This window comes from Phyllostomus discolor, chromosome 1 (assembly GCF_004126475.2).
Source record: "Phyllostomus discolor isolate MPI-MPIP mPhyDis1 chromosome 1, mPhyDis1.pri.v3, whole genome shotgun sequence".
Lineage (NCBI taxonomy): Eukaryota > Metazoa > Chordata > Mammalia > Chiroptera > Phyllostomidae > Phyllostomus > Phyllostomus discolor.
In genome coordinates this window covers 41,350,054-41,475,439 of record NC_040903.2, presented here as the reverse complement: position 1 = coordinate 41,475,439, position 125,386 = coordinate 41,350,054, and the positions used below count along the sequence as shown (strand labels likewise).

General features: G+C 37.2%; 1 protein-coding gene across 6 annotated transcripts; it reads left to right on the top strand.

Moving 5' to 3' along the window:
- Window positions 1-4,084: 4,084 nt before the first annotated feature.
- Window positions 4,085-71,617, top strand: CENPC (centromere protein C). 6 transcript variants are annotated; one of them, XM_028506790.2, is made up of 19 exons: window positions 4,085-4,354; window positions 11,688-11,734; window positions 13,972-14,042; window positions 14,761-14,855; window positions 15,774-15,879; window positions 18,933-19,218; window positions 20,341-20,550; window positions 25,128-25,735; window positions 35,167-35,358; window positions 42,548-42,839; window positions 44,374-44,520; window positions 46,342-46,424; window positions 49,815-49,874; window positions 53,907-54,011; window positions 54,726-54,854; window positions 62,921-63,016; window positions 64,703-64,857; window positions 69,935-70,025; window positions 71,115-71,617. In XM_028506790.2, the coding sequence occupies exons 1-19, from the start codon at window positions 4,337-4,339 to the stop codon at window positions 71,183-71,185; spliced, it is 2,862 nt and encodes a 953-aa protein (XP_028362591.1). In that variant the 5' UTR covers window positions 4,085-4,336; the 3' UTR covers window positions 71,186-71,617. The 6 variants fall into 6 exon arrangements, with proteins under 6 accessions (XP_028362591.1, XP_035877127.1, XP_035877115.1 ...); XM_036021222.1 differs by having other exon boundaries at window positions 4,114-4,354; window positions 35,203-35,358; XM_036021234.1 differs by lacking the exon at window positions 35,167-35,358 and having other exon boundaries at window positions 4,113-4,354.
- The last annotated feature ends 53,769 nt before the right edge of the window (window positions 71,618-125,386 follow it).

Below are 125,386 nucleotides of genomic sequence, written 5' to 3'. Positions count from 1 at the left end.
GTCTCAGTTGTTTGTTTTATTGCTGAGAAGTATTCCACTGTATGAATGTACTGAAATTTGCTTATTCATTAACCAGTTGATGAGTATATTGCCAGTTTGGGCCTGTTATTAATAAAGGCACTATAAACATTTATATGCAATTCCTTGTGTAGATATATGTTTTTACCTCTTTTGAACAAATGCCCAAGCATGGGATTGCTGGGTCATATGTTTAGTGTATGTTAAACTTCATAAGAAATAGCCAACCTGTTTTTCAGGGTGTCTATACTGTTTTGCATTCCAATTAATAATGTATGAAATTCCCAGTTGCTGCTCCTCCTTACTGGCACTTTGTGTAGTCAATTAAAAATTATTTTTGCAATACTGGTAAGTATATGGGTGTGACATTTTAGTTTAGTTTTCGTTTTCCAGTGCTAATGGTGTTGGGTATTGTTTCCTGTGCTTATTTGCCATATGAATCTCTTTGATGACATGTACATTTAATTTTTGTTCCATTTTCAACATTGGATCTAACTTTTATCTAAGTTAAAATTTTGTTCACATTACGGTTTTGGTTTGCATTTCCCTGCTGGCTGATGATATTAACTTTTGACATTTCGAGGTTCTCTTAGCTTGTCCAGTTAATACTGGACAAATTGCAATGATAAATGCAGAACAATGATAAACAGCTCTGCATTTATCATTGGCTTTGTATTTAAATTTGAGGACATTTTGAGTAGCGCTGTCAATCTTATGAAGCAATGTATCTCTTATAAGATTTTTATTTTCACTTTGCAATCAACACTGTATTTTGCTTAGTTTTGTTTTGTAATATCTGACAACCAGTGTGAGACTGACTTCCAAATGATGGTGATCCAATAGGATGATGGACTAGGACCCATGCTCATGTTAAGCTGTGAGAGTAATGTTGAATATGGACTAATTTTTAAGCAGTAAGTTTGTGAATATTTTTGTGTTATGACTTTTGTTTCTCTATGGCACCTTGTAAGGGAAGAGACAATAAATTTATCAATAAGTACTGTTAAACTCAAAATTGTTAACTTGCATGACTAAAATCTCCTTAAAGTAAGGTTTGATTCAGCCAAAAATGCTAGCCAAAAGACCTGTCTTGGACCATGGAGTCTAAACTACCAGTAACATGGCTAGGTAGAAAAGACAGCATGTCTATCATCCCAGAGTTGTACAAAAATTTTTATATATTTATTAGGGAGAAGGGTGGTGGGAAGAGGTAGTCTTAAAGAATTTACATGAGCTACAAGCAAAAGGGTGAGGAACCACCGTCATCCCAGAGCAGAGCCAGCTCTGGGATGTCAGTAAAGAACTGTGGATTGGCTGGCTGCAGAATTTGGAAATCTCTTGTGTAAACAACAAACAGAGACCCCTGGACTTAGACTGTGCCTAGCTAAAATAATCTGAGGAATTAAATTTGAAATCCCAACCACAAAGTGGGAATGGAGAAGACTTTGTTAGCTTGCCTGCAGCCATCAACAAACTAACAGTTCTGTGTCTCTCACTCTCTGGCCACTGTAATTTAGAATATCTTGGCATTTTTCCCCTATCATTACCCATGTCATAATTATTTGGTAGAAATCAGAGGTACTTCTGAAATGTAAAGGTTAGTCAATTTAGATAGAACTTTAGAATTAAGAACTTGGTGTAGAACTTAAGGACTCACTGCAAAGCAACTGTCCACGTGTGTGAATGTTGCTGCCACCAATCTTCATGTTGCAAGCACACTTTATTGACTACGCTGTTACAGTCTAATAGCGCCTACCTGAGAATAATCTTTTTTTAAAAGGCTACTTAAAATAAATGTATTTAACAGAATGTACTCAATATTTGGCAATAAAGCATAAAAAGAAAATAACTGATATTTTGTATTAAGAAGTCAGAATTAGCCCAGCTAATGTGGCTCAGTTGGTTGGAGAGTCCTCCCGCAAACTGGAAGGTCACTGATTTGATTCCTGGTCAGGGCAAATGCTTGGGTTGCAGGTTCTATCCCCATTCGGGGCACATATGGAAGGCAGCTGATCAATGTTTCTCTCTTACATGGATATTTCTCTCTGTCTCTCTTCCTCCCCTTCCCTCTCTCTAAAATAAAAAATAAAAATTAAAAAATAAAACCCCAAAATTATAAAAATGAATTTGTTTCATTTTAGCAAATTTTAAGTTATAATTACAACTATGTTATAATTTGTAGAGCAAATTGATTATTGGAGTGTAATTTTTAAGGTCTAAAATATTCTTTAAAGTAGTTTTTGCAATTACAAATTTTAAATTATCTACGTAAAATCATAAGTAACTAAAAGTTTCTTTTCCCTTTCAAGTTAAATTTCTGGATACTTTATAATCTAGATGTATGTCTAATACACACACTTCCATAGACAGATACATAAACATGCACACACATACATTTTATCTATGTAAGTAATTGTAATGAAAACTTAAAGATCTAGTCAATTGTCATAGCAGTTCATAAGAAGTGACTTGATGTATTTTGAGGGAGCGGGGGTCTATAATGACAAATCTGGGTTTTATAAACATTACTCAACCAGCTACCCTATTTTGGGATGCTAAAACCATGGTGGAGATAGAAGGAACTGAAAATTTTGGGGGAACTATGGAGTCACCATAACTTTCTGTTTTCATAAGGGTGCAGTTAACCCCTGACACTTTTTGTGACCTGTGCTCTCTACACCTGCATGTGACTGCATTTCAAGTTTCTCAAAAATAGCTCCTAGAGTTACTGTTTACAGTGGAAGCAGAGGGATATATCTTTGCACTTGGAGCTTTACATCTATGATTGAGCTTGTTTAAATTTTCCCCTAGAGGTATAGTGTATTGATTAAGTGCTCAGTTCTGGAGTCAGAAGACCAGGGTTCAACTCCAGCTCTTCCTTTAACGGGAATGTGATCTTGAGCAAGTTATTTAAACCCTGCCCCAGCTCTGTTGTATATAAAATGGGAATATTAGTCATCTCTCAAAGGAAAGTTCCAAGAATTAAATAAGTTACTACATGGAGAGCATTTAGAATAGAATTTGGTATACAGTACACACTTAATAAATGATAGTTTTTATTTATGTCAAATGTGACAGTGTAAAATTATACGTGTACTCTGATTGACAAAACTTCTAAGACTAGGCCAAGTTTAAAAATCACCATGATAATGCCAATTGCATTATTTAGTATGGAATTCTTACTATGTTCCAGGCATTTCACCTAGATCTTAAATGAAATTAACCCAGTATCTCAATAACTTTCATATTATTCCCACTTGCAAACAAGGTAATTGAGAAGCAGTTCAAGTTGCCCATTGTGGGAGAATTAGTAGAATTTAAGCTTGTTGGATTTTAGTTAATTTGTAACCTGTCTTTTCCTCCACCCGCTCCCCCCCTAAACCCTTACACACACAAGAGGAAAACAATGGCCGAAAACAATGGCCTTAGCTCAACTCTTGATTAAAGAATTCATTAAATAAGTAATCTATTTTCTGATTAAAATGCCTTTGGAAATTTTTATTAAAGAGTAAAAATAGGACTTAGTTTCGTAGGATAACAAAATAGGAAGAAGTCTTCAGAGCACCTAATTTAGCCTTCTCATTATATAACCACGAAAACAACCAGAACGGTGTCACAGTTAGTCTTAGAAGATATAGCTGCGCCGCTGAGGCAGGTTTCAAGATTCCTGATCTTGTACTTTCAGGACATCACGCTTAAATGATCGACATTTACATAAATCATTTTGTTAGCAATGGATCATGAAAATACTACCCACACATTTAGTGAAAAAATAAAACACTATCATTCTTTGCTTTACAATAGAATCGTTGAAGTTTCACACAGGGCTCAAAGAGCAAAGACAATTCCCAAAACCTAACCAGTAAAATAAACGCCCACTTTTAAGCTCAGCCTCCGGAGGCGTGAGGGGCGGGGCTACGGGAAGAAGCTCGGGCGGGACTGCGAAGGGCGGAACTGCAAAGGGCGGAACTGCGAAGGGCGGAACTGCAGCCGGTTACAAAGAGGGGGCACGTCTATAACGGCTGTCCATCTATTGGGTTGCGCAGCCCGTTCTGCGCATGTGCAGCTCATTTCAAACTGAGGAAATCGCTAGGCACTTGATGTTTGGGAAGGTGGGAGCCAATGGGCGCGGGGCCCGGTGAACGCTCTCTGGTTGGCTCGAAGCTCCCTTCCTCCTGCCGCCGCCCTCTCACACCTCGCCTCTGCTTGGCTTCCTAGCTGCTTCCCCTGCAACACTGTCAGTGCTGGGCTTTCTCTTAGCGCGGCCCGGGAGGGCTCTCATCTCAGATTACCTGCGCGGCTGTGGTGCGGCCTGGACATGGCTGCGTCCGGTCTGGTAAGTGCCATGCTGGCTGCTTCAGGCGAGTGGGAGTCCGGCTGCCCGCGGCGCTCGCGCCCGAGGAGGGGGAGAACGAAACTGGGCCCAGTCTGTGACTTCTTGGGGGTTTCAGTGGGAAAGCCGCGCGAAGGTTCCGATGTCTGGAGTGAATGCCGATTGCCAGAGCTTATTTACTTGTACTCGTTTTGTCAAGTTTTCTTGTGATTTCGGTCGTGATGACTGACATCTTTCTCCTCAGGGAATCTTGTGACTTCTACTTGTTAGACTCACTCCGGTTCCTAGTCCTCCAAATAATTTTCTGTCGGTAGAACTGGTGAAATGCCTTAAAAGTGTGCTTGTGCCTCAGACAGCGGGTCTGCAGAAGCAGATTGTTTATGGAGAATCTGTTCTTGATGACGTCTTCTGAAGGGCGGCTGGGAAAAGGTGCAAGCTGTCAAAGACGGGGGAGGGCGTTGTTTGTTTACGTGTTTCTGAACTCCCTCCAAATTTACTATTCTGTATGTCAAACTTCGCGTATGGTTACCATGTATCACACGAACGACATCATCCCCTATCCTAAACTTGTATTTCTGCTCCCCCCCACTTCTTAAGAAAATCTTCAGCATCGATGTACTTCCATTTATGTAAAGTTGTATTTGTGTTCCTAAAGAGACGCATGAAAGGGTGGTATGAGGTGTATTTTCTTTTTTACTGTGAACACATAACTTTACGTTATATAATAAAAAAGGAATATTGGGGAGAGAGAAGAGGAATACAATTTACTGTTTAAGAAAACTTAATTTTTTTTTAGGTTTACAGCAAAATTGAGAGGCGGTACGGAGAGATTTCCCATATACCCTTTGACCCCACACGGGCATAGCCTCCTCCATTATCAACATCTCCCACCAGAGTGATACATTTTTTACAGCTGGTGAGCTTACATTGACACATTATCACTCAAAGTACATAGTTTTCATTAGGGTTCACCCTTGGTGTACATTCTGTGGGTTTGGACAAGGATGATGTGTATCTATTATTATGGTATCATTCAGAGTGTTTTCACTGCCCTATAAGTTCTCTGTGCTTGCTACTTGTTCCCCCACCACCCCAACCCAGGTAACCACTGATCTTTTTACTGTCTCCGTATTCGCCTTTTCCAGAATGTCATATAGTTGGAATTACCCAGTATGTAGCCTTTTTTGATGGACTTCTTTCACTTGGTAATATGCATTTAAGGATCCTTCATGTCTTTTTATTGCTTGATAGTACATTTCCTCTTAGTGCTGAATAACATTTCATTGTTTCTGATATACATAGTTTATCCACTCACCTACTGAAGGGCATCTTGGTTGCATCCGGATTTTGGCAATTATGAATAAAGCTGCCATAGACATCTGTGTTGTGTGGACATACATTGTCGACTCCTTTGGATTAGTACAAAGGAGCACATTTGGTGTTTTATATGCTAATAGTATGTTTAGTTTTGTAAGAAACCACCACGCTGTCTTCCAAAGTAGCTGTACTATTTTGTATTCCAAAATGAATGAGAGTTCCTTTTTTAAAGTACATTTTGTTGATTATGCTATTACAGTTCTCTCATTTTTTCCTCCCCTTTTATTCCCCTCCACCCTACCCCTGACCACCATTCCCCCCCAGAGCACACTCCCCCGCCACCTTAGTTAATGTCCATGGATAGTACATGTAAATTCTTTGGCTTCTTCATTTCCTATACTATTCTTAACACCCTGCCCTTTCTATTTTGTACTTACCATTTATGCTTCTTATTCCCTGTACATTTCCTCCCATTTCCCCCCTCTCGCACTCCTCACTGATAACCTTCCATGTGATCTCCATTTCTGTGATTCTGTTTTTGTTCTAGCCACTTGCTTTGTTTTTTTTTTTTTTAGGTTCAGTTGTTAATAGTTGTGAGTTTGTTGTCAGTTTACTGTTCATACTTTTGATCACCTTCTTTTTCTTAGATAAGTCCCTTTAACATTTCATATAATAAGGACTTAGTGAAGATGAACTCCTTTAACTTGACCTTATCTGAGAAGCATTTTACCTGTCCTTCCATTCTAAATGAAAGCTTTGCTGAATAGAGCACTCTTGGATGTAGGTTCTTGCCTTTCATGACTTTGAAAACTTCATTCCAGCCCTTTCTTGCCTGCAAGGTTTCTTTTGAGAAATCAGCTGACAGTCTTATGGGAACTCCTTTGTAGGTAACTGTCTCCTTTTCTCTTGCTGCTTTTAAGATTCTCTCCTTATCTTTCATCTTGGATAATATAATTATGATGTACCTGGATGTGTTCCTCCTTGGGTCTAACTCCTTTGGGACTCTCTGAGCTTCCTGGACTTCCTGGAAGTCTCTTTCCTCTGCAAGATTGGGAAAGTTCTCCATGATTTGTTCAAATAAGTTTTCAATTTCTTGCTCTTCCTCTTCCTCTGGCACCTCTATGATTTGGATGTTGGAACATTTAAAGATGTCCTGGAGGTTCCTAAGCCTCTCCTCATTTTTTTTGAGTTCTTATTTCCTCATTCCTTTCTGGTTGGATGTTGCTTTCTTCCTTCTGGTCCACACTGATGATTTGAATCCCAGTTTCCTTCCCATCACTGTTGGTTCCCTGTATATTTTCCTTTATTTCACTTAGCATAGCCTTCATTTTTTCATGTAATTTGCAACCATATTCAATCAATTCTGTGAGCATCCTAATTACCGGTGTTTTGAACCGTGCATCTGATAGGTTGGCTATCTTCTCGTTGCTTCATTGTATTTTCTCTGGAGCTTTTATCTTTCATTTGGGCCTTTTTTGGGGGGGGGGGGTCTCAGCAGGTCTGTTAGTAGTGAGGGGCAGAGCCTTAGGTGTTCACTAGGGCGGGGCAACCCACGTGGCTGCTGCACGTGGAGGAGGGGTCCAAGAGGGAACAATGGCACTTGCTCCACTCTGTTGGATTTCAGTCACTTCCCCCCACTACCCACAAGCAAATTGGGCCCTTCTGGTGCTGATTCCTGGGTGGGTGGGTTTGTGTACGTCCTAGGACTCTGGGTCTCTCCAACAAACTCTCCTGTGAAGCTGGGAGTTTCTCCTGCCGCCTCAACCCCCACAGGTGTTTTCAGTTAGTGGTTTTGAGGCTTTATTTCTCCGCACTGGAACCCTGGGTTGCATCATCTGTCTCTTTAGTTGTTCCTCCTGGTTTATCTGCAGGTGAATGTGGGACTGTCAGCTGCAGCCTTGTCTTCCTGGTCCTCTAGCCACTGCCTTGATCCTTGTCCCCTCCTCCCTGGCTTTCTGTCTCCACCTCTCCTGGATGAATATTTCTTCTTTAACTCCTTCGTTTTTGGACTTCTGTCCAATTTGATTTTCTGGTAGTTCAGGGGTTTTTTGTTTGTTTGTTTGTTTATTTTAACATTTGTTGTTGTCCTCCTTTTGGTTGTGCAAGGAAACAAATTTTATTTACTTACACCTCCATCTTGGCTGGAATTCTGAATGACAGTTCCTATTGCTCCACATCTTCACCAGCATTTGGAGTTGTCAGTGTTGCAGATTTTGAAATTCTAATAAGTCTGAGGTGGTATTATTGTTTTAGTGACCTCTTTTCATATACTTATTTGCTATCTGTATATCACCTTAGGTGATGTGTCTATTAAGGTCTTTGGCCTATTTATTTTTTATTTGGGTTGTCTGTTTTCTTATTACTTAGTTTTTAAATTTCTTTGTATATCAGGTGTGTCTTTGCAAATATTTTTTCCCAGTCTGTCTTTGTCTGATCATTCTCTTAACCACAGTTTATTTTTCAAATTCCTATCATAATCTCTGAGCTGTTTAAAGTCTTTAGTTCTAATAATTCACTTTACATTATAATCCATTTAAAAAGACAAAAGGGGAGAGATCATCCTTCACCATTCCTGTATTTAGTGGTTTTTAACTAGGAGTGGTTTTGCCATTTAGGAGACATTTGGTGAGGTCTGGAAAAATTTCAGGTTGTCCTGAGAAGGAATTGGTAAGGGGGTACTAAAGGTACCTAGTGGGTGGAGGCCAGGGGTGGTACTAAGCATTATCTTACAATGTATAGAATTCACCTTCACAACAAAGTCATCCAGCCCAAAATGTTTATAGTGCTGGGTTTAGGAACCCTGCTGATGTGTATATTATTTTCTTTAAGAAACAATCTTGCAGTGAGTGGAAGAAATTAAAATTGAAACTCACCAAAGAAAGAGTTGAAATCGACAGTTTTTGATTGTGTATTTGTTTTGAAAATTAAAATGTTTTACATTCTAAGATTTAATTGAGGATTAAGAGATCTTGTTTCATTTACCACTTGTTTTCAAATATGCCTAAATAGCGCTTGGACCTGTAGTAGGTGTTCAGTTAATATTTGTCTAATGAATGAACTATCTAAGCCTTAAAATTTTCTACTTCAAAGGGGGTCAGCCCTTGCTGGGTGGCTTATTTGGTTGGAGCATCCATCTCAAACACCAAAAAGGTTGCAGGTTTGAATTCCAGTTAGGGGACCTAACTAGGTTGCAGGGTTCTATCCCTGGTTTGGGCACATACAGTAGGCAACCAGTTAATGTTTCTGTTTCTCTCTCTCTGTCTCTCCCACCCTTGCTTTTTCTCTAAGATCAGTTAACATATTCTTGGGCAAAGATTTAAAAAGGGTGGGGGAACACAAGATATTTAATAGATGTTACTTAAGGTTCAAAAATGTGTGCAAATTTGATGTCTTTCAATTTACTGTGTGAAATTAGAAGAGTGGCCTTAAATTAGGCCTTGGAATGTAGGTAACTAACATTTTCAGGAGTTTACTTCAGTGTTCAAAATGCTGATTGCTGGACAGAGACCTAAGTGTTTGAGTTACTTTTCATCAGACGACTGTGATAAAATTAATGGAGATGTGTTTGTTCCTTATTTTGCTTCCTATGAAGTAGATTTCATCTTTTGCTGCTTAGGTACTTCCTGAGGATAACAGGCTATGTGAAATACTCTTACCTTCTTTAAAACAAGACATTGTTATTTCATAAGTTTTTGGTCTTATTTATTTAGCATGTCAAAAAGATATTTTGAAAAAATGGTATTTATGTGGTATACAGTGTGCTAGGCAAGGCTCTGGGAAGAATATAAACTAGCTTAAGACAAAGTGTGTGCTGTCAAGTTTCTTAAAATCGAATAGGGGTTTTCATTTTCTGGAACATACAATTCAATTAAAAGGCCATTAGGTGGGCCAGGCAAGGCAGGGTTCCTATGGGTGGGAACTGCAGTATGTAGGAACCTGAGTGGAGTCAGGAGAATGGACCAACTCAGGATATCAGAGCATGAGTGGGATAAATGGAATGTCTACATACAGTGGGGTAATTTATAGCCCATTGGGCCAGGTTAACAGGAAGGCTTAATAAACACTTGGTATTGATAATATGTTTATTTTTACAAAACATGCTATTTATCCTATTACTACCCAATTTGTAAATAGAAAATTTAACTTTATAGATTTTACAATTAAAAGACAAGATCCAGAGTATCGAAGGTGTGCTCTCAAACTCCATTATAGCATGTTTATGTGTTTTATTTTTCCTGTTGTTTCCATTCACTGGGGCTGCTTCTTTGTTGGGGTTACCTATTTTCTCTTTCTGGAAGCATCTAGGTAATCTTTCTATCTTCAATTCTCAAATTTCAGTGTTTTGTACCTAGGTATGGATCTTAAATTCATTATGCTGCTATTGATGGTCTGCAGATTTGGGAAACTGGCTTTTATATTTCCTTAGAATATGACTCCTTTTTTTTTGTTCTGTCTGGAATGACTATTGGATCTTCTAATTTTGGGATCTTCTTTGTTTTATTCTTTCTCCATTTTTTCTTTCTCTTCGTCTTTTGTTCTCTCTTCTCCACCCCCCATTCTCAGCTTTTTCATAATTAATTGCATTTTTATTTTAGGCAATCATGCTTTTCATTATTAAGAATTTTCTTACTTTCTATTTAGTGTATATAGTATACCACTTTAGTTTTGAGTCGAGTATTATCTCAAATCTCTGTTGAAGGTAAAGATTAAAGTTTTCTTGTTTTTGAAATTGTGTTTTTTTTTTCCTTTCTCATCTTGATACTGCTTTCTTCTTAGGCCATTTTTCTTTTTATTTTAAAAATTTACACCTTGATTTTCTTCTTTTGTTTTAGAGACTTCTAAATGTCTGGTAATTCATATTTGCTTGTATTTAAGACTGAGATAGTGGATACTGTTTTGGAGCTCTGTTAAAGGGGATGGGGTAGTGGAGGTCTGCTGTTCTGTATATGTTTTAATTGCTGTTTTTATTCCCTTTTTTACTCTTCCTCCTCTAGATCTCAAATTTCCTAGTTCTGTGTAGTTATGGCTTTCTTCTGGGCATATCAGCTTTATAAATTCATCAAGGACTGTATTCTGTGAGCTTACTTTAGGCTACTACTGCTTTCATTCTGTTTCATTGATTATGGTTCGTTTATTTTTCATCTTCCAGAAAGTTGTTAAATATGTTTGTTTGTCCTTACATGATCCTTTCTTCCATTCTCTTTTTCATTGTTGTTTTATGCCATTTTTTGTCCTTTACTATTATTTTAGAGGAATTTTTTTTTTAGTGAAAGGAGATAAGTAGATACTGTTAATCAACCGATTTTAATTATTGGAAGGCTGAATACTTAGGATTTTGGTGATAGAAAAGGTATAGGGGAATGTGAAGGAAGAGGAGGAAGACGACAGAATAAATCCCAGGGTGGGAAATGGTAGAGGCAAAGATTTGTAAACAGTAGAGAATAATTCCTCTTTATAGTATTATAATAGGTCATTAACAAATACTTGCTCAATGAATAAATGAATAACAAATTTTCTTAATTTTTTTTTATTTTAGTTGTTGTTCAAGTACAGTTTTCTGCCTTTTACTCCTATCCTAGCCCACCCTCCCAGCCCTCCCCACCTCTCTCCTGTTTTCACCCTCCCCTGGTTTTTGTCCATGTGTCCTTTGTATTTGTTCCTGCAAACCCTTCCCCCTTTCCCCTAAAATTCCCTCTACTCTCCCCTCTGGTCACTGTCAGCCTGTTCTCTATTTCAGTGTCTTTGGTTATATTTTGCTTGTTTGTTTGTTTTGTTGATTAGGTTTCTGTTAAAGGTGAGATCATATGGTATTTGTCTTTCACCGCCTGGCTTATTTTACTCAGCATAATGCTTTCCAGTTGCATCTATGTTGTTGCAAAGGGTAGGAGCTTCTTTCTGCTGCATAAATGAATAACAAATTTTCCTGCATGCTTATATTGGTGGTAAAAGAAAACTTGTATTTGAATAAATTATAAGCAAAGAAACCAAATCAATGACTTACTTTTTTTTTTTTTTTCAGGATCATCTCAAAAATGGCTACAGAAGAAGATTTTGCCGACCTCCTAGGTGATTTATATACTTATATATAGTTTAAGATGACTTTTCTTCCCATCTTTAGAGAATAGAATTTTTAAATGAAGAAAGGAAAAATTATTATCTTTGACTAAAATAATGATTTATTTTTTAAATATATTCTTTCTATAATTAAAAAAAATTTTTTATTGTTGTTCAATTACAATTGTCTCTGTATTTCCCCCATTACTCTCCCCTTGCTGTACATGACCCGCAACTCCCACATTCAATCCTCCCCTCTGCCTTGTCTTTGTCCTTGGGTCTTTTACAAGTTCCTTGACACTTCCCCTTTTTTCTCCTGTCATCCTCCTCCCACCTCCCTTCTGGTTACTATCAGCTTGTTCTTTATTTCTATGTCTCTGTTTCTATTTTGCTGTCTTGATTGTTTTGTTGATAAGGTTCCACTTATAGGTGAGATCATATGATACTTATCTTTCACTCTCCTGGCTTATTTCACTTAGCATAATGCTCTCCAGTTCCATCCATGTGATTGCAAAGGGTGGGAGCTTCTTTCTTTCTGCTGTGTAGTATTCCTTTGTGTAAATGTACCACAGTTTTTTGATCCACTCATTTACTGACAGGCTCTTAGGCTGTTTCCAGCACTTGACTATTGTAAATAATGCTGCTATGAACATTCAGGTGCACAGGTTTTTTCCAATTGGTATTTCTGGAGCAAGGGACATAAAGGAAAGAATAAACAAATGGAACTTCATCAAAATTAAAAGGTTCTGCATCCCAAGGGAAATATCAGCAAAATGAAAAGAGAACCAACCATATGGGAAAATATATTTGCAAATGATACCTCTTAAAGGGTTTGATCTCCAAAATATGTAAAGAATTCACATGACTCTATACCAGGAAGACAAAAATCCAATTAAAAAATGGGCAAAGGACCCGAACAGATACGTCTCTAAGGAGGACATACAAAGGGCCCAGAGACGTATGAAAGGATGTTCAGTTATCACTAGCTATCAGAGAGATGCAAATTAAAACAACAATGAAATATCACTTCACACTGGTCAGAACGTCCATCATAAACAAATCAACAGCTAGTGGGGATGTAGAGAAAAGGGAACCCTAGTACACTGTTGGTGGGATTGCAGACTGGTGCAGCTACTGTGGAAAATAGTATGGAATTTCCTCAGAAAACTAAAAATGGAAATGTCTTTTGACCCAGCAGTTCCACTGCTTGGATTATACCCTAAAATAATGATTTCCATCTCCACTAAGTAGTCATTTTAGTTATTTTATATTAAGAAACAAATAGTAATGTAAGCATGTAATGGCTTAGTGGCAGTGAGAAAAGAAGTTCATTTGATAAATGATGGACTAGGAAGAGGCCGTTACAACTGATGACAGCTATGGGAAAAGAAAGCACTCCAAAAAATGGATTAAAGGGTAATAGAAAGATGCAGCTTGTTCAGTGAGACTAAAAGAAGAGGTAGGTGTGGTTATAAAGGGTCAGTAAACGAATTTTTGTTGGTGATGGAACTGTTTGGTATCCTGATTGTGGTGGTGATATCTGAACCTATATAAGATTAATTGTATAGAACTCAATGTATGTACATATTAGTACATATAGAACTGGAGAAACCTGATTAAGATTGGTAGATTGTATCAGTATCAGTATCCTGGTTCTGGTAGTATACTAAAGTTTCACAGAGTGTTTTGAAATTTAAGGGAAACAGTAAAGTGAAAAAGGGATCTCTTATATTAGTTTTTACAACTGCACGTGAATGTACAACTAACTCAATATAATTTTTAATTAAAAATTTATACTGATTCATAAGCTACTGCTAAGATTAATGATATTGAATCAAAAGTGCATTTGAGAACTTGTAGAGAAGACTGTGATACTTGGAGCTGTTGGGACTCGTGACAGTAGAATCTTTATTAAAAAAGAATTTCAGGACTAAATGGATTTGTTAAAAAATTTTGTGTTCTTGTTTAGGTACATCTAAAGCCTTACACAGCTTTAGATATCACTGTCCTATCTAGGAATATAATTATTAATGTAGATAATGACATACTACTTCACATACTTTTCTGGGAATTCTTGGAGTCAAGTACTTATTTTGTCCTCAGAAGGTAAAGGTGATGTCTTCCCCATTAAGTAAATTAACATTTTATAATAAGGAGATAGGGAATTTTCAAAGTAGATGGTAATGCAAATAACAAATATTTTCTGGAAATAATATGTTAAAATATTTTCCTTCTTTCCTTCTTATTAGGGCACCTGACATTAATTTGAGGCAAGACCAGAACGTACTGGTAATCTTACAAGACTGCTTTGAGGAAAAAAGTAAGATTTCATTTCCAAATGGACTCTGAGGGTCTGGATGGATGAAGATATGAATTTGTCATACTAATAAACAAATGAAGCAAATATATTTCAGCATCTATTATAAAATATTATAAAATATTTTCCCAGGGATTTTGATTACATGTGCAATCTTTCATATATTCAGTACCCAGAGGATAATATGGGCAAAAATGAGAATAATTGTCATTCTTTTTAGTTCACACTAGATTTCCCATAGTCTGGAAATTCATAAATAATTATCATACACAAGAAAAAAGTATTTCATGTAATAGAAATAAATGTGCAGAATTCTTGGGGTCACTAGAGAGCTTGAAATAATATTTGGTGATTTTCACCCAATTCTAAAGAAATGGTGAATTACATCAAAAACTTTTCTAAGTACTGGTCAGTGTCAGAAGGTATTGGAATAAGAAAATAGGCCAATCAAAGAAATAAATACAGACCATGAAAAAGTATCTTCTACACAAGCTCTGAAATATCTGACACATATTTCTTCAGCATCTTGCTTGTCTTTTTTAATTCCTGATGCCTTCTAGGAACATTTGAATTTTGTATTGATGTCTGCACTTATTTTAAGCTAATTGTATTTAAAGAGTAAACAGATTTATGTGTCATGTTGAGTTTCTTTTAATTGTAACCAAGAGATTTTATACTGTATTTTATTTTTAAAAATTTCTTCCTTTTTTATATTTTTTAGGTCTTGCCAATGATTTTAGCACAGATTCTACAAAATCAATACTTTATTCAACACCCAAAGAAAAAGACACTTGTCTTAAGTCAACATTAAGAGTGGTAAGTCAAAAAGAAAAGGTAGTACAGGTTTAATATTTTAATGAGTGAAGCAAAGCTCAATGTAGTTTGGTACGTTTTAGTTATTTATAAATCTTATTCTTAAAAGGGAATCTTATATTCCCATTGATTTTTCTATAAAATTTGGGGGTATTTGTGAAAATTTTGAATCGACAATTCCTGTGTTTGAAATTAAAGGTCTGGGGATGTGAATTATCAAATTATAACACAGTCATTTTTCACTTCTAAAAAAATACTTAAGTTGGGTTTTTAGGAAAGTGGACAACTTTTGAAATTCCTAATCTAGGTTGACAAATTTGGTTGTTTTCTGAAAACTGAAGGAATCTGTTTGCTGCTATATGTGAAAATCAATATTTTATTGCTTATATATCTTAAGAGGGCAGGGTGATTTAAATCTACAAAATGGAAGACTTTCAAATAGAGTTTTTGAAACTAGTGATTGAAGAAAAATTATTCAAAAGTACAATATAAATTGGAGGTAAAAATCATAAATGCTCTAAATAATATTTATAAGAAACTGGTATAAACAAATAAAACATATATAGCATTTTGGTTGAATGGTATGAACGAACAGATCTATTTCTTTCAGAACTGAGAGACCTTTTCCAGTGTGATACATTGATTTTTAAAAGTTAAATCAATTTTAAGTTTCCTTGACTTGGTCACAAAATATTACTTGTTTTTGATTTGTTTTGCTAATATTTAAGATCTTTGCATTGAATAGTATTGTCTTTCTTTCCTAGATAATGCCAAATTGTTTTCTAAAGTAGTTTAAGTATACAGCTCTACCAGCTGGCTTATTATTTTTAAATACTTGATTTTTTTTTCAATTTAATAACAAATGTTTTTAATTAGATTTGGTAATTTAACTGAGTAGATCTAATGTTATATTTTTTTTAGGCTCAGTCCCCGATATCCCATTCAAAGTCAGTTTCAGTTTCTTTAAGAAAGAAAGGAACCTCTCAGCAGTTCACTGTAGAGCCAAGTGAAGCTGCAAAAGAATCAGGTTGGTGGCATGCCCATGGCCCATGGCCTAGATATCTATCTATCTATCTGTCAATCAATCATCTATCTGTCTATCATCTATGTATCTATCTTTTGTATTGAATTTATTGTGGTGACAAAAGTTAATAAAATTACATAGATTTCAGGTGTACAATTCTACAATACATTAGATATATTTAAAAAATTAGAAATGCTGCTGGTGATACCTGTGTTGGCTTGAGTGACAAGATCATGGCCAGTCTAGGCAGAATTGTGAAATGAAGTTGTTTTTGCTTCTCTCTCAAGTCCATTTCTAGAGTTATTTTTTTTTCAATCATGAATAAGAATAAGTTTTATGTGATTATGTGTTCTTTTGTTCTAATGGTAGGAACATTGCTTACTAGGATGTGGTAAGTGACATTAAATAAGAATTATAAGGACTAGCTTTAGCAGTTTTCAAATAGATTTTTCTTTTAAAACAATGATAATGTTTTTTAATCTTCCACATTTTCTTGTGTTCAGGAATTCAGTACAGCCTAGTTAGATGATCCTCACATGAAATCTGTCGTGAAGGGTTGGCAAGATGTTGGCCAGGGATTCAGTCATCTGAAGGCTTGACTGGAGCTGTATTGTTCAAAGATGACTCACTCATGTGGGCTAGTTGCTGGCTGGAAAATTCCTTTCCATGAGCTTTTTGAGCATCTTTAAAAACAGATTTTTTTCTTGATTAAAGTCTAATTGACCTGTAACATTATGTTAGTTTCATATGTACATCATAATCATTTGCTATTTGTAAATACATAGTTACTGTTCTCTTTCTCCCTTCTAATTTTGTTCCATTTATTTAAAAAAAATACATTTATTGATTATGCTATTACAGTTGTCCCATTTTTTCCACCTTTATTCCCCTCTGCCCTGCACCTCCCCTCCCACCAGCATACTCCCTCCACCCACCTTAGTTCATGTCTATGGGTCATATATATAAGTTCTTTGGCTTCTCCACTTCTTATACTATTCTTAACATCCCGCCCTTTCTATTTTGCACCTACCATTTATGCTTCTTATTCCCTGTATCTTTCCCTGCATTCTTCCCCCTCCTGCTCCCTGATGATAATCCTCCATGTGATCTCCATTTCTGTGATACTGTTCTTGTTCTAGTTGTTTGCTTAGTTTGATTTTGTTTTTGTTTTTTTTTTTAGGTTCAGTTATTGATAGTTGTGAGTTTGTTGTCATTTTACTGTTCATACTTTTGATCATCTTCTTTTTTTTAGATAAGTCCCTTTAACATTTCATATAATAAGGGCTTGGTGAAGATGAACTCCTTTAACTTGACCTTATCTGAGAAGCACTTTATTTGCCCTTCCATTCTAAATGAAAGCTTTGCTGGGGAGAGTAATCTTGGATGTAGGTCCTTGCCTTTCATGACTTTGAAAACTTCATTCCAGCCCTTTCTTGCCTGCAAGGTTCCTTTTGAGAAATCAGCTGACAGTCTTATGGGAACTCCTTTGTAGGTAACTGTCTCCTTTTCTCTTGCAGCTTTTAAGATTCTCTAATTTTTAATCTTGTCTAATGTAATTATGATGTGCCTGAATGTATTCCTCCTTGGGTCCAACTTCTTTGGGACTCTCTGAACTTTCTAGACTTCCTGAAAGATTATTTCCTATTTGCATTGCTTCTCTACTTCTGCTGTTCCATAGTACTCAAGGGACTTGGCCTGACACCGCCTAAGGCTTTGCTACTCTGCCACTGCAGTGGAATGGGGTGCTTCAAGTCCTGGGTTGTGGAGTGGGTGTTAGAGTTTCCCAATAGGTCTCTGAGTGTTTCCCTTCTAGAGAGTGCAGGTTACCCCTAGCCTCCTTACCTATTGGTTGTTCTGGATTGCCGGCCTCTCCAGAGCCCAGTATGGGGGTATGTATATTTGGTGAATGTAAAGAAAACCCAAGGAATTAATCACATTGCCTGTTGTTGCTTAAGGCTTGCGGTACTTAACGAATATACCTTCTTTTTTCCAGCTTTCAGAGTTCTGTTATTGTTGTTTGAGGGATAATTACCAGAAAATGTAGTTGTATTTAGAGTGAAAAACATGAAAAAGTGAGATTATGACATCTTATTCCTGAATCAAAAGCCATTTTTGCTTGTAATTTTAATTTTTAATCTTTGCTTCTTAAGAGCATGAATCAGTATGAATGCTACCCTGTCATTCTGTTTTCTTTGATATTTGAAGGTGAGGGTTAAGAGGATATATATATATATATATATATATTTGTATTTATATACTTATATATCTTTACATGTATAGATCTTCATATGTACATGTAAAGATAATACTTATATTTATATTCTCTTTATATGTACACATATCTGTTATACATCTCTATATACTGTATACATCTCTGTTATTCTATATATGTGTATGTATATGTTTAAATATGTGCTTAGTTAGCTGTCCTAGTTTACTCTTAATCTAAAGATTGAATCTTGCCCTGGCTGGTATGGCTCAGTGGAGTGCCAACCTATAAATCAAAGTGTTGCCCTTTGATTCCCGATCAGGGCACATGCCTTGGTTTTGTGCCAGGTCAGTAGGGGGCTCGTGAAAGACAACCACACACTGATGTTTCTCTCCCTGTCTTTCTCCTTCCCTTCCCCTCTGTCTAAAAATAAATAAATTTAAAAATATTTTTTAAAAAATATTTTAAAAATTTAAGGATTCCCTTAAAAAAATAAAGATGGAATCTTTTAATATCTCTAAGATTACTTCATTGTTTCAGCCATGCAAAGATTTGTTCAGATCTTGAAGAAATTGACTGTTAATAAAACTGTGAATTTCCTATATTTGAGGATTTCTGTTATTTCAAACTTCAGAGTGTGAACCAAAATACATATTTCAGTTCATTAATTTTAGAAATTATAACTTTAAGGTATGTACTTATGTATTTTAATTGTAGATCTTTGATTATAAGCTTAGTTATCTGTGAGTCTTCTAAAAATTATTTTAACTGAAATAGTTGATGAATTTAAAAAAAGCTCTAATATTATTTAAAAATATTAAAATATCTTCACATAATTTTCTTCTAGTCCAGGCTCATGAAGTCCATCAGAAAGTTTTGGCAACTGATGTTGGTCCTAAAAATACCCCTGACTCAAGAAAATTGTCAGATAAAAAACTAAAAAATCATCTCAGTGAAGCCGATGAAGAATTTTACTTATCTGTTGGTTCACCTTTGGTTCCTCTGGATGCAAAAACATCAGTACCGCAAAATGCTGTTTCGCCTATTAGACAAAAGAGAGAGACCTACATTTTTGAAGATTCAATAAATATGCTGTCTTCAAGTACAGAGATTTCTCTTAAAACCAGAAAAAGGTGAACTTTAAAATATAAATATTCTACTGTAAAAGTTTTACCATTTAGATTAAAAAGTACATAATTTAATCTCATGGATTTAATAGTAAGAATTGAGGAATAGTAACATGTTATGAGGAGAATATAACATTCAGTATATATTCAGTTTAATATTTAATAAGGAAGGTCTTAAAGTGTGCTTCAGAGAAGCTGGGGGTAACTTTTCTACTGTTTGTGGAAAATGTATTTCTTTTTTTCTGATACATTTTCTGTAACTTTCTAAGAGAAACGATTTTTATTTTTCTATGCTATTTGTAATTAACAGAGTAGGTATGTATCAGGTCATTTCTAGGGTAGCAAAGGATAAGTATTATTAAGGATGAGTTACAGTAAACTCGTCCTTTTCTTGGAGCTTTTCCTTTGGCTTTTAAGAAGCAAAGTAGATCATTCAAGGTCTTGCTATTGGGGACCTCTGCAACAAGTGTAATTTCTTTCAAAGGTATTGTGTGATTTTTGGAGCCAATGAGTTAAGTACATTCTAAGAGTTTGCAATTTAAAGTATGGTCTGTGCCTAAGGATCAGAGCAATGGCATTATCTGGAAGCTTATTAATAATACAGTAAGTGCTCACTAAATGTCATCAATAGGTTCTGTGACTGTGAGTGAAATGAAGTGTAACTAAACCAATTTTACCATAGGCTAATTGATAGAAACAGGAGTTCCTACGGCATCTCATCAACTTAATAATGAAAACATGCTGAGCGAAATGACATTATTTGAGAATATGCTGTACAGAATCTCATACTGTGCCCTAGACCTACTAAATCAGAATCTATATTTGAATAAGATTCTCTAAATGATTCGAATTTCTATCAAACGTTCAAGAACTAGTGCTATAAGGTATACGTTTCTGGTGTATGATTTATCTTTTTAATTTTTTTCTATTGACAAATACAAACAAAACTTAGTTTTTCTGAATGATTTGTCTTGCATATTTTGTGTAAGAGATTACAAATCAGCATTTATAAATTTTTAATAAAGGCTTAGTAGGAATTTTTGCATGTGGACTGTGTTATCACTGTGAGGGAATTCAGGAAAACTCATAAACTGGAATTATTCAGCTTGTCTTCTTTCAACCTTTTAGGTTAGACTTTGAAGATAAAGATATTTCAAAGAAAGTAGAAATAGAGAATAAAGTTATAGAGGATGAAGTATCAGAAAGACCACAAGAGGGAAAACCATCTGAAACATCTCAGAAAATAACACAAGATTCAGAATATGAAATTCAACCACAAGCTAAAAAGAGTTTTTCAACATTGTTTTTAGAAACTTTAAACAGAAAAAATGAATCCAGGTGAGTTATTGAGAAACTGTGCTTGAGACATTTTTTCTTTCACATTTTATGAACAACTATACTGTGGATTCTGAATGCTATTTTTAACTAGAAATGAATCTTAATTGACACTGATGTTAATTGGAATGATACCTAACCTGTAAAGAGAGTATTGTTTCTTAACAGTAAATCACCCTAAAACTATTGTTTAGTAGGCACTAAAATAGACAGAAAATAAGTTTATTCAGCTAATCAACACTTACTAGTTTGTATGTTCTCAAAGAATGTATTATTTAGAGATAGAATTATGCCTGGGTGCCTTTATTTCACCATTAAGGGTTTCAAATGTTTTTTCTTTTTTCTGATTATGTTAATAAGGGATAGTTATAAAATGAATTTTAATGTTAATACTGGAAAACCTTCTGTGATTCTCAGCTTCAAAACAGTGATTCTTACCTGTGGCTGTACATTAGAGTTAACTAGATATAAAGGCAGCTAGGGCCAGAACCTGAGGGTGTTCTGTATGGTGGTCTATAGAGTAAACTTCAGATTTGTTAGCTGGTATTAAAGGCCTTTACCCTGACTATTTAACTGTTTCTACCAACTTGGTCATATATATTTGCAGTTGTCCTTGCTTTGGCACACCTTTTTCCCTTGTCATATGCCAGTCTCAGTTTTCTTTTAAGGTTCATGCTAGACTTCTAGTTTTTTTCCAAGTGCCACCTCTAATGTTTTTCAAATAGTTTCATGCCTTGCATTATAGTTTAGCTATTTCATGTGTTTCTTTCTTAGTAGATTAAGACATAAGCTGTTCTTTCCAGGAGTTTGGAGTTTTTTTTGTATTTTCTGTGATATGTTAGGACAGTTTTATAAAAACATAATGAACGAATGAATGCATGAATGAATGCCTCTTTTGTTCAGTCTCTGTTCTGCAGTTGAGATCTCTGTGTCTGTCTCTTTCTCTCTCTGGAACCTTTTACCCTATTTATGAATGTTGTCCCCACCATCTGATACAAATATGGTATACTTATGGGCTAATTATACCTATGTCCAAAAAAATTATTTTTTAATGTTCTTTTTAATGAACTAGTGAGTAAAGTTGATTTTATGCTTAATTGCTGCAGTCAGATGTAACTGCTCACTATTCTTAGTGCTTTCTTGCTTCATTGCTTTTGTTCATGCTCTTGCTTCCAATTGTCTTTCTTACATTTCCTCATGACCATAACTTGTCCATCCTTCAAGATCCAACTCAAATGCCACAAAATTTTTTTGATTTTTTCATCTAGCCAGAAATCATTTTTCTCTAGTGTTGTCTTAGTCTGTGTATTTGAGCTGCTATAACAGACTACCATAGACCATGGCTTATAAACAACAGAAATTTATTTCTCATAGTTCTGGAGGCTGAGAAGTCCAAGATCAAGGCTCCAGTAGATTGAGTATCTGGTGAGGTTTGCTTTCTGGTTGATAGATGGCTATCTTCTTGCTATAACCTCACACATGGTAGGAAGTGGCAAGGGGACTTTCTTGGTCCTCTTTTATAAGGACACTATTCCATTCATGATTATTCCAACTAGATGACCTATTCATCTTCAAATACTATCACATTTTAGGTGTTAATTTATGAATTTTGGAGGGGCACGATCCTTTGAACAATTTGTTTTTTCTCTGAAAAGCTTCCCAACTAATTGGAAGAGGTGCTGTTTAATTCCAATGCACTTACATGTTTAGATATATTCCATTTATTTCTATACCATGATTACATACTGAGACATACATGAAAATGTGTGTGAATTATTCATAACTGGAATGATTTTTTTACACAATATAATTTACTAGTATTTTCTTAGATATTAGACTTGAAGATGACTCAGCAATAATCTTTCTTTGGATGTTGCAATATTGTGATTTATAAGAAATAAGTATTTGGTCATTTAGATGACTAAAATATATTTTATATATATATTTGGTCCTTGGCCACAATTCATGGTTCACAATGTCCTGAATTCTTGGAATTTTCTAAGTATTGATAGTGAAAACAAGTCTTTTGTTTTGTTAATATGGTAACTTTTGGAAAGCATTGATAAGAGTGGGGGCTAGTTGCCAATGGAAACTACTTTGTGATTAGTGTTGAAATTTTCAGCCCTACCTCTCACCTCCAAGGAGGGGAGGTTGAGTCAATTCCCAATGACCAATGATTTAATCAGTTACAACTATGTAAAGAAACCTCCATTAAAAACCCACGAGGATGAGTTCCAAGAGCTTCCTGGTTGGTGAACACTTGGAGATGCAATGAGCCCGGAGTGCCTTCCCATATACCTTGCCCTATGCATTTCTTTTATTTGGCTATTCCTCAGTGACATCCTTTTGCAATAAACTAGTGATCTTGTAACATGTTTTTCTGAGTTCTATGAGTGGTTCAAATTAATCAAATCCAATGAGGGGGTTGTGGGAACCTTTCATTTATAGCTAGTTGGTCAGAAGTACAGGTAGCAATCTGGACTTGCAGTTGGCATTCTGACTCGGAGGGGGTTGTTAAGAAACTTCCGTGTATGGTTCCTCTGTCAGAAGCGTAGGTGGTATGGGCTGTGGCTGACACCTGAAAAGTATGTGGATGTATAGGGGTAGTCTTGTAGGACTGAACCCTTAACCTGTGCCATCTGATGCTGTCTCTGGGTAGATAGTGTCAGAATTGAGTTGAATTCTCAGGTATATTACTGGTGGTATCTGAAAAATTGTTGGTATGGGAGGAACCCCTACACCACGTTGGAATTGGGTCTGGAAACCCAGTTTATATGAGAAGAAATCTAAAGAGACATGTGTACAAACATATAATTTAGTATAGCACTATATGTAATAATAGCATGCATTTTTGGACTGTCATTCAATGTATGTGGACTATAGTTATACATCTTTGAGTTTCAGCTTTTTATTTTTCCACACTCAAGAATATGTTACTGGAAGAAACCTGGTTCTTCTTGCTGACATATTAAAGAATTACAGGTCAGCAAGCCAGTTAGCATCCAGGCAAAGTTTATTAGTGCTAAGTTCTGGTATAAAAGGAAAAGCAAGGGTGGCCAGAAGCCGGTTGGCCAAAAAACAGAGTGCCTATAGTACAAGTAACCAGAGGTCCCCTGGGCCAGAGGCTGACTGGCCACGGGCCGCCTGTGTGGCAGAAGGGCCAAGAGGCAGAAAGAGAGACAGAGAGAGAAACAGAGAGACAGACACACGGAGAGAGAGACCTTTGTTCTGAGGACTTACATAGTTGGCAGGATGGGGGTGAGGGAGTTACATAGTGATTGACTGGTAAAGGTGGTGCCAGCTTTCCCAGGGAGACATGGCTACCCAAACAGGTATGTGTGGGGGTCTGTTAGCCCAAATCCCTATCTTACTCCAGACTCTATTTGTTCATTTTGCATACATGACTGGAGACAGGCAGCTAACCCAAGTTTTATGGACTTTTTTTTTTTGGACACTATAGACCCCTTCCTTCTTCCCCCTTCTAGGCCTTGGAATGAATACACAGCCTCAAGGTTTTCCTTTTCCCAGCTAGTGGATATGATACACACAGGCATTCAAGGGCTCCACCCCACTTCTGCACTATCATTTTTGCTTGTTGTTCAGAATGCCTGGCAGCCTTATTGAATCAGGCTCAGGACTACTGGGTAAACGGGTCAGACATGTCTTCCTTGGCTTTTAGCCTTCTGTATTAAGTTCTTTGTTAGATTGCAATGGTAAGGGCCCTGCCTTTATTTACCCTCTGGATGCTCATTCCTAGCTGCTAAGTGCTAAAAGGCATTACCTGGCAACCAGGACGATAGCTGATAGCTGCTGACTGGTAGCCTCTGGCTAGCAACAGCCACACAGTCTCAGAGTTCTTCCTATGCTATCTCCTGTGTCAGATATGTTGACTGATTTTTAGGGAGAGAGAAAGGAGGGGGAGAAAGAGAGAGAAAGAAACTTTGAAAGGTTGCCTGCCTCTCTTATGCATGCTGACCAGGGATCAAAATTGCAACCTGTACACCTTGGCTGGAGATCAAACCCACAAACTTTTTAGTGCACTGGCCCATATTCAACCAACTGAACCATCCAGCCAGGGCTGGGTTTCAAATTTTTAATAAATAAACACTGGGTGAGGTCATCAAATTAGTTGATTTTAGGCTTTCTTCCAGCTCTAAATTTCTGTGACCCCATTAGTATTATAAATGATTGTGATCAGATTATAGACATATAAAAGGAAGGAAGTCCTTTTAAGGGTAAGGGAAAATCGAGGAGACCTGAATTTCTGTTTAAAAGATAATAGATTTTGCCCTGGCTGGTTTGGCTCAGTGGATTGAGTGCCAGCCTGAGAACAAAGGGTTGCTGGTTCGATTCCCAGTCAGGGCACATGCCTGGGTTTAGGCTGGGTCAGAGAGGCAACCACATGTTATTGTTTCTCTCCCTCTCTTTCTTCCTCCCTTCCCCTCTCTCTAAAAATAAATAAAATCTTTTTTAAAAAGATAGTAGATTTTATTTACTATATAGATTATTTTCTTCACTAAGCAAAAGTAAAACCTTTATTTTTTGAGCTATTATTTATTGTAACATATATTTTTTTTCAGTCCTGTTGTTAAGTATATAGCAACTGCTCCACCTCAGTCATCTCCTGCAAATGATATGAATGTAGAGGATGAATTTATAATTGATGAATCAGATAATTTTGCCAGCCGGTCTTGGATTACTATACCAAGAAAGGCTGTTCCTCCAAAACAATGTACAGTATCCCGTACTGAGAGCACTGCGCTCCTTCAAAGTAAGAAGTCAAGAGAAAAACATCACAGTGTAACACCTGTGACTTTGACAAATGACGAACATTCTGGTAAAGGTCACCCAGTAGAGAACTCTCAGCCCTCTGAACAAAGAAAACTGGGTAGGAATTGTATTTTGTCAGATGAAATGGAAAATAATTGTAGATCTACAAAAAATGGAATATGTTCTAAGAATGCAAAAAAATCATCTGCAAACAAAAGGACTATAAAACAAAAACAGAAAAGAAAAGTTAAGGCCACTGTATTTGAAGGACAGGTTGATATGGAACAAGCTAAAGATAAAAATACAAATATGTCACATATTGCTCGAGGCAAGTCACGGAGAAATTCAGAGAGAAGTATGAAAGCATGTGAAGAGGAGAGAAATGTTCGTATTTCCAAAAAACAGATGCCACCTGTGGGTAAGTGTTTATATTAAATATAACTGCTAACATTATTCTACTACTTTATATATTTTTTTTAATATTCCTATTTAGCTTTGGGAAGTAGGCAGAGAAAGACAAATCTATAAAGAGTCTCAAAATCCTGTAGGCTTTTTCTAGAATCTCTTTATATTACATGCAATGCAATTCCAAGTTGCTTGATTTTTGTGTAACTTTTAACATGATAAGCATATATAAAGGGAGAAGTGAGAGAGAAAGGTGAGTAAACCAGGTAGTAACAAGAACTCAAATAAGGAAGCATATATTCCTGAGGTTTATTTAAGTATAAATTGTGGGGTGGGGAACCCAGGATGGCCCTGGCTGGTGTGGCTCAGCTGGTTCGAGTGTCATCCCAGCATAACAGAAAGGTTGCAGGTTTGATTCCTGTCGTGACACATGCCTAGGTTGCTGGTTCAGTCCCTAGTGTGGGCACGTGTGGGGGACAACCAATCAATGCTTCTCTCTCACATCACTGTTTCTCCCTTTCCCTTCCTCTCTCCATTCCTCTTTCTAAAAAAGAAGCAATGAAAAAATGTCCTCAGGTGAGGATAAAGAAAAAAAAAAAACCAAAACCCCAGGATGGTGTAGGGCTATTTCTTACAGGATAGAAATTCATACTCTTCTATTCCATCATTTACTTGTTTACCTAACAGACATTAAATGCTAAACAAGGTATTAAAACTGAAATAACAAAGATTACTAAGACAATTTTCACCATGAAAAAAGATCAGTCTGGTGGGTTCTCTACACTAACAGATAACATACATTCACAGGATGATAATAGAAGCACCAAGAACAATCATCTAATATCCCAATAGATCTTTGGGCCACTATATCATTTATTATCCAAATTGGGACACTTGAGTTTGAGAGAGGATGTCAAGGACAGTAAACATAAACTAGGGTTGTCCTAGATAAACCTGGAGTATGGCTGCCCTCCTTATGTCAGTATGGTATAGTAATTGAGGTTTGTAATGTGACACTGTCATGAAGAATAGATCAATTTTATGTTCCTTGTTCCACTGTTTAAGTAATAGAGAGAAAAGGTAGTTATTCTTATAGAAAGAATTTTATACAGAATAGTTAGGAATAGAAAGCACTTATCAAATGTATTAGATACTTTATATGTGTGTAATATAATTTAATCCTTCTTGACAATTCTGTAAGGTAGGAGATAACATTCAAAGGAGGTTAAAAAATACTGGCCCATGATCTGTCTCATTCTAGAACCCATATTTTTTTTTAGCTCTATCACGAAGTCTTAAAATAAGTGAAAATGTTTTTGATGCTCAAATTGGAAAAACTATTAGCCAACCAGAAAACTCTCTTGACTAGAACTGTGTAGGTGCCTGAACATTCTAGATGTCTATACTATATTGCTGATTTAGAGGGGAGAAAGATCATCTTAAGGCACAATATTTAAGCTAGTTTTTACAAAAACAAATTCTAATTTCACATAGTTATTATTTAATTACTCATTATTTCAGCTTTCTTTTTGTATATTCTATAACACAGATTCATATCCAGAAATAATAGTTGTCAGATTTCAATTTTGTCTGTGTTTGCCTAGGTGTACTTGAAAAATTCTGCTTAAAATGGAAAAAAGCAACTGCTTCTATTTTGTGGGCCTCTTTTGTAAATGTTATATATGTGCCATGTGTTTATTGGAATTCTTGTCAGTTTTTTGCTTTCAGTTTCTGATTAGCAGCTGACCATTTAAAGAAAATATAACATAAACAATCTGACTAAATTGAGGAGGATGGTTACATTACAAGAAAGTTTTTTTCTTACTAGTCCCTTAAGTAGAATATGAATTCACAAAATTTGGAACTTCAAATTTTTGATTTATCCATAATTTCTTAGGAAGAAACATATCAGGAAAGTATACTGGGTGGATACTTTCTTTAATTATTAATGTTAAACATTTATTGAGTATGTTCTATGTTTTGCACATTAATTTTCATATATATTAAATTTTTATCTAGATTGGTTAGGGGATACATTAATTACCATACCAATGTATTAATTTTCTATTGCTTTCATAACAAATTACTGCATACTTAATAGCTTAAAATAACACACATTTTTTTGTTTTAAAATTCTGTGGGTCAGAAGTTTGAAATGGATTTCACTGGGCTAAAGCCAAGGTGTTGGCTTGATTACTTTTGGATGGTGCTGGGAGAGACTCTGCCTTTTTTAGCCTCTTGAGGTCACCTATGTTCCTTCAATCATGGCTTCCCTATTGCATCTTCAAAACCAGCAATGCTAGCCTTCTCACATTTCAAATTTCAATTGCTTCTTTTTCCATTATCCTATCTCTTTCACTGACCACTACTTTTAAGGACACATGTAATGAAATTGGGTCAACCTGGATAATTTAAGGTTTATAACCTTAGTCATATTTGCAAAGTCTGTTGCCATGTAAAGTTGCATTTTCACAGATTTTATGGATTAGGATTAGTATATCTTTGGGAGGCCATTATTCAGCCAACCATGCTTCTTTTCAAAGACAAATAATATGAAGATAATTTAATTTCAAAGATATTTTTATTCTGAAGATAATTTGTCTTTAATTCAAAAGGCACTTGACAAATTGGTAATGCTTAAACTGATGACTTGCATTGAACCAGTTGACTTTTCCACTTTTGATGTCTCACAGGCTTCTCAGACTGATTATTAGAAACTAAATTTCTCCAGACTTGCTTCTTCTCTAGTTTTCATGTCTTCATAAATGGAACCATAATAAGTCTACCAGCTCAAGAAAGAAACCAGATTATCTTTAACTCTTTCCTTTACCTAGCAGTCCATAGGAAGTCAGTAAGTCTTTGACTTCCTCCTAAGTAGTTTTTACATCTGTCACTTCACTCCTCCTGCTCATCCCCTTAGCTAAGCTAGAGTTACCAGTAATTTATTTCCAGATTGTTGTAGCAGTTTATACACACTGGCTGCTCTCTACCTCTTTAAGATTCATCTCCTGGGTTACTCTATAATGAATTTCTCTCAGTTCCCTTAACAGACCACTTTCTCAACTATGGGCCTTTTAATATGTTGTTCCTTTTGCCTAGAAATTTTTTTCTAAATGTACTCGCTTCCTTTGTACTCAGGTTAAGTATCACTTCACTCGATTATTACCTCATCCTGATATATTCCTGTATATACTTCAAGCAACACTTTTTATTACTTAATATATTTTTATAATTATTATTTTAATCCTCACTCAAGGACATTTTCTTAATTGCTTTTAGAAAAAGAGGAAGGGAGAGAGAGACATTGATCCAAGAGAGAAGTATCAATTGGCTAACTCCTGTGTGTGCTCTGACTGGGGATTGCATGTGCCTGGACCAGGGAACCTGCAGTCTAGGCATGTACCCTGAGTAGGAACTGAACCTGCAACCTTTTGGTTACAGGACGATGCTCCACCCAACTGAGCCACACCATCCAGGGCACCCTCTTTATTTTATCAAACATAATTAGTTAATGAATTTCTGTATTTTCTTCTAGAGTCTAAAGTGACAGTTCTACGAGAAAAAGAATTATATTTCTCCCATTTTTAAAATATCCCCCAGATCTTAAACTTAGCAGCTATCATGTCTGTAGGTCATTGGAATATACAGTCATCAGTGAAAGAAGTATTATCTATTGGATGAATAATTTTGCTGTGTTTATTAAAATATGACTCACTTTCAGAATCCTACTTCTTTACACGTAAATATGTAAAATATTCTACAGTAGTAAAAATTTATCACTTACAAGTCACTTCTTTTCACTTTTTAAAAATATTTTATCAGTTGCTTCTTGAAAGTACCACATCCCGGACTGAATCTGCAAGCCAGGCAGATTCAGTCCGGGATGGGAGAAAGAAACATCGATGTCCTGGGAATAGAACCACTGACCTTTCCGTTGTGGAATGATGCTCAAACAACTGAGCCATACCAGTCAGGCCACAAGTCCCTTATGTATGACATGTCCCCTCAGTTTTAAGTTAACTCTCTTCACATTATCAACTGTTCATATATCAGTTGTATTTCTGTATGTGCTCTTGTTTATTAGTTTTCTAAATACTTTGTCTTTCACTTTTCAGTCTTTCTCGATCTTGAACTAGTTTCTGAAATGATACCGTAAAGTGGTTTGTTTTTGACTTTGTATATTCTTTTTCTGTATCATTGTTGAAATCCATCTTTTTTTAATACTACACTTTATTGATTATGCTATTACAGTTGTCCTGATTTCTCCCCCTTTGCCACTCTCCACCGAGCACTCCCCAGTCCCTCAGTCAATCCACCCACCCCCACCACCATTTTTCATGTCCATGGGTCATAAGGTCTTTGGCTACTACATTTACTATACTGTACTTTACATCCACATTACTATTCTGTAACTACCTGTTGGTACTTCTTAATCCCCTACCCTCTTCACCCATTTCCCTATGCCCCACTCCCATCTGGCAACCATCAAAACAATCTCCAAGTGTCCATGATTCTGTCTCTGTTCTTGTTTGCTTATTTTTTTTAGATTTAATTGTTTGTACATATGTATTTTTTTTGCCATTTTATTGTTCGTAGTTTTGATCTTCTTTTTCTTAAATAAGGCCCTTTAACATTTCATATAATAAAGGGCTTGGTGATGATGAACTCCTTTAAATTTTTCTTGTCTGGGAAGCACTTTATCTGCCCTTCTATTCTAAATGATATCTTTGCTGGGGAGAGAAATCTTGGCTGTAGGTCCCTGCTTCTTGTGACTTGGAATATTTCTTGCCAGTCCCTTCTAGCCTGCAGAGTTTCTTTTGAGAAATCAGATGACAGTCTTATGGGAACTCCCCTTTAGTAACTAACGTCTTTCCTCTTGCTGCTTATAAGATTCTCTCTTTATCTTTAACCTTTCACATTTTAATTATGATGTGTCTTGGAGTAGGCCTCTTTGTATCCATCTTGTTTGGGACTCTTGGTGCTTCCTGGACTAGCGTGTCTATATCCTTCACCATATTAGGGAAGCTTTCCTTCATTTTTTTCAAATAGATTTGCTGTTTTTTTGCTCTTTCTCCTCTCCTTCTGGCACCCCTATGATGTGAATGTTGAACCTCTTGAAGTTGTCTCAGAGGCTGCTTATACTGTCCTCATTTCTTTGGATCCTTCTTTCTTTCTTGTTCTGATTGGTTGTTTTTTGCTTCCTTATGTTCCAAATCATTGATTTGATTCTTGGCTTATTCCACTCTACTGTTATTTCCCTGTAAATTGTTCTTTATTTCAATAGTGTATCCTTCATTTTTGACTGGATCTTTTTTATGTTGTTCAGGTCCTAAGTTTCTTAGGGATCCTCATAACTGGTATTTTGAACTCTACATCTGCTAGATTGCTTATCTCTGTTTTGTGTAGCTCTTTTTCTGGAGTTTTGATCTGTTCCTTCATCTGAACCACGTTTCTTTGTATCCTTATTTTGGCAGCCTCCCTGTGTTTGTTTCTCTGTATTAGGTGGACTGCTTTGACTCCACTGTCTTGGTAGTGTAGCCTAATGTAGTAGCCTTGATTGCTGTTGGCAGGTCAATGGGAGGGATTTACCTGGGCCAGTCAGCTGCAAGGACTGACTGTGACCACTTACTGCCAACCTTTGCCCTCTGTGGAGGATCATTTGTGCAGGATCAGGGTGGTGGTGCGCCGATGTAATCTGTAGTTGTCCATTAGGTGCACTGGTCCTGGGGTTTCCCTGGTGATGCAGGCCAAGATCAGCTCTCATCTGTGTTTTGCTGGGAGCTACCCTGCCTGAGTTACAAAGCAATCTGAGATGGTTGTTATTTGTGTTGGGCTTGGAGGCCCCAGGCAAAGCTGAACTGTGAATGTAGGCTGGCTACTGCTAGTGCCAGGCCTGGGGTTCACTGAGGCCAGCTGTTGCTTGTTTGAGACAATTTAGGAAGTTGTGAAGCATGAGCCAAAACCATCATTCATATGGAAAAACAGCTTGGGTGGGCCTATAAGTTGGGTCGGGTAGAGCCTCTGGGTATCTCGAAGGCAGGTCAAACAGTGTTAGCCAGGTTGATGGAACTTTCTGGCTTGTGGGAGGATGGTTTAGAAAGGGGACAATGTCCTCTCTTTTCCTTAATGCCAGACACTTCAGTTTCTCCCTGTATACCACTGGTGCCTTTCAAGCTGCTACCTTAGTGCTGGAGCTCAGAGGGAGTGAGTATAAATCTGTGCGTGGGTTCTTTAAGAGGAACTGCTTGGAGCTTTACCAGTTTCTTCCACTGACTCAATCCCCACTGGTTTTTGCAGCCAGAAGTTGTGGGGATCTATCTTCTTAGCACTGGAGCCCTGGGCCGAGGCATCTGGTATAGGGCTGGGACTCTGCTCCTGAGATATCTTTCCTGAATTTTTATCCATCACAAGTGGTTGAGGGACCAGCCCATTCTACGTCTACGCCCCTCCTACCAGTCTGGATGGATGTGGTTTCTTTAATTCCATAGTTGTCAGACTTTTCCATTCACCTTGATTTGTGATGGCTCTGAGTGATTGTTCTATATTTTAGTTGTAATTCTGATGTGGTTGTGCAAAGAGGTGAGCCATGTCTGCCTATGCTGCCATTTTGACTGGAAGTTGAAGTTTTATCCAAATAAGTCTTTAATGATAGCCTTTTCCCCTCAGATTCTTTTCTCCTCAATCATTGTTTATACTGACTTTTTTTCTTTTTAAGTTGTTTCATGAACATCGGCAATATTTTCTGTCATCACAAGCACCTTTCATTTGTTAGAACAGTTTCTGAGGATACTTTGACAAGAATAAGGGAAGGGAAAAATAGAAGGGAAATAGAAAAAAAGGAGTTGGAAAAGAAAGATGAGGGTAGAGAAATCACGTGCAGGAAAATGAGGTTCATCAATGAGGATTCTTGCAATTGTACAGATAATTTCTTAAACTACAAATCAGTGCAAACCATGTTGATAGTTCTGTTATCTTTGCTTAGTGTTTCATAAATTAACCCTTTATTATTGTCTACTTCCACTCCCTGAAAGATCTTTACTGCCAAATTTTTCCACTGTATGTGGTGACTCTTCCAGTATCTCCCATTGTCATCACTTTCAGAGTACTGGTTGATACTATTATCATGCACAATATCGGTAAAGTAGATTCTCTCCTTTTTCATAAACTTTTTGTGAGTTGTTCAGTATCAGGCTAGTATTTTTCTTTTACTACTTTTATGAGTTGAGTCATAGTCTTTATCTAAAATTCAAAGAACTGTCAAATTCTATAACTTATAAAAATAGAATCAGAGTGATGTTGCATAAGGGACCTTGACATAATTTGGCTCATTTTCTCCTCCATTTCTCTACTCCCTAATTAAGTTTAACAGGGAGAATGACTGAATCTCTTAGAATAGTGCTTTCAAACCTGGATGTGCATTTGAATTCCCCTGTAGATCTTATTAAAATATTGATTAATAAACTGATTTAGTAGGTCTGGGATGGACCCAAAGTTCTGTATTTCTAAATAATGTCTCCCAGGTGATTCTGGTATAGATGGTTTGTAACCATACCTTGAATATCAAAAATTTAGATGAGTATCTTAGAAAGCTCATGCTGTATAACACTACTGCCAATTTCATTGCCCAGTGAAATGTTTGCCTAGTGAAACACTGGCTTCAGTCTGAATTCATTATTTAATGGCTTATTTATTGAGACACTATGTGCCAAACACACTGTTATATGCTGTACATAATAAGGATGGCTAAGACACAGTTTTCATTCTAGCCTAACTGAATACTAGCTAATTTCTGATACTGTAATATTCTGGTTCACCTTCCTATTTCCTAGTTTGATTAGTCCTATCTTCTGTCTTTATTGATTACTTTTCATCATTTCACTTATGAATTTTTGTGACTTTCCATATTCCCCAAGTTTAGTAGTTTGGTTTTTTGCACTTTCTTTACATTCAATCCTTGAGAAGAATGTCCCTTTGTATTAGATATCATCTCTGTTTATTTCTCCAAATTTTCCTTTTTAGTGGTAGGAAATCACACTGGTCTTCTATTTTTTAGATTTCAACTCCTATTATTTTTTTAATTTTGCCCATTTTTTATTTTTAATAGTTTATTTTTATTATATTTTTCCATTACCATATATCCCCTTTATTTTTTATTTTTTATCATTTTTATTATTGTTCGAATACAGTTTGTCTCCATTTTCCTGCCACCATTTTCCCCTACCCTACTCACTCCCACCCTCAATCCTACCCACCTTTGGCTTTGTCCGTGGGTCCTTTATACATGTTTCTTAACAACCCTTTCCCTTCTTTCCCTCATTATCTCCCTCTGCTCCCCTCTAGTTACTGTCAAATTTGTTCTTTATTTCAATGTCTCTGGTTATATTTTGCTTGCTTGTTTGTTTTGTTGATTAGTTTCCACTTATAGGTGAGATCATATGGTATTTCTTTTTCAATGCCTGGCTTACTTCACTTAGCATAATGCTCTCCAGTTCTTTTCTTTTTATTCTATATCATGTAATAACTACTTATGTGGTTATATGCAATGCCTGCTCTATTGATCTTATATACCTTTATGAAGTTCACTTACTCTATGTGTTTTATTACTTGATAAGATTTTAATTCCTTCTGTGGGCTCTATAGTAATCTTTGTCTGATTTGCTTAATAAATGCTGGTTTTGTAATTAATTTGATGGTCAAGAAAACTATCCATTTTGTCAACTAACATCTAATGTTTTAAACCTACTTCTGAAAAAACTGAAATTCTCTATTTTTAAATGCATTTTGGTGGTTTGCCTATATCAGGGGCAATATTTATATTAAATTAGCCTGTATTTCTCTGATTTCCCCGTCTTCTTGGTTGTCACAAAAATAAAGCTAGAATTATTTGTTCCTTCTGTTAGATTTTTTTTACTCAGTTGCCTTTGTAGTAAAATGAAATTACTATTGATGTCAAATGTTTTCATTTATCTCTATAGCTTGCCATATTATTTCTTTTCATTCTATTTTGTCTTTTTAAACTCTGTTCATAGTCCTTCTTTAGTATATGAAAGATATATTTATTGAAAATTCATTTTAAATCTTCTCTTTCAAAAAATTAATTGATAGAAATCATGAATTATTTCAAAATGGAAAAGCAGTAGTTACTTTTTTTTAGGTAGGACATTGGTAAGCAGTGGGAAGGAACCATATCTTGTATTTTTCCTTTTCTGAATATACTTATTTTTTTGTTTCAGGAGTATATGTTAGTTATCAAGCAGTGTGAAAAGTTTGCATTTAACTGACAGAAAGTTAGAGATCCTATGGCAAAATGAAAAGAAGGCCACAGGATAAATTTGAGAAGTTTCTAAAATTGAAAATTTTTAAACAAAAAAAAAATCTGTTCTGTTCTGAAAACAGTTTGGTTCAATAGATTATTAATTGTTTTTATGGTTTTCTTTAATTTAGAAAGTAAGAAAAGTCACGCAAATGTTTCTCATACAGCAAATCGGAGAAAAAATAGGGAATGTGAAAAGAAGGATTTTTCAAGTGGGTCAAAGAAGAACAATCTTATACCTGAAGAAGTGACTTCGACTGTCACAAGAAGTAATAGAATTTCCAGGCGTCCATCTAGTTGGTGGATGGTAAAATCAGAGCAGAGTAAGTATTTTTTATTTAAATTATGTTCATAGGGAGCTCCCCAAAATTATTCTCTATGAGGTTTTTTTTTTTTAAGATTTTATTTATTTTTTAGAGAGGGAAGGGAGGGAGAAAGAGAGAGAGAGAGAGAGAAACAGTGTGTGGTTGCTGGGGGCTGTGGCCTGCAACCCAGGCATGTGCCCTGACTGAGAATTGAACCTGCAACACTTTGGTTCTCAGCCCGCACTCAATCCACTGAGCTACGCCAGCCAGGGCCTGTATGAGATTTTATGTTGAGTTGTATATACTCTGATTCTCCAGAGAAAATATTTTTTTAAAGATTTTATTTATTTATTTTTAGAGAGAGGGGAAGTGAGGGAGAAAGAGAGGAAGAAAAATGTTGATGTGAGAGAGAAATATTGATTGGTTGGTTCTCAAATGAGTCCTGTCTGGGGACTGAACCAGCAACTCAGGCATGTACTCTGACTGGGAATTGAACCAGAAACCTTTTGCTTTGTGGGAGGATGGCCAATCAACTAAGCTACACTGGTCAGGGTCAGAGAAAATCTATTGACAAAGTTCATTAATGGAAATATTAAATCAGTTAATCATAAAGATATTCATTGAAGCTTTATTTTACATGTATAGTATTCTAGATACAGGGTACAGCTATGGACAAACAAAGCAAAAAGCAAAAAAATTCTTGCTTTCTGTGGTCTTACATTCTAGTATTGGGAAAATCAATAATATAGATAGTAATTCATCCACTGATAGGGTAATCAAGAGAAATAAAGCAGATCAAGAATAGAGATGGGAAATAGATGGTCAGCATGGGGGTGGATAAGAGGATAGACCAGAATACTCTTTCCTAAATGGTAGTGATGAGAGTTCATTATAATCTTGCAGATCACATACTTGAAAAAAAGTGAAAGAGGGAACCATGAAAATAATTTAAGATGAAGCATTCCAGACCAAGGGAACAGTATTTGTATAGTTGCTGATGGGGCATGCTTGGCATGTTTGAACAATGTAAAGAAGGCCAAGAAGAATATGCCTTCTTGAGCAAAGAAGACTGAGCTAGGGGAGATGGAGTCAGTGGGGCAGACTATGATAAAGTTTAGATGAAGTGTATTGGAAGCTACTGGGAGATTTTAAGCAGTAAAGTGAAGTGACTGACTCCTCTTTTAAAATTATTATTATTATTGCTATGTAGAGAAGAAACTAGGACTGTGCAAAAGTAGAAGCGTGGACATTAGATTGTAGGAAGGAAGAAATGAAAAGTGGTTGGATTTGTATCTTTTGAAAGTAACTTATAGGAAATATGAAGGATTAGAGTTAGAAGGAAGAATCTACAATGATTCAGTTTTGTTTTTTGTTGTTATTTTGTTGTTGTTGTTGTTTTTGTCCTGAACTAGTAGAAGAATGGAGCTCTATTATATATGGAGATGAGGAAAGGTGTGAGAGAAGCAGATTTGGGAAGGATATAAAAATTTCAGGTTGTAATATATTAATTATATATCAAAGTAGATATATTGAGGAGATAGCCTGCTAAATGAGTCTAAGTTAAGGGGAAGGATCTAGATGACATATAATTAGGAAGTTATTAATATATAGATGATACTTACAACTTTGAGGTTGCTTGAAATCACCTGATAATATATTATATCTAGCAAAGAAAGAAAGCCAAGGATTAAGTACTGGGAGATTTCAGTGTTAGGAGTCAGGAAGGGGAAGGAAGATCTATCAAATGAGACTGAAAAGAGGCAATTAGTGAGATTAAAGGAAAAGGAGAATTTAGGGTTATGGAAGTGAAGTAATGGAATCATTAAAAGTTTGAGTGATGGACTGTTTTAAATACTGCTCATAGTTTGCATTAGATGAAAGTTAAGAATCGACAGAGTGGTTTTGGCAACATGGAGGTTGTTGGTCACCTTGATTAAATGGGTTTTTGTGGAATGATGAGATCAAAAACCTGATTGGCGTGGGATTCAAGAGAGAGTAGGAGGTTACGGAAGGAGAGACAATTAGATAAAGGGTAATAAACAGTAGCTGTGGAGTCAAGGGAAGTTTCTTTTATATATATATATATATGAGTGATAACCAGCTTATCTACTTATTTATAATGATCTTGTAGAAAAGTAGAGGATAAACACAGCATCACAGTCTTCAAGTAGGCAAGGTAGAGATGTGATCTAGTGCACACTCAAGGTTATTCTTAGACAGGAACAAGGACACTATATCACGTAAAAGAGGATAGGCAGAGTATATGGGGACAAATGAAAGTAGGTTGGTAGAGTTGATGGTGGGAAGATGTACTCTTCTGACCTTATTTGTTTTCTCAGTGAAATGGAAGCAAGAACGTCAGGTAAAAGTGAAGTGGAAAAGGTAATAATGGAATTTTGAGGATTCCTTACAGGGAAAGGATACAAAGCAAAATCAGCAGAGGAGTGCTTAGGCAAAGTCAGAAGGAAATCCAGTTTGAACTTCCAAGAATCCTCTCTCAGAGGATATACCCATGTACAGGAGACATTTCCTCCAGCAGTGAGTTATGACAGATGTGTGAAATGCTGTTAATTAGAGATTGGGAAGGGAATTAGAGATTGAGTACCCAAGATTTTCTGGGGGGTGGTCACCTAGGCACCCTTTGCCTAGCGAGTACTAGAATTCTAGGCTTCCTGAAGGAAAGCAAGTATTTTCATAAACCATATGTTTTGAACAAGCATTTTAGGGCCACTAAACAATACAAATCAATGAGGAAATGATGGGAACTCTTCTGAAATTCAAGTTCCAACATGTCAGCCAAGAGCTTACTTTGCAAGCAGGCCTTCCTAAGAATAAGATTCTTATGCCTGCTATGCCAGCTTTTTTCTGTACGTTATAAAACATTTTTTGTTTTGGAAAAAAAAACTTTATTTTAAAGAATGTGATCATATAAAGTTTGGTACATGACAAGGTAACATTTACATATGCAGAAACTTGATGGTGGGGCATTTAGATCAATAAGGGAGAAACTAGTATAAATATGGCATTACTTCTGTGAGGCCTTGTTGCTATGAAATTTTAAATCATCAGGGCCCTTGATTAATGGCAGCAAAAAATATTCTGCTGCAGCCTTCCTTGGATTTTGAAGTTATCTGAGTTCAAATTATGATTCTTCCACTTTGTGTAGATTACTTGTTCAGTTTCTCACTCACTCTGAAACCTATGATTGACAGTACTTATACCTCATTAAGTTGTTATAAGGATTAAATGGCATATAATTAGTATTAAAATGTTAACTACCACTGTTACTGCTTTGGAGAATTCACCTTTCTGCTACAGGTTGCCTGAAACTGTACTATGATAAACCTGAGTGTGTGCATATGTGGGTAGATAAAAATCTTACAGAGCTTGTGTAAGTGCTCTAGAACTCTGAAACTTACCAACAAAGACTTACATAACTGTCCTGAAACAGATGTTGGGTTTCTGATCAAGCAGGGATCAAAAGAGTAGAGGAATAGATCATATAGTTTAAACTTCTTTATCTGATTGAAGAGGAAACTAAGTCTTAAGCCCAGAAAAAGCAGTATGACTTACCCTTAAGGTCATAGACTTTTGTGCTAGAAGTGGAAAACAATAGAACCGAGGTGTCCTGACGCTTGGTCCTTTGATTATTTCACTAATCAAGCAACCAGGCTGCCTGTAGTGTACATGTGGCCTTGCTGCCTATCAAGAAACATTGAGTGCCCACTGTGAGGCAGGAATGGTGTTAGGCAGTGCGAGGACTAGGGTGAGGCAAGTGAGAAACTTAGAATGGGAAATTTAAGGAGGCACTTGGTTTCAGGGTAGAATGAATCGGAGCAGGTATTTGTGTGACTGAGAGTGGGCACCTTGTTCAATTTTCCACTTTAGTTAACAATTTTTTTCCTTACATTGATACTTCTAAGGTCTACTCTCTGGTAATCATTTCACAAATTGTTATGTTGTGCACCTTAAACAATGTTATATATAATTATAATTCAATAAAATTGGAGGAAAAATAATTTTTTCACTTTAGACTACTCTTATTTTTACCAGTCTTGACAGTAGTCTTAGGCATTGGGAATGTAAAGGTAGGTAAAAGACCAATCTTGGTTTCAAGGAATTGTCAGTCTGCTGGAGAGATAAGTACATTATCAGATTGTTGAGAAAGAATTTACCTAATTTAGGCTTGGAAATTAGGGAAAGCTTCCAGAAGGATAAACTAGGAGTCACTGAAGTGATTGGATGAGGTGAGGAAGAAGGATGGAATGTTTCAAACATGTACAGAGGTTGGAAGCTGAGAGCTTGACCTTTTAAAAATTATTTTATCAGAATTATCTGGAGAGATTGTTAAAACACAAATTATGGGCCCTACTCTGAGAATTTCTGATTTAGTACTTTAAGGGGAGGCCTAAGAATTTGCATTTCAAACAAATTCCCAGGTAGTGCTGATCCTGCTGGTTTAGGAACCACCCTTTAAAAACCATGCAAAAAAGTTCACCATTGCTGGCTTTTTGTTTGTTTGGAGGGGAGTGTTGAAAATTGTGGTTAATGAAATAAGTACTCTGGATGTAGAAAAAAGTTAGTATGGAAAATATTTGGACTTAATCCTTAAGCTATAGATAATCACTAAAAGATTTTAAGCAGGGTTGTAATATTCTAACTTGTGTTTTCCAAGGATGTCTTGAAGCATTGTGAGGAATGGACTAAAGAATAGTAAGGCTAGAGAAAGGGAGACTAGTTAAGAGGCTGTTTTAATAATCCAGGTAAGAAATGATAAGAGTCCCTGCTATTGACAGGCAGGAGAGCTTGAGTGAGGCTGATTTGAGAGGCTTTAAGAAAGAACTGAGAGTGTTTAGGGATTGATCGTGAATAGCGGCAGGAGTCTTGGGTGACTAGGATTTCTGATTTAGGGTAGATAGTTGTACTTTTCATTAATATAGGAACTAAAACCAGAAGGGGAGACTTGGGGAGAGAGGTAGGTAAAGATACCAGCATGTATATAGTAATTGAAGTTATGGGCACATAGGTCCCTCAAAGAAAGTACAGAGAGTGAGAAGATGAAACTGAAACCTTGGGGAATACCAGGATCTTAAGGGTGGCTAGACGAGTAGTGGGCAGAGCCAGAGAGGGTAGTTTTGGAAGCTTGTAATAAATTTTTTTTTAATATATTTTATTGATTATGCTATTACAGTTGTCCCATTTCCCCCTTCACTCCCCTCCACCCTGTACCCCTTCTCCCACCCACGTTCCCCCCTTTAGTCCATGTCCATGTGTCATACTTATGAGTTCTTTAGCTTCTACTTTTCCCGTACTATTCTTGCCCTCCCCCTATCTATTTTCAGCCTACATTCTATGCTACTTATTCTCTATACCTTTTCCCCCTCTCTCCTCCTCCCACTACCCTGTTGCTATCCCTCCATGTGATCTCCATTTCTGTGGTTCTGTTCCTGTTCTAGTTGTTTGCTTAGTTTCTTTTGGTTTTGCTTTAGGTGTGGTTGTTAATAATTGTGAGTTTGCTGTCCTTTTACTATACATGTCTTTTCTTTATCTTCTTTTCTTAGATAAGTCCCTTTAGCATTTCATAAAGTAAGGGCTTGGTGATGATGAACTCCTTTAATTTGACCTTATCTGAAAAGCACTTTATCTTCTCTTCCATTCTAAATGAGAGCTTTGCTGGATAGAGCAATCTGGGATGTAGGCCCTTGTCTTTCATGACTTGGAATATTTCTTTCCAGCCCCTTCTTGCCTGTAAGGTCTCTTTTGAAAAATCAGCTGACAGTCTGATGGGAACTCCTTTGTAGGTGACTGTCCCCTTATCTCTTGCTGCTTCTAGGATTCTCTCCTTCGTTTTTACCTTGGCTAAAGTAATTATGGTGTGCCTTGGTGTGTTTCTTTTTGGGTCCAACTTCTTTGGGGCTCTCTGCGCTCCTTGGATTTCTTGGAAGACTGTTCCCTTTGCCAGTTTGGGGAAGTTCTCCTTTATTATTTGTTCAAATAACTTTTCCACTTGTTGGTCTTCCCCTTCTGGTACCCCTATAATTCGGATGTTGGAACGTTTAAAGGTGTCCTCGATGGTCTTAAGCTTTTCTTCGATTTTTTGAATTCTTATTTCATCATGCTTTCCTGCTTGGTTGATTCTATCTTCCTTCTGGTCCACTGTGTTGTTTTGAGACTCAGATTCCTTCCTTTCACTCTTGGCTCTCCTCCGTGTATCTTCCTGCATCCCTTTTATGGTAATCTGCATTTTTTCATGTAATTTGCATCCAAAATCAACCAGTTCCGTGAGCTTCCTGATCACCAGTGTTTTGAACTATGCATCTGATAGATTGGCTATTTCTTGGTCACTCAAAAGGATGAGTCCTGGGGGACTGATCTGTTCTGCTGGAAACATGTCTTCTGTCTTTCCCTGTCTCTCCTATTATTTTATTTATTTATTTATTTTTTCTCCGGTCTGGTCTCTCTTGTTATGGTAGGGGGCGGAGCCTTAGGTGTTCACCAGGGCTGGGTGCCCCAGTCGCTAGATTGTGATGTTATATGTGGGGGCAGGGGCGGGAGCGGGGACAGGAGGGATCAATGGCGACCGTTCCGTACTCCTGGAGCCAGACACTTCCCTGGGCTTCTGGGCCGTGAGCTCTGCCCTGGTCCACAATCGCTGCCCCACTGATTCCCCCAGCCGCTGCTTGCGTACTCAGGGATCACTGCTGCACCACTGCGCTCCTGGCCCCGGATTGCTGTCGCGCCGATTTTGTGCCAAATTTCCCCCGACCTACGCGCCCCTGCGACCCGCGCCAGCCCCGAGCCCGCTCGGCTAGTCGTCCCCTACCAGTCTGGATGTACGGGTCTACTTCAACTTCTCGGCTGTCCGACTTCCATTTAGATAAATCCTCTGACAGTTCTGATATTATGACTGCAAATCATTGTTGTAAATTATTGTTGTTCTGTTCTTGGTTGTGCGAGGAGGTACGGTGCGTCCACCTATTCCTCCATCTTGCTGGAAGTCCGCTTGTAATAAATTTAAAGAGTTTTTTGCGTGAATCAAAAAATGGAAGAATTGCCTGGTTTATGAATTTAATTTGAAAACAAATTTCTGTGAGATTGGGGTGTGTGTGTGTGTTTATATGTAAATATAAGTAATATTAGTACTTCAGTAAGCCACATCATCTGGATAAATGTTATGCTAACTTTAAGTTATCATTGATTTTTTCAGGCCTTGTTTATAGCAATTCTTCAGTAAGAAATGAATTGTCAATGTATAACAACGGTCAGCAAAAACCTGCTGAAAAAACAAATGAATCATCTAAGAATATTGGGAAAAAACCTGTTCCATTTAAAGGGCAAAAGAGAGCTAATTCAGGACACTCAAGAGCACAGAAGATTTTAAATGCAAAAGTTTCTAGAGGAATTATTGACCATGATGAAACTTCTGGTTCTTCCCAGAATGAGTTTTTGGAATGCGATGAGGCAGACGTGGATAAGAAGAAACATCTTGATCATCCTGGGTAATGTTTGTTATGTTTACAGTATAATTATTTTTGCTGTTTTGTCTATAGTTGATCATTTATAGAGAGGCATTTTATCTGCCCATCTGAGAAGCACTTTATCTGCCCTTCCATTCTAAATGATAGCTTTGCTGGAGAGAGTAATCTTGAATGTAGGTCCTTGCCTTTCATGACTTTGAGTACTTCTTTCCAGCTCCTTCTTGCCTTCAAGGTCTCTTGAGAAATCAGCTGACAGTGTTATGGGAACTCCTTTGTAGGTAACTCTCTCCTTTTCCCTTGCCACTTTCAGGATTCTCTGTATCTTTAATCTTGGGTAACAATGATGATATGCCTTGGTGTGTTCCTCTTTGGGTCCAACTTCTTTGGGACTCTCTGGGCTTCCTGGAAATCTATTTCCTTTACCAGATTGGGGAGGTTTTCCATTATTTTTTTTAAATAAGTTTTCAATTTCTTGTTCTTGTTCTTCCCTTTCTGACACCCCTATAATTTGGATGTTGGAGAGCTTAAAGTTGTCCCAGAGGTTCCTAAGCCTGTCCTTGTTTTTTTTGAATTCTTGTTTCTACATTCTGTTCTAATTGGATGTTTATTTCTTCCTCAAATCGTTGATTTGAGTCCCAAATTCCTTCCCTTTACAGTTGGTTCCCTGTGTATTTTGCTTTATTTAATTTTGTGTAGCCTTCATTTCTTCCTTCATTTTGTGACAGCTCAGTAAATTCTGTGAGCATCCTGATTACCAGTGTTTTTAACTCTGCATCAGTTAGGTTGTCTATCTCCTCATTGCTTAGCTCTTTTTCCGGAGTTTTGATCTGTTCTTTCAGTAGGGCCACATTTCTTTTTCTCAGTGCACCTGTTATGTTGTAAAGTGGTGGAGCCTTAGTTATTTTCTGAGGTGGGGCAACCTTCTTTGCTGCATTGTGGCGCTATCTATGGGGGAGGGGTCTGAGAAGGAACAATAGTGCTCTCTTGCTCCACTCCCACTGTCCAACGGACTCTCCTGTGACACTAGGAGTTTCTCCCACCATTGCAACCCCCACAGTATTTTACAGCTAGAGGTTTTGAGTCATTAGTTTCCTGTTCAGCCAGGCCTGCCTCATCTATGGAGTCCACTGCCTTGCTGCATGTCTTCTCCACTAGGCTGTCCATCTTTGTCCCTCCAGCTGGCCTGGAAGCATGTTTCTTGAACTCCTTGGTTGTTGGAGTTCCATACAGTTTGATTTTTTGGTGCTTCTTGTTGTTCATTGTTTTTAAATTGGTTGTTATCCTTCTTTAGTTGTGCAAGGAAGTGAAGTACTTTTACCTACGCTTCCGTCTTGGCCAGAACTCCTGAAAATTTGATTTTCACAATTAGGAATACATCATAATGCTTCTCCTCCTAAGATGATAATAGTTAACATATTTTGAGTGCTCGTATCATATGCTAAGGACTTGTTAGGTGCTTTTAATGAATTCTTATTTAAAAAAATACCTGTGTTTATTTCTGGAAGAAATATTATATGAAAAAATGTAAATAATTACAAACTTGTCATTTTTATAGAGTTACAGGAAGCTCAAAAGATGAGGATGGTATTATGACTGCACAAAATGTTCATCTAAAGTCTCAGAGCAATGGTCATCCTTGCAAGACACCAGTAGAGTCTGACCCTGATTCTAGAGAGCCTGAGACTTTAGTTTTGGAAGGAAGGTATGCATGTGTTCTAAGGATCATAGGATTTATTCACTATGTTAGTTACTCATTGCTATGTAACAAATTACCTCAAAGCTTAATAATGGCTTGCAAACATTTATTGTTTCATAGTTTCTGTGGGTCAGAAACCTGGGAGAAGCTTAGCTGGCTAGTTCTGACTCAGGGATTATCTTGAGGTGTTACTTTCAAGATATCTGTGTCCTCTGAAGACTTGATTGGAAATGGTGGATTTACTTACAAGTGATACCCTTACCTGGCTATTAGGTGAAGGCCCCAGTTTCTTGTAATTTGGTCCTCTCTGTATAGCTGTTCAATATGGCAGCGTCTTCCTCACAAAGCAAGTGCTCTAAAAGAAAGTGTGACTGCAGTGGAGGTCATAGTCCCTTTTAATGTCTCCAAAGTTGTACACTGTCATCTCCACTTTATTCTATTTGAAACAAAGCACTAAGCCTAGACCACATTCAAGAAGAGGGCAATTAGGCCCTTCCTCTTGAAAATGGGATTATCTAAGAATTTGTGGATATACAGGGTGGGACAAAAGTAGCTTTATAGTTGTTTGTATGGAAAATAATTAATACATAACAAAAATAAACTATATTTGCATACTCACAACTATAAACTTACTTTGCTCTGTATTTTTAAAGCAAGCACACTCAATGAGCAAACCAGATTAACCTACTCTTACAATATTTGAAGTCCTATACCCCTTTTATAAATGAAGGAATGGTAAATTATAGCAGGTTCTCAGACTTAAAGAATGGCTAAGATTTCTTTATTATATGGTGGATCATGTCTACTAGGCCTTTAATATGTTTATAATAGGAAGAAAGGGACCTAGGCTGAGATAAGCTAAATAATCTCTGAACAATTTCTGGACTATATGTTAAATTCCACTTTTTGGTGGTAGTTTCTTTTTTTTTAAGCTGATTTATATATAATTTTATTTCTTATAATTTGATTTTTATTGAACAGTGTTATTTGATATGACTTAAATTTGTAACTCTGACCCATGAGTTAGTTTAAAATGCTATAAAATTCAGTATCATGTTCGACAGTCAATTACAGAATTAAATTGTAGATTCTTTGTTTTATGCAGCCAGTAAGTATATTCTTGATGATCTGTAGCATCGCTGTTGGTTTTATAAATAAGAAACCATTGGCAGTTTTAGGGGGAAATGACCTTTAGGGTATTGAGTGGGCCAAAACATCCATTTTGGTTTTTTTGTAAATTAAAAGACACATTTTTCATTTTCACCAATAACGTTACTGATTTGGATATTTTGAGTATGTCGGCTGTCTCCCATGTGGTATAATGTTGACCGTTCTCAATTGATGTCTTGATTTGATCACTATCAACTTCAACTGGTCTACACGACTGTGGAGCGAGCATCATCTAGCGAGAAATCTCCAGCACGAAACTTTGTAAACCACTTTTAACACATTCTTTCGGTCACAGCCCTTTCTCCATATACTGCACAAGTCCTTTTTTGTGTTTTAGTTGCATTTTTACCTTTATTGAAATAATAAAGCATAGTGTACTGAAAATATTGTGTATATTCTTCTATCTTCAATATTAAAATGGCTACACAAAAATTCGCCAATTTTGATGTTTTTTTTTTAAATGCACGCTGATATGACAGCTATCACAATACATGTACAAAATTGTTTCAGATGAGTCAAAGACAATTAAACACTAATAGAGCCATGTTATGGGAAAAAAGCAAACGAACTTTCTGGCCAACCCAATAGATAATTAGATATATGTATTATAAAAGCACCAATTTTATGGTTTTCTTTTTTCTTTTTTTTTTTCTTAAGTGGGCCTTCCAGGCGCAAGAATTACTTAATGTCTGGAAAGAATAATTCAGCTATAGGTGATGAGGAAGTTCAGGAAAGTTCAGGTAAGTTATTGTATATTTTTTACTGTCTTTATTTTTACAGGATCATGCATATGGAATTAGGTGGGCTATGTTTTATTTAAATTAACACCAATGGCAAATGTGTATTGAATACTTACTCTTTAAGAGCCTTACTATATGTTTAGAGATTTGTGAGACCTTATATCTAGGTGAGAGAAGGAAGGAAACAAGACAGAGAATGAGACTTTCTTTGAAGTATGATATAATGAAGTAATTGGTACTTAGATATCTACTCCAGTATTTAAAAATGTTAAGTTGATAATGGTATATAAATGAAGCAAAATTAGTCATGTATTGGTGATGGGTATATCAGATTCTTTATACTATTTTCTCTATTTTGAATAGGTATAGCTCACATTTATCAATGTTTAATATTAGAAGTGTTTTGGATGTTAATTTAGAAGTTTGGGAATTTGACTTTTCTGATCAGAAATATGCCATAGGAATTTAACTCTTATTTATATTAATTGGCTTGTGGTAAAATTTGTTTCTTTATATGTTATTTCACTTAAAGTCACAGTTTCTAAGGCCTTGCTGATGACATTAAGTTAGGACTTACTGTGTTCCTTCAGTGACTCCATGTATATTCCACCAGCAGCTCTTTCAGTGTTTCTTTTTCTCTCCAGTTCAGGATCTAGTTTAGGATCGTGCATTGTATTTCTCTCTCCTGTCCCTTCAATTTCCTTCAATAAGGAATAGTTTCTTAAGTTTTTTCTAACTTTCCTGACCTTTACATTGTTTGAGAAAGTACAGGCTTTTCATTCTTTAGCATGACCTTCAACCTGGGTCTATCTGGTATTTCCTCATGACGAGATGCTGTCCATGCATTCTGTAGAAATATCTGCAGAAGTGATGGTGTGTTTTTTGCACATCATGTTAGGAGGCTCATAGTGTTGACCCGTCTCCTACTGGTGATATTAGTCTTGGTCATCTGTTCAAGTTATTGCCATTTTTCTCTACCTAAAGACACAGTTTTTGTCTTTCATAATTGATAAGTGTTTTGTAGTGCAATGTCCTGATACTATTTTAATAACTTGTTCCTTTTCAAGCCTTCCCACCAATCTTGGTATCTGTTAAGACTCCTGCTTGAATTAGCCATTAATGATACCAAATTATTTTTGATTTCTATAATTCCTTTATTAATTAGTTATATCCCATAAAAATAGGTTTTTTAACTTCTTCCCCATTTATCTATTCATTATACAGTTACATTATTATGGACCACTACTGGGTTCCTATTTTATTCAGATAGGTTATAACCTTCATCATTTATTCTGATACTCAAATTATGCCATATTTGGCCAGTAGGTATCTTTTAAACTGGTTCTTATGTCCTTTTGTCCTGCTTCTATCATGTTTTGAATATTGTCTTATTTTTTTTGGCATACAATGTTTTAAGGACCCTGTCTTAACTCTGGAATAAGTTATTTCTCCTAAGGAACCAGCTTCTTTTTAGTAGAGGATGGCATGTAGAAGTCCATATCTGGGTGCTTGGTATGCTCATTGTTATTGGGATATCATTGCTTCCAGGCCCTTTTAGTGGACTGAGATACAAAATAGTTCCACACCCATATGTCTACATTGTATATACACAAGCATCTAAAGCTATTTCTATATTTATATTTAGAAATCATGATTTCATATCAGTACATCTGATCCCAGTCCACTTTTGTAAACCCTTTCTCAGGTAGTAAGAAACCTGGCTTTTATTATCCTCAGTATATTTACTTACTTGCTTTGTTTCTTCTTTGATTCCACCAACTGCCTCCAAAACCCACTGCTGTGGGAAAATTTTCAAGCAGAGGCTAGTCTTCTCCTTGTTCTAGAGGGGATTGCATGAGAAATTGAATTTTGGGGGGGGGTAACAGCTTTATTGAGATATACTTTTTATACTATATGGTTAACTGTTGAATTATGTACTCTCAAATTTAAAAAGAACATTATCATTACCCACCAAAAGAAATTTTATACTTTTTAGCAGGAACATTCCTGCCCCCCTCTTTCCCCCAGACATTCACTGATCTGTTTTTTTTTTTTTTTAAGAATTTATTTATTTATTTTTAGAGAGGGACGGGAGGGAGAAAGAGAGAGAGAGAGAGAAACATCAATGTGCTGGGGGCTGTGGCCTGCCACCCAGGCATGTGCCCTGACTGGGAATCAAACCTGCAACACTGGTTCGCAGCCCACGCTCAGTCCACTGAGCTACCCCAGCCAGGGCCTAATCTGTTTTTGATACCTATAAATTTGGCTATTCTGGACAGAGAAATTATTTTATGATCAATAAAGTCTCTTCCAAACCAGCAGTTTTATAAAGTATTTAATTCAGTAATTTTTAAGAATCTTTTGCTCTCATGGACTCATTTGAGAATATAATGAAAGCTATGATCTACTTTTCAGGAAATGCATATTACATGCAAAATTATATAAAAAATTTTAGCCAGTTCAAGGACATTAACTCTTCCATTTATATATTGCTGTATAACCCTCCAAAACTTGGTGGCTTAATACAACAGTTGTTTTTTATCTCTCATGGTTTGGTGGGTTGACTTGGCTTAGCTGGGCAGTTCTCACTTGGACTATACATATCATTGTAGTTAGATGCAAGCTTCTGGGGCTGGAGTAATTTGAAAACTCACTGGGCAGAAAGTCTAAGGTGACTTCTTCACTTACATATTTGGTACCCAACCTGGGTGGCTGGAACTGTTCGGGGCCATCCAAGCATCTCTTTTCCTCCACATGACTTTTCCATGTGGTTAGCATGGGTTTTCTCATAGCGTGTCAATCTCGGGGCAGTGAGTCTTCATCTGTCGTGGCTGTCTGCCCCCAGGGTAAAGGTCAAGATGCTCAGGTGGAACCTGTATACCTTTTTAGGATTTAGCCTTTGAAGTCCCAGAACATTATTTCTGCTGCATTGCTAGTCAAGCAAGTCACTACAGCCAGCAAAAATTCAAGAAGGGGATTAGACTCCATCTCTTGATAAAGAACATTTGTGCATGGGAAGAGAAAGAATTGATGGCAGCTATGTTTAGATGCTCTTTACCACACCAACATTGAGAGTCCCTGACATAATTGGCACACTACTAGATTCAGTACAGTTGTACTATTTTAGAACTTTAAAGATCAGAGATTACATTATTAACGTATTAATTGTTAATTATTATGCCCCACTTTTTTATCTACCCAGTGACTTATTTCACTCAAGTCCACAAGGAATAGAAAACATGTTTTTTATTTTTAAGTCTTTTGTTCATTAGATATATATCAAAATCTAGAGAAATGTTACGCTTTCATTAGTCTTAGTCCTTAGCAGTGAAAAGCTGAAGGAGTAATGAAATGCAGTCAGATAAAATTTTTATCTTTTGCATTTTGCAGATAACTCAAGAGTAAAAAGATCTAAAGTAACACAAGAGAACAAAATACATCATAAACTAGGTAAGATTAGTTCTGTCTTTTAATGTTTTCATATAATAAAACCTCTGTTTCTAAATATAACTTAATCTTTTCAAGCAGGGGGAAGTATTATTTGGATTAATTGGCAGATAAATTAAAACTATATATTTAGTTTTCATGAATTTCACACTAAATCATCACAGGCCACTGAGTTTCTTTATTGTCAATATGTAAATCCTATAGCTCTTTCACTCTTTCTGTCATAGTAAGAATATGATCCCGCCTAGGCTAAGAACCTAGGATGTAGAATTCTCTAAAATATAGCTGCTAGGTAGATGGCATCCCTGACAACTTCTCCTCCCATTTTTTATCCAGTTCACTCCTAACTAAAGCAGTAGATAAGGTAGCAAAGTAGTACTAGCCTGGGGACTGGGGCACCTATAGAGATCTATGTGAGGATTGAAACTGTGCGGTTCCACCACAAAGAGATATTTGCCAGTCAGAGTTCATGGAACCTCCCACCTTTGTGGAATTGGAGTGGCTTTTTATGTTTCTGCTTGTACTTGAGTCTGTGAGTGCTCCTGCACTTGTGCCTGGAGAGAACCAGTGGGGCTTTCTCTAATTGCTTCAACCACAAACTCATATCTCAGTATTTTGCAAGCCCATCTGAAGAGAGATTGCTATACCTTGCTTAATGCTTGTCTTGGAGTGGAATGCTGACTAGAGTCAGAAATAGGCAAACAAAAGAAAAAATGTTCCTGGGCAGGGGCTCTCCAGCATTATCTTTAAGAATTATCTCTAGGAATAGTAGACAACTTCTGGTGAGCTGGGACTTTTATAGTAGATGAATAACAGTTAACAAAAGAATTGTGAGCACATTCAGAGGTTCAATTATAGTGTAGAAGGCTTCTTGGTACTAAAATATCATAATTTTTCAGTTTAAAAAGTCAGCAAATTAACTGAAAGTGAAGATAGTCACTGATAAGAGCTCAGTTAGTAGTAGGTGTTGACATGGAAGAAATTCCTGAGAGTAGAAATATAATCCATGAGGAAAAAGATATCCAATGAATAACATGGAGGCAGCAGACAAAACATGCAAATAATAGGATCTCTAGAAGAAAGAAAACACTTAAAGAAAAGAGAAAACTTCCTGAGTTAAATATAAGCTTGAATCTGCAGTTTGAATGAGTTTACCAACTGGCAGACAGAATTATTGAAAAAGATACTTCTACACATAAAGTGAATAAAATTCCTAAATTGTAAGGATAGAGGGAAATTTCCATGCAGAAAGAAAAAAGTTAAATGACTAAGCACTGCCCATCCATGTAATACTGGAAGAATAAAGTAACTTCTGTAGTCTGCTTTCAGAAATGCATTACAATCCGTTTAATTTTATACCTACCTAAGATACCTTTCTGATAATTGTTTTCCAGATAATACAAGATTTAGTTTACTCTCCTTCATGTAAAATATCCATGTTGGGTATTCTAATGTAAGTCACAATTGAGTCTGAAGAGAAGGAACGGTACTGAGGAATGAATCTTGAAATATATGTGGTTAAATTTAAATAATGTGTATTTATTTTCTATTGCTGTGTACTAAATTATAACAAATTCAATGGCTTAGAAAACACGTGTTTATTATCCCATGATTCCTGTGGACTAGGAGCCCAGGCACATATTAGCTGGGTCCTCTGTCCAGCTTTTCACAGACTGCAGTCAGAAGTGTCAGCCTGGGCTGTAGTCTTGTTTGAGGTGGAGTCCTTTTCTATGCTCATGTGCTTGTTGGCACAATTTAGGTCTTGAAATTATAGGACTGAGGTATCTGTTTTCTTGTTGTTTGTCAGCTGTGGGCCACTATTTTCAGCTTCTAGAAGCCATCTGCAGTTCCTTGACAGATGGCACTTTTCGTAGGCCCCCTCACAGTAGGCAGCTTCTTCAAAGTCACCAAGGAAGAATTTCTTTCTGCCTCTGCTAGATAGTGCCTTATATGTATATCATACATTGTCATGTATATAATCATAATGTAATCACAGGAGTGACTTCCCATCATGTTTGCCATATGCTGTTGTTGAAAAGAGCATCCTAGGGGACGGGATTCAATGCTGATTACCTTGTGGTGTGTCTACTACTTAATGCTAATTCAATTTGGGATTTACAAGTGTTAAGTAGGGTTTTTTGTACTAATACTTTGAAATGCACACCATCTTAAAAGTTGGTATGGTAGGGAGGAAAATAGGGGCAGAAAAGGGATGATAAAAGTATGGTAGTCCATTCTTATTCACAGTTTCAGTTATCTATGGTCAACCATGTTCTGAAAATATTACATGGAAATTTTCAGAAATAAACAGCTCCTAAGTTTTAAATTGCCTGCCATTCTGAGTGGTGTGATGAAATCTCCCATAGTCCTACTTCATCCCCTCCGAGATGTAAATCATCCCTTGGTTCAGGGTATCCACACTGTATACCTTACCTGGGTGATTTACTTGGTAGCTGTCTGGGTTATCAGATCTATTATTGTGGCTTTACAGTGCTTGTGTCCAAGTTACCCTTATTTTACTACTAATGGCCCCAAAGTGCAAGAGCAATGCTGCTAGCAATTTGGATATGCCAAAGAGAAGCCATAAAGGGCTTCCTTTAAGTGGAAAGGTATGTATGTATAGGAAAAAACATAGCATATATATAGTGTTTGGTACTATTCGCAGTTTCAGGCATCCACTGTGGGTCTCGGAACATATCCCTGGTGGAATAGAGGGGCCTACTGAAGTCTAAAAGTTTCATTTTACCAAATGAGAAAAAAAGAGAGGATAACCTGTCTTGGTAAGGAAAATAATTTTTATATATAATCATAAAAAATAAGTTTAATTTTTGAGTATCGAGAATGGATGTTAACTAATATTAGAGAGAAAAAGTACAGCACAACTCTGAAGTGACCAAGAAGGAGAGGGGAGAAAAGAAATGGTCATTTGATCAAATCAATAAAAATTAGAAGAATCACTAATATAACTTGTAAATATGAAGTAAGATGGAAGGAATAAAAGGAAGCTTCTTATACTAACTATGAATAGATTGAATTCCTCTAATAAGATAGAGACTTTCCATTTGGTTAAGTAATACAAATTGACCTATGTGTTTATAAGAAACACTTAAGACAAGTTTTAAAATAAAAGGTTGTCAAAGAATTAGGTAGGCTAATGTAAACAAAAATAGTACAATTTTAATATTAGGCAAAGTGGAATTTAAGGTTAAAATAAAAGTGCTGGACAGGGTAAGGAAGGACATTCAATGGTAACATGAATAATTTATGAAGAAGATAGAAAAATCATAAACTTTTGCTTACCAAACAATCTAGCAACTAAAATATATAAAGTAATAACTAAGAAAAAACAAGGAGATTTTTATTTAACAATACAGTTAGACTGGGAGATTTTGATAAACCATTTTTAGAATTAATTCTAGCAAACAAAAACAAATAACATAAGAATTTGATTACATAGCTAACTAACTCTGCTGAGTTTAGAGAGCTTTGCACTGTTCAAATAAAGTGAGTCGATATATGTGTTATGCACACAGACACAAGCACAAATGACTATCCTGATGTGTGCATTTCCTATTATGGAGCATTTAGATGTCTTTCAATTTAATATTTATTTTCTATTTCTGTTATAAACAGTATTACCATACATGTTCTTTAATTACAGCTTTGCCCATTTTTGTGAATATTATTACAAACTAATTCTCTAGAAATGAAATTTGAGTCAAAGAGTATTATAATTATAGGTATTGTCAAATTGTCTTCAATTACTTTACATTTTTACCTATAATATATGAGTTCCTGTGTACCTTTAATATCATTAACCCTGTGTATTATTAAGTTTTAAATCTTTGCTAATCTAGAAGCCTAGTATTTCACTGGCATTACTTTAATTATTAGCTCATATGTCTTAAAATTTTGTTGTAGTGTTTTGTCTAGAAGCATCATCAGTGTTCTAGAAGGTAATGTTAATCTTTCCACTGCAAAGTATCATTCAACTGAACATTTATACGTTTACATGTTTGTATAATCTTTTTACAGTATTACCCTCCAACACACCAAATGTGCGCAGGACCAAGAGAACACGATTGAAACCTTTGGAATACTGGCGAGGGGAGCGAGTAGATTACCAAGAAAGGGAATCAGGTAAAATTTACATTTTAATGCCTGACAAAAAATAATCATGAGGATTGCTACAGTTTATTTATATATATTATGCGCTAAGCACTGTCCTACATATTTACATACATTATCTCATTTAATCATCATCTCATCAAAATGTGACTAGAGTAGATTGAAATTCAGATGTCTCTAATTACTGTCAAGATGTGGATTTCTTTTTCTTTTTGGTGGCAGTTTAAGGTGTTTGTGGCTTTATAGAGTGTTATTATTTCTATACTATGTAACAAGGTTTCTAATTGCATAAAATTAATCATTAAATCAGAACATGTATTTCTACAGAAATGTTAGAGGGTGGACAAGAAAGTGTGGTCAGTGCTATCTTGAAGTTATTTTTTCTCTTGGATGGATGTATCAAAGTCAAAGGACTGAAATTCACATTCGGATTGCTATAAAGATTTCATTGCTGGCCTTTTGTTATAAACCTTCACTGATGACGGTTGCTTTCAAGCAACAGAAGTCATTTAATCATTTAATCAGTGCTTCTAGATTTAGGATAGTGAACACATTAGGGAAATGGGTTGGCGTTTATGTTATTTGAAGTATTAGCTCTAGAATGTAGTAATGATAATGTTCTTTGTACTTTGTAAGGAAATTGCTATAATAATCTAAAAGAGCTCTGTATTAAAGTTTTCAGTTTCCCAGATTTGATATTTTTTCTTTTTTGTTGTTAAATTTCAGGAGGATTTGTAATTGGTGGAATACTGTCCCCTGACACAGTATCATCTAAAAGGAAGGCTAAAGGAGAAACGAAAAAAATGAACAAAATAGTTAATAGGAAAAGGATCTGTCTTGATGATGATGAAAGAAGTATGAACTTTTCTTTAAAAAATTATTTTATTGTTGTTCAATTACAGTTGTCTGCATTTTCCCCCCACCATTCCCCCCCCCCCCAGCCAAACCCACCTGCCTCCTTTGCTTTTACCCTCCCCCTTGGTTTTGTCCATGAAGATTTTTTTTGAAGTGAATTTACTCCAATATATCACACCAGAAGTTTTCATAGATAGATTTCAAAATTCACAAAGATCTACTTCTCAAAGCACTGTTATTTATAAAATAATCTAATAGTTACTCTCAGAGTATGAACTTACTTCTGAAAGTTACTTTCAGAGTATGAACTTATTTCTGAAATATACTTATATTCCCTGTGCTGTACTTTACATCCCATGACTCTTTTGTAACTACCTGTTTGTACTTCTCAATTCTTTCTCATTTTTCATCCAGCTCGTCCTCCTGCCCCAAATCTGGCACCAATCTGTTCTCTGTATCTGAGTTTGTTTCTGTTTTGTTTGTTCATTTGTTTTTTAGATTCTACATGTCATACGGCATTTGTCTTTCTTTAACTTATTTCACTTAGCATAATATCCTCTAGGTCTATCCATGGTTGTTGCAAATGGTAAGATTTTATTCCTTTTTTTATGGACAAGTAATATTTTATTGCATATATGTATCTTTTTTATCATTTGTCTATCAATGGAAACTTTGGTTGCTTCTGTATCTTGGCTATTTGTAAATACATGCTGCAGTGACCATAGGGGTGTGCATATCTTTTCATATTAGTGTTTTGGATTTCTTAGGCTAAATACTCAGAAGTGAAATTGCTGGATCATAAGGTAGTTCTGTTTTTTATTTTTTGAAAAACTTTCATTCTGTGTTCCATAGTGGGTGCATCAATTTGCAATCCCATTAACAATGCATGAGGGTTTCCTTTTCTCCACATTCTTGCCAATACTTATTGTTTGTTGATTATTCTGACAGGTGTGGTTTTAATTTGAATAGTGATGTTGAGTTTCATTTTATATGTTTATTGGCCATTTGTATATCCTCATTGGAGAAATGTCTATTCAGATCCTCTGGCTATTTTTAAATTGTATCACCTTTTTTTTTTTTTTTTTTTTGCTGTTAAGTTGTATGACTTAACAGTTTGTGACCAACCCATTTTTGGATGTATCGTTGGCTGATACCTACTCCCATTCAGTAGGTTGTCTTTTTGGTTGGTTGATGGTTTTCTTGGCTGTGCAAAAATCCTTTAGTTTGATGTAGTCCTACTGGTTTATTTTTTGTTTTGTTTTGCCTGTTTGAGGAGACATCCAAAAATATATTACTAAAGGTGAATTCTAAGAGTTTACAGCCTATATTTTCTTCTAGGAGTTTTATGATTTTGTGTCCTGCATTTGAGTCTTTGATCCATTTTGAATTTATTCTTGTACATAGTACAAGAAAGTGGTTTACTTTCATTTGTTTACATGTACCTGTCTAGTTTCCCCAATGTCATTTATTGAAGAGCCTGTCTTTACTTCATTTTATATTCTTGCCTTCTTTGTCATAGATTAATAGGCCCTATATATATAGGTGTGGATTTATTTTTGAGCTCTCTATTCTATTCCATTGATGTATGTGTCTGTTTTTATGCCAGTACCATGTTGCTTTGATCACTATATAGCTTTGTAACATAGTTGATAGCAGGTTTTGTGATACCTCCAACTTTGTTCTTCCTTCTCAAGGTTGCTTTGGCTATTACGGATCTTTTGTGGTTCTATATATATATATTAGGATTATTTTTTCTAGTTCCATGAAAAACACCATTGGTGTTTTGGTAGGGACTCTGTTGAATCTGTAGATTGCTTTGGGTACTACAGACTTTTTTATGATGTTAATTCTTCCTATTTGTGACCATGGTATATTCTTCCATTTATTTGTATGTGTTTTAATTTTTTTCTTCAATATGTTACAGTTTATTGAATCCTGGTCTTTTAACTCCTTTGTTAAATTTATCCCTAAGTATTTTTTTGATACGATTGTAAATTTGATTGTTTTTTTAAATTTCTCTTTCTGATAGTTCATTATTGATATATAAAAATGCAATGAATTTCTGAATATTAATTTTGTATCCTAATTTATTGAATTCATTTATCACTTCTAAAAGTTCTTTTGGTAGAATCTGTAGGGTTCTCTATATAGTATGTTAATAATCATAATTTTACATCTTCCTTTCAAATTTGCATGCCATTTATTTCATTTCTTGTCTGAATGTTGTGGTCAGGACTTTTAATGCTTTGTTGAATAAAAGTAATGAAACTGAACATCCTTGTCTTGTTCCTGACTTTAACGATAGTACTTTTAGCTTTTCACTATTGAGTATGATGTTAGATGTAGGTTTGTCACATATGACCTTTATTATGTTAAGACATGTTTCCTCAGTTTTCACTTCACTGAGAGTTTTTTTTCATAAATAGATGCTAGATTTTGTCAAATGCTCTTTTTTCATCTATTCATATGATTATGTGGTTTTGACCCCATATTTTGTTTATGTAGTAGTCACATTAATTGATTTGCAGATATTGAATCAACCTAGCATCCCAAAGAATAAGCCCTCTTGACCAGGGTTTACGATCTTTTTAATGTATTGCTGAATTCAGTTTGTTAATAGTTTGTTGAGGATCTTTGTATCTATGTTCATCATAGATATTGGACTATAATTTTCTTTTTTTGTAATTTTTTTCCTGTTTTTGGTGTCAGGGGAGTACTGGCCTTGTAAAATGAGCTTGCAAACCTTCCCTCCTTGAATTTTTTTGAAATAGCAAATTTGAGAAAGACAGGTGTTGATTACTTTATGAATATCTGGTAAAATTCACCTATGAAGCCATCTGGTCCAGGACTTTCGTTTGGGAGAATTTGATTACTGATTCTATTCATTGGTACCTCTTGATTTAGCTTTGGAAAATTGTATGTTTCCTGGAATTTATCCATTTCCTCCAGGTTGTCCAATTTATTGTCATATAATTGTTTGTAGTATTTTCTTATAATCCTTTATATTTTCATGGTATCAGTTGTCACTTTTTTCTTCTTTCATTTCTGATTTTATTTGTTTGAGTCCTTTTTTTTTTTTCTCGATGAGTTTGGTTAAAGGTTTGTCAATCTTGTTTTACTTTTCAAAGATCCAGTTTCATTGGTCTTTTGTGTTGTTTTTTTAGACTATTTTATTTCCACTCTGATCTTTCCACTTAATTTTTTCCTTATTCCTCACTTTGATTTTTGCTTGTTTTTTTTCTAGTTTCTTAGGTGTAAGTTTAGATTGTTTATTTAATATTTGACTTGCTTCTTGAGGTAAGTGTATATTGCTGTGAATTTCCCTCATAACTGCCTTGGCTGTGTCTCATAAATTTGAGGTCATTGTATTTTTATATTTGTCAAGGTATTTTTTTTGACTTCTTACAATCTTATTTTTAACCAATTTGTTATTTAGTAGCATGTTATAGAGCCTCCATATGTTTGTGTGGTTTTCAGTTCTTCTTGTAATTAATTTTTAGTTTCATACCATTGTGATCAGAGAAGGTACTTGATTTGATATGATTTCAATCCTCTTAATTTATTGACACTTGTTTTTCGGCCTATCATGTAGTCTACCCTGGAAAATGTTACATGTTCATTTGAAAAGAATGTGTATTCTGATGCTTTAGGGTCATGTGTTCTAAAAATATCTGTTAAACTTATTTGGTCTAGTATGTCATTTAAGACTGCTGTTTTCTTACTGATTTTCTGTCTGGATGATCTATTCATTGATGTTAATGGGGTGTTAAAGTCTCCTACTATTACTGTATTACTGTTGATCTCTCCCACATTTGGGTGGGTAAATGTTTATAAACCTATAGCCTCTCATTGAATTGATCACTTTATCATTGTGAAATATCCTCTTTGTCTTTTATTATATCCTTTGTTTCAAGTCTGTTTTGTCTGATATAAATATTGGCACCCTTGCTTTCTTTTCATTTTTGTTTGCAGGAAATGTCTTTTTCCATCCCTTTGTTTTTAGTTTGGGTGTATATTTCCATCCAAAATGGGTCTCTTGTAGACAGCATTAAGTATGGGTCTTATTTTCTTACCCATTTAGCCACCCTGTCTTTTGATTAGAGCTTGTAATTTCCTTTACATTTAAAATAATTATTGGTAGGTATGTAGTTAGTGCCATTTTATTGTTTTCTGATTGTTTTTGTAGTTTTTCTCTGGCCTTTCTTATTCTCCTGCTCTCATCTCCTTTATGTTGATTACTTTCTGGTTTGTTTTTGTTTGTTTGTCTGTTTGGATTCCATTCTTTTTATTTCTTGTATCTCTTGTGGATTTTTGGTTTGTAGTTACCCTGTGCTTCATGTATACCAAGCTGTGTTTATAGTAGTCTATCTTAAGTTGATGGTTGCTTAAATTTTAACACATTCTACAATCCCTATTATTTGTAATTGCTCTTCCATATTTGTGTTATTGTCTCTTATTTTTACTCCTTTTGTGTATTTGTGTGTTTTCCTTAATTTATTATTGTAATTATACATGATCTTTCAACTTTTGCCATTTAACCTTTTCACTAGCTTTTTGTTTTCTCTTTTTCCAGTCCTATCTGAGGATATGTTCATTGACCTTAGAGAGAGTGGGGGTGGGGAAGGAGGGAGGGAGAGAGGGAGGGAAAGAGAAAGAAAAACATTGATGTAGAAGAGAAACGTTTATCAGTAGCCTCCTGTATGTGCCCCCACTGGGGATCAAACCCTCAACCTAGGTCTGTGCCCTGACTAGGAATCAAACCCACAACCTTTTGGTGCACAGGACAATGCTACAAACAACTGAGCTAACTGGCCAGGGCCACACTGCTTTTATTATGTTTTTGTTTCTGTCAGTGAGAAGTTTTTCTATCCCATATTTTTTATTCATATTTTTATTTTTTCATAAGAAGTCCCTTTACCATTCCTTTTAATACTGGGTTGGTGGTGATGAAGTTCTTTAGCTTGTTTGGGAAGCTCTTTGCATTTCTGTCAATTCTAAATGATAGACTTGCTGAGTAGAGTAGTCTGGGATGTAGATCCTTGCTGTTCATCGCTTTGAATATTTCATGCCAGTTCCTTCTGTTCTGAGCTTGGAGACACCTGGGAGAGGCCATACTGAAAACTGAGGCTAGCTGTTACTGGTGCTGGGCTTTGGGCCACTTATCAAGAGGTACAGGGTATGTTGAGGCTAGCCATTGCTTGTTTGTGGTTTGCGAACCTTTGAGAGATTTTAGCAAAGTCCTCAGCAATGGCTGAGGCTAGTTGGTTGCGTGGAACAACTGCTGAAACAGATTCAGTCAGGGCATAGGCGTTGGGAGGATGGGTTCTCAGGGAATCACCAGGGTGTGGTGAGTGGTGTTAGCTGGTTAATGGGTTCTCAGACTTGGCATCTACTTGCTCCTGCAGGCTGTGTGTGGGGAGGGCTCAACAAAGGAACAATGGTGCCTATTAGCACTTTTGTCTGAGAGTTGCCCTTCCAGTCCTTGCCCTGAAGCCAGACAATTCCATTTCTCCTTGAATATCTCTGGCACTTTTTGAGCTGCTCTCCCTTTCTCTGGAGCTCAGGGCCAATGTTTATGAATGAGTGAGTCTGTGCCTGGATTCCCATGGGTCTCCAGTAGCCCTCCATTTCACCCAGTTGGAATCCCCACTTACATTCACAGGTAGGTATTGTGGGGACTCATTTTTCCAGGCACTGGTGCTTCAGATTAGCAAGCAGAGTGTGGGGCTGGGACCCCTCACTCCTCAGGGAGACCTCCATAGCTGAGATATTCCTCCCCATTCTTAAACACTAGAGTGGGTATGGGTCCAGCCTTTTTCAGATCTCTGCTCCTCTTATCAGTCTCCATGTGTCTTCTTTTTATATACTTAGTTATAGGAATTCTTTTTGAAAAATTTCAATGTATTTATTTATTCTTTTAAAAATATGTTTATTGTATTTTTTCCATTACCATTTAGTCCCCTTATACCCCCATCTCCCACAACGCTGCTGTTCATTTTCATGAATGAACAGCAGTGTTGTTCTTTTTCCTTTTTCTCAGTTCTTCACCCTCTAACCTCCCCCCAACCTTAGCTGTCATTCTGCTTTCTTATGAGTCTGTCTCTATTTTGCATGTTAGTTCAGTTTATTAGATTCCACATATGAATGAAATCATATGGTATTTTTCTTTCTCTGACTGGCTTATTTCACTTAGTATAATGCTTGCTCACACTGTCACAAAGGGTAAAGTTTTCTTCTTTTTCACAGCTGAGTAGTATTCCATTATGTAAATGTCCCATAGTTGTTTTATCCACTCATCTACTGATGGATACTTGGGCTGCTTCCACATCTTGGTGATTGTAAATAATGTTGCAGTGAACAGAGGGGTGCTTATGTTCTTTCAAGTTAGTTTTTGGGTTCTTTCAGACATATTCGCAGGAGTGGGATTGGTGGGTCAAAAGGCAGATCCATTTTTAATGTTTTGAGGTTTCTCCATACTGCTTTCCTCAGTGGCTGCACCAGTCTGCATTCCCACTAACAGTGCAAGAAGGTTCCCCTTTCTCCACGTCATCACCAGAACTTGTTATTTGCTGATTTATTGAAGATAGGCATTGTGACAGGTGTGAGATGGTATCTCATTGTGATTTTAATTTGCATTTCTCTGATTATTAGTGACGGAATCTTTTCATATTTCTATTGGCCATCTGTATGTTCTCTTTGAAGAAGTGTCTATTCAGGTCCTTTGCCCATTTTTTAATTGGGTTGGTTTTTGGGTTTTCTTTGGTGTTTTGTTTTGTAAGTACTTTATAAATTTGGGATGTTAACCACTTATCTGATGTATTGGCAAGTATGTTCTGCCATTCTGTGGGTTGTCTTTTTATTTTGTTGATGTTTTCCTTTGCTGTGCAAAACCTTTTTATTTTGATGGAGTCCCATTTGTTTGTTTATTTTTCCCTTGCCTGGAGAAATAGATTCAATAAAATATTACAATGAGCAATGTCTGAGATTTCACTGCTTGTGTTTTCTTCTAAGATTTTTAAGGTTTCGGGTATAACATTTAAGTCTTTAATCCATTTTAAATTTATTCTTGTGTGTGGTGTAAGAAGGTGGTCTAATGTCATTTTTCTGCATGTATCTGTCCAATTTTTCCAACACCATTTATTGAATAAACTATCTTTAGCCCATTGCATGTGCTTGCTTCTCAGTTGAATATTGACTGTAAAGGTGTGGGTTTATTTCCAGACTCTCTATTCTGTTCCATTGATCTATGTGTCTGTTTTTATGCTAGTACCAGGCTGTTTTGATTACTATGGACTTATAATGTAGTTTCATATTAGGTAGTGTGATTCCTCCAACTTTGTTCTTCTTTCTCAGTATCACTCTTGTTATGTGGGGCCTTTTTTTGTTCCATATAAATTTTTGAAATATTTGTTCTAGTTCTGTGAAATATGTAATTGGAATCTTGATAGGACTGCATTGAATCTATAGATTGCTTTGGGTAGTATGGACCAGTCTTCAAGTGGCCCTCCAGGATTGTTATTCTAAAACTTAGTTTTAATTTTAATGTGTATATGGGTGGTGGTGAGTACAGCCCTTACCAACCCCACCATCTTGACAGGAAGTCCAATTGATTTTATTAAAAAATAAACCAACCATTAATAGTATTGTATAAAAGATTTCTGCATGAGTAAATGACGCTGTGAAATAAAGCTGACCTTTTCAATGCCCAGCTATGGTTAAAATTGACTTTTTGATGACTTCTTTCTAACGTGTATTGTGTACTTCCAGCTCTCTTTGAGAATGTGCAAAACCATTTAACTTCTTGATACAGGAGTTCAAGAGTTGTCATGTTATAACAGGTGTACATAAAATAAGAAATATAGGATGTTTGCTTTTATATTAAATCATTATGGTTTTGGAGATAGTGCTTATCAGAATGGTCATTCATAAGTAGGAAGAGATTGTTATGCCTCTGGCAGTTTTCCTTTAAAACTTGTCCATAGCTGTATTTCCTATTGGGTTTTTTTTTTTAAATAGAAATGAATTTTAAGTACATAGTTTATATTTCCATTGTATTTCTTTTACAGAGGAAAAATTAGTGCTAAATCTGAATATACCTCTGGGAGATCCTTTGCAGCCAACAAGGGTAAAGGACCCAGAAACAAGAAAGATTGTTCTCATGGGTAAGATCAAGAATAATATTGAAAATGCTTAATTTAATAGCTAATACGTACAAACTGCTGGCTTGCTGACCGGCCTGTCTAATTTCTCTTTCCAGCTCTTTGAGAACCAATGCCCAGTAGAGGGCCTAACTTCAATAAGCAGCCCATATGAGGAATACTCTGGGGGAGCATTGATGGCAGACAACTTTTAGGGGATCTATAGCACCTTATGCATCTGTGCTCTGGGATACAAGTGTTACTGTCAGTCATGCTGCCTTCCCTGATAGGGTGCAGGTCTTTGACCAGGAGGATACATGGGCTGTTTATGAGGAACTGTAGCAAGTTACCTGGCAGACACCAGGATACACTCTTACTATGAAACCACAAAGGGATTGTGGACAGGATTTGGAAAGCCTTCTTGGCAATGAGGTTCCAATAATGGTACCTGGGACATGAAACCTTTGGGTGATGCCTAGCAAGTGCATCAATCAGCCAAACAAATGCCACACTTAACTTTAGGGTTGGCACAATGTTGTAGATGCCTCCTGCTGTATTGAGTAGGCATTAAAAGTTAGATCTTGGCTGACCATGGGAGGTCCCAAAGGATGAGTGTAGTGTGGTGGGAGTAAGTAGTGGACACTCACATATTTACCAACAATACAGTATTTATGTATAGAAAATATTTACGCTTTAATAACTATTAGGACTATCTCAATGAATACCAAAGACCTTTTATCCCAAGTCATAGGACAAATAGGTCAAACCAGAGAGACTAATAGTATTCACACTTAAAATATTTACAGTGAAGTGAGTTCCATTTGAATTCTTAACAAAGTTATTTCTATATTCAGATAGTTTATTTGGTAGCAGAAGTAGAAGTATAGAGAATTTTGTTTAGTGCCTTAACTAAAAACATTGCTGTACTGTACCAGGTTAGAAAAGTTGTGTGTGTTGTTAGGACTTCATCACTTTTTGTCTGTTCTTGAGTCTGTGTATTTTGTATATTCTGTAAAGTGGGATTACTAGCATTCCCAAATATCCAAGGAAAGTCAGAAACTGATAGAAGAATGTATTAATTGTAGAACTGGAAAGGTTTACTAGTAAAAAAGAAACTCAAAAGGGAGTTAGTAATTTGTGAGCAACAGTTAGAGCTGTTACTTAGAGCATTTACCTGATAAATAAAAATATTGTTATGTAATAATTAGTCAAATAAACACAAAGGAATATATTGACATGAAGACTATATGTTCATATTGTGGGCTCTGTTAAACTTTTTAAATATATGGAAGTCTTTCTTATTTCTTAGCTACTTTTGTTTTTCATTTGAGCTTTAATAGAAATAATAGTAATACTGCCATTATTATTATTAATAGCTAAGACTTAACTAATGTTTACTTTGTGCCAGTGTTTTAATACTTCACACAAGTTAACTCATTTCATATTTGCAACTCTAACATAAACTATTATTTTATAAATAAGAAAATGTAGGCACAGAGAAAGGATAAGTAAGTTGGCTAAGGTTATACAGCTTGTAAGACAGAATTTGACACCTGGCATTCTAGCTCCAAAGTCAATGATCTTAATAACTTTTGACTTTCCAAGGCAGGTTTATGTCTAGAATGACTATTATAATTATTGTCTATATGTTATATAATTGAGCAAAGTCATTGCTATTGCCTTATATTTATATTAATATTTTACCCTTAGATATTTTAAGGCCACGAGATATGTATCAATTTTCAGTTGGACATGATGAGTTGAAAGTATATAAAACATTGGATACACCCATTTTTTCTACTGGGAAATTGATATTGGGACCACATCAGGAAAAGGGAAGGCAGCATGTTGGCCTGGATACATTGGTGAGTATATTTCTCTATATATATGTTTTGCTATTGGTACCTTTCTGTTTTACTGGACATGATGTGTCATTAAACATGCTGTTTTCTCAGAAATGATACCTTATTATAGTGCACAGATACTTCTTTTATTTGTTATATCTGTTTAGAGTTAGTCAAGCAATGGTTATTTAAAAGTTTCAGTGTTTAGCTAGCAGTATAGCCTTGAGATTCAGAAGTTTAAGGAATGGTCTTTACTTAAAAGAATCTTAGGATATTGGTTTGCACAGAGATCATTAGAATTTTAGAGCTGGAAGGGGTCATTAAAATTTAGTCTAAATCTCACTTCTTCGATCATGCAGTTTAGCAGTAAATAACTTAAGAGACTTCTTCCAAATCATGTAAGTAGTTAGCAGCAGATTTAGAATTGGAAGCTAGTTGTTTCAGTAAGTATTAAATAATATGTTACTGTATGTAAGTAATATTACAGGCTGAAGTTATAATGAGATTCAAGGCAAGTCAGTCTCTATCTCTACACAGGGAGATACACACTCCTGCAATACTGCTCTGGTGTATATGATGTTTCTGTTTCTGAATTTAAAAATTATAGAATTGAAAATCACCAAGTTTTAAGAAAATTTAATATTACATCAGCATTTAAATAATATTACATCTAAGGCACATTCTTCAGTAAATAACATTTCTGGAACCTATGAAATCATTGGTTACTAGGGGTATCACATTCAAAACAGTTCTTTATACTGAAAAAATTAAAGTAAGCTGTAAAAGGAGAAAAGGAAAGAACATCATTGAGTTTCTATTAACAACAAAGGGTAAATTGAGGCAAGGAAAGGGAAAGGTACACATGAGAGTCAAAAGAGTAATTTGTTACTACATCAGTATAACTAGAATCCAGATTTAAAGTATGTTAAAATATTCTTTAATCTAATCTTAAAATGTTATAGAACTCCAAACATTTTAACTAAAAGAGTAAAAATTATAAATTTAACTAACTAAAGTAATATATGAGTTCTGTATAATCTTTGAGGGACAATTAATAATGAGGATAGAGCATTATGAAATGTCATCACTGAACTAATAGTATTTACCTATTAAAATGTAATGCCTTTGCCTTTATTATGCAAAAGAAAATTGGAATAGTATGAGCTTGAAAATGTTTAACATGGCTAATATTTAAAGGACTCCATATTAAAACACAGGATATTATATTTTATAATTACTGAAATTACTATAATTAGTAGAAATTATTGGGAGATTATTTGTACTCATTTACATGTGACTCTTGGGTCATTTATTTTCCTAAGAAAATAAGTGAAAAGTTAGGGAAGCTGAACATATGTGGTTAATCATTGTAACATTGACAGCAATTACAATAATTAGAAACCATTGAAATGTATTGCAAGAAGAAAATGGTTATATTTATATTTTGACTTAGTAATGAGATAAACCATAAGATGATAAGCATTTATTTAGCACTTACATGTTCTAGGTACTGTACTGAGCATTTTATATTAATTTATATTGTATATTATTAATATATTTTTATATATTATTTTATATATTAAGTATATATTATTTTGAAAAATAGCTATATAAGAAGACCTTGAGGATAAATGTTTAAGCAAACTGTGCAAGATAAAAAAGGAACTATAGAAAAATAATATTTTATTAAGTGATTATAGCTGATTTTTATTTCTTCTAAATGTTGCCTTTAAGTTTTTATAATGAAAAGTAATAGAAGTTTTAATAAAAAGGGGAGTAATTTTACATTTTTAAAACATGAAGCACACTTTTAAATACAGTCATCTCTCAATACCTGACAGCTTCAGGACTCATCAAACCCTGTACTTGTTACATTTGACAAGAAAAAAAAATGCTTCATTACTAGGCACTTGCTTGGGAGTGGTCAGATTTGCCAGAACTTGTATGAGTCACGACACCGCCCCCCCCCCCCCCAAGAGGAAACGCTTCATTTTTTGGTACTTGTTTGTTTCGGCACTCCAAATTAATGATGAGTATCCAGGCACCATTGTATAGGTTTTTGAGAAACAAATAAAGAAGGATAAGTTGGAGAACTAGCATAGTTCATTAACTCTTTTTTCAAATTTAGTGCTAATCTCTATGAGAGAGAGAGAGAAAAACATTGTAGTAGATTTGTTAAAATCAGTTCACACAAGAACTCACAAATTAACTATGAGAACTTTCATAGAAGATAAGAAGAGATTAAGAAGTAGAAAAATTTAGAAGTTAAGTGATGTGAAAACAGAAGAAAAGCAGAAGACAGAAAGAAGACAAATGAGCCAAGGGTAGAAATATTTGAAAATTAGTGAATGTCATTTTGACAAATATGGTAAATAAAGGGAAATAATTAAACATTTATTTTGTCTTTCTCATATAAACCATATTATTAGTTAACTAAATAATAGATGAGGGGAAGTTTGTCCTTGTTAGAAATATTGTAAGCAATGAAGAAGGATTTTTAGAATGCAATATTACCATTTTGTAACTCCTGATAAATGATTAAATCTAGGCATTGAGTGTGAGTGTCTGCTCACATCTAAAGAGTGCAACCAGATGTTACATGCCTCCTGCTGGAAGAATATAAGATTGTTTATGAAGTAGTATTGCTCACTCCACCTTCTTAAAAAAACAGAAATAGAGAAGGAAAAAAAACAACAACCTAAATTTGATCAAGTCTCTACATCTACTAATTTACAGCAAATAAAGAATAGCAGACCTTTCAAGTGATAGGCTTGTATTCAGCAAAATCCAGATGCACAAAGATTTTTTTACACAAACTTTGCTGCTTTACTTTTCTAATACATAAGCTGCAAGGAATAAAAAAGACAGAACAAGGAGAAACCTGTAGACTAGGCTTTCTCAACCATAGCGCTGTTGACATTTTGGACTGGATAATTCTTTGTTGCGGTGGAGGGTGAGAAACTATCCTTTGCATTATAGGATGTTTAGAGGCATCCCTGGCCTCTACTCAATCAAATCTAGTAGTACCCTTCTAGTTGTGAAAATCAAGAATGTCCCCAGACATTGCCAATTGTCCCCTGAGGGTCAAAATCATGTCCAAATTGAGAACCACTATAGACTGAGTAATTTAAGACTCTTACTTGGATCCCAATTCAAACAAACCCTAAAATTATGATATTTGAGAGATAATTAGAAATTTGAACACTGAGTATTTGATATTAAACATTTATTTTTATGTGTGATGGCAGTGAGTGGTGTGGTCATATTTTATAAAAATACCTGATCTTTCAGTACACACTGAAATATTTGCAGATGCTTCATGGTTCTGGGCAGTTCAGAATAATATGGAATAGGAGAAGTAGAGAGACTTTGAATAGGGTTGGTTGTAGGTGTTAGATATTCATAGGAATTCATCATTCTATTACGTATTTCAATCCTTCTTAGTGAGCTGTTTGCAAAAATGGGAAGTGGTGTGCTTGGAGAGCCTTACTGTATAATAAGGAAAAAACACCTAAAAATATGCTTGACTTTCTAGGTAGTTTTGTTTGTTACCATTTGTCTTTTAAATTGAGGCAAATTATTTTTAGATGTAATAAAAATATTTGTTTTATTAAACTATAGAACTACCTTTAGAACCACTTCAGGAGCTCTTTTCCCACTTAGGGAATTAGTATATGTAGTAGTTAAGAACATGAATTTTGGAATTAAGTGCCTGAGTTCAAATCCCAACTCTGCCCATCTACACTATGACCTTAGAAAGCTACACCTCTCTGAGCCTCATTTTCTTCATCTGTGAAAAGCTATTAAAATAGCACCAGTTTCACTAGTAGGTACATACATTAGATGAATAAAAACAAAGTGCCCAGAACAGTGGCTGGTGCAAAGTATGTGTTATATAGGTGCTAGGTGCTAGCTGCTGTTGTTTTTCTGGTATTTTAGATTGATTTTACAAAATAGTAAAATAAAAAAAGGGGGAGGAAGAAGAAAAAGGAGGAAGAGGAGGATAATTTTCTATGGCAAAATATTCTTGATGGCTGAATCTCAAAATTTGAATGTCAATGTTTGAAAGCTTTACATCTTTTATTTAGTTGCCCCCCAAAACAGATCATTGTTATATCCTTCCATGTACGAAATATAAAATTTGCCACATTTGAATATGGAAGCCTATATGACCAAGAGTTAGATTTATCTTCTTTTACTTTCTTAATGTTGATTTTTATTTAAATGTGTGCTTTTATTTTATAGTTTTGCTTTTTGTTCTCTTTGACTCATCAGTCAGATAGTTACATGTCCTAAGCATGTAACTTTTAAAGAAGTTACATAATACCTAGCTATTTTTCTAGTATAGCTAAGCACTGTTCTTTATGAGTAGTTCTGAATTTTCATAAGCCAATAAATAATAAGGAAGAATAAAAGTTGTATTTTCTATTGCTGTTTTAACAACTTAAAACTAATTTAGTGACTTGAAATGTAGGTTAGAAGTCTGGTGTGCTGTACTCAGTACTCTGTTTAGCTTCTTACAAGGCTGGAATCAAGATGTTGGTTCAAAAGGTATAAGAGCTTAAGAGCCTCCTTTTTGGAGGCTCTTAAGATGAGTCTGCTTTCAAGTTCACTCAGGTGGTTGGTAAAATTCAATTTCATGTGGTTGTAGGACTGAGCTTCCCTTTTCCTCACTGGCTGTTGGCCAGGATGTAATTCTCAGCTTTTAGAAGTAGCCTATATTCCTTGGCTCATGCCCCTCTTATCTTCAGTGCTAGCAACACCACAGCTTATTCTCATGCTTTAAATTTCCTTGACTTCTCTACTTCACCTCTCTTCTTCTTCCAGCAGGAGAAATTCTCCATTTTTAAAGGTTTATGTTATTAGATTGGGTTAGGTAATCCCAGATACTCTCCCCATCTGGAGGTCCCTTTTGCTATATATACCATAACAAATTCTGGAGGCTAGCACATGAACATCTTTCGAAGGCAGTTCTTCTGCCTACCATCTTTATTGTAAATTTCTTTGGAGTATAGTTGTTGTGATGGATCAGTTTGAAATGAGTTGTTGTGATGGATCAGTTTAAAATCAGTTTGAATTTTAATTTTTAATTTTACAGGTTTTTTATGTTAACTTTGGTGACCTTTTATGTACCCTACATGAAACACCTTATATAATAACAACTGGGGATTCGTTTTATGTTCCTTCAGGTAAGAATAATTAAAGACAATTTCTGTCACATGGTTAATATTTATATAGTTGCTCATGAGCACTGTAAAAATGGAAGCCACAGTGGTCAAAATGAAGCATGATGTAACTAATGCCAAAGAAGTTTGGTACTTTTTTTTTAATATTGTCATTAGGTAAGTATATTGTGTTTTGATGCGTGAAAATTGAACAAGAGTTGTTTAGAATATTGCCAATTATAAAAATATCCAGTTAAAAAATACATTGTTTTATCCAGGGTGGAGGGAAAATTATTTCCCTTGTGTTATCTCTAGACATTAGGTAGTTGAACAATTTTAGTAGATTATTTTAAACATATAGAATAGTATGCTTCATTAGCTGTTGAAGAACATATCACTGGATATAGGAATTTTTATATGTTCCTTTGTTCATTCCTTCCTTCACAATTGTAATTGAGAGTCTATTAAGCATAGCTCTAAGAATGTGGAACACATAACAGGCAAAATTCCTGTCCTCATGGAGCTTGTATTCTAATGACAATAGTAACTTTGTCCTTTGTATGTGTCAACACTATTATGAATACTTTACATTTATTAACTCTATTTAATCTTAATATGCATCAATTTCTAATGTATAGAAAGTCACAGTATGGTACTCAGTGCTATAAACCTTCCTTTAGTGTGCTGTTTACCTGTATTTCACTTTTTCTGTTATTTATTACCTAATTTACTTAAGAGTACCATTTGCCTTTATTTTTTTAACTTTGAGATTTTATTATACCTTTTGTACTTACTTATATGTACATATGTCTGGTTTGGGAAAATCCACAGCAGTTCCAAAGACCTAATAACCATTGGGTTCAGAGAGATTTTCTTTTACTGTAACCTTTTCTAATTCATCTTTGTATTCATGATCAAAATGAAGTGAAATTTATATTCTTTCAAGCCTTATGTGGATCACAGATGGTGGTTATTAAGGAAGAGGTACTTTGGGATAGATGAATTGATTTTTGGTACCATATACTTTAATTGCCTGAGTGATGGCTAAACATTTAATCAAAAGGAAATATCTTATGGAAATAATTTTTAATTTTATTTTCTTATCACTTCTAGGTAATTATTACAACATCAGAAATCTCCTGAATGAGGAAAGCATTCTTCTTTTTACTCAGATAAAAAGATGAAAGATGAAGCAAAGTTTAAATACGTGTGTGCATGTATGTGTATATGTATAGGCATATACACACATGCCTATAGATATATAATAGTTTGTGCAGTTGGGACATTTAATTTGTAATTATTAGTGATATTTTAAAATAAAAATTTTATTTAGTTTTTTTGTGTACTTGTATCTGATAAATATTTCAAAGTCCTATATGTATCTTTCTAAGTTTCCATGAGTATACACAAAGCCTATAGTGATGCCCATATTCTTAGAATTTTAATAACATAAAAAGAATATCCAAATCACTGCTTCCACAGTGAAATATAGGATACTGTTCTTTGTCAGAAGAGATCTGATTAATGTGCCTATTCATTTAAAACATCTTTTCCAAATATTAGTTTTAAGTCACTAATCAAAATAATCCAGTAATAAAGAACTGTGGTAAATGGTACACCTATATTACTTTTCTAGGGCTCCCATAACAAAGTAGTACACACTGGGTGGCTTAAAACACAGTGTTATTGTTTCACAGTGTCAGAGGTTAGAAGTCTGAAATCAGTGTGTTAGCAGGGCCATGGTCTCTCTGAAACCCGCAGATTTCACAGTAATGCTTCTGTTTGGAACTTACCCTTCTATTAACCCAAGAGTCATTATGAACGATCATTACAAAATGACTCAAGCTTTCTTCTTAACATTATCGTGCACTAAAAATAGATGAAACAACCCAAATGTCCATCAAGAGGGAAATAAAGTAGTATGTTCATAAGGAATACCACTCAGCAATAAAACACATTTCTAATGAAAAATGGTGTACAGACTGATACACACAACACTGTACCATGGGGGAGGGTGGTTGGAACGCCAGGTGAAAAAGGTGAAGGAATTCAGAAGTACAAATTGATAGTTACAAAATAATCATGGGATGTACAGTATAGCATTGCCAATACTGTCAATAATATTGTAGTAACTGTGTGGTGTCAGATGGGTACTAGACTTACTGGGGGGATCACTTTGTAAATTATAAATATATGTCTAACCACGGTGCTATACACCTGAAACTAATATTGAACGTCAACTGTATTGAAGTCTTTGCTAAACTAATATCTAAGCTCATACAGACTGTTACCATTAACCACTACATTTTCCCTTTAGTGTGTTTTATGCTTTCTTGTTTTTTTTTGCATACCTAATAATTTTTCATTAAAAACTGGACATTTTAGGGAATACATTGTAGAAACTCTGGATTATATTTTATATCTCAGGTTTTTAAAAATTTTTATTGAATTTGTTGCATTGACATTGGGGTCTTTTGTGGTTCCACGTGAATTTTAGGATTGTTTTTCCTATTTGAAAAATGCCATTGGATTTTTTATTGCATTGAATCTGTAGGTGGCTTTGGGTAATATTGGCATATTAACAATACTCTCAGGTCAATAAACAAGGGATAGCTTTGAATTTATTTGTATCTTCCTCACTACATGGTTACATAGCAGATTCATTATGTGGCTGAGAGGGGCTGGAGCCAGGGTATAGGGTTGTTTCAAGACCTGCAATTGGATTGAGGTTGGATGGCCTGCCTTGGGGCCCAGATGGGCTTGTCTCCCACCTGGTTGCTGGGCAGGATTATGGCTAAGAGGGAAAGGAGCCTGGGCCTGGATGCTTCAGACTCTACAGCTGGGACTAAGATAGGCAGGCCCGTTACCCAGGGCATAGGCAGGAATTTGGGATTCCTACTGGGTCCCTTGGCAGATGGTGATGGTGTCAGGAGCAAGGTCAAACAGGGCTGGGTCTACAAGTGGACAGGGCTGTTTGGATCTGTACCCTGGACCATGGGGGCAATTATGCAACCTGGGCCCAGGTCTGCCTTCTCAAAATGTCCCTCCTTGGTCTTGGGTTATACTGGGATTTTATAATCTACCCGGATTCCAAATCTCTGAGAAAGGTACTTTCTTTTTTTGTTTCTTTCCTGTGGATAGCTTCCAAATTATTGTTGCTGAGAGGGTAGATCTTAAATGTTCGTAAGACCACTAGTCCCCTTTTTATAAAAAATATTTTACTGTTTCATTAATACCCTGAAACAACATTTCATGATAAATATAGTCTATACTATACATAATTTAAATAAACAATATAATGCTTTAATTGTATTATAAAGGAGGAAGTAAAGGAAAGGAGAGAACTATTAAAGAAAATAAGAGACTGATGCTTCATTTTCACTTTAAGTTTTTTGTATTTTTATTGGGTCAGTCTGTGAAAGAGACTACTACCAGTGTCATGCTTTATTTGAGAGGACATGATGCTAGTTTTAGTTATAAGGGATTGTAACTAATTCCTTGGTTTTTAACAACTATCATGAGTATTTGTGTGAATGAACTTTCTCTGAACATTAAACTTAGTTGAACTTTGATCTACATTGATATGAGTACTAACATTGGAAGTGAGGCCTCATGAGTGTTTTAAAGTCTGTGTTCTGCAAACACAGATGAATTTGTCAGCTACTGCTTCGAAAACATCATTGTTCATTCATTTTGTCATTTAGAAGAAGGAGTCCAATAGCTTGCTTGTGATTGGAGGTATCATTAATTTTCCAAGAGCTAATTTGTCAAGAAGCACAGGTTATGTCAACTGAGGTCATCTAGGTTTTTTTTCCCCCCTTTCATTCAGAAAGGAAACAAGATGAAAATGCTACACTGTCAATTGAAAATAGAATTTTTAGAGGAAAGCCAAGTACTCAAGGCCACCCAGAGCTTACAACTTACACATCTGCAAATGTCTTTCTGGCATGGATCCAGACAGATAAGTGAGTCTGGGGGAATAAAAGGACAAAAAGGAGGAATCTGCTATGTAATCACATATATATAGGGTTTAGGAAAATGTGCAAGGTAATCACAAGTGAAACCCATATTACAGCTAAATAACTTTTCTTGATGCTTTTTTATACATGATGTACATTAGTTTTCCATATATTTGGGCATAAATATATGTTATATATATGTCTATATGATACATATATAATACACATCTATATCTACTATCTAATTTTTTAAATTTTACAACACAGTAAATAGATATTCTTGTTTAAAAAAACTCAAAGGAGAAGAGGAATTCATTATAAGGGTAGTGGGTACATGATACTACTTCAAAGTGAACTGGACTCAATAAAGGATAATACCTGTTCTAGACACAGAGCTAAACAGTAAAATCTCTGCCACTACAATGGTTTTATTAATCCCTCCACCATTGCTTCCATTGCTGCTACCCCACTGATCTTACCTTCAACTCTCCTGACCTTGTACTGAATGCTCAAAACTGCCAAGACCACACCCAGTGGCAGAAGGACTGCAATTATTCGAGCTTTTGGAAATCAAGGAAATAGCCAGGCTGCTAAAACTCAAGTATATGCGCACAACCAAACTTTTGGGTGTCTAATGGGCATATAAATCCATCTTCCCAGTTTGTGAACTTGTAAGATTTTTCCAATTATTGTACCTTTTCATAATAATATAAATGCATTCTTCCTATCCAAAGGAATACAACCTAATCTTAGGGTTTCCTTCAATATTGGCCCTATCTCAATATTCTCCAATTCAAGGATTAAATGATAAAGTTACTGACAGGGTACCAAGTTTATGAGTATGTATCATGAAGGTAAAGAGTGCAAAGAGAGAGGGTGACAGTACAAATGAAATTCATGAGTGGTACATCAAGGAAGAAATATTCTACTGGCCTTGTTTCTGCAACTGAAGATTAGGATATAATTGATTTTTTTGCTTTTCTCCACTAGCCATTCCATATTTCCTTTGCCTTTAGTCTTTCAGAAGTTGAGTTCTTGGTTTAGTGTGAGGAATCAAACTTTCATGTGAGAAGAATGTGAGCTTTCTGTATTACAACCTGATGAAATTCGGAATAATATCAACTTTTTCAATTAACTTAAAATTTTAGAACTATTTCAATTTACAGGAAAGTTACAGTGATAGTAGAGAGTTCCATGTACCTCACAATGAGTTTATTTGCAATGTAAAAACAACTTCCTCTTATTATTCCCTTTACCTTCCCAACCCCTTGTCTTAATGTTGCTTTCCCCCCTGACACCCCATGCAAATAGGTTCTCCTTTGGATCTGTGATAACTTTTACAGTCTTTTACATTTATTATTTCCTTTTCCTTCATATTTTTTCCTGCCACATGACAATAGGTTGTAATGAATTTATTAGGTAAATTGGTTAATATGAGCCTTTTTAAAGTACCCAGCACTTACCTGGTGTTGCAGTGCCCTGCCTTTTAAGTTTGAATGATCATAGGTCGATGAAGACACTCCAGGTTAATTTGGATGACAGGAGAATTTATTTCTTAACATTCCTAAAATAACAAATTTAAAAATTATTAACAGCTTTATTAAGGTATAATTGATATTAAATATCACATTTAATGTATAAGTGTGATGAGTTTGGACATATGTACATACCCATGAGATCATCACAACATTCAAGATAATAAACATAACCCATCACCTCCCGAAATTTTCTTGTGCCCCATTTTTTTGTGGTAGGAATATTTAACATGAGATCTACCCTCTTAACAAATTTTTAAGTTAAAAATTTGTTAAGTTAAAATTTTGCAGTATAGTATTGCACACTATAGGCATTATGTTGTACAGTGGATGTATCTTGCGTAATTAAAACATACCAAATGAACAGCAACTTCCTATTTTCATCACTTCCAAGACTTCAGCAACAACCGCTGCATTCTTTGATTTTATGAATTTGACTATTTCAGATACTTCATGTAAATGGAATTATGAAGTGTGTGACCTTTTGTGACAGCTTATTTCATTTAGTGTAATGTCTCCCATATTCATGTTATCATATGTGGCAAGATTTTTTTCTTTTTAAAAGTTTATGTTCCACTATGTGCTCATATCATATCTTCTTTATCCATTCATCCATTGATGGATATTTTTGTTGTTTCCCTTTCTTGGCTATTGTAAAGTTGCAGTGAACATAGGGAGTGCAGATACTGCTTTACGATCCTAATTTTATTTCCTTGGGATATATTCCTAAAGTGAGATTGCTGGATTATATGGTAGTTCTATTTTAAAATATTTTGAGGAAACTGTATTGTTTTCCATAGCAACTGTGCCATTTTACATTCCTACGGATAGTGTACAAGTTTCAGTTTCTCCAAATTCTTGTCTTTTGTTTTTTTTGAAAACAGCCATCCTCACAGATGAGAGATGATATTTTGTTGTGTTTTTGATTTATATTTCCTTGGTGATTACTGATATTGAGCATCTTTTCATATACCTGTTAGCCATCTGTATGTCTTCTTTGTATGATTTCTGTCTAATCAAGTTCTTGGATCATTCTTTTCTGTTTTGTTGTATGACTTCCTTATGTATTTTGAATATTAACTTCTTACCAGTGTTATGTTTTGAAAATACTTTCTTCCATTTTATAGATTGTCTTTTCATCTGTTGATTATTTCCATAGATATAAAGAAGCTTTATAATTTGATGTAGCCCCACTAGTTTATTTTTTATTTTATTATATACATTTTGGTGTTATCCAAGAAATAATTTGCCAAGATCAATGTCAAGAAAGTAACAGACATTTTTTACTTACCCTGATTTTGAATTTTGCATATTATAAATTTGTCCATATTTCTTTTCAATTTACTTTTCTCATGAGGAGTCCTGGTTTAAATTTCAAATGTGTTGTGATTATTTGTAGTTGATTTAGAATTAATGATGACTTGTAGAACATACCATTTCTAGTGGAAAACTGTGTGCAGACACAGGTACATGCTAGTGATTCATTGCCTAATGAATTGAACTACAGAATACAAATAATCTATAAGATTTAGTTATCTCCTATAAGAAGCTTAAATTTAATTAGAAAAATAACCTATACATGTGCCGATGTAAGGACTATTATAATTCTTGGAGTCTTCCAATAGTGTCCATCTTATAGCTGGACATCTAGTACATGCACAATAACTACTTGCTCAGTGAAATTATCTTTGGTTTAGCCTATTAAACCCATTCTCTGCTTAACTTGTCACTTAAAGTCCCTTCAACCTAAGGACTTAATGTTTTACTAACTATTTCTTATTATGGGTAAATAGTACATTAGAATGTATGAGCTCAAGGATACATTATTATGTTATATAAATTCAGTATATAAATTATTTTCAAAGATGTATAATACATAATGGATATATATGTATTCCATTGTATATAAAAAGTGGTATGTATCAAAGGATCTGAGTCAGAGGAGGCATGATGAATATATGTAAGTCAGAATAGTTAAGTTTTGAGTGCTTTGTCATTGAATATAAGTAAACAGGCAGAAGATTTTGGAATGTCAGTTTGGTCTTAGATGTTATTTAAGATAGACTATCTTCTATAACAAACATCCCCAAAATATCAATAGTTATCACAGTAGAAGTTTACTTTTTGCTCACTCAAAGTCCAAAGATGTTTTTTGGGGGATGGGTCTTCTTGGGCACTCTCTCCCAAGTGGTGAGAATACTCTTAAATACTCATCCTTAGGAACACATGGTCAGAATCTTGAGTCAGATGAGAATCTTGAGTCAGATAATGGTATCACCAGCTGGTGTGCTTCCATGTTAGGAATATTTTTAAATACTGGATTGGCAAAAAAGTTTGTCTTTTTTCCATAAGCTGGTGGGGCTCCAATAGTGCTTAGTTGTTTTTAACTTCATTTAAAACAATTTTGTTAGATTGTATTGTAACAGCTGTCATATCAATGTGAGTTAAAAAACATCAAAATTGGTGAATTTTTGTGTAGCCATTTAAATATTGAGGGCAGAAGAAAATATGCAACATCTTCAGCATATTATGCTCTATTACTTCAAGAAAGGTAAAAATACAACTGAAATGCAATAAAAAAGAGTTGCGCATTGTATGGAGAGGCTGCTGTGGTCAAAAGTGGTTTGCAAAGTTTTGTGCTGGAGATTTCTCACTGGATGATGCTCCACAATCAGGTAGACCAGTTGAAGTTGATAGCAATCAAACTGAAAAATTAATTGGGAACAGTCAATGTTATACCACATGGGAGATAGCTGACATACAATATCCAAATCAATTAAGATGGTGAAAATGAAAAATGTGTCTTTTATATGATGGAAAAAACCATATGGACTTTTTGGCAAACCCAATAATAGAATGTGTTAGTAATTTGGTGTCAACATAATGCTGTGTAACAACTACAAAACTTTAATGACACTTAATATCAAACCTTTACTTATGAGTTTGTAGGGATTGGCTAATTTGGACATAGCTTGAATGATCTTGACTGGGTTTGCTTATTTGTCTGTGGTCAGCTGCTGGTTGGCTGGATGACTGCTGATCTCGGCTGGGCTCACTCATACCTAAGGTCAGGTGGCTGTTACCTGATCTAGGATGACTTTGCCTGGGTGAGTAGGACAACTTAGACATTCCATATATCTTCCTTCCTCTAGCAGGATAGCTAGCTATCCCAGGCATGTTCTTTTGGCAGTGTTAAAAGGAAAAGAATAAGCAAGCAAAAAACATTCAAGGTTTCTAAACCTTGGCCAAAGGTTTGTTCTGTTGGCCAAAGCAAGTCACCAAGGGCAGTTCAGACTTAAGGACAGAAAGTAGATTCCTTCTATCTTTTTGGTAAGAGGACCTGCAAAGTTACATGGCAAAGGGCACAGAATCAGGAGGGGTAAATAGTTGGAGCCTTGCTAGTGCTTCACAATATGGCATTTAATTTAGTTTTTGTTGTTGCTATTATTAAGACAGGTGATTCTTATGCTAAGTAAAACAAGTCATCAGAGACAAATACTGCATGAACTCACTTGTATGTAGAATCTTAAAACATCAAACTCATTGATACAGGGAACAGATGAGTGGTTGGCAGAGGCTGGGGAGGGTGGGTGGAATGGGTGAAGGTAGTCAAAAGGTACAAACTAAACTTCCAGTTACAAAATAAGTAAGTCCTGGGGATATCATCCATCATGGTGACTATGATTAATAATACTGTATTGTATACTTGAGAGTTAACAGAATGATCTTAAAAGTTCATAACAGGAAAAAAGTTTTATGCTCTTTTGTAACTAGACTTGTGATCATTTTGCAACATATACAGCATTATACACCTGAAAGTAATATAATGTTATATGTCAATCATACCTCAATAAAAAATGTAAGGTAATGATTTATCAATTGTAAAAAATGTACCGCACTAATACAAGATGTTAATAATGGAAGAAACTGGTAGGTAAGGAGGGGAGGGGGATATGGGAATTCTCTGTACTTTCCACTCAATTTTTCTGTGAACCTAAAACTACTTTCAAGTCTTTTAATCCTACTACCAATCATCATCAGCAGCAGCAGCAGCAGCAAGATAATTTTGTTGATTCTATTGAGTGAAAAGCATAGTATCTCAATATTATTTCACTTAGTCATGCCTGCTAGCTAAAAGAAGATTAACAAAGTTTGAGAAGCTAACCCAGAGGTTTCTAGTTCCAGATAATAGACTAAGCACCATTTTTTCCAAAGAACTGGAACAGATACATGAAATGGTTCCTGGTTTAGATACTGGATTCTGAGAAAGAAGTAGACCAGAACTTGAGTCCTCAAAAACAGATAAAGAGGATAAATTAAAAGGATAGGCAGCTGTGTCCATGGATATAAAATTCTAAAATACTTTGTGGCTTTATTTTGTTAAATGGCAGTCCCGACTTCACGTTGGCTGGTCCCAGGCTTTCTGCCCCACAGGGAAGCCTGCCTGTTGACAAGTGTCATGCCCTTACATCACACCCACTGCCCCCTTCAAATGCAAGGATTATTAGAGAAACGGAAAAATCAAATTGCAGAGGAAACACACAAGCAGGAAAAAATATGAAGAAGATCACAATGAATTAATACAACCATACTGGGAGGGACAGAAACAATTCAGGTAAGAGAAGAAAATGTGAAAATGAAATAAAAACTAAACAAAAATTTTAGTTATGTCTTCAGAAATACAAAAGAAGAAATTTGATCCACAAAACAAGCGTGGCTATTGGTGAAAATAACAACAACAAATAACTACAACCAAATAAAAACAAAAAAAACTCGGGACAAGATAGATTTTAGAAATTTAAATATTGAGTAGGCATGCTAGAAAGGACATGGTTGAAACACCAATTGGAAATCCAAAAGGAAGAGATAAATAATAAAGAGATGGAAAGGTTAAGAGACAAAGTAGAGAGATTTAGTAGGTAAAAATGTAGAAATTTCATAAGGATGGAACAGATAAATCATTGGTGAATATGTTCTCCCATACAATGGGTTCCCTTTTCATCTTGCTGATGGATTTTTTAGCTGTACAGATGCTTTTTAATTTGATGCAGTCTGTTTATTTTTTTTCCTTTGTTTCCCTTGCCTCAGGAGATGTATTGGCAAAAATATTGCTATGCAATATATCTGAAATTTTATTGCTATATTTTTCTCTAGGATTTTAATGGGATGGTGACTTACATTTAAGCCTTTTACCCATTTGGAGTTTATACTAGTGTATGGTGTATGTCAGTGGTCTAGTTTGTTTCTTTCTTCTCTTTCTCCATTTCTTCCTTCTCTTTCTTTTTCTTTATTTCCTTTTTTTAATTGCGTATGCCAGTCCAGTTTTTCCAACACCATTTATTGAAGAGACTGTCTGTACTCCATTGTATGCTCTTGCCTCCTTTGTCAAATTTTAGCTGACCATAAAGGTGTGGGTTTATTTCTGCACTTTCTGTTCTGTTCCATTGATCTATATGCCTGTTCTAATGTCAGTACCAGGCTGTTTTGATTACAGGCCTTATAGTATAGTTTGATATCAGGTATTGTGATCCCTCCAATTTTGTTCTTAAGATTACTGAAGCTAGTCAGGGTCTTTTTTGGTTCCATACAAATTTTTGAGATATTTGTTCTAGATCTGTAAAATATGCCATTGGTATTTTAATAGGAATTATGTTGAATCTATAGATTGCTTTGAATAAAAAATCTATGCTATTGTACATTTACATAGTGGACTACTACACATCAGTAAAAAAGAAGGAACTCTTACCTTTTGTGACAGCATGAATGAACCTGGAGACTCTTATGCTAAGTGAAATAAGCCAGTCAGTGAAAGACAAATACCATATGATTTCATTTATATGTGGAATCTAATAAAATAAACTAATGAGCAAAATGGAATCAGAGGCATAGAAACATGGAACAGGATGACAGCTATAAGAGGTGAGGGGAGAGGTAGTACTGGTTGAAAGAAGGTGAAGGTATTAGCTAAAGAACATATATGCATGACCCATGGTCATGGACAATGGTATAAGGATTGCCTGAGGGACTGGAGGGTGCTGGGTGGAGGGGGGCAAAGGGAAAAATTGGGACAACTGTAGTAGCATAAACGATAAAATATAATTTAAAGATAAGAAAATTTTAAAAAGGATAGAACAGAGACAGTAAAAGGGAGAAAAGAAATAATAGAAGATAACTTTCTTGAGCCAAAGAAGAAAAGAGGTATTACATTGAAAGAATCCCCTAAGGGCCAAGAAGAAAAAAAAATTTAACATACATCTTTTTAAACTAAGAATAAAAAGGAAATTCTAAAACCCTTCAGAGAAATAGAACAAGATCCTTACAAAGGAACAATAATCAACTTCAGACAGTTTATCAGCAATACTGGGTGGTGAAAGACAAAGTTTCTTCCAAATCCACACAGCCACACAGTCAAGCAAAGGTAAGATAAATTGTCAAAATGAAGTTATTCAAACATTTATGACTGATGGACAGTATATGAAGAAAGTTGAGAATGGACTCCTGAAAAAATAAAGACAAACACAGAAGATACTATAAATAGAAGGGTCAGTATGTTTCAACTGATATATTTTTTGACTGTTACTGTTCTTGATTCTACATTGAAAATTATTATGATAATCATTATGATTACATTGTAACAGCTTTGTTTTTAATTTGAAAATAACTCTATGTAGAGGACCCAGAAATGTAATTTTACTTACAGATGATAGTGTAAACTATCATAAGCTTAATGATGCGAGAAATGATATCACTAGTAGTACAATTTCAATTTATAACATAACTTTTAAATTCTCATTAAGTTCACTCATTCTGTGTGACTTTCCCCTGGGGCCTGTGTTGGCTAGACCACAGCCAAGTTTTTTCCACCCAGATTGCTTCAGCTATCATGTCTCTCCAGGTAAATATTTAATCTGTATTTTGAGCTCTTACTTCAATCTTGGACTCCAGTTTATACTTCGAGCTGCCAGTGGAATGTCTTGCTCTGGGTGTCCTATCAGAATCTCAAACTCAGTATGTCCCAGTCTTAATCTAGCCTGTGCTTACAGTTAGATGCCCAACAAACTTCCTTATGATTCCTCTACCTCTAAATAACACAAAACTACTTAGGCTTATAATCTTAGGCTTCCTAGATGTTTTTTTCCCTCTCATCCTCTTATATACAATTGTTATCAAATCCTATATTCTTTTGTCATGTATTTTACATGACAAGATAGAGCCCTTTAGATCCACTTTTACCCAGCCTTCACTGTTTCTTGCCTTGACTTTGCATCAGCCTCCTAAGCCCACCTTTGGTCTCATCTGTAATTTCTCCTTTAATGTATCCATACCACCTATTGTTATTAGATTAAGTATCCTAAAGTATGGGCATAATTTGGTTATTCCCTTGCTCAGAAATTTTCAGGGATGTTTAATATTTGCCTACCATTTGTTGATGAATACTCTTCTATTTTAGTATATACCACATTGTGTTTCTCCCTTCATCTGTTGATGGATGCTTAGATGTTTTCATCTTTTTGTTATTGTGAATAATGCTGTTACAAACATGGCTGTACAGTTTTCATTTGAGTCCCTGCTTCCAATTCTTTGGGGTATATACAAAAGAGGGGGACTGCTGGGTTATCTGGTAATTTTATGTTTAACCTTTTGAGGAGTCACTAAACTGTTTTCCACAGATACAGCATTTCATATTCCCACCATCTATGTACTGGGGTTCCAGTGTGTCTATATCCTTGCCAACACTTGTTATTTTCTGTATTTCATTTCATTTTGTGTTATACCCATTCAAGTAGATGTGAATTAGTATCTCATTGTTTTTCTAGTTGTTTTTTATTTAAATTTTATTGTTTATGCTATTATAGTTGTCCTCACTTTTTCCCTGTTTGCCCACCTCCACCTAGCCCACTTAGCCACCCCACCCCTCAGGCAATTCCCATACCATTGTTTGTGTCCATGGCTCATGTATATACATTACATTCTTTGGCTAATCCCTTCACCTTCTTTCATCCAGTACCCACCTGTCCCCTCTGACAGCTGTTGGTCTGTTCTATGTATCTATGCTTCTGTTTCTATTTTGTTTGTTAGTTTATTTTCTTCATGAATTCCACATATAAGTGAGACACTCTTGGTGGGAATGCAGTCTAGTGGTATTTTTGCATCAGAACCGTAGCAGTTGGGCATCAAAGTTAAAATACCTTTTCGGTAACCAGTGGAAGATCTACAGGTCTCAGTGAACCATTATTTTTAAATGAATCATGTATGATCCACAGCCATACATGTATTGGCAAATGCATTGGTGAAAGATCCATTCAAAATGTAAGAACAATGGATTTTAACAATACAGCTCAAAAAGGTCACTAATGCAATTTTTCAGATGTAACATGCAACTAACCTTCAAGACACTACCACTTACCAAGTTTTGTCATAGTATAAGAATATACACTATAATCTGAAAAGGCTATTAAAATACTACTCCTTTTTTATGGCTACATGTCTACATGATCAAGATTTTCTTCATATGTTTCACCAAAACAACCTATTGCAATACATTGAATACAGATGCAGTGCTAAGAATCTAGCTGTATTTCATAGTCCATATTGTCATGGACTGCATGTTCATGTTCAAAATCCATATGTTGAAACTGTAATCTCATTGTAGAAGGTATATGTAGAAGGAGTCTTTGGGAGTCCTCATGCTGGGATCACTGCCCTTCTAAGAGGAGAGAGGGGGGAACTTGCTTCCTTTTCCTCTCTTTCCCACCCTCCCATGTGAGGGCAAAGAAAGCAGGTGTCCATCTGCAAAGCAAAACTAAGTCACTAGATATTGAATCAGCCAATGCCTTAATCTTGGACTTCTCGGTCTCCCAAACTGTGAGAATGTATTTCCATTTTTTAAGTCACCCAGTCTATGATATTTTAGCAGCCTGAACTAAGAAATTTATTAAGTAGATATTAAGGAGATTTGCAAAAATTTAAAACAATGCTACTATTGCTGGTGAAAATGAGTTATTTTGTGGTTTTGAGAGAAAATTTTAAATGACACACATGGAAAGGTTTAAATGTGGTGGCAGGATTTTACTGGGGTTAAGGGAAATGACATACCCTCGGGGACATAGAGGGAGGGCAGTGCTCTAGCAGCAACTGCCCTGAAGCTTCTGTTAATCCTCCATATATTATCTTCATTCTCAGTAGTGATCAAGGAGGTATTCAAACCATTCTACCCAACTTCCTAATCCTTCCTGGGTTTGAGTCAGGTCCTCCCTGCAACCAATCATTTTCTGGGACCTACTGGGATCTGGGCCCTCTATTCAAGTCAATTGCCTCTTCATTTTTTTCCACGCTAGGCCCTGCCCCTTTTTGGCTCTTACTGTGCATGTCCAAAGCTAGATACACCTTCCCCTGGGCCATCTTGACTTCTGTTGTGCATATTTAAAAGTTCAGTTACATCATTTGGTTTCTACTGAGAATGTGCCCAGCAGAGTAAATTTCACCTCCTCCTCCCTTTGATAATCCAGTACCAGGCCAGCAACACCCCTGGAAGGATTTCCTGTCCACTCCAAAGTTTCAATCTCCTTGACAGGAGTCCGCTGGAATATGTGAGTAATTCTGTAAATGCCATAGCTTACTAGTAAGCTTAATAGAGTGTTGTCCTAATATCTGATTTAGCTTCCCAGTTTATTAAGTTTAATATCTAATTCCCTTTGCTCCCCTCCTTTTCAACAACTATATACCTAAATTAACACTACTTTTTCCACCTAAATTTTTTGTTTTGAAAAATTTAGTATTTCCCTATGAAATAAATATATTATGTAAGTTATATAAATGTTTACCATTATTTTAAAAATAACTTGGAAATAAATCTGTCCATTATATTATGTACTAATATATACAACCAACACAAAAGCTTTTGGAAGTTCTCAATTTTCTAAAGACTATAAATGGACCCTGAGATACTTTGATGTTGAATAGGGAGAATGCAGGCCATATCAGGGCATTTATCAATCCCCCTTATTCAGCAGGGGTAAGAGCCTTGCTGAGGGAGGGAGAGCTGAGTTGCAGAATGGAGATAGGTGTGAGGCCTACTCTCCGCCCCCACCTCAGGGTTTACGCCCTGGTTTGGCCAACAGAGACAAACCAGAGAATTCTGGGGAATTTGCAGAGCAGAGTGCCTTTGTGCTTGGTGTTTCATCTGAGAAGCTGGGTGGAGATGTCCTGCAGTGCTCCCCTCCATGGGAAGTGGTCGTAGAGGTTTACCTTCCTAGATTCCCTGAACTCTGTGAGTGGCATGAACAAGATGCAGACATATGTGTATGTCCACTTGGAGCATGTAGAATGTGGCTGAAAAGTTGTGACAAACTCGCTTGCAGGTAAATAAATAGTCCAAAGCTGAGGGCCAGCTGTGGGTCATGGGGAAGTCAGAGACAAGCAGCACCATCATCAGTGAGGGCCAGGGCAGAGCCAAGTCATCAGTGGTGGGAGAGACCACTGATGTTGGCAGGACTGAGAGAACAGCCAGCACTCAGACATTTCAGCTGATCAAGACTGAAAGAGAGATGCTCACAAGCAAGATCAACATGGGAAGAGAAGCCCCTTCTTTTTTATATAACTTTACCCCTATCTCTGAGAGGGGAAAACCTCAGAACCCAGGAGATAAAGAGACTGAATTAAATTGGAAGGTGTAAGTTACTATGTAAAGATCTTTTTCTGTTTTCTTCCTCTCTCCCCTCCCCTCCCCTCCCCTCCCCTCCCCTCCCCTCCCCTCCCCTCCCCTCCCCTCCCCTCCCCTCCCCTCCCCTCCCCTCCCCTCCCCTCCCCTCCTCTCCCCAGGAAGGATACTGGCCAGCAGTATCCATCGCTGCAGATGCTCATCCAAACACAAGAAAAACATACACACCAACAACCGAGTCCTGTGGGGAAATAGGGATGAAATGGCCACACTCTCTAGTGGAGAGTGCCTCGTTCTCCCACCCGAGGAGGCTTTCATTAAGAATACCGATACAGTTTGTGAACTACAATCTGACAGGGAAGATAAAACAAGTAGTTAGCTTTGAAAGGGGCTAGCTGATCTCCTGCTGGGATTATGGGCTGAGATTTTGGGATTTTATCGTTTAAAAAGACTACAGGACCTAAAAGCTGAGTTTTGTTTCCTGCCTGTGCCTTCATATTCTAATTAAAGAGCATCCTCCAGGAAGCAGATCTCATGGGATTTTGGATATTCTATGTCTCAGGCCTGATTACCCCGGAGGTCTGCCATCTCTGGTCTGGGCTGCACCGCCCCTGTTATTTCCACAGGCCTGAGTTGGGCAGAGGAGACAAAGGCAGCTGGGAGACTTGGATTTCTCACAATTAAGAACAAGGACTCAGGCTTTGACAAAGCTGAGGGGGAAGGGGTCGATGTCGATCACCCCTTTATTTCCACAGACCCCCAAGTCCTTCTCTGAGGCCTCCACGTGATCATGCCTGTCTTACTTGATTCCCCCCCATGGGAAATCTTACCTGTCACTGGCTAACTGATCAAGCATTGGGGGCCGGCACAGAACATGCAGCATTCATGCCAGGGAAATAAGTTTTGTCTCCTTAGTAGCTCCTGGTTCAGAGGCCTCTTAGTCAGCCTTAGCCACAGGCAGTTACAGTTTCCTGAGATCAGGCAGGGTGGACCTCAATACCTCCCCTTCCCCTTTCCTTCCCCTTTCCTTTCCTTTCTTTCTATTGCATGGAAATGGAGGCCTATGAGCAAGTTATGTTTATTTATAAAAGAATCAAGTTACATCTGAGTTGTGACTCTATATTTTTCTCTTCCTCTAAATCTTAGTTCCCATGGTAGGTCAGGGTTAATATGTTTTAGAATTTAAGCTTCTGTTTGGTCACTCAATAAGTATTTGTTAATTGAATGAAGAATAAATTGATTTGGAGATCTTGGTTCTGTTTTATATTTGCCCTTATTATTTTGTACCCACAAGTTCTTGTAACCAACTAGACAAGATTGAGACCAAAGCCCCATGCCAATCAAGTCAGACTTCTGTTTCAAGCCACGCCCTGGCTTCCTGGAAGAATACTCCAAGTCAAAGTTCCAGTCCTTGCACCGTGCCCCCACAGCAGCTCTTCTCTCCGATCTCCTTCATTTCTCACCTCTGCCCACTCCATTTCAGCTACACTGACCTCTCTGCAAGTCTTAGAATATAAGAGGCATGCTCTGCTTTGAACATCTTCCCCTAGGCATCCACCATATAACTCAACTCACGTCTTTTCAGCCTTTGTTCAAGTGCCACCTTCCTAAAACATTCCCTGACTGCCCTGGTTAAAATCCCACTTACCTGACCAGCAATCTCTTTCCTGCTTTATTTATCTCTGTTAACACTTAACACTTTCCAATATATTTATTAAATTGCTTATGGTCTGTCTTTCCTTGCTAACATGCTTGATGAAGGTAAGGGTATGTATTTAAAATTTTCTTTTAGTGCAAGGATTTTGCATGGTGTAAAGTAGGCTCTCAAAACACATTTGATGAGTTTATTGAGTCGAATTGACTACTGGTTCTGAGCTGGCACTCCATTCTGAGAAATCTCTCTGGAGCTCTTCTTTAAAAAAAAAAAAAAAATATATATATATATATATATATATATTTTATTGGTTATGCTATTACAGTTGCCCTCCTCTGCCCAGTACCCCCATTCTCTCCAGCAATCCCCCCACCCCCACTTAGTTCATGTCCATGGGTCATAAATGTAAGTTCTTTGGCTTCTCCATTTCCTATACTATTCTTAATAACCCCCTGTCTATTTTGTACAGACAAATTATGCTTCTTAATTCCTGCACCTTTTCACTCATTTTCTCTTTCCCCCACCCAGCTGATAACCCACCAAATGATCTCCATATCTATGGTTCTGTTCCTGTTCCAGTAGTTTGCTTAGTTTTTTTTTTTTTTTTAGATTCAGTTGTTGATAATTGTGAATTTGTTGCCATTTTAATGTTTATAGTTTTGATCTTCTTTTTCTTAAATAAGTTAGTCCCTTTAACATTTTATGTAATAATGGCTTGGTGATGATGAATCCTTTAGCTTTACCTCATTTGGTAAGCACTTTATCTGCCCTTCCATTCTAAATGATAGCTTTGCTAGATAGAGTATCTAGGTTGTAGGTCCTTGCTTTTCATCACTTTGAGTACTTTTTGCCTGTCCCTTCTAGCCTGCAAAGTTTCTTTTGAGAAATCAGCTGACAGTCTTATGGCAACTCTTTTGTAGGTAAGATTCTTCTTTGCTCTTGCTGCTTTTAAGGCTGTCTCTTTATTTTTAACCTTTGGCATTTTAATTATGATGTGTCTTGGTGTGGGCCTCTTTGGAGCCAACTTGTTTGGGATTCTGTACTTTCTGGACTTGTATGTCTATTTCCTTCACCAAATTAGGGAAGAGGGAAGTTTTCTTTCATTATTATCTCAAATAAAATTTCAATTTCTGGCTCTTCCTCTTCTCTTTCTGCCATCCCTACGATTTGGGTGTATTTGTACATTTGGAGATATCCTAGAGGCTCCTCAGAGTATCCTTATTTGAACTCCTTTTCCTTCCTGTTGTTGTGATTTAATACTTTTTCCTTCCTTGTGTTCCAAACTGTTGATTTGATTTTCAGCTTCATCCTTTCCAGTGTTGGTCCCCTATAGTTTTTTCTTTATTTCACTTAGTGTAACCTTCATTTCATCCTTGGTCTTTTTTATGTGTTGCCATACTCAATGAGTTCTTTGAGAATCCTGATAACCAGTGTTTTGAACTCTTCACCTGACAGGTTGGTTATCTCTGTTTTATTTAGTTCTTTTTCTAGGGGTTTGTTCTGCTCTTTCATCTGGGCCATATTCCTCTGTCTCCTCAATTTGGCAGCCTTCCTGTTTTCGTTTCTGTGTATTGGGTAGAGCTGCTTTGACTCTCTGTCTTAGTAGTGTGGTCTACTGTAGAAAAGGTACCCATCTGGATAAATGTGGCTTCTTTAAATCCTTGGTTGCCAGACTTCCATACAGCTCCTATTTCTGATGGTTCTGGATGTTATTTGTTTTAGGGTCTACTTGTAATTCTTTCTGTGGCTGCATGAGGAAGCGAAGTATGTTTACCTAAACCTCCATCTTGGGTGGAAGTTGAATCTCCTCTTTTCTAACTCATGACCCTATTCAGCTTCCTTGAGCTGTACGATGTTCTCCTAGTTTGACCTTTGGCTTTCAAACTGTTTCTAATCACTGATCCCAGTAGCTATTCAAGGAGTTCATCTAGAAGTCTTATTTATCTGCCTTCTTCAAAAGGGCTTATCTTTTACTCTCTGTTGGATCATCTATTTTCTGAGAAAAACCTTTATTTCCCTCATGTCTCTGTCATTCTTTGCACCTCCCACTCCCAGTCACACATAAAGGATGCTGCTAGCAATATTGTCTTGTCTTGTCATGTAATCTGATTGTCAAACAAGTTTCACTTACTACCAACACTAGCATATTGAAGTCTCCTCTTTACATTGCACATCCCCTTAGCCCAACTGGATTGAGTGCATTCTTCATATGCAGTTCTGATTTTTTTTTTACCCCAGGATGGGTGGGAAGTGGGAATGAGTGGAAGGGTGAGGAAGGATGGGAATTGGGCATAGTAATTTGTGACTCAGGACCCACCACAGTCAGCACACTAGCAAAGATTTTAAAATCCATTGCCTTAATTTATGGAAATGAGCAAACACAGCCCTAAAGATACCACATTTTTTCCCAAGGTCATCAACAAGCAAGTTAGCATTGGGAGTGGAGTCCAGGTTTCTATTTCTCGGGCCAGTAATCTTTCTATTCCATTAGGCTGCTTCCCAATAAGAATACTTCAGGAAAACCACTTGCCTTCTTTCTCACACCATTACCTCTACTTCTCTTCTCTTCATTTATTTGTTTTATTTTGATTGAGTAGAGTTTATGAATTGAGATAACTACAGTCCTTAGGTTTAATTATAAAGACAACATGTTAGGGAGTCATAGGTGGAACCAAAATACAACTGTTTTTTTGGCTTCCTAGTTCACTAACTTTTTCCCTGGAATGCACTATTTGTCTATTTGTCATTGGAGTTAACTATAAATTTCCGGTTACATCTTATGGAGTTAATGTATATATGATCGGGCTAAAATGAGGTTGCCATGGGGTAGAAAATTTGTAAAAATGACTTGAACAAATTTCAGTGGAAAATTAATGGCTTCTTGGTAACATTGGGAGTCTCCTCTATTACATCATTTGTAGGGAACTGCCTCGCAAGGTGTGGAAATGTAGCTCAGCACCCACATGGAAAACCAATGGGGAGCGACTCAGCATGCAGGATCACACCCATGGATCGGTTCTCCTGTGGGAAATCAGACCTGCATTATACCTAGGCTGCTTTGTGATTTGCTCTTGCTAAAACTCCCTCACCCTGAGTTCAGGCAGCGAGTGCTTGCTACATATCTTTAAAGTAACTTCCTGAAGTCTGGGCTAATTTTCCCAAAGACTGAAGTGTAACCAGACCTGTTACACTTACTGTTCCCTTGCAATTACAACATTTTTTCCTTGTTAATCTGTAAGAAGTAATCAGTAGCAAACCTTCTGTTGCTATCTGTAAAAAGTGATTACCTAAAGTACACCTAAGTATAGTGAATGAAAACCTTCTTTGGTGTATGCTATTAGAAAGCCAATAAAAGCCTGTCAAGGCAAGGGTTGATGTGCTCTCCTCTCGAGAGGGTAGCTGTGCCATCCCTTTTCCTCCACAGGACTTGGTAGTCCATGTGAATTTGTCTTGTCTCATCCGTAATGCCACAAACACTTTGGGCCGGTGTCTGTACCAATCCTTCTTCTACGTTGAATGGGAACAAATTTGAAAGTATTCAAATACGGGTGATGCAAGGATATATGTTGTGTATAAAAATGCCAGGTTGCAAAACCAAAACAAAAAAAAGTTAAATCATCCTTCAGTTCTCCCTGAATATATGGCCTTTGTGATGTGGCCCTGTCCTTGTGACCACTTTTTCTAATGGAATGCAGCAGAGTAGCAGTGCTCCAAACCGAAGCCTCGCTTCAAGAGTCCTGGCGTGGTTCTCAGCCAAGTTCTAAGTTTTAGCCTTAACAGGCCTTGGAAACCTATTCAAGACACCCTGAAAATAAGGCTGCTGGGGGATGAGCGACACAGATGGCACAGAGAAGTTGTGCCAGTCAAGGCCATCCTGGCCCAACCACCTTATGGCCAACCCAGCTGATGAGCACAGATGCATCGATGAGGCCAGGAAGACCAGAAGATTCACCCTGCTGAACCCAGCCCAGATTAGTGGCTTGCAGAATTATGGTTTTAAGACAGTAAGCTTTGACATGGTTTATTATGCAGCCAACTAATATAGATTACTCAGGTAACCATTTGCTATACTAGCTAACTGATCCAGGTTAGAAGTTCTTTTCTAGTGAATTCACTTGTAACACTCTGTCTGAGACAAGCAGGTCATTGTTTAAGGATGGATGTACCTGCAGTCCAACGTTCAGTTAGTGTTTTAGTTGGAACATTATACACTTGCTTGTTTTAGCTTTGGGCTCTATTTTAGCTTCGGGCTCTATTTTAGCTTCAGAGGTTGTATCTGGTAGTCCATTTTTCTGAGCAATGGAAACAGGAACTTTTGTTTTATATGTGCTTTGTAAATAAAATGAAGCTTAAGCCTGTGATGGAAATAAAAGTAGACCAGGGATTAGACAACCTAAAATGGTTCTGGACCATGGCTCTGATACCCTGATGTTGTGTCTTCCTCATGAAAGCAGAGAGCTCAGCAGATGAGGGCCACTCTCAGGCTCTCTCTTTGTCAGCAGTTTGAATGAAGCCAGGGAGGGGAAGGAAATGCCATCTGAGTATGAGAACGGAACGTTAACGTAAACAGCAGCAGCACACACAACAGCACTTTGTCCTAAGGTAACTACTCTACATCGTGTTGATGGCATCTTCCAGGGATATCATGCACTGTCCTGATGAACACTAGGAATGATGCACTTGCAGAGAATGTAGCTTCTACACAAGAAGCCCAGAGAGCTGTGCCTTTCAGTTTTCCTCCGTGAACTCCGCTGTTTCTCACATCATCTTGTCTTATTTAGTGACAGCCGTATGTGGAAACATTCTCCCTTTTAATCAACAACATTTGGGTACCTGGCATTTTGGAACAACAAAAAAAAAAGGACCAAATGCAATCATCTGGTAATTTTAAGTGGCAGGTTTAAATACCGTGCTGAGATGTACTGAAATCACGTACACATACGATGCGTCTATCCGGCTCTTAGTGACATCCATCTAGCACACTGCAGTGTGAGAATGAGACCACAAGATGGCAAAAGAATGACTCTAATCTTTAAGCCTTTTCCCACTCAAAATAAATGATGTATCTTGTTCGAGCTAATTAACCCTGTCATTAATTCAATGGAAGTGTTAATAAATTATTAAAGCTGGGCATAATAGTATAGTTTCAAACGTATTTTAAACCTTTAATAATCTCTGTTTCATTTATGTTCAGAGAATGGTAAAGAATAGAATCTGGCTTGCCAAGAATAAATCCACATTTTGGGCTGGGGTGGGGGGGTTGTGGTTAAGAACCAGAATCTAATGTTTAAACTGTATTATAGTAAATAGACACAGAGCTCAAATATGCTAAGATCTCCCTGAAATTCAGATGAAGTTAATTGTTTTACAGTTCGGTCCTAAATTCTTGTATAGGATGGGGAGATAGGAAAAAAGAGAGCACTCTCTTCCACAGCAAATTTGGGAAAAGAAGACTCAGGGTATCTATTTAGGTTTCACTTCCCACTTCATAGTATTTCCAAAGTAATTCAGGTTAACATGTGGAGGAGGAAAGGAAAAGGAGAGGGATGGTGGAAAGAAGGGTGAGCTAATTACACAGTACCAACCTTTTTCCATGTTATTTCTTTAAATCTTCCCCATGGTCCTTTTCGGGATGAGTAGTATTGTCACCCTCCCCATTTCTTAGCAGAAGGAAGTGGTTAGCTAACCAAAGTGGCAGAGTGGTAGAATCACATTTTGAATCTGGACAATCTGAGTCCAGAGTCCTTGCATTTATCTATTTTACTCTATCACTCCTGAACACATGTTACAAATAATACAGCCTTAGTTTTTGTACTTTTATAAGAAAACTTTCATGCATAGCATAAAATATAAACAGTATATGGATACAATATAATATGTAACATATACCATATAGGTGGTAAAATTGACTGCAGATTTATTAACATATGTTTTTAATGTAGTTTACTTTTTTCTACAAAGGAGAAAAAACAAGTTAAAAGCCAGAGAAATGGAGCTATTACCTGGGCCATTTGGCACAATTTCCCCAGGAGTAGGACCTTATTTTTTGAAATTGAAATTGTTTTACAATCTTAATAGTTGACCAGCTGTTTTGTGTACCTCCAGTAACAAGCTTGGAAGCTTTCCCAAAGTCAAGACTTTTGAGTTGTTCTCTGTATACATGGGGGTATGTGAGACTATGTAAATATGTGTTTCTCAGTCACACTGAGAAGGAAAGCACTCAGCCTTCTCATATCAATGATTATTTATATGAAATAGGACTTAAAGCTGCCTGCATTGTTGCTGGGCCTGTGGGGGATGCAGCACTTGTGAATCTTAGTGGGTTGTATGGTCTTAACCAGTTCTGACTGAATAAATATATTTCATTCCTCTGATGGAAGATGGCAAATGTTGACTGAAACTACAAATTAAAATTAGAAATTCATATTTAAAACGACACAAAACTAAATAAGAGTGAATAATATTTAAATAGTGAAACCGTCAAATGGTGTGTTTTGCAAGTTGGTAGCATTTATGATTTTGGAGTTAATTAAACTTTAAAACTACTCTAAGACTTTTGGGATCGCTATTGCCCTATTGAGAGACTGAGGAAACCATCGTCTTGAATATTCCACCTGCCTTAACACTTATGCCACCTGCCTGCACCCGCCTCCATCCCTCCCTGTCTACCGGCCTCTCCCTCGTGTTTTGTGAAGACTTTGATCCCGCTGCCGGTCTTTTCTCTCTGCTGCCAGCAGCCATTCATGGATGGCTTAGCCAGCCCCCAGCCTCGCGGTCCCTCTCCCGCTGTGGGACTTACCTTTTTTGCTCCTCTGTCCTTGTCATCATCGGGACTCTGTCATCTGCTATTTTTCTGGGCCTCTCACAGTCTTATTTGCAATTTACCTTTTTCTCTCATCTCAGAGCCTCTTGCCCTTTTGTTTTTTCCAGGCCTAGGTTTTGCCTTTTTTTTCTTACCAGGCTACATCCTTTTACAATGTCTTTTATTCTCTTATCAGGTTCTTCTCATTTTCCCACCAAACTGCAAATCTCATCTTGTAGGACTGGGATCAGTGTGTGAGTAAATTCCTCATCCTGCACTCACTCCAAACTCTCAGCACCTTGCCATCCTTCCTCAGTATCCTCTGGTATCTTATTTCTCAGAACTGTGTTTTTAACCCATATTTACAGATTAGGAACCTGAGGCTCGGTGATGTTAAAAACTTGCTCATTGTCCCTTAGCTGGAAATTGGTAGAGCCAAGTCGGGTTTTCTAACTGAGTTCGGTGATTTTTCCCCACATATTTTTACATATATTAATTCCTTTTGTTATGAAATTAAATTTTATTGTTTTTATTTTTCATAATAGAAATCTGACCCGAGTATAGCTCGGGTCAGAGCTATAGAGGGAGGTTGCAAGACCTTATACATTATACCAGCAGGTGGCGCTCTGAACCTGCAATCTATTTAAACACCTTGAAATCATTTTCTGAATAATGGTAGGAGTTGAACTTTATCTAAGAGAGACATATTAGCACACCATCTAATTTACAGTACCTCTAGCAATTATAGCTCAGCTGCCACATGTAGCTTCTGTAAAAGTGAATCAGAATAATTTAAGGATTAGAACCAAGGCTCTGAAGGGAGAATTTGGATATTTGGTCTCGTTTGGAAAGTATAAGCGTTCCGCAAACTAACATATCATTTAATGTAGGGAACTTTAATCCCAGGTTTATGTTACATCAGGAGGTCTTAAATTATCTCAAAGTGTGTCACAAAAGTCTTATGAAATTGTTGTAACATACTCTTGAAGTACAAATATAGATTTTAATGCTTGTAGGAAGGGGAGGAAGCAGCAACTTAGATACAGGATAGATTTGAGAACTGAAAGAATCATTCCCTTTTCTATCTCAGATATGCCCTTCACTGATTTGCAGTAGTGCTCAAAATGATCATTTTCCTCTCTTCCTTATGGGTAAGGCTTTGTAGGACCCAGTAAACTGCTAATGTGGTACCTAGATAGTCTAACCACTACATAATGCATGCTTATCAATACCACCAGAACAGGAATTAGATTAGCTTGGTCATTGAATCACCTGATAGTGATTTGAGTGCAAACAACAGAGGCCAGAAAATCAGATGGAGGAAAGGATTAGCACAGATTGATAGCTTAGAGTGAGGAGGTTTAGTGCCCTGAAATGATTGCTTTTGATAACTTCATCCAGTTTTATGTGGTTTTTTTTTTTCCCCCTTTTCTTCCCTCCCCTCTCCTCCCTTCCCTGTCGTTTTGCTGGAAGGACTCACTGACCCCTTCCCATTTCCATAACAGTGTGAAGGAATCTTCCTTGACAACTGATACTTCAGAGGAAATTTGGCTTGAGCCAAGTTGACAATACTTTCCCCACATCTGCCTAAGGGGGCTGGTTGCTGGGGGAGGGGCCTGAGGAGAATGAGTCTGAGGGCTGGGCCAGCAGAAGTGGGAGCTTAGGGGGCGCTGGGGGAACTTGAGCTGGAGCAGATCTCCTGCATCAAGGAACTCCACAGAGTAGAGGCCTCGGCAGAACCACCCCCATCTCCACCAACCCCAGAGGAAGGGCAGGTACTCCACAAGAGAGCCAGTTTGGGGACATCTACCACCCAGAGGACATTCGTGTCTTTGTGAGACTCCAGCAGCATCCGTAATTAAAATGACACTTTTTTTCCTCTACTTCCTTTCCCTTGTCCGAAAAACCAAAGAGAGAGAAACAGAGAGGAGAGGGAGATTTTAAAACACATCCGAAGAGAAAAAAGTAAGATGATATAATGTTTATGCACGTTAAGAAAAGGCTATTCAAAATTATGACAAAGAATAAAAATATTGTAAATCTATACAATAGCACAACCAGAGAGCTAGCTGACCTCAGCTAGCTCCTCCCTTCTCCTCCCTTCTCAGTTAGCATCACTGAATGCTAACGACTCAGTGATGAAGTCTGGAGCATGCTAATCTCACCTACTTATTTATTTATTCATTCATCCATCCAGTATTTGCTGAGCAACTACTAAGTGCCAGCTACTGGAGACATAATAGAGAGAAAAACATAGAAATGAGAAGGAGTACCATATTGAAATAAAAAATAAATGCCTTTCTCAAAGTTCCTTTCCTTCCTTTCTCCCTCCCTCCCTCCCTCCCTCCCTTACTCTCACTCTTTTGGTGCCTCACCCTCACCAAGCTTTCCATTCTTGCTTGGACTTGATAAAACACCATCCCCTGGGAGTAGCAAATGGCTCCTTGAGTGGACAGAAGGACCTGATTTGCACAATGTAGCTCTCCACGTGGTGAACCTTGATCAGTTTTTTTTAAAGGAGACTGAAACATAAACCGCCCCTCCTTTCTCTCTTCCAGTGCCTACTCTGAGGAGCAGCTCCTTCTTATAGGCTTTCTGAAGGTATTCCCAGGTAGAATAAACAGGTGTGTGTTAAACTAATTAAACAAAGAGGCCATTAGACTGAAGTGGCCACAATACCTTAGTAGCCTACATAAGCAAACATAAATAAATGTCTCAAGGTTAAGAAATAAAAACCTAAAGACAGCCCTTCACAAGTAGCCATCAAGGCTTTTCTAAATAAGGCGATGGCTTAAGCTATAGCCAATCAAATGATTTCCTTGCTTTACTTCCATGTCTTCTCTAGAGAAGTCTTTCCCCTAATGCTTGTCAGTGGAGCACTCCTAACAACTTTCATTTGTGCTGCCCGATTCAAATCAATTTTCATTCAAATAAACTCTTAACATTTTTGATATGCTCTGTTTATCTTTTGACACCTGCTCAATGACTTGCTGGCTCTCTGTGAAGCGAGAGCCCACACAGGGGTGCATCACTGTGTCATGTGGCATCTTGCCTGGGCTCCCTTCCCTTCTCTCTTACCCTCTGCCCTGACCTCTCATGCACTAGCCAGTGTGCTACCATCTTGATCCTTGCCCAGACTCTTCTTCTGAGAGTCACCAAGTTAAGTAAGATAAGGTGCTGTTTTTTGGCAATGATGCAACCCATTTTTAGTAATGACACAAATAATTTTAGAAATCTCTGGGGACCTGTGAACCATCAAATAGGGAAGTAGAACATTTTCCTAATTAGTTTTTTTTTTTCCCAATCTAGGGTTGTGAGTAACCTGAGTGCAGGGTTTATCTGCGTATCTAAATTCCCAGTCTCTAGCAGAGTCCTGGCACATGGTAGGGGCTCAACAAATGCTATAGCTGATTTAACTAAACAACTGAAATATCCAAAAGTCATATACATGTATTCACCTTGAAGAAAACTTTATACTTACTGAAAATACAAATTGAGTAGTGAAGTTAGTCAAACAGATTATTTCTATCATTTAAATAGCATCTTTAAGGAATTATAGAAAATAAGAAAAACCCCTAAAATTTAGTTTGTCATGAAATTGGTTTACACAAATATTTCCAGGATTATGCTTATTTTTTAAAATATATATATATATCTTCTATTGAAAAAGGTTATTTATTTATTTATTTATATTTATAGAGGGGAAGGGAGGGAGATAGAGAGGGAGAGAAACAGCAATGCATGGTTGCCTCTCGAGCACCCCCTACTGGGGACCTGGCCCACAACCCAGGCCTGTGCCCTGACTGGAGGTGACCCTTTGGTTTGTGCAGGGCAGTGCTCAGTCCACTGAGCCACACCAGCCAGGGCAGGATGATGCTTATTTCTAAAGGAGAATACTAGAGTCATTCATAATCAAAGATCATTTGTGACAACATTGAAATGTTCTATAAAATGTGGACTTTTCTTGACATTTGACAATATCTAAACAGATTATGAAAATATTCACATAAAGATACAATTAAAACAACTGTTCCAAAACTCAGGTTCTTTAAAAATGATCTGTTCTCCACAATGTATGGATTAATAACAAATCCTCATGTTTATGCTTGCTAACATGAAGTGCTCCTGATTTGCCTCATTTCTGCCTTCTCACCTCTCAAAGACCAGTCATGGAGGTTAGGATCCAGAGGCCTTTCCCCAAAGGCTGCGGAGAGTCTGAGCACTGAGTTCCTAAGGGCCGTCTGCGGCTCCCACCAAAGGCAGGACAAGCTCCACTCCCACACGAGGCTCGTCTGCTTTCAAATCCTGACTTGGAAGTGTTAAAGTGATAACTTAATCACGATTGTCTTCTTTTGTAAATTAACCATCAGCACGCCCCCCTGATCTGTTCCAGTGTTGTTGCAGGAATCGAAAGGGATAACATATGGGAAAGTGCTTTGCAAAGTGTAAAGTGCTAGTTAAATGTGGGTATTATTATTATTACTCAGGAAGAACACTTAGGTCATCGCTTAGTAATGGTGAGGCAAACAGTGTCACTAAATAAGACAGTATAATGGTCTTAAGAGACTCTAATTCAGTTTCTCCTTTTTATTCAAGCACACAATTGCATTCTAACACTTCACAGACAGCCTGAAATGGGCCCTGTGGAGGCTGATAAGGAAAATTAGAGCAAGGAGCTATTTGCTCCTTCATTTTAATAACCGAGTCAAGGAGCAGGCACTTTAATACAGGCAGGAAAGAAGGAACACTTTCTCTTCCTCAGTCCTCAGCAAGATAATGACTCCATTACCAAGCAGGCCTTCCAGAATAAAAGATGCAGGCAGTGCTCATGGAGAGCTCCCCTGCATTTTGAAGAAGGAGAAAGACACCATCACCATCAAAACAAAATGCTCCGAATGTGTAAAATCAGACTGAGATGTAGACATCATTAACAGAAGACGGGCATTTTCACAGACTTTGTTTTTTATCATTGAGGAGAAACGGGCCCTCAGTTGCAGATGCCTGCTGGATACCGATGCGCCTTAGTCGCATTCACCTTTATCTGTGTGTTGTGGAGGGGGAAAGTTTTCCTGGACCCTCCTAAGGGCTGGTTGTGAAAAGTACACTGAAAAAGATTAACAAGAGAAAAGTATGCATTTGATATGAGTTTTACATGACACAGGAGCCTTCGTTAAGGAAAGAGAGGCTCAGAGAAACACTCCAGAGTCTTTTCTGCTGGGTTTTTGTCACTGGACCACCACTGGGACTGAGCGGGGGGTGCTCCAGCACAGCCTCAAATGTGTGAGTTCTTGACTTTGGGCAGGAAAGATTTCGTGACATGAGCCCCCATGATTTTGATAGTGCGATTATTAAAGCTGGGGACAGTGAAACAAAGGAAGGGTTTAGGATAGAAGATGCAAGGTCATAGTGAAACCAGAAAAGATGACGCTCCTGCTGCCTGTCACCTACCAGACCAATGAGCAGAGGCAGGGATTGAATGTTTATGGGCGCTTTATTCAGATGGCCGGCGATCTGAAAACACAGCAGGTTTGTACCCTAACAGACCATCTTACTTTTCCTTTCAAGCCAGCCTTTTTATAAGAGTGCAAAAGTGTAGGTAAGGGATTTGGAATTCAAGGAAAAAAAGGTGTAGGAAAGGGATTTGGGCCTCGGGAAAGGTTCATCAGATGAAAGCTGCAGGCGGGCAATTTCCCAGCATCCTTTCATCCACTGACCGGTCACTTTCTTTATCTGTGTCCTGTGTCCCTGGCGATTTTCTTTGTCTGTGTCCTGGGTGGTGGTCTGTTTCTCCCACAATGGCTCGGATACCACCTTGATTGTTTCCAGTCTCTTCTGGAGCTCAAAGGTCAATCGCTTGTGGTCTTCTGGAGTCAGGATGGGCCGTGTCTGCTGTTTCTGGAACAATAGCTTTTCACAGGCATTAACTACTAGGCTTACTAACTATTACCTGGAGACAGATTCAAGGGCTGAGCCTGGAATAAGGGGCCGCTGCCCACTGTTCCTCTGGTATAGGTCTCCTGGGAACCTTTAGAGCTTAGGAGAAAGAAAGCCGAGTCACAGGCCTGAGGAAAGAAGAGGAGGAAAGGCGTGGGCATGCTCAAGGGAGAGTTCGTGCTGAGTCCTTTATCTTAAGGATTTTTATCTGTTTTCTAAAGGTGGGAATTTTAGCGGGGTGGGGGAGGGGGTCGCAATCAGAATATTCATCAGCTTTCCAGGTGTGTCCTTTGATATGCTCATTAGTCAAAATGTGTGTATGGAGGCATCAGGGTCATTCCCTGGTCCGTTTCACCTTCAGAGAATGTCACCAAAAAAGGGACTGGAACCCAGGCAGCTCCGCCCCCAGCACAGTCTGGAGACCATTTGCTCCTAAGCATCCTTGGTTAGGGAAGATAAGACCTTGTTAGTTATTATCTCGCTATAAATTGCTCAGCTGTTTAACTATCTGTCTCAGTTTCCTCACGCCACTTGCCTAAGAATTTTCCCAGCTTCTTGCTCACCTGCCTCAGTTTGATGAAGAGCAGGCAGGTACAGAACACACTAGGTCAGAGTAAGTAAGCATAGTAAGCTGGTGAGACTGAGCAAGGCCTGTTGGTTCAGTTTCTTCTTGGTCTTTAGAGATAAGGACAGTCCTTCCTTCTAGGTAGTGGGAGAGCACCTCTCACAAGAGGCTTTTGTGACCTCTTTCAGAGAAGAAGGCTGTGGGGGTGGGGGTCAAAGTGAATGTACGCCTGCTATTTTCTTAAAATATTCACTTATGCCAAGGGCTTTCGGGTAGCTTGTCCTGAACCCCACCTATACACTATACTTACTTGTTTTCATTTTAATCTAGAGAAACACACATTTTTCATTGAATGCGAAGAAGGAGACCACAAAATCTGTGCCTTGTTCAGGGAACATGAGAGAAACCGTGGTGCATGTGAATGTACATGCAGGAGTGTGCTGCTCTGGGACCCAGGTGCTTTCCTCTTTCTGTTAATGCGGCATCTCAGTGAGTGATAATCTGAGAAGTTTGAAATAGGCAAAGTTCTCCTAGGTATGACACCAAAAGCATGATCTGTAAAAGATGAAATTGATGAACATTATCAAGGCGAAAAACCTCTTTGAAAGACACTTGAAAATGAATTTATTGGGGTGACACTGCTTCACGAACCCATATGGGTTTCTAGTGTACAACTCAACAAAACATTGTCTACACACTGCATCATGCACCCAACGCCCAAAGCAAAGTCTCTGTCCTCATTCATTGCCCCTTTGCTCCCCTCCAACTACCCTACTCCCTTTCCCGCTGGCTATCACCACACTATTGTCTGTGTATATACGTTTTATTTTTGCTTAATCCCTTCACCTTCTTTCATCCAGCCCCCCAACACTCCTCCCCTCTGACAGCTGCCAGTCTGTTTCATGTGTCCATGCCTCTGTATGTATTTTGTCCATCAGTTTATTTTGTTCCTTAGATTCCACATATAAGTGAGATCATACGGTATTTGTCTTTCTGACTGGTATATTTCACATAACGTAATGTTCTCCAGGTCCCTCCATGCTGTAACAAAATGTAAGATTTCCTTGTTTATGGCCAAGTAGTATTCCATTGTGTAAATGTCCCATAGTTTTTTTATCCACTCATCTACTGAAGGGCACTTGGGCTGTTTACAGAGCTTGGCTATTGTAAATAACACTGCAATGAAAATACAGGCACATGCATTCTTTTAAATTAATGTTTTGGGTTCATTTGGATATATTTCCAGAGGTGGGCTTGCTGGGTAAAATGGCAGTTTTTAAAAATTTCTTGAGGAAATGCCATACTATTTTCCACTGTGGCTACACCAATCTGCATTCCCACCAACAATGCATGAGGGTTTCCTTTTCCCCACATCCTTGCCAGCATTTGTTGTTTTTTGATTTAGTGATGAGGTTTGAGGTGATATCTCAGTGTGGTTTTTGTTTGCATTTCTCTGATGACGAGTGACGTTGAGCATTTTATCTTGTCTATTGGCCATCTGTATGTCCTCCTTGGAGAAGTGTTTATTTAGGTCCTTAGCCCATTTTATAATTGGGATGTTTATCTTATTGCTATTGAGTTATATAAGTTCTTTATATATTTTGGAAATTAACACCCTATCAGCTGTATTATTGGCAAATATGGTCTTCTATTCAGTGGGTTTCCTTTTCATTTTCTTGATGGTTTCTTTTTCTGTGCAAAAGCTTTTTAATTTGATGTAGTCCCATTTGTTTATTTTTTCCTTGGCTGGTGAGGAATATTGGCACAAATATTGTTATGAGAAATGTCTGAAATCTTACTATCTTTTCTTCTAGGATTTTACTGGTTTTCCAACTTACATTAAAGTGTTTAATCCATTTTGAGTTTATTCTTGTATATGGTGTATGTCGGCCTAGTTTCATCTTTTTACATGTATCTGTCCAGTTTTCCCAACACCATTTATTGAACAGACTGTCTTTACCCCATTGTATGTTCTTGCCTTTTTGTCAAATATTAATTAACCATAAAGTCATGGATTTATTTCCGTGCTCTTTAATTTCTTTCATAATCTATATTCCTGTTCTTATGCTAGTACCACGCTGTTGATTACTATTGTCTGGATATATAGTTTGATATTAGGTAGTGTAATCCCTCCAACTTTGTTCTTCTTTCTCAAGATTGCTGAGACTATTTAGGGTCTTTTGTAGTTTCCTATAAATTTTTGGAATATTTGGTTTAGATCTGTGAGCTATGCCACTGATATTTTAACAGGAATTACATTGAATTTGTAGATTGCTTTGTGTGGGATGGACATTTTAATGATGTCAATTTTTCTCATTCATGAACATGGTATATGTTTCCACTTATTTGTGTCTTCTTCAATTCCTTTCTTTAGTATCTTATAATTTTCTGAGTACAGGTCTTTTACTTTTACCTTCTTGGTTAAATTCTTTTCTATGTGCCTTATTATGTGTTATGTTGTTTCAATAGTAAGTGGGATTGTTTTCTTAATTTCTTTTGCTGGGTGGTTCATTATTGGTGTACAAAAATGCCACTGATTTCTGAATATTAATGTTCTATCCTGCTACTTTGCCAAATTTATTATTAGATCTAGTAATTACTTGGTGGATTCTTTAGGGTTTTATGTATATAATATCGTGTTATCTCTGAATAATGACAGTTTTACTCTCTTCTTTCCAATTTGGATGCCTTTTATTTCTTCTTATCTAATTGCTGTGGCTAGGACTTCCATTTCTATGTTAAATAAGAGAGGTGAAAGAGGACATTGTTGCTTTGTTCTTAATCTAAAAGGAAATGCTTTTAGTTTTTGCCCATTGAGCATGAAGGCTGTGGGTTTGTAATATATTTTATTATGTTGAGGTATGATCCCTTTATTCCCACTAGAATAGAGTTTTCCAAGAGTTTTTATCATAAATGTGTTCTTGATTTTATCAAAATTTTTTGTGCCTATTGCTATGATTATGTGACATTTATCTTTTACTTTGTTTATGTGATGTATTATATTTATTGACCTGTGAACATTGTACCAACTTTGCATCCCTGGAATAAATTCCAATTGGTTATGATGTATGATCTTTTTAATGTATTGCTGGATCCATTTTGCTAATATTTTGTTAAGGATTTTTGCATCTATGTTTATTCAGGATATTGGTCGGTAGTGTTCTTTCATTGGAGTGTTTTTATCTGGTTTTAGAATTAGGACAATGCTGGCTTCATAAAATCAGCCTGGAAGTTTTTCTCTTCTTGATTTTTTTGAGATAGTTTTAGGAGGATAGGTGTTAGTTCTTCTTTGAATGCTTGGTAAAATCTAACTGTGGAGACATCCTGTCTAGGACTTCTGTTCGCCTGAGTTTTTTTTATTACTGCTTCAATTTTATTAGTTGTAATTAGTCTATTCAGATTTTGTGATTCCTCCTGGTTCAGTTTTAGAAGGTTGTATGTTTCTAGGCATTTATCCATTTTCCCCAGGTTGTGATGTCAATTGTTACTTCTCCTCTTTAATTTCTGATCTTGTTTACTTAGGTCCTCTCTATTCTTAATGAGTGGTTAAAGGTTTGTGAATCTTGTTTATCTTTTGAAAGAAACTACTCCTGGTTTCATTGTTTTTATTTTTTTTCTCTCTGTCATTTAATCTTTATTAAAGTCATTAAATGACTCCACTGTAACCTTTATTTATTTTTTTCTTCTACTTTGGGTTTTGTTTGTTATTGTTTTTATAGTTCTTTTTGCGTAGGGTTAGATTGTTTATTTGAGATTTATCTTGCTTCTTGAGGTAGGCCTGTAATGCTATGAACTGCCCTCTCAAGACCACTTTTACTGTTTCCCATAGATTTTGGGTTGCCATATGTTGACTTTCGTTTCTCTTCAGGTAGACTTTTCTTGATTGAGATCTGTCTATTGATGAGCTCATCAAAGATATACTTCATTTTTGAAGTGTCTTTCTTTTTAGCATTTTCTTTTGCTACTTTCTTAGAAATTTTATCTCTCTGTTTATGTTTGATCTTGCATAGTATCTATTTTTGCATTAGAGGACTTAACATATTAGTCATAGTCCTTTAAATTCCCTGTATGATAATTCCAAAATCTGTCATAGCTGACTCTGGTTTTAATATTTGCTTTGCTTTTAAAACTGTTTTTTTTTTTTGCGTGACTTGTGATTTTTTGCTGAAACTTGTATATATTGTATTGAGTTACAGGAACTGAGGTAAATAGGCCTTTAGTGTGAAGATTTTCTTTCTCTCCTTTTTCTTTAAAATATGGCTAGGAGTTAGGCAGTATTAATGTTTGCTGTAGTGTGGGTGTCAGAGGCTTCAGATTCCTTGAGTGTCCTTGTTTAACGATTCCTTGTTGTTCCCCAAGAATCTCCTTGGAATGAGTCCTCACCTCACAGCTCTTTCAGCTGCGATCCATTGCTACTATACTGCTGCCCTGTTTGTGCTGTGGTAAGGCGTGGGCCAGGGAAGTGTTCTGCAAACTTATGATTAAATTTCAGTCTTTTAGTGGACCTGGGTTATGCTCTTCACAAGTGTTTCTTAGTGTCACTTTATGTCTTATGTGATAGAGGAAGACTAGAGGGGGTTGGAGTCAGGAAAAAAGCCCAACCTCATATGGGATAAAACTGTGGTAAAGTTTTTTTTCTCCCCTGGAAATGAGGCCTTTGTTGTGGAGAATGTTCTGGGAATTTCACAGTGGTTATTTTTTCCTACCCCTGCCAGAACCACAACAGGATCTTTCTTGGCTCTTCACCATCAACACCTGGTGGGGCTCCTGGAGATCAAACCCACAAAGGTGTGACGGCTCCTACAGACTGCAGTTCCCAGGAGTTTATCACTCACACTGGGCCACACTCAGCTTCCAGCAGTTCATCAACATTGTCATTTGAGTGTTTCTATCAGTTATGGCTCCAGCGGGGTCGGCTCCCAAGTAAGCAAGTCTCAGCCCTGACTCTGGATCCACCTTCCTCTCCAGATTTTAGAATGGCACTTTTCTTGGATACTTCAGTTATCTAATGGGTCCAAGAAAAGTCATTGGTTTTCAGTTCGTTTAGCTTTCTTCTTCTAGTAATGATAATAGGGGTGACAAGCCTCAGCTCTTTACTTGTTGGGGCTGAAATAGGAGAAAGTCACCTTTTCCAGTTTGGACAATTTTTCTGAAAGTTTAATCACTGGTTCCTCTCTCACATTTACAAAGTTGAAGCACTTTCCCTGCTTTCTTGGAGCTCAGTCTAATGCACAGGGGAGATCGTTCAAGCACTGGAAAATAGGTGGTTGAGAGAGGCCAAGAGAGTCATAGGAGCAGGAAGGAGGGCTGTATTTTAGTCTGGAGGGATGAGGTAGAAAACGGAGAGGGCAGGCAAGGATTCAGGAATGAGGTGATACTTAAGTTGGGTCTGTTGGGAATTAACGTGATAAAGAAAGAGAGATGAGGCGGGAAAGGTGGTCAGGGTTTAGGGAATAGCAAATGTAGCAACACAGACATGAAAGGGAAGCATTTTAGTTAGACATTATCATTTGGCATTTTTCAGAACTTTACCTGTGTCAGGCAATTTACTCAAATTAGTTTTTGTGCTACTTAATTCAGAACACCCTCTGCACTGTGGAGGGATTGTTTGTGGATGACCTCTGCACCTCCAGCCTCTTTGCAGTTAACTGAGTACAGTTGGTGGCCTTATTTTTCTATGGAGTTGTAAGTGAAAATGTGACACATTTATTTCAATTATAATTTGTTTTTAATGTCTTAATTTATGAGATTATAAAACAAGGGGGAAATCCTTAATTTTCATGTGTTTTGAGAATTTGTTTTGTGAGAAATGCTTTAAACTAATTAATGAGACTAATAACAGAATCTGCAAGTTGCAAGATGTTCAATTAACCACAGCTGCCCTGTGGGAACGTTCCCTGGACTTCAGGGATGCGGTGGAGGTTTCTGAGAACCTAAGGCAGAGTTTCGAGCCCCGCACAGGAGAGGCTTGGCTAATTAGAACAACAGACAGGGAGTTGGTTACCTTGAGCTATATTTTTGCTTTAGTAAATTTTTCTGTCTGACCTTGGGCAAACTGTGTAATCTTTTGGGGTTTTCTTATCTTCCAAATGCCGATAATACTTGCTTGATTTTAAGCGTTTTTAAGGTCTTGGATGAAAGCTGTTTTATAAGCTTGTTGCATTATCAGGAAATGCCAGACTTAGAAGTTATTATTAACTATGGTGGGCATGTGAATGCACATCTGCCCCAACCCCTCGCTTCTAAGACGAACTAAAAAGCCACTGTTGGTGTTCCACTGCTGGGCTGGCATGGGCACAGCATTCTTTTCATGGCATTTGTAGAGGAGTTAATAGTCAGTAGTGCCTGGTGGGTAGAAGGTGTGCTTTTACTATCCTGTTCAGGTCAACATTATTAATTGATTGACAGCGGGCCTCGTTACATTGTTGCTGGGTGGCTGTACGTGGGTGACCACCATGAAGACCTGACACTGGTGCTTACAGCACAAAGGAAATGATCTGACAAAAATACGGAATCACAAAGTAAATAAAAGAACAGGCTTTAAAAAACATTAACATTATAGGAGAGAGATAATAATCAGTTTCAGGCGGATGCGCTTACAACAAATACACAGAGCTCCTCTGACCATGAGCAGGCACCTATTCGTCATGATTTCTCTAACGTTTAACCACACTGGCAAATATTTATGCTAGAGAAATAACATCCTCTTTATTTCATCTCATTTACATTCTGTGAAAGCATTGTGCTTCTTTTTATGATGTTATTTGTTGATACTTCAGAAAAAAACAAAGACAAAATGAATATAAATCGTGCTGCCAAATCCTCAAGGCAAATGTTTCCAAAACATAGCAAGCTATTTGTTCCTGAACTCTTGCCTCTTCCCTTTCTTCTTATGTTTGCTTGTTGATGTGAAGCTAGAAAAATATGTGAAGTGCAAGGCACTATAATTTGCTGGCAAGCAATCAGGAAGCTGTGCTCTGAACCGCTTCTCCCTTTGGGAGTGGTCTGATGTGTGGCCTCACAGAGGACTGGTCCTTCCGTGATCAGGGGCCCAGGGTGGCTCACCATGCCACCAAGGTTCCTCAGCTGTACACCATAAATAGCGCTGTGAAAGTTACGTTGTGTACTGATTTATTCATTTAAATAACAAATATTATTGTTATCTACTATATGTCCTCGGGCATGTATACCATGGTAGGCATTGAGAAATCAAAGAGTAGTAAAACATAGCCCATAGTTTCTAGGGAGTTACAATAGAGTGGAAGAAACAGACATCTAAACTATGTATTTGGCTATTTCTATGTCTCAATGGTCTGTCAGTAAAACTGAGTAAGAAATTTCTCTGGTTTATAGTTCTACCTGGCAACATAGAACCTGCTCATTTGAGAACCCGTGCCCCACCTCTCCTTTGTCATTTATGGGGATTCGTATGAGTGGTTCACATGTCTTTAGGGACAGTCTTCACTATTTTCCCTAACCATTTTTGCTCTGATGTTTCATGGGAAAGCTAACAACATTGCCCCAGATATTTAAAGGGAGGAAATTGTCTAGGGTTAATTCCAGAACCATAGTTCTAGAAACTGGGTAACTAGTAATAGCCATTTATTAATCAAAAAAGGGCGAAGGAGGAAAAATGTACTTTTGTGAGAAAAAGTGAATATTGTATGTTTTAAATTAAGGTCTCTGTCACACACCAAATGGAGATAAAAAGTGAGCAGAGTTACCATTCTTTTGCTCAGGAGAGAACTGTGTTATTTGGCATTTACCAGCCTATAGGGGCTGTCGAAGCCATATTTGTTGAGACTGCCCTGGGGAATTGTTTAGAGAGTGGAGAGAAGAGGAGTACATTACAGAGGAGAAGAGTCCAAGCTTGTTGTTAAAACCATGTTCTGGTAGATGAGAGACTGGAGAGAATATGAAGATAAAGGACAGGTATCTTAATGAAAGGGGTTGAGGGGACCAATATTAGGGAAAGGACACAAATTTAGAGACTGGTTAGCCAAACACAGACTCCCACAGCTTCCCATTTTGACAGTGACCGCCCTTCTATGTAGAGGAGGAAAGTCTGAAAACTGAAAATGGGAGGAAATAGTTCCCTTGATAAGATTCGGTGGCTTCCAGACTCATGTTTCAGATATTATCTTCATCCTCCTGAAACCAAACCAAACCAAACCAATGTAACTTTTGGGGGACAGAAATACTCAGTCCTTTGCAATTACCAGTAACTGTCTTTACCTATCTCCTGTGTCACCTCCTCAAGTAAACACTATGCTAATTTTTGTGATGGTCATGTTCTTGCTTTAAAAAAATGTCATATACCCTCTTCTACCTTCTCCAACTCCTTCCCCCCTTTCCTCTGGTAATCACCATGCTGTTGTCTGGGTTGATGAGGTGTTGTTTTTTGGGGGGGCAGGGGAGGGATACATGGAAGGAGACAACTTGGGGTGGCGAACACCCAGTACAATATACAGATGGTGTGTTACAGAACTGTATACCTGAAACCTGTATAATTTTATTAACCAACATCACCCCAATAAGTTCAATTAAAAATAACATATAGCTATATGACTAATAATATATTTTCCTTTGCTTATTTTTAAACTTTGGAAAAGGGCATCACACGCTATGCTACCTTCTGGGAGTTGCTCTTTTCCACTTGTCATTATGTTGTTAATATTCATACATAGTGATGATTGTAGCAATACATTGTATCACTGTATAGTATTTTCCTATGGAAATATGCCATGATTAAAAAAAATTCATCATAGGAGTCAGTGGGCAATGGTTGCATAGACATTTTTAGTGTTATGAGCAGTGCTGCTCTGATCATGCTGTACATGAACAAAAATTTCTCTTGAGGATTGCACCAGACAGGAGAAGCAGAGTATGCTGTGAAAAATTAACCCCTAGGTACAGACGGCTTCACACACAAAGGTTGATTTCCTGGTGGGGCAGTCCCAGGGCTCAGGCTGACAGAGGCTGCACCGTCATGAGCTGTCTTCTAGAATGTGAGGCCTTCGCCTCCTCGGAGGGGAAGAGGGCCACTGTAGAAGTGCTTAGGGCTTCTGTCTTATCCCAGCGGTGCAGGTGATGCTATCCACATTTCCTTTACCTGAAGGAGCCATATGGCCAAACCTAGTGTGAGAGAGGAAGGGTGAGAACTGTGGGGGAGCAATGTGTGTTTGTGGTCATCTTTGTTTCTGCTGCTTAGAGTCCTGGGTTGTGTAAGGTTTATGAATATTCGGTTTTACAAAGCCAAATTGTTTTCCAAAGTGTCAGTGCAAATGTACGCTTTCAATAACAGTACAATAGATGTGCTTTATGTTTTAGAGCATCTAATACATATTTTTTCCTCCGAAGTCCTTTTTCTGAGACTTTTTTTTTGGTGCTTTTACTTTTATGTGAAGAGAATAGACATTCTGAGGCATATTTTTCAGATAAAATAAGTGATTGATTTAAGTAGGTGATATAGCAAATTCCTGGTGCTTATGTCTATCCTAGCCTTTCTTTGCATCTGATAATAGAACCTGACCTTGCATTTCAGGGACCATGTTTCCTCATTGTTTGTGGTTATGGTGATTCTATTATTGTGTTGTGATCCCCTTCCCTTCTACTATCTTACCATAAAAAGGGGTATAAGACACAACCTTCATAGTTCAGATCTTTTATCCTTTTGCTACAGTGACTTTTCAGGGGTGGGCTGGTGAGCCGGATGCGATAGTCAGAGACTAATGTAACACTTTGCCTGTGAAGGTTCAGAGATGCACTCCCTTTGAGTTGGACCAAGGGTTGTAACCCGCTGCTGCCAGTGGCTGTCTGCTCTCGCCACCTCAGACACACTGTTGACAGTATAACACCAATGAAAAAGGAAACAGAGGCAAGTACAGGAGAGGGAAAGACGCAGAGCCTGGGTATGTGGTTTGATCTCCTTGATTTAACTGTGTCTGAAGACAACTAATTCCTGGACTTTCCAGTTCTATGAGCTAAAACATTCCCTATTTTGCTTGTACTCATTTCAGTTGGATGTTTCAAAGTCCTCACCAAAGAGTGAGTGGCAGGGATAAGATTCAGTTCTTGGTCTTCAGTCTCTGGGTTGGACCCTTCTCACAAATGTCATTGGGATTCTCAGCTCTGATGCAGTGGGCTAAATACAGTAATATCAGCATCAGTTTACATGTTGATTTTTTGCAGGTAGAGACCTAAGACAACATCAGTAGAGGAAGGAGGGTTTAAGATTTTGAGAAAACATTTGGAAGGTTACCTCATGAGTAATGTGTCACAGCACAAATTAATATATTAGACAATTTTGTCATTGTTCCCAAGAGTAGAAATTGATTCTTGAGTTCTCTGGTCCATGGCACTATAAAAAGATACACATCCATCACCTTACACAGGATGGTGAGATTTTATCTTTGTACTTACCTCAAAGTGACAAATAGTTAATTAGACACATAAAGCATTTTCTAACATAGTCAGTTTGAACTTGAAGTTTTGCTGCTTACAGAGAAAGGAATCCCAGAGAGTGCAGGGCTCAGAACACGAAATAAATCCAGAACCCTCTCCAATGTCTCAATAACTGCCAAGTCAGCCCTGAGGCTAATTAATCAAAATGAATTTACAATTAAACCCAGAAAGAAGGACTAATTACTGTGCTTAGTAGGGGGAATGTGCTGAAAAGGGAAACCTGAAAGGGGGAAGCGGGAAGGATCTGAATGGTCCTGTCACTGTCCTGTTAAGGCCAGTGCTGCAGGCAATTGCAGAGGGAGCCCTGGACCTTGTTCTTGTTCAGGCAAGGATGCCTCCTCACAGTGAGGGCTGGAGATGCTGACACCCGCCTTCCAGGTAAATGCAGGGAATCTTGTACCTGTCTTCCAGGATAAGGCTTGCTATTGCTGAACATTTGTGTCCCCCATGGAATTCATACATTGTAACCTAACCTGCAGTGTGACAGTATTTGAAGGTGGGACCTTTGGTAGGTGATTGGGTCATGTGGGTGGGGTTGTCATGATGGGATTAGTGCCATTTTAAGAAGAGACTGGAGTCAGTGTGCTTTTCCCTCTGCTCTTTACTGTGTGAGCTCACAGCAAGAAGATGCGTGTCTAAGCAGGAAGACTGCTCTGCAGAACTCAGCCATGCTGGTAGACTTTCAGCCTTCAGAACTATGAAAAATAAACGTTTGTTAAGTTAGACAGTCTTGGTATATTGTTATAGCAGCTCTAACTAAGGTAAGGCCTGCTCTTCCAGAAAAACATGACCTTTCTAGAATCTGCCCCTTGGTCTGCACATGTGTAACAGGGAATAAGGAATGCAGAAGATCAGGTTCTGAAAGAGTCTTCGCTTCCCTAATTATATCTAGTGAGTAGGGCTTGTAGACGGCCAATAGCAGCTTCCATGTCGGCTACTCTATGGCTTTGGTAGTTTGCACACCGACAGCCCCTTGCCTCTGCATTCCTGCCTCTGCGGACTGAGGCACATTAACCTCATCTGGAACCCAACCTGCTTCCGTTTTCAGACTATGGTGGACTTGAAGTAGGTATAACTTAGATGGCTACCTTTGCTGCCATCAGTTTGGTGTTGATATTTGGTGACATTGCTAGTGAGAGTGGGGTTCATGTGGTGTCTCAAGGAAAGCATTCAGAGGATCCACAAGGGAGGATGCAGTATGGCAAAATTTATTTGGGTGGAAATAGAAGGCTGCTCCTGTTCCCCACCTGTTTGTCCTGCCATGGAAACAGTCCAGCCATGTCTTCAGCAAGGCCAAAACAAAAGCCAGTGTTCAGAGTTTCTGTTTCATACTAAAATTTAGTTCTTTAGATCCCACAGGATGCTGCTAAGTGGTCTCAGTTTCCATCCTGGTAGCTTAGTGTTGTTCCTGCCTGCTTTGTTGTACCCAAGCTTCTGCCTGGAGCAGTGTTTAGAGTCCAGGCAATTACTGGCTACCATGGCTGTTAGGCCCATATGATTACTATGGAGAAACCACGTGAATGAACAGGGCCAGCGTGTGTTCCCCAGAAAAAGAGAGAGAGAGAGCGTGCTTCTTTGCCAAGTTGGGTTACACTATCTCAGGCTTTGGACAGAGCAGGTATTTTTTTTTTTTAAATAACCAATCAACTTCCCAAGCTTTTGCAGACTTCTGATGGGTTCACCCCCTAGCCAACTGATTCCTTTTCCAGGTTAGACTGATAGGCCTCCATGGTCAAACGCCTGCCCCTGTGCCATTTTCACTTCTATTGTGTATGTGTTTATCTCCTCTGCTTCTCCCAGAATATTTGGTACCGGAGGGAAGGGGGAAGGGAGGGGTGTTAATCCTTGGCAGGACAATGCTGTGATCCTCTGGAGTGTGTGAAGCTGTCTCTTCCTGGTGAAACAAGCTTATGTTCCCTGGTTGACTATGCTCAACAATGTCTGATTCCCTTTGCTTCCTTCTTTTATTAATAGCTAGCTAACTACCCACAGTAACAATGACATTGAGCTACAATATTGTCCACTTTCTTCAGAGTTCTGAACTTTTACCTTTATTTTTAGTCTTGGTCTCTTATTTTGGATTTTGGTTTCTTCTACCATGTTTGTTCTCCTTTTTCCCAAGCCTCCCTGACTCTTAGAATCTTATTCCCAAACCTTGGCTATTGTTTCTGGATGGCAATTATCTGCCTAATTCTTAATGCTAGTTATTTGATTACTCAACACATATGGACTGACCTATTAAGTGAGAGAGTCTGGCTAAAGTCTCCATCTTCCTTCTGGGGATGTAGTTATATTACATTTTCCAGCTTTCTCCCTAGGTAGGTGGGACCATGTGCCTGAGTCCTGGTCAGAGGAATATAAAGGGAAGTGATGAACATCACTTCTGGCCACTGAAAACTGGGCCTGGCACTAAAATCTCCCTGGGGATTCTTCTGTAATTGCTGGTTGGGTATAGAAGATTCAGTGGAGGGTTGGGAGGTCCTGGAGGAAATGGAAGACTACATGAAAAGATCCCAGTGTCTGAATGATTGTGCAGAACACAGCCCATGCTGACCCACGTTCCACTGTGGATATTTGAAAAGTGCACATTTACTGGCTTAAGACAGTGGGATATTGAGGTTGTTGGATATAGCTGTTAGTTTGTCTTGATGAAAATATCTTATATTCATCTATTCAAGTAACAGATATCTACTGAGTACCTACCAAGTGCTAGATTCTGTGTTAATGCTGATTACAGTAGTGACAAAAATATAGACCCTGGCTTCACAGCTCGTGTAATCTATGACTGCTGACTGATGACAGGGAGATGGAGGCCTGGTGGAAGGAGATGGAACTCGAAGAAGCGTGATCAACACTTTCAAGAAACTGATGTCTCTAAAACCTGATACGATAAAATTGGATGAGAAAGACTTTCTGAGGTTAAAGACCTTGAATTGTTATTATAATAGACTAGTACTCTGTGTTAGTGGTATAAAGAAGCTCTTTTGGGTAAAGATAAGCTTAACTAGAAAAATATACTGTATTCTGGGAAAAGAATCAGAAGCTTATGGAGTTCTTAACTGGATCCCAGCCAGTGTCTACATGCTCCAGTTTAATTCGCCTCACTTTATGAAAAAGCTGTCCTCCCCATTTTCCATTTCAGTGACTGAGGCTCAAGGACATTAAGTTACTTTTCTGAGGCCACACAGTTAGCAGGCAGAAGAGATGGCATTCTTACCCGAGCCTCTTGGGCCCTTTCCTTGGACCGTGCTGTTTGGCTGGGTCAGTGTTACTGCCCCCATGGGGTCCCAGGAGGAGAGAGCAGCGCCCCGCTCATTAACTCCCGCGGCAGGCCTCAGTCTCGGGAAGAAAAGCAAGCACCGCGTCCCCCTCCCTGGAGAGATTTACACTCCATTAGTTTTTCATTTGCCAGAAGCATCAGTTTTTTAATATTTTCTCTTTCCTTTTATCTCAGGGGAATATCAATCTGTATAGATTTATTATTAATTCCCTGGTAACATGCTTAGCTGCTCAAAATTTTTTTACTGTTGCTTGTAAAAAAAGGCCTGCCTGTTCTTGAAATTTCAGGGACTTCGATCACTCTGGGATGAAATATCACCTTAAGAGACATTATAAGGAAAGCACAGGAAAAAGTAACTCCCTCTACCTCCCACCCCATCTGCCTTTCTCTGGAACAAGCAACAGCTACAGCTACTTATTGGAGGATTTTTCCCATCAGATTAGTGCTATGCTGCTTCCCCACTGTCCCCTCCTTCTAAGGAATATGAAACTTATACTTAATATGGCATTTCCAGAGGGAAAAAAATCCTCAGGCAGAAGGTTTTCTTTCCTCCCCCCCCACCCCACCCCCAATTTCTTTTCTGGCTTCAAAGTCTAATTTGTAAATTGATAAATCTGATTATTAGAATATCTTTCTTATATGGATGCAACAAAGCACATTTTTGATGGTTATTCTGAACTATTGAGAATTTTACAATGATAATTCAAGAGCATTAACTTCTATAAGTATTCTATAAAATTATTTATTTAACAAATATTAATCACTTGTTTATTTGACGAATATTGGGGAGAGGCCTACCTACCATGTGTCAGTGCCGAGCTGCCCCCACAGAGCTTATAGTCTGGTGGAAGATGTGAACATTAAGCAAATAAACACACTGCTAAACTTACAAAACCATATAACTAGCTCATCTGTGATTTAGACTGCCTGAGTTAGTGGGATGCATGCATGAAACAGTTTTGTTTTTCTCCAACTAGTGCCTTCCTCTATTCTTGTTGATTCTCCTTAATGACTTTTAGGGGGGATCCCATAACTTTCCAGCTGCTTTAAGGTACAAAAAACTTTCAGTCCAGGCTTAGTAGAAAGTCCACTCCCTTGTCGGACACACTGCTTGTTTCTTTCTCTCTCTCAGCCCTGTCCTGACCCCTGGTGGGACATGCGCTGGGAAGGGGGCAGGCAGGGTCTGTTTTTTCTACCCCTTTTTTTTCTGACTGGGTCTGTCAGCTTTTGGCCTCATACGTAGTGTGTGGAGCTGGTACTGTGCTGAGGTGGGAGAAAGATTTACAGAAAAGGGGCAAAAGCTTTTTTAATCAACTGGTGCGAGGTGTCACAGTCCTCTTTTGACTCCAGATTGTCAGTCACTGTGGCAGCTTCCTTTCAGCTCCAGCCCTTACGTCTGATGGCATCCCTGATAATTGCAGGTTGCTAGAGACCCCACACCTGGAAGGATGCTCACTCTCTTGAGCAGGATACAGACAGGCTACCTTTTGCAGTGTTTACTGTACCCATGGAAACACATCTGTCCTTATCACAGGGCTGCTGTGAGGGCCAGAGTTACTGCCCTCTGCCCCATTCTCTGTCTAGTCTTCCATTTCTCTGCCTAGATAACCAAAGGAAGATCAAAAATGCTGCTGAAGGTGACAATATTCCCTTTGGATAAATCACCCCCACCCCAACTTTATGAATGATTCTCTAAACCTGTCACTTGGTTTTGGAGGGATGAATACTTTATCCAAAATTCCCTATAACTTCTAAGAACTCCTTTTCCAATGACTAAGAATCTGTCATATGGGCTCAGATCCAGGAGAGGACTGCAGGGCTAGTTCTGCTACTAGTAAATCCCCGGACTGTGTTTAATAGTCTCATGGAGAATGGAAGGGTAGTTTGCTCTTGTTGTTTTCAGCTTTGGAGCTTTAGTTGTAGTCATGAGAGACAGAAATGGTCCCTCTTAATATCCCACTGCAACTGCAATTGCAACATGTACCATGAAAGAAAGTTCAGGATGCTTTGAGGGTTTACAATGAGATGACTGCATCCAGATTGAGGTGGATTGGAAAGGAGCATTAGGAAGGATGTCCCTATGGAATGAACTTTTAAACGGAGACCTGGAAAATCTCCAGGAGTTTAAGTTAGACCTGGTTGGTGGTGTTGGTTCCAGGCAGAGAGAACAGTATGGGAGAGGCCTCAACACAAGAAGGTGGTTGACTCTAAAAGAAGGGAGGGACTTCTAGAATGAGAGGGTAAGGAGCTTGCTGGGAAAATTTTACCTAAAGTTCAAAAAAATTTCTTTACATGTCTGATGCCTTAATGCCTTGGCTTCTCCTACATTGATTTCATCATTATGTAGTGTTTTAATTGCACTTTGCTATTTATAAAAATATTTGTGGCCTTTTATAATTATTAACACATCATTTATGGGAGCTGTAATATTTTTTCCTTTTGAAAGTTAGTTGTTGTAACTTTATATAAATTCAATATTAAGTGATGCTTGTTATCCAAAAGGCTATGCCAATGCTCGAGATAATATGATCACTCCCTCCCCAAATACAAAAGTGATGGCGCTGGGAGCAAATCCAGGTGGTCTGGCTCCAGAGGCAATGTGTGGAAGCCTCCACTGTGCTTTCTGACTTGGATAAATCATCTTCCTTCTGGCTCGAGCTCTCATTGAGACAGTTCCAGGCTTTATCCTTTATGATTTTCAATAAAGGCTAGGGCGTATTCATGTCATAATCTTCAACCAAATTTCAGCCTTGCCTCAGATTAAGCATAATACATTGGTAATTGCAATTTGCTGGCAGTCCTTACATGTTTCTTGACAATCCAGTATTATCTTTATCGTTTGGTTTTCTCCTCAATGTCAGATTTTATATAAACCACACTTCTCTCCCCTACCTCCTAACAGGTCCTCTTATTTTTTTTTAACAAAAGTTATTTGATGAAAGTTACTACAAATGAGAAAAGAGGACAAGGATGTCAGGGTTGGACAAATGAACAGACACTGAGTGTCCAGGGAAACTCACTAGTTCTGCGGTTTACTTCATTCTGTCAGACTGCTGGGTGGCGGTGGGGTGTGACTCAAATCAGTCTCGGCAAAATCCAAAATGACTGTACATTTTTGGATTGTTGCAAAGTATAAGAAATCACAAACTCTGAATATTCAGTCGTCAAAGGTTTACTGCAGTACTTTTGTCCAGTACTTGCCTTGTACCAAGTTACCATTGTAGGCTGATGTTAGGATGTGTTGGTTTTTAACATTAGTTATTTTAGGCATTTTATTTTATTGTGTGTAGTTTGTGTTTGACTTTATCTGTGAGGTGAGCAGTAGAAATAAAATGTTAAAGTCAATCACATACCTGTCTTACATGGTATAAATTATTTCTTTGATTTTAGCTTTACAGAATAAACTAGTAATACTATTTTATCTTTGTTGGCTTGTTATTTCTGGAATTAGAACCTGATTTGCTTAATATCTCATCAACACGGGCAGCATTCTTTATTTATATCATAAAAGGCGACAGACAGAAATGTGTTTTGATTAGCACCCGCCCTCCGAGTCACCCCCGCACAAAAACTGTTTGCGGAGGGCAGCGCTTCCTCTTGTGTAATCAGACTGGGCATCAAGTCCCTGCTTCAAGTTGAACATCTTTAATGCTGGAGACTCAGTCTGAGTTTTATTTACAAACCAGTTGCCTATGAAATATGCCCAGGCACTTAAAATTAGTAATGATGAGTAGAATATAGATATATTTAAAATATATATATATATATATATATTTTAAATACATGGATCATTTCCTGTCTTTTCTTGTGGTTCAGGAGACCAGGAGAGCAGCAGCCTCCTACAGCTGCCATTATCATTCCACATTTCTCTTTTATTGCCCATCAAACATGTATAGATTTAATGACCTGGAGAGGGATCAGTGAAATTCTTCACAGCACTGCATGTTTATTAATGAGCCTCCTGTTCATTGTGATGTGTTAGTGTCAGGATTATGCCAGTGGTATTGCAGGAGGCAATTAAGGGTTTCTTTATTCCTGATAAAAAGGAAATTAGGCACTGATCAGCAACACAGAGCAACTCGCTATCCTGGCAAGTGCACAGGGAAGGAGAAAAGCAGGGGCCACAAGGAGGTTAGATGATGAGAATAAGTTTGACAAGTTTGTTCTGTTGTGAGACATGACGAAGAGGAATGGCAGCAGGGTCTGTGAAAGAGGAAAGAATGGAAAACAACAGAAGCAAAAACACAGTTAAAAATAGATAAGAGTGGAGGTCTTTGCAATGGCTCTTAGTTTCTTTGGAAATTAAATTAACAATTAATTCAATTAGATTTATTTCAGTTCCATTCAAGAGTAGCTTCTTGATCAACTATTTATTTAAGTCTGTGGAGGCCCTTTGGAGGGATGTAAAAATAACTAGGATTGAATCCCTGCCTTCAAAAAGCAAACTAAACAAAAAAAGAAAGCAAACAAAAGTAACCCCAAACATTAAAAACACCCAAAACCTCTATAACTGAAAAAACGAAAATTTAGGAAGAGTTTATCAAGGGTTGGGGAAGGAGGTCCATCATCCAATTCAGGCATTTGATGAATATTTATTGCAGGGTGGTTCCATGTGACGCTAGCACTATTTCATTTGGGCTGAATTGTTCTTCAAAATCCATGTTAATATTCTAAACCCTAGTATCTCAAAATGTGATTGCAATCGGAGATGAGGTCTTTAAAGAGTTAACTAGCATTGAAAGAGGTCAGTAGGGTAGACCCTAATCTGATATGACTGGAGCCCTTATGAGAAAAGACAAGGACACAGATACACAAAGAATGAGGCCATGTGAAGACATGGGGAGAAGATGGCTATCTATAAGCTGAGGAGAGAGGCCTCAGAAGAAACCAACGCTGTTGACACCTTGATCTTGAACTTTCAGTCTCCAGCACTGTGGGAAAATGTTTAATCCACCTAGTCTGTGGTACTTGGTTATGACAGGCTTGAAGGGGAGGAACTATAATTGCGTTTTAAGATGACACTGAGGTTCAGAAAGTTTTGCTAGTAATCTGGGTTTACAAAACTAGTAACTGGTTTTTAGAACTTGTATAAAAAAAATCCCCAAATATAGTCACTGCAAACATCAGCATTAAGGACGTAAGCATCAGAATTTCTAAAAGAATCTTGAAACTTAAGTTTGGTTAAGTATGGTTAAAACATGTCAACTCAAACAAAGTCAGGATTTCTAGAAGTCTATGATATATAATGACAGTAGAGTGTCTTCTTTTGCTTACTGCTTACCTGGAGTACCACATTCAGAAGACAAATACATTAGAATTTGTTATGAAGAGAGTGAGTCAAGGATGGCTGATGGATTCAACAGCGTGCCACATTGGAATTGGTGAGAAGGACTACAGGTATCTTTCTAAGGATTGCTGTCTTGATTTGAAGAGGAAAGAGGGAATAGATTTGTTTTGAATGAGTTTGCAGGGGTGAAATAGGACTGAGTTCTTAGAAGGATGGATTTAAGCTCAAGCAGGGGTAGCTGAGGCGTAGGAAAACTGTCTTTATGAGTTTTTCTGGGCATTGTTAGGCAGACCAATATTTGTTTTGCTCACCTTTTTCACAAAGCATGAATTAATTTCTAGCCTCAAATCTCTGATGCCAAGTCTTGGAAAGCCGTGCTGGGTCTGTTACCCCAAACCCCACTTGTGTCTCACACCACAAAGGGAAACGTGGAGAGGCTGTCTTTGAATTTCACCTGGTCTGGCTATGGCCAAGAGTTACTCCATGTCTGACAGTCTCCAATTGTCTCTGGCTGGTTCATTACTGAAGAGAAATTATTCTCCAGGGGTCAGGTTTCTTTTTCCTAACTAATTCCATGGCAAGAAGTAGCAGAAATAGCCCCTCAGGCCCAAGATGGAAACAGCCGCTTCTTAACAGTATGTGGATGCCCGGTGGTTAGGTGGAATCTATGCCAGAGCACGGGCTTCAGGTGGGAAGTAGAAATTAAAAGTGCTTTGGTTGCTATCGAGAAGGGGGTACCAGGAAGAGGGTGCAAAGGGGAAAAACTGGGACAACTGTAATAGCGTAGTCAGTAAAACACACTTAAAAAAAAAAAAAGGATCTGCATGCCCAGGATGACCTCAGAAGCCTTGTGTTGAGGATGGTAGAGCTTTCTTTCATTGTCTCGGGCCTCTGAATGACAGGGTGGAGCAGAACACAGCCCTCTCCCCATCCTGAGAACCAGGAAACCCACAGTGGACTTCAGGAAGTACACTTTTATCACGTTAAAGCACTTGGACTTTGGTGTGCACAGCAGTTGACATTGCCTGAACTAATTTGTGCCTGGAAGTACTGATGCTGACTCTGGGAGAGATGGTGTAGTCAGAGATGCTAAACAAGATGAAATACCTCAGTCCAAATGACATCAAGAAATCTGATGGACAGAGTAGTGAGTCAGAGGAGATAGTTTTTAGACCTCTATTTAAGAATTCCAAACTTTGAACTGTAATTCACAAGGTAAAAATAATTCATTCTGAACTTAATTTTTTTGGCTTTAAAGAGAAATTAATCATGAGGTTTAAATTCTCACTGGGATGTTGACAATAGGCAGGGCTTTATATTAAAATTTTTGGAATTTCTATGTTTTTGGCATTTTATTGTTGGAGTGCCTATTATTCTAATATTATTTACTGCAGAACACATGAAATGTTATACTGGACAGTGTGTCTAAAGAAGTGCGGATTGAGAAATGGGAAAGAGTTGATTTTCAGCTGTGCCTTCAGGATAGTCTTGGGATTGGCTTGACTGATGCGTGACTGTGATCTACATCAGGACCTTCTTGGGGGAAATCTAATTCTTTAGCTGGTCTGCCCAGGATAAGCAGTGGCTGGTGTCTGGGGACTGTTGGTTGGGTGATGGGGACAGGGCTGCCCTGACAAAACTGCTTCCTTTCTCTCGAGAAGATGGCTGCACTCCTTGCCAACTGCAGATTAATAGTTAAATGCAGAGGCTTAGAGGAAACTGGGGGATCTTAGAATGGGAAATGTTTTTCCATAACTATTGGATTCTGGGATGATAGATTTTTCTCTGAACACAATTAACTTTGCCCCTGGGAAGGTGGCACGTTTGGAAAGAATAATTGAGCACGCCTAGCTCAGCCTCTGTGCTTTCTTCTTTTCTCATCTTGGGAGGATTCAGGAGATAAGGGGGGCTTCTCCACTGCCCTCCGCCAGCTCCCCCTCCTGTCCCAGGAGGTGTGTCGGATCTAACACTGCCAGTTACCAGGTTGGTGAGTCTTTATTTTTGGTCTAAGCCACATCTTCCTAGTTACCTTCATTTGGTATTGAAGGTGATATTGTGATCCTCCTCTGCCATTTCTTTGGTTTAACAAATTATTCAATTTTCAGAAGCTGGGCAAGGAAGAGACATTCTAGTTTTTGAAATCAGAGATTTCAGCAGGTACCCAGAAATAAAATCTGGGTTCTATTTTTGTACTATAAATATCAATTATTATCCCATTAAAGTATATGACTTTTCCTTTGGGATTTTCCTTAGGCACATTATATCTGAAATTTTCAGCGATCTTAATAATTTCTACTTTAATTAATGAGTTTCAAGAAAAAATTGATTATGTATAGTCAGCATCACATCATTATCCTGGGCAAGGCAGAAAGGAGTATGTATTTAACCACCCTTATGTACTACAAATAAGCAATATTTGAGCTGCAGAATAATAGTAATAGCAACCTTGCACGACATTTATTATATGTTGAATGTTCTAAGTGTTCTTCATATATTGAGTCATTCACTTCTATGATGTAGCAAACCTATGATGTAGTATTGTTGGGCCCATTTTATAGTTTATACTAGAGCTAGGATGCAATGCAAAATTAACCCCAGAGTCTGTCCTCTCAGCTGTTATGCATACTGCCTCTAATCATCATCATCATCATCATCATCATCATCATCATCATCATGGCTTAAGAACGTCAACAAAGTTCAGTGTTTTTTTTAATGACAACTGTATGGATTCTTATTTTGAAATACCTCATATTGAATTCTATCCAAATCTTACTGCCTCTGGCTTTCTTATTTGGCTTGGGCTTTAAGCATATTTTTAGTTTAGGAATTGGGTCATCCAACAGTGGCCCTGAGTGAAAACTGGTGCTATCAGCATCAAGCATAAACATAATCAAAATGTAACCGGAGGGACTACTGGGGTGAAAGAGAATGTGCTACGTTCTTTGCTACCAAGGCCAACAGACAGGAAAGTGGCTTGTGAATCTCCTGACTTCTTCTGAAGCACTTTGAATTTGCATAATTTTGGGTTTTAATCAGCCAGAGATGTCTCTTACTAAGCCATTCACCAAACTGCCCCTTTGTTTTTTAAAAAAGATAATGAGCCATAATTACTCAATGAGCTTTCAAAGGGCAGTATCTCTGGGTCCTAACATCTCTTTACAAAGGCTTCCTCAGGTTTGATTTGCTAATACCCTTCGTTAAAATGCAGTTAATCCTTTTGGAGATCAAATTGCTTACAACTACGATGGATTTTTAAATAATGGGCTAACAATGTTATACTTACACACTTATAAAGGTTATCTGATATTTATTTGGGAACATTTATCTATAATCTGTTGTTATATCTATAAATATGGAAGGAGAATGATGTCTGACCTTGCTGTTAGCTTTTTTGTTGAAAATTCTAAGTTTTTATTTAATTCCTGTTGTACTCCCAGCACTGCCCTTCTTTGCTTGTCAAGCTTTTACTAATTTGTAAGTCTGAGGGAACCTCAGACTTCTATGCTGAGACCACTTCTGGATTTTCCCACAGCTAGCTTATATTACACCTTGAGTACCAGCCACACAAAGTATGAAGGAGTCAGAAATATAGAGAGATGCATACATAGAGATTTAGAGAATTTGATCCATGCTGTTTCAAAATCAGACCCTTCTTCCTAATGGTAGACATGGGCTAGGGGGCAGCATTGACATTAGCTGGAACAACCGGTCCTATGAGATGCAGTCTCAGTCTTCAGCACTGTAGATTTATTTTTCGATTCTTTGGTCACCTGGAGCCCCATGATTCCTACATATGTTCCTTTTCTCTTACCTTCAGTTTAATTTATTGCATTAATTATCATATTTTAAGAGTCTTATCTATCTTCAGGTCCCAAGTATTATTGTAAAAATTTTTGACACTGAGGTCTTTATCACAGTCTTGTCTCAACTTCCAATCAGTTGAGTAGCTGCAGCCTGGGCATTAACATTTAGAATACACTCGCTGACACAGTGACCCAGCCATTTGCTATACAAATGTAATCAAATCTATTAACGCCTTTATAGATCACATTTATTTCTTCTTTATGGAAAGCAGTTCAGGAGAAATGGCACCGAGGAACAATGGGGTTGGTGTCTAGTGGGTATAGATGAGGGAATTTTCCCCTTTCAATTGCCTCACAAATCAAGGGGAGCATTTTTTTGTTTAGCAATAAACTCTAGAGCTGAAACTTGGGCTGAATGTAATTTTCTTTCAGGCGAGATAAGGATGGGTAGGGAAATTAGTTGTTTGGTAAGGAAGGCGTACTAAAGAAAAAAAGTTTTCAGTATAATTTCTGGCTGGAATCTTATGGGGCTCCCCGCTCTAATAATTGCCATTAAGGTCCATTGTCTTGTCAAAGATAATTCTGAAATCAGCACTGGGGGTGGGGGAGGGGCGGTTTACTTTCCCTTCTATGTGTGGAGGTGTATTCTGTACATTATGAGCCTGTGTTGAATTCAAGTTTGTGATGATATTTACAGAAAAAAGAGCATGGAAAAAGTAAGTATCCAGGCAGCAGAAGGGAAGATAGGTAATGGAATTCACTGAACATGATTCACAGGATTACATTTCTATGTACTGTGTGTATAAATGTGTTGGTTTCCCATGCCATAGCAACATGTACCCACTAGAGGTCAGTAAAAGGCAAGTGGATAAGGAGTTTCCAGCAGGGAGCTACCTGCATACCCAGGTGGGTTTCTTCGATTTAACACTAGGGTTTGAAAAGCTTTTTTTAAAGATGGTATTAAAGGTTTCCTGGAAGAGGAGCAAAATAAAGAACTTCACCTCTAAAAAAATAAAACTGGAAAAAAGTTGTTTGAAGAGATTTCACAGCATAAAACCTTTTGCTATTGTTGCCTAGGAATGAACAGGGATATTTACCTTCAGTGATCTTTTGGCTGTAGGTTTTAGCTGGTGTAATAAAGCCTATCACATACCATAGTGTGGGAAGGTGACTCCTTCGTCTGGCTTCAACAGCACATTTTACTTACCTTGATGGCATTTATTGCATTGTTTACTAATTTTTGTGTGCATGTTTTTCTTTTTGGCACAAGCTTCTTGATGATGGGAATCTGATCTCAGGCACTTAAAGATCCCCAATACTTAGACATTGCTTGAGTAGAGCATTGTAGGTTGTCAGAAAAGATTATGGAGCATATATGAATAAATATGTAACATTTTCACTATTACTAATATTATTTACAAAGTACAGTAGTATTTGTGTGG

Bases quoted from the DNA above. Each gene is read 5' to 3' on its own strand.
- CENPC (XM_028506790.2), top strand. The intron at 35,359-42,547 runs GTAAGTATTTTT...TGATTTTTTCAG, and splicing joins GATGGTAAAATCAGAGCAGA to GCCTTGTTTATAGCAATTCT. The intron at 64,858-69,934 runs GTGAGTATATTT...TTAATTTTACAG, and splicing joins ATGTTGGCCTGGATACATTG to GTTTTTTATGTTAACTTTGG.